The sequence below is a fragment of the Schistocerca nitens genome, chromosome 6 (assembly GCF_023898315.1).
Source record: "Schistocerca nitens isolate TAMUIC-IGC-003100 chromosome 6, iqSchNite1.1, whole genome shotgun sequence".
Taxonomy (NCBI): domain Eukaryota; kingdom Metazoa; phylum Arthropoda; class Insecta; order Orthoptera; family Acrididae; genus Schistocerca; species Schistocerca nitens.
The window spans coordinates 478,559,479-478,703,657 of NC_064619.1; the positions used below are offsets into that span (position 1 = coordinate 478,559,479).

At 40.4% G+C, this 144,179-nt stretch overlaps 1 protein-coding gene across 1 annotated transcript; it reads right to left on the reverse strand.

Moving 5' to 3' along the window:
* Nucleotides 1-773: 773 nt before the first annotated feature.
* Nucleotides 774-75,247, reverse strand: LOC126262728 (neuroguidin-A). The gene is made up of 8 exons (XM_049959531.1): nt 75,141-75,247; nt 74,723-74,863; nt 63,755-63,869; nt 57,070-57,230; nt 56,367-56,475; nt 35,213-35,390; nt 23,429-23,628; nt 774-3,096 (listed from the first exon to the last, which is right to left on the reverse strand). Exons 1-8 carry the CDS (start codon nt 75,147-75,149, stop codon nt 3,071-3,073), a joined length of 939 nt encoding a protein of 312 aa, XP_049815488.1. The 5' UTR covers nt 75,150-75,247; the 3' UTR covers nt 774-3,070.
* Nucleotides 75,248-144,179: the final 68,932 nt, after the last annotated feature.

Below are 144,179 nucleotides of genomic sequence, written 5' to 3' on the forward strand. Positions count from 1 at the left end.
GTGCTTCATTTCTGACTGTATCAATATTAGGCATAAGAATAATACGAATATAAACATGACACGATACGATTGTTCTTCTGCGTTTGCTGTCGTCTCACTCTAGTTTCGTAGTTTATTAGGCAGACAGGATTTAAATGAGATAGCAGCAAACACGAAAGAATACATGGCAAAATGTTTATTCGTATTATTCTTATGGTGAAGAGAATAGTGCATGTGATTCACAATTCATCAGGTTCCTATTAGCAACCATCTCTTCTCACAGATAGGAAAAAACTCGGAACGTAGAGTTGGCCATATTGACAAACATCCCTAACAGTCTTGCCAGTCGGATTTTCGTAGTACATTGAAATTCTAATACATTTGAAGATGAACAATACGGAATTTGTATTTACTTCGTTGGATAATGTATGAAAATGCAGTGGTCGAAACTCGGGGCGGAGAAAAAGAAGCTCGTCTTCTACCTTTTTTTTTTAAATTTATTTACTGATGCAGAGGTTTTGGCTCCAGTATTTATCTTTGTGCCCACAAAGCATGCTTGTGTAGAGCTACATATATTCGACGGCAGAAGTTAGTTGTTGCGGCACCTACCAACATTTTTCAGAACTTCCGTTTGCTTTGCACTCGATTCTAAGCCGCAGGCGGTTTTTTAGATTACAAAAACCGGAAAAAAAGTGAGGCTTAGATTCGAGTAAATACGGTAACTGAAAAATGGAAAAGAAGTTTAATTTGGAAAAAAGGGGGGAGGGGCATGGAGTAATTCACAAATGACCAAGTATCATAAAATGTAATAATTTATTTGAAGTGTGTCAGTTGTTTCATAAAAGTCTCACCTTTTTCAAAATTAAAGAAAAACAAGGCTTCCTTAGAGCTATAGGAAACAATTTCTGTGACTTTTGTGCTCATATTCACAACAGTAACATAATCTCACAAGATATGGTATAGCTTAAATAATTATCTTCACATGCTCCTTCCAATGCATTATTATTCTTATACTTTTAATATGACAATATGCTTTTGTCAGAGCATTTCATAATACAAATTTTACCTATTGTGATACTGATTCTTGTAGTACAATAGATGCAGTTTAAGCTCATTATTCTAGGACCTGTAAGTCTCGTAGTAAGTGCTGGACAGCATCATCCCTATGGTCACCAAAAATATTGTTCTGTGGATGATGCTGCCACAACAGTGTCAAAGAATGCAACAGTATATACACTTTGACATGGAAGAAATGAGCAACATTTAACATCCTAAACAAATGTAAACAATGTCTCAAATCAGGATGGCTTTCTGGAACCGATATGTTCTCAGCACATTATTTTTCTTTTCTGAAAATCAAATACTGTATTTCCAGTTAACAATATGTATGAACAACAGGAATACACAAATATCTGAATACAAAATTTCAATAGACAACCTATCAGAAACACAACATCTTGCCACTGAACATTATGTTTTCAGGCCATTTGGCACACTGTCTTTTGTAAATACACACACATCCTTCAAACTGCAGCATGGTTGTGCAAAATGTATATTACAATAAGGACTTATTCTGTGCCACTTAAGAAAAAAAAGGCTGCACGTAAATGAGTAATTTCATTATTAATGTGTTTTTCAGTACATTTATAATCACAGCAGATGCAGTCTGTAATACATTGAATTATTAATGTAGGAATCTTAATTATCACATTTGCTCATTGTGAAAATTTATCAGATCTACTTAAATATAGTTTAAACCTAATGTCACTTAATAATGCCCACAAATTACGTATTTCAGCACCATGATGTAATTCATATTATGTCAATTATTTCCAACAATCATTACACAAAAGACATCTAAATATACCTACGACACACAACATTCATATGTAATCAAAACTATGTTTTATTTCTGTGCATAAATTTCTCTCCTTTTTTGTAAATATAATTAGTATATAAATTGATCTGAGTAATGAGGTAGTGAGCAGGACCTGTGGTCGACCACTGTTACAACAGATTAATAAAGAACACTGTAAGTGACGCCTTTGATTATCAATATCATTAACGTTATATAATACATCAACATCACTGACATACAACGTTCACTGCCAACAAGAACCAAATTTGAAAACTGAGTGATGGCTCATACAAATACATGCATGGGAATACAGAATTCTTCCATTACTTAAACATTCCTCTACAGTCACAGATATTAATTATCAAAAATATTCTACTGATCACATTAGCTAGTGCTACTTCCAAGAGTCTATCCTAATAATTTTACAATCCTGCTTTATTTTCAAAACTACTTGGAATAACTTTTAATGTAACAGGTATTACGTGAGATGTGCATTATTAGAATTATGTGAGTGCATATGGTTCCAGAAAGTTATAGAGATGTGCAGCATCCACAGAAAAGGCAAACTGTAGAATACAGCACCAAAAAGGAGATTGAATGAAATAGCTACAGCAGAAATCTGCACATTCCTCCCTGCTTTCACATCGTAACTTGCTACTGCTTCCTTCAGAAAATTAAGATCTCAGAACTTGCAATTATCAATTCAGGATGCCTGCATTCAAAACAGTGTAAAAAAGAGAACTTTGTGCCAACTTACACTTTGCAGTTTCACATAGCAAAACAAAGAAATACTATAAAAACACACATCAACATCAAACAATTGACAAACAAAGCATAGCCAAACAGTAACATACGACAACAAAGTATTACATGCAGACAAAAAGTAACATTTTTGTTAACAAACACTTCCAATAAAATATCTACAAACACAAATCATACTTGCAAGATCACTGTGCAATTTGCTTTCAAGGCAGGTGGGTAATACTGTCCTTTTTCACATATAATGGCAGTTAAATCAGGCTTGTGTCTGATAATGAAGATTCTAAACATTTCGGCTTATGTTGTTTCACAAATCAATTATAATTGCTCCCCCTGACTTTTTAAAATTATGGTCCCAGCAAACCTTCATCGAGACCACTCCACATATTTTCTCCAACTTAAGTTACATATTTAACCCAATTCCGTCACTTTTTTTCAAGTGTGTGTTTCCTTCAACACACAGAAGCGATGTATTCAGTGAAACTTCCGCTTCTTGAAGCCTGTTAAAAAAATAAAAATTATATTATGACATTCCTACAAAACAAAAAGCACAGTAGTACATTTACACTGCAGTGTCTCCTATTACATGAAATTTTATAAATATTATATTCCTCCCCTGATAATTTCCTCATCCTTCCCACTAAACACATTGTAATGATATTTTATAAAAATGATGTTCCTCCTCTAATAATTTCCTCATCCTTCCCACTAAACACACTGTAACATTAATTGCACATACAAAACTCAATTGCAGTATGCATGGCATACTCAGAGTAAGCCAAGTTGATCTCCGGATGGAATCAATAACTGAAATTGGTAACGGAAGATTAATGATAAACTGTCTCCATCCAGGGCAGTAACATGCTGTTCATGGAAACCTATTTGCTTGCAGGCCTATTGTGATGAGCGTCTTTTTATTAACATGGACACTAAGCCTACAACTGCACCTTGTGTCACTGACTGATTGGAGTAAGGTATTTTACAGTTTTTTCAAAGGCATATGCAAGTGATTTGCATGAATCTCTCTCACAAAGTTAATAGCAGACTATTTGCACTACATGAGAGGTAGTGTTTACACTGACTTCTTCAGTCTCTAATACTAATGCTTAATAGTTTATTGTAATAGAACATCCTCTTTTTACTGCAGAAGCCTGAAAGGCGTGACAGAAAATAACAACTGGAGCAATTTGATTAGCTGTGTCAATCAGGGATGCCTATGAAACTACCACCATTTAAACAAACTATGTATCACATACGAGGCCTGTCTAAAAAGTATCCGACCTTTTGCCAGAAAAAATATTTCGAATACCTGACAGGGTTGAGACCCAAATCCCCTTCAAAGTAGGCCCCTTGTGCTTCCACACACTTAGCCCACCGATCATTCCACTGCTGTAAACACCTCTGGAAGTCTTCTTTTGGAATGGTGTTCAGCTCCGTCATCACGTTCCGCATTCTCTCTTCTCAAAACGGGATCCTTTCAGTGGTGTCTTCAATTTTGGAAACAACCAGCAGTCGCAAGGAGCCATGTCTGAAGAGAAGGGAGGTTGGTGAACGGGTTTAATTCCATGTTTGGTCAAGAAAATTTGGATCAAGTGGGATGAATGTGCGGGGGTGGTGTCGTGATGCAGTTGCCAGCTATTCGCCGTCCACGTGTGGTCCTTAGTGCCAAACTGCGTCACGGAGAACATCTTGATAATACTCCTTTGTCACTGTTTGTCCTTCCGGTGTGTATTCATGATGCACAATTCCACGGACATCAAAGAAGACAGACAGCATCACCTTGACTTCACTTTGCACCTGCCACACTTTCTTTGGCCTTGGAGACTCGGGATGCTTCCATTGCGACAACTATCTTTTTGTTTCAGGGTTGTACCTGTACATCCACGACTCATCTCCAGTTATTACAGTGTTCAGAACCCAGAATCCGTGTTGGTGGTGTTCAGAAGATCCTATGCAACATCAAAACGGAGTCTTTTTGTTCTGGTGACAACAACTTGGGCACGAATTTCACAGCCACTCGGTGCATGTTCAAACCATCACGCAAAATTGCATGTGCAGAATTACTCACTCCAACCTCTTGGGCAATCTCCCGCACGGAGAAAGGACAATCTGCTATCACCAAATTTTGCACCTACTCGACAACAGCTGCACTCCGAGCAGTTTGGGGCCTGCTAGAATGCTGGTCACTCTCCGCTGATGGGCCACCATTTTTGAATAGGTTGAACCACTTCTTAATTTGTGTTACACACATTGCATCTTCTCCAAACACCTGCTGAATCTTACGAATTGTTTCACTTTGAGAATCACCAAGCTCTTGATCAAATTTGATGTAGTATCTTTGCTCGGCATGTTCAATCATCTTGAGAGAATCGGTATTCCAATGAACATGTTGTGTAGCCCCTCACTCAGTGACCGACAGGCAGCAACTGACGCGCTGGAAGACAGGGACAAAATTCACACATGCGCATAAAGGTCTCTTCCTTTACTGTGTACAGTGGCGCCGCGCTATCGTCTCTATTTTGCATGGGAAAATCAAAGATCGGATGCTTCTTAGACAGACCTCTTATATCCAAACCATTTATACAGTCTGTATCTAAAAGATATCAACTGTTTGGATCTGGAAAGGGGATAGCCTTATTTTCTTATGGTTAATCGTGCAGACAGAAAGAACTTGTGACTTTAGGGAAAATACGAGAGTCAGAAATCTGTCAAATGGCTATGGAATTTTCTCCAGCAACTAAAATGAAATGATTTCACTGTTTCCTTTGCAAAGAAAGCTACCAGTCAAATTACAATCAGGTGGACATTATATTTAAAGTATTTTCCATTTCACAAATGTTTCATTTCTTCCATAGTTCCTAATTTAAGCTTTTTTGGCTTATGTTATAGTGGAAAATTTGTGTTTCACTTAGTGTGCCACCCAATTTACTTAACTCTCTGCTGTCAGTAGCATTTCACAAAGTATTGTGTAGAACAAAGTTTTGCTGATTTACTACCCTTTACTACAATTGTTTGACTGCTAAGAGCTTTTTTTTCCTACTCTGAAGGTTTTCTATGTTCACTGCATTTCATGTCACAACGTACAGAAATTTCCATGACAGAGTGTCACCACAGAGGCATGTTCTAATTAATAATCATCATAGAATACCAGCAACAGAAAATCCACAGAAAAAAAATTTTCATTCAAACTACTGTTAGTTTAAGTTATGGGCCACCACTATGTACATTTTATGTCTTGCCATTTTGTTTGGTTACAACAATTGGAAAAAGGAAGGATGATTAGAAACAAGCACACAAATATCATTAGAGATGGAACAATAGCTCTGCAGGGCAACAATAAGAAAAAAAATATTGGTTGTTGTGTTATTTGAGGAATCATATTGCCATCTGCCTGAAGTGCAGGATGGTTGAACAAGGAATTGCACGCTATTTCCCTTAATTAAGCCCACTGACGTACCTTGAGTGATAACTGTTGTTTTAATGGTGTTCTGAGGATCTTCTTGGGATGGTAATATTGTTTCTTTTAAATATCTGTCATTCTTACAGGCCGGCTTAATTTATCACCATTAAATTTAATAAACCAGATACAGAACCTCTAGTTGAATCTGAGTTGCTTTTTGCTATAAAGTCATAAGGACTACACCAAACTGACTCTTGAATGTCTATTCCAAAGTTTTCATTTATAGTTTTTCTCGCTGAACAGTATTTGATAACTTTAAATATAATTGCTATATTTTGTCTCATTAAATGCTGTAATCTTTCACTTGTAATACACATGTGTTGAGAAAAATTTGCACAATGTTAAAATTTGATGAACTCAAATTAGGAATTTGTTACGAGAGAGCTTTAATACAAACATTTGTTTGTTTATGGTTGTGATGTTTCAGGAAAGGGTATGGAAGAAAGGGAAGTCCAATTCTGGAAAAGAATGAAAAGACGACACTATTAATGTGTATTCATGCATGCTGATGACTTCTTTCATGTTGGGCCACCGACACCAGATTTCATGCCTAACTAAAGCCACTTCCCATTTTGTTCTTTAGTTCCCAAGATGAAGTTAAGACTGTTCAACTCAATCTTCTGATAACACTGTGTTATAAACTTAACTAACTGCTCCCCTCTTAAACACAACACACACACACAAATAAAGAGAAAAAGAGAGAGAGGAGGGGGAGGGGGGGGGAGAGAAAGGGAGAGGAAGAGGGAGGAGGGAGAGGGAGAGGGAGAGGGGGGGGGGGGGGAGAGAGAGAGAGAGAGAGAGAGAGAGAGAGAGAGAGAGGAGATCGGATTGTATAGAACAATGGCATAAGAATTCTTACACACACACACACACACACACACACACACACAGTAAATATGCTGAGTCACAAAATGGAGATTAATAGTGGAGCAAAGTTTATCTGTAATGAAATACTGTCTGAAGGAAGCTATAAAAATTTTTCAGTCATATCTTGACAAGATTTTACCGTGGGTCAAAGATTGGCAACTTACTTTAAGTGTTCAAAAGAGGAAAATTGTGCACTTCACAAAATGAAAAAAATGTAATATCTCATAACTATAACACTAATGAGTCAATGCTGGAATCAGTCAACTCGTACAAATACCCAGGTGTAGCACTTTGTACAGATATGAAATGAAATGATCACAGAGGCTCAGTCACGGGTAAAGCAAGTGGTACACTTCGATTTATTGGTAGAATACTGGGGAAGTGCAATCAGTTTACAAAGGAGACTGCTTACAAATCACTCATGTGACAGGTTTTAGAATGTTGCTGAAGTGTGTGGGAAGTGTACCAAACAGGACTAACAGGGGATACTGAATGTACATGAGTAGGGCAGCACAAGTGGGCACATGTGTGCTTGATCCTTAGAAGAGTGTCACAGAGATACTGAAGAAACTGAATTTGAAGACTCTTGAAGATAGACGTAAACTTTCCGGAGAAAGTCTATTAACAAAGTTTCAAGAAATGGCTTTAAATTATGATTCTAGGAATATACTACAATCCCCTACATATCGCTTACATAGGGGTAATGAGGATACGGTTAAAATGCACAGAAGCATTCAAACAATCATTCTTCCCATGCTCCATGCATGAATGGAATGGGAAAAATCCTAATAACTGGTACAATAGAATGTAGCCTCTGCCATGCACTTCACAGTGGTTTGCAGAGTATAGATGTAGATGTAGAGCACATTTGTTACATTGCTGGTGGCTTGCAGATCTTTGTATTAAAATGTGTAGTAAATGGAAAAACTTGGATACTCTGATAATTCTTAGAATATTGAATTATGCTCTGCACATTAAATTGTGCCACAGTGTAAAACAATTATTTATCTTAATTTAAAAAAATGAGTTCAAACATACAGTCCTGCATTTAAGGATTGATTATTTTTTCCCCAAACAAATCATAAAAGTTTTGTTTGTTAACAAAGCAAGACATTTGAAGTAGGAAAAAGGGAAAGTCAAGCATTGGAGGGCCCGGATGGAGTAACAAACCACGGAAACAATAAAGCGCTACTCACCACAGAGAGTAGGTGTGTAGTAGCCACCAGAAAGATCGCGGGAGGCGCACATTGGCACGGCGCGTCACGGGCGGTAGTTGCCGCAAGTAGAGTCCTGTCCACCAGAGGGCACGCGAGAATTCGGACGCGACCTCTGCCGGCGGAACAACAAGAACAACAACAACAACTCCAGCAGCACGGGCCGTGCCCAGTCAGTCAACATCGGGCATGCCTAGGACACAGTCCCGGTCTACGCTAAGTGAAGTGCGACGTAAACGTGAACAGTGCTACTACACAATTGGCGACGAGTATGGTCGTTCTTTCGCGTGTTGCGTCGTTGTTCCGGTTTCTCCACGGCATGGAGGATTTGGTGCGAGTTTTGGTTGCGCAGCAGACGGAACTCATGGCCACCATGAAACAAGTGCTTCCGGCGTTGCTCTCCACGCCGTCTGCTCCGGCGCAGTTCCCTCCTCCCTTTCCCCCGTATGACGAGACGGCGGAGGATTGGGACGCATATGAACATCGCCTTCGGCAGCATTTCCAGGCGTTTCATGTTGCCGATGTGGAGGTATGTCGTGCTCTCTTCTTGTCTTGGATATCTCCCTCGCTGTATCAAGTTTTGCGGCAGCTAGCGCCGTTGCAGGAACCCTCGTCCTTGCCTTTTGACGCATTGTGTTCGTTGCTGTCTTCATATTATCGCCGCCGCACGCATGTTGTGGCGGCTAGGGTAGAGTTCTATCAATGCAAGAAACAGCCCCATCAGTCTTACCGGGCGTGGGCCGCTACCCTGCACGGTCTTAGTCGCAAGTGTCATTTTGTCACGGAGCAGTCGCGAGAGTCGTATGCCCACGTTATGGTACGCGACGTCATTGTTCGTTCGGCCCCTGATAGGGAGGTCCGGCAACGGGCCCTGCAGTTAGAAGACCCTTCCCTCGAGGAAGTTCTGTCCATTGCTCAATCGTATGAAGTCTCTCACGCGGCAGGTCAACAGCTGGAAGCGTGGTGCGACGTCGCGGAGGTTCAGGGTGGCGCGGCCGTGTCCACTGTGTCCGGGGTGGACGACGTGCGAGCGGTACAATCCGGCCGTTACGGCCGCTCCCGCACAGCGCGTAAACAGAATTCCGGCCGCCGGCCCCTGTTGCCGTCCTGTGCGTCGTGCTATATACATCACGATCGGTCTGAGTGCCCCCAGCGTTGGGCCGTTTGTCGCAAATGTAATAAAAAAGGTCACATTGCTAAAGTTTGCCGCTCAGCATCAAAGGCATCGAAGGAAGCAAGTACAGAGGACATGGACGTTGACATTCAGGAAGTTTCATCGGGCCAGGCTCCCGACGCATCGGCCCACAAACTCTTTATCGAGGTGTCGGTTCGGTCGCGCCGGTTACAACTGCAAGTCGATACGGGCGCGGCAGTTTCGTTGTTGAATGCACAAACTTATTCCGACCTTGGATCGCCCCCGTTGGCGCCAGTTTACCGGCGTCTACGCGGTTATGGTAAACAGTTCATTCCCCTACTGGGTCAATTCACTACCGACGTGACTTACAAATCAGTCACTCGGCCTATTACTTTTATTGTTGTCAGTGATGCGAGCTCCGCTAACCTTTTTGGCCTGGATGCCTTTCAGGCTTTCGGTTTTTCTATTGCTGACACCATACAGTTGGTCTCCGACGACGTTCCCTATCACTCATTGGAATCTTTGATCTCAGACTTTCCAAATATTTTTGAGGAGGGCCTGGGGCGTGTTTCCGATTTTGAAGCTCACTTAATGTTGAAGGCGTCGGCTCGCCCGCGTTTTCTACGCGCGAGACAGATCCCCTTGGCTCTCTGCCCTCAGGTAAAGGAAGAGCTAGACTGGCTGACAGCCCTAGGGGTCGTTCTTCCCGTTTCTTCCAGTGAGTGGGCTTCGCCCCTAGTTATTGTCAAGAAGCCCTCAGGAAACTTACGTCTTTGTGGCGATTTCAAGGCCACCATTAATTCCCAATTGGTGGTGGACACCTATCCTTTGCCTCGTGCTGATGAATTGTTCTCCGCCGTGGCGGGTGGCCAATATTTTTCGAAAATCGATCTGTCGGAGGCTTATCATCAGATACCTCTTGATGAGGACTCCAAACGGCTGGCGGTCGTCAACACCCCGTTTGGCCTTTACCAATACCAGCGGTTGGCTTTTGGAATATCCAGTGCCCCGGCGATATTCCAGCGTTATCTTGAGCATGTCACGTCGACAATCCCTCATTGTATTAATTACCTGGTTGACATAATTGTCACAGGCCGCAGCACGAAGGAACACTTGCACAACCTTCGCACCCTTTTTCTCAAATTCAGGTCTGTGGGCTTGCGTTGCAACCTGCATAAGTCAACCTTCTTCCAACCGTCCATTGAGTATGTGGGCTACACCATATCTCGGTATGGCATACAGCCACTAGGAAGTTTGGTCCAAGGTATCGTCAACCTTCCTCGGCCCACTTCGCTGAAAGAGTTACAAGCTTTTTTAGGCAACATAGCCAATTACCACCGGTTCATTCCCAGGGCTTCCACTATAGCCCACCCCCTGTACTGCCTTCTGCACAAGGGTGTTCCTTTTGATTGGTCGCCTGCATGCGAGCGAGCGTTCACCTCGTTGAAGGGCCTCCTCACTTCAGCTCCTTGTTTGGCTACTTTTGATCCCCGTAAGCCGTTGGTCCTGGCTACGGATGCTTCGCAGTATGGGGTGGGGGCGGTCCTGGCCCATCGCAACGCAGACGGTTCCGAGCAACCACTGGCGTTTGCGTCTAAAACGCTTAGTCCCGCGCAGGCCCATTACTCCCAGGTAGAAAAAGAGGCTTTGGCCATTGTCTACGCTGTTACCAAGTTTCACCCTTTCTTGTACGGCACGAAGTTTCAGTTAATCACTGACCATAAGCCGTTAATATCGTTATTTGGCCCCGCCTCTCAGATTCCGGATAGGGCTGCCCACAGACTACAGCGCTGGGCCTTGTTCCTCTCTAAGTACCATTACGACATTCATTTTCGCCCTACAGGACAGCATGCCAACGCCGACGCTCTTTCCCGTCTTCCGGTGGGCCCGGATCCTACGTTCGAACGAGAGGAGATTATGTGTTTTCATTTGGATGTGGCATCCCGCCAGGCAGTTGATGGCTTTCCGATCACTAGTTCTCGAGTCGCCAGGGAAACGGCGGCTGACCCGGTTCTCCGGCAAGTAGTTCGCCTCATTCAGCAGGGGTGGTCCTCCCGCCCTCCAGGCCGGGCCTCGGACCCTCTTCGTAATTATTTTCTTCTACGAGACCGCCTCTCGGTCTTGGAAGGAGTTCTCCTTCTGGCTACCGATGATACAGCTCCTCGCGTGGTTGTTCCTGCAGGTTTACGAAGGGAGGTCCTCACGTTATTACATGCGGGGCACTGGGGTGTTTCCCGTACTAAAACCTTGGCTCGCAGACATGTGTACTGGCCCGGTATTGACAGAGAAATTGAGCACTTGGTGGCCGCCTGTTCCCAGTGTGCGAGCCAACAAGCATCTCCCAGGGCAGCGTTCTCTTCATGGCCGCCGGCAACACAAGCATGGGAACGTGTTCACATCGATTTTGCGGGCCCGTTTCTCAATGGCTTTTGGCTCATTGTCATTGATGCTTATTCCCGATTCCCATATGTGGTTCGCTGCTCCTCAACCACTTCAGAAGTTGCAATCCAGGCACTAGCAAAAATCTTTTCTGTGGAAGGTCTGCCAATCACCCTGGTCTCAGACAATGGACCGCAGTTTATTTCGCAGACCTTCAAGGATTTTTGTAGGCGCTTCGGTATTCGGCACGTTTGCTCTCCCCCCTTCCATCCACAATCGAATGGGGAAGCCGAGCGCATGGTGCGCACTTTTAAGACGCAGATGAAAAAGTATGTGCACGAATTTCCTGCAGAGGAAGCGTTGACGTTTTTCTTGACGGCATACCGGACCACACCAATGGGCGACCGCAGCCCCGCAGAGCTCCTCCATGGGCGTCAACCTAGGACTCTGCTGCACCTCCTCCGGCCTGGTCCTCGCCAGTCTTCACAAAACGAAGTACCTGGCTTTCCACTGGGTATGTCGGTCTGGGCCCGTGGGTTTGGTCGCAATCCACGTTGGATACCGGCGGTGGTCCTGCGCCGAAATGGCCGCCGGCTCTATACCTTGCAGGCAGGGGATCGGGTGGTACGTCGTCACCAAAATCAGCTACGTCCACGTTCGGGCACCCACCCTCCGACCTCTCGGACACCGGCTTCCCCATTGCCGGCACCTGTATTGGTTTCACAGGGGACGTTACCTCCTCTCCCCGCTGGGACACTGCCGCACTGCGATGGTTCTCAGCCTTGGCAGCCTCCAGTAGCTCCAGCACCGGCATCGCCATCATTCGAGATGCCCCAGCGAGAGCCGGCCCCCCTAGCAGGTTCGGTTTCTCAGGGGGCTAGTTCACCTGTGGTTGTCCCTTCCCCTTCGTCCCCACCTCTGGGTCTTGCCCCTCCCGAGGTGGAACGGGATCCGGAGTTCGATAGCTTGTCACCCGTTCTGTCCCGAGCTCCATTTGGGGGACGACGGGGGCCTCTTCGTGTGGGTCACTTCCAGCCGTATTCGAAGGTTCCAGCTCGAGGGTTGGCAGATCCCCTCGACTCCGGCCATCCAATGGATGTGGAGGTCATCGCTCCTGCCCGACGCTCCACCTTCCGACGCAGTGGATCACAGTGGCTTCACCCCCCGAAGGAGGAGGAGTGTAGTAGCCACCAGAAAGATCGCGGGAGGCGCACATTGGCATGGCGCGTCACGGGCGGTAGTTGCCGCAAGTAGAGTCCCGTCCACCAGAGGGCACGCGAGAATTCGGACGCGACCTCTGCCGGCGGAACAACAAGAACAACAACAACAACAACTCCAGCAGCACGGGCCGTGCCCAGTCAGTCAACATCGGGCATGCCTAGGACACAGTCCCGGTCTACGCTAAGTGAAGTGCGACGTAAACGTGAACAGTGCTACTACAAGGTGCTGAGCACAGACAGGCACATTGAAAAGGAATGCTAGAAATAATCAGCTTTTGGGTTAACTCCTTCACAGAAAACACACACACACACACACACACACACACACACACACACACACAAAATTGCAACTGTGTCTGAGGTAGCCAACAACACAATGTGCTTCACTTTGCAACATATCCTTCATTTTCATAGTGCCCCCCTCCCGGTAACAACCTCTGCTGCTCCCTGTCTTCCACCTACCTATCCCCTTTCCTGCTCTTACTCTAGTTCTACATCCCTACCCATGCCTCTTCCATACCCCCACTACCCACTCCAACTAGATTTGCTGCTCACCACAAGTGCATTTGCATTCGGGCCTTAGTGTCTAGAGATGACAATGGCAGAGAGAGAGAGAGAGAGAGAGAGAGAGAGAGAGAGAGAGAGAGAGAGAGAGTGGGGGGAGGGGGGAGGCAGGGAGGGAGAGAGGGAGGGAGAGAGGGAGGTTGTGCTTGTGAGAATCTGATGAAGGAAGGAGTCTGAAATTCTAGCATTCCTTTTCACTATATCTGTCTGTGACTTAACATTACCTCTATGCAGTGAGTAGCACCTCAGCCTTCCCATATTGTACTAAGGAAAAGCGATGTACGCAAGCTTTTGAAGGGCACATTCTAAACAAGCACCTTGCTAGTACAGTCCCTAATCACTCACCAGTCATCATTCGAGAGGCATCAAATTATCTACACTGTTGCAATTTTCATGATTTTTCCCAGAAATATTACCCTTGAGATATTCACTTTCACAGAATATATTACCTTCTACTTCAGAATTAACTGACTAGCCAGCCTCTTTGCTAATATTTACTTGGATGGAGTAGCATTCCAGTTAATTGTGTGTGGGGTTTTCAATATAAACTTTCTGAATGATTCTCAAGAGAAAAGAATGTTATAGGACTCATTAGAAATCTTACAGTCTGGCACAGACAATGTAATTCCCAACTAAAGTTCACACAAATAGCAGCATGATCATACTCAAACTCCTTAATTGCTCTCTAGTTGATGAGCACAATATGGGAAAAATTAGTAATGGCCTGTCAGAAAACGAAGCACAGAAAGTAATACAGAAAGCAATCAGGTACAAAACAAAAGATGTGGAAACCTGAATTCATTTACAAATTTAGATATTTAAAGCCAATCTAAATGGTCAAATTTGGCAAGATGACCATGACACAGACAACCTGAGCAAATAAATATAATATCTTTTTTCAAATCTCTGTCAAATTCTTTGACAGCCCTTTCCCCACAAAATTTGCATGCAGATATACTGCACTAATAAAGAACTAGTTTGGATGGCTAAGGTCATTAGAACATCTCTTAGATATGAAGGACAGCCAGAGCCCAGTTATTCAATTTCACAACAGACAATACTACAAAGTACTGAAGTATATCAACAGACGTACTAAAGCAAGGCATGTCACCAAAAGAATAGAAAGCTATCAGAACAAAATTAAAAGTGTTAAAGGTATCAGGTTAGAATGTGGGTATTCTGCGTATTATACCTCTCTTGAGAATGAAATTTAGTGATCCACCAGAGTTGTGCTAAATATTTAATGATCACTTCTTGTCAATTGTCAGCAAGTTAAATCAAAATTTTAGTGGTATATATATATATATATATATATATATATATATATATATATATATACAGAACTCTCAAAATCCAACATTTCGAGACAACTATCACATGTAGATAAAGGAAACTAGCAAAGATGAAAATGAATCAATATCCGCCTTTTGGTGAGTCATCTCTTTTATTCCAAAATAATTCATAATTTCAACCAAAACTTTCCGTACATCAATATCAAGTAAGATTATGAAGATCAGTGTACCATACATTAGTTCTGTATCCAGTCACCTGTGCAATACGTCTTTCAGATGTGGTCAGTGAAACCACTTTGTAAAAAGAGGGAAAGAGGTAATTCAAATACTTACCGGCCATTTTCTTTTGTTGATAGTGTTTTCAAAAGCTTTTGGCAAAGTAATGTATGAGAGAGTAGTGGCACACCTCGGTTAACAAAATAGGGTGTCAGATACAGGAATGGAATATCCACAGAAAATGCAGTATATTCCTTTGTGTGTTAGATGTTAGTGTGGCAAAATGATACTGTGAGAACAGTAGGTATTTTCTCCAATTTAACAAAAGCATTTGAGGATGCGGACAATGGAATACTTTTGGCACAAGTTGGACCATTATGGGATTAGGACGAAAGTTCAACAGTGGTTCACTTCAAACCTGCACAGTAGGAAGCAGATTGTTGTCCTCCTATTTCAACCCACAGGGAAGACATACGAATATGACTTGAGTCACGTGAAGTGGGAGGGTGCTACTAGGTTCTGTTCTGGGTCCATTGCTTTTCTTGATATACATCAATGATATGCCACTAAATATGATAAATGGGGGAAAAAACCTCTTGGCAGATTGAAACATGTGGAACGTAATGTAAATGATGTAGCTAATATGGTAGTAGGTATCAGATGACTTTCAGAGAACAGATTGACACTTAACTGCAACAAGACATTGAACTTTTGTAAGACACGAAATTTTATTGTCCACACCTGGTCAAACAGTCAGTGAAGTCAATCATACACGCTGCTATTCAGTGAGCAGTTGCCTTTACTCCTTAAATTATTCATACTCCATGAAGACTTTGCATTACCACATTTCTTGGAAGTATCGCATTCAAGATCTTGGTGCATAAATTGGTTGCTGCTTCCTTCATTATAAGAATAGCTGCCACTCTATCTCGACAATGAAACATGAAGGCTTGATACTTTGCTTAGTTTCACTCTATTACCACATATGGTGTTAATGTTAGGAGACAACTCTCTGAAAAGGACAGGCAGGCTGATCTGCAATGCCAATTTGCAAACTTCACACAGATCATAGTTCGGTGTGTTTGTATTCTTACTCTATCCCAAACATATATTCTCTCATAGGTTTTGTTGTTGACAGTATTGACTCACTGAGAAGAAACTGTGGTATTTATTCTGTGAATACTAGATGGATAACTGACATGAACACAGATATCATTCTTGAGCGCTACACAGAAAGGTGTGCACCATTTAGCAGCTTTGATTTTCACTAGGCACAAAGAAGAACTGAAAAAAAAATTGGAGTGATAAATCACAAATATTCAAATCTAAATTGAAAAGTTTTATTACGGGAGACACCCCCTATTCTGTGGAGGAGTTCCTTAGAGTAGTTTAGAACTTCTATCTGCAATGTGCTATTTACGTTATTTACTTGCCACACACACACACACACACACACACACACTTTTTCCTGGATTTTATTAATTTTGTTATTAGGTGAGTAGCACTCTACTTTATTATAATACTGTTGTTATAGCTAAGGACAGACTTGTATGCATCAATGTTTCTCATGCTTCTACATCTGTGAACATTAAACAATGGGAAGTACAGGATGGAATAATGACAATATTATGAAATGGATAGACTGCTATTCACCATATAGAGGAGACACTGAGTCGCAGACAGGCACAATGGAAATAAGTGCTGTACATTTAGGCTTTCAGCCAAGAGGCCTCTTGCTAAATTAGAACACACACACACACACACACACACACACACACACACACACTACATATACACGAGGCTGGACTGTGGACTGCAACAGCACCTCATGGGAGAAACAATAGAGGTGTGGGGGTAAGGAGGAGACTGGGGTTGGGAGGGGGAGGGATAACAGAGTGAGAGGGGGGGGGAAGGTGTAGTGGTGCTTGTGGAAGCATGAAGGGACATGATGGTAACAGGGCATGGCTGATAGGTGTAGTTGGGAGGTGAGAGGGAGGAAGGGAGGGAAAGGAGAATGGAGGAGGAACAAAGTAGAGAAAGGGAAAAAAGAATGTAGGGTGTGTTGGTGGAATGGATGGCTGTGTAGTGCTGGAGTGGGAGCAGGGACGGGGATAGGTAGGTGAAAGACAGGGACTAGTGAAGATTGAGGATAAGGAGATTACAGGAATGTAGGATATAACACAGGGAGAGTTCCCACATGTGCAATTCAGAACAGCTGGTGTTGGCAGGAAGGATCCAGATCGTACAGGCCAAGAAGCAGTCATTAAAATGAAGAACATTATGTTGGGCAGCATACTCACCAACTAGGTAGTGCAGCTGTACCTTAGCCATAATTTGTCGGTGGCCATTCACGTTGACAGACAGCTGGTTGACCGTCATGCCCACGTAGAACGAAGCACAGTGGTTGCAGCTTAGCTTGTAGATCACATGACTGGTTTTACAGGTAGCCCTGCCTTTGATGGGATAGTTGATGATTTCGACAGGACTGCAGTAGGTGGTGGTGGGAGGATGTAAGGGACAGGTCTTGCGTTCAGGTCTCTTGCATGTATATGAGCCATGAGGCAAGGGGTTGGAAGCAGAAGTGAAGTAGGGATGGACAAGTATATTGTGTAGATACAGTGGGTGGCATAATACAATGGTGGGAGGGGTGGGAAGGATAGTGGGCCGGATATTAATCATTTCGGGGCATGATGAGAGGTAGTTGAAACACTGGTGGAGAATGTGATTCAGGAGCTCCAGTCCCAGGTAGTACCAAGTTACAAGGGGAATGCTCCTCTGTGACCTGATGGTGGGTATGTGGGAGGTGGCAGGTGACTGGATAGTTAAGGCACAGGAGACCAGTTTCTGTACAATGCTGGGAGGGTAATTTAGGTGAAGGCCTCAGTGAGACTCTTTGATGTATTTTGGGAGGGGCTGCTTATCACTACAGATGCAATGGCCACAGGTGGCTAGGCTGTAAGGGACTTGTTGGTACACAATGGGTGACAGCTGTCGAAATGGCGGTGTTGCTGCTGGTTGATATGGAAGGAGGCCATCCTTGAGTTGGAGATCAACATTGAGAATGGTGGCTTGTTGAGTTGAGGAGGACCAGGTGAAGCAAATGGAGGAGGCAGTGTTGAGGTTCTGAAGATGTGGATATGGTGTCCTCATCCTCAGTCCAGAGCACACAGATGTTATCAGTGAATCTGAACCAGGTGAGCTATTTGGGACTCTGGGGGGTCAGGAGGATTCCTCTAGATGGCTCGGGAATAGATCGGCATAGGATGGTGCAATGCTAGTGCCTATTGCTGTATCATGAGTTGGTTCGTAGGTTATGCCTTCAAAAGAGAAGTAAGTGTGGGTGAGGTCATGGTGACCAGGAAGGAGATTGTAAGTTTGAAGTGAGTCGGATCTCAGGGAAGGTATATAGGATGTTAAGATTGGAGGCTCTTGTAAAGGTAGTGAACAGAGGCAGTCCAAGGCAGGAATAGATGAAAAGTGGTAGTCCAAGAGTAAGGGTGTTTTGCATGCAGCTCTAGTTGCTGGAGGGCAAGAGTTTAAATGTGAGAGATAGAATGGTGGAATTTGGGATTGCATAGAAACACTGTATTAGCCAATGATGTATTTCACACCAATTCTTTGTGAAGTAGTTGAGCAATAATGAAACAGTAAGCTGAACGTAATAAAGATACTCCCCTGCCAGTGATGGACCTTGGACAGATAGCAGACAAAGAAGGAACCTGACAGTTGATTTGATTTAACCAGGGAGACAAAATAGCAGCAGCCTTAGCCCCTTGTTGCCCCACCCCAAAACTAGGCAGTATTTCTCCCTGCCATTCTAGAAAACCTAACTAGCACCTTTAAGAGTAGTAGGAGTCCCTATACCAGATCTACATTCATCACAATTTTTTCTGGAATAAATGGTCCAAATATTTTGTGTCTTTCGGCCTCCAGTGCTCTGCAATGGAAGATTAAATGTAGAGTGGTTTAATTCCTTGTACCACACAGTCGGCACTCAGGGAGTTCTTTCTCTATTTCCATTGGGTGCAAGTGTTTCCTGAAGTTCCCATTGCCACTCATTAGACCTACCATGACTTTAATCTGCCCCATGTACAAGTCCAAGTTAACAGAACTTCTCTCAAAACAGCATAATAAATTTGATACACGTTTCTTTTTGGGTTTTAATACAGTATTCTATGTGCTGCCCCCTGATCCAGCTCCGCAGTTTAGATTTTACCACTGCTTTAGCTAAGACAGGTTTCGGTCCAACAAATGGAGTCATTGCCCCTGCCCGGTATAGCCCATAAGCTAGTTTGTCACCACTAATTTCTGCATGAACAGGACCTTGTAGCACATTTACCCTGTTGCATCCCCCTAACCTCACAAGAGATTTGTCCTGCAAGATCTTTGATCTCATTGCAGGAGCCGATAAGAGATTTCAGAGCTGCTTGGAGTGCCTGAAAGAATGTAGTTGCTACAGTCCTTGTAATACCTACCAGATTCTCCTCCATGCATATTTTGATAGTGAAAAATCTCTGCCTGGAATACTACAGATACCTAGAGATATTATGCTCTCCCATTGAGGCTGCACCCCATATATCCTGGCCCCAACACTTTCATCTGTTTTCGACCAGTCAGCTGAAAGGTAATGTGGTTCTTTCTTCCACTGTTTCTTGCTTCCAATGATTTATTGAAACCTGACAGTTACAAATTATAGAGTAGCAAAAAACAGTTGAGATGTACATCACATACTGTGCAGTATCTATGCAGGTGATGAATGAGCCAAAACTAACTATACTGTGGTTAGACTAAAATCTACCTACCATGTAGCAGTAGCAGAAGAGTGAAATACCAACAAAGGGCTAAAAGTGCTAGCTTTTAGAAATAGAGATGATTCCTAGCAAGAGTTAGGAATGAGTTGGAGAAAAAGAGACTGGTTAGTATTAAGTAGAAATAATGGAAGAGGTAAACGTAACCACTCACACCACAATGAAGATGTTTAACAGTTGATGCTCATACAAACAAAACTGACAACATTACTGAGCATTTTGACAATGTCTTCCTTCAGAGACAACTAATAAAACATACATAAATTTGTGGGTGTCATATAAGGCTTCACTGTTCCACCTGACAACACAGTCCCAGCACTGTAGCTCAAATGGCTTAACGTCTTGCACGGAGTCGAGTTAGTGAGAAGAGAAAGGAGGTGAGGAGGGGGGTGGGGGGGGGGCAGATGGATGGAGAAAGGGTAACAGGGCTAACAGGGAGGAGTAGCAATAGAATGGAATAAGAATGTGGCACTGGTGAGGTGCTGGTGAGGTGCTGTGTGGAGGGTGTAATGGATCTGGGAGATGCGTTATTTTCAACCGGATTTGTCAATATCACATCTAATGAGGGAAGTTGTAAGTGTTTTCTTATATTTTTGCCAGAATATATTTTTGTGAATTGTAATTTGCCTTATTTTATGCTAATTTGCTTATATGTTTGAGAGTGACAGCATATTGATTAATATTAGTAGATGTGACGAACAATATCAAAGAGACTGGTTACAAGTGGAAGCTTGTGTGTTGCGTGAAATGTCTTTGACACTGGAGTCGTCTTTGACCGTAGTCAATCGGCAGTGAACTCTCGGTGTGTGTGACACTGGAACAATGTGCAGGTCGCCGTTATATTAATTTCCTAGTTAACAGGAAAAATGAATTATATTACTACTTTTTTTATATAAACATCAAGAAGGAACCACATTCGAAGAAATGGCATTTGAAGCAGCAAAAATGAGGCAAACACATTGAACCAGGTCATTTCTGCAGCCGACGAAACAGCATTGTGGAATCATACTTTCACTAGATGACTGAAGCCAACACAAAAAGACAAATATCATCTTGTAAACATTTCACGGAAAAGTGACTGTCACGAAATATGCTAAATTCAAGTATATAAAAATAGTGAGCATATTTCAACTGGAAGGGGAAGATAAAATAAGACAGATATGCTGCAGAGAAGAAAGTGTGGTTGTAAACTAAAAGGATGAAGTGCAGGTGTATTGAGAAAAACCCAGGTTTTTTAAAAAAACTGCACTAGGTTAAACTGGATTTTTATGGGTTTTATTAGTTTTTGCAATTTTATCATATTGACAATTAAAAAGTTCAATTCAAATTCTTGTGATCAATTTATTCAAAACACTAACCCATTCTTACAACTACTTCCCTACTGGAAAAAACTGACAAACTGAAAAGGCAAAATCTGGTAAATTAAATTTTATTGTGTTGGCAGCCAGAGGCTTTCACAGTTATTGCAATCCTTTGTTCGAGCACTTGTGAGACTGTATACTTCGTTCCAGCAATGGATCCACATAATAAAGGTAAGTTTACTTTAGTTACATATTTTTTTATTTATGTTTTTTTTCCACAGCAGGTAACAGAGCACTCTGGAGAAGTCTCTGCTAACATTACTGAAATCTTGGATATTATTGTGATTTATAAAGTTGCCACTCATCTTCTGCAACAACTCTCACAGGTTTGTAGTCATGGACCTTTTTCGAGCACACCATCCAAATATTGCATTATCTGTCTAACTATGGATCAATTTTTAAGAAAGTCCTGACATTGAACACTATAAGAACGTAATAAGAAAACAAAAGGAACACACACAATAGTCCTTTCGATATCATGCCAATATGTTAGATCCAACATCTGAGGGAGAAGGTTAACAGCTGAAAAAGAAGAAGCTGCAGAAAACTGGCTCACAGATATGCATCCTGAGTGTATTGCAAGTGTTATGTCTTTTAGGATTGCTGATTGATTTTGATAAAAAAAAAAAACAAAAAAAGAAAACTGCCAACAGGATTTATTACTTTGGTGAAAAGCCTCATTTCTTGCCCTGGAAGCACAGCATTCACTGAGAGAATCTTCTCCACCTACGGGGCTTGCTTGTTTGGTCAAAATTAAGAAATGATTTAGGAGAGCTGAGAATCAGTTAAGATCTGTAAATTTCTGCTTACTCCCAAACAGGAACAAACTGTACTTTACAGTCATTACAATTCTACAAAAATTTTTTCTGGAAGTGCAAATGTTATTTAACTGTGTTTCTTACACTGTAAGAGAAATTAAGACACAATAGTAATAAAATAAATTCTCACAACAGTAAATAGTTGCCTTCAATAAATATGATGGCTTCTTGTTATTTGTGTAGGACATAAGGCTAACTATGTAAAATTTTGAAATTTTCATAAATACAAGTCGGGTTAAATTACAACAGCCCTGGTGTGGTTGTGTGAGGGGGAGGGGGTGTTATGGGGGGAGGGGGGCAAATTGAGGTTACCAAGGGGTGGCAGTAGGGGAGGATACGGCCGGCAGAAAAGTGTTTCCACTGTACGGGTCAGGAGAGATGCGGATCGATCTTCGAATACACCAGCTGGAACTAAAGGTACAGCCTTTGCAAACGACTGAAAGTTCTGTGGAACTGAGATTTAGATAATGGTTAAGATATTCACCAAAAACCATTATAAGAGGAGAGTTAAATAAACTACTGGTATCACAGTACAATCCTGTTTACTCTTTCATCCTGTGTGGGACAGGTACAGATCCATTACCCCCGAATGACTTTCACTATATCGAAATCTTTACAAGTATTTTCCTTTACTATTTTCCTTTTTTATACCAAGAGGAGCCCCTGGTTCTGAGAGATAGCAATTTTACACTTTCATACACATCTTGTCTGCTATTGCTCAGTGGGTGAATTTTTTTCACTAATAATACATTGTGTGGAGGCATTACACAAGGTTTTGAAATATAGGCCACAAGAGGCATCTCAATTCCCATCTATAGAATTCAGAAAAGCTGGTATTGAGAGGTAACCGAAGTATGGGGGAAACCAGATAATGTATTTTTTCCATATTTTAGACAATGGAAAATCCATGATGTAATGTAACGATGTAATGAAAAGGATAGTAGCTATTCACCATAAAGCGGAGATGCTGAGTCACAGAAAGGTGCAACAAAAAGACTGCTGGGCAAGTTAGCTTTTGGCCAACAAGGCCTTTGTCAAAAATAAATGGCCTGGCTCCACCTGCCATAGACTGTGGTCATGTGTGTGAGAGTTGTATTTGCTTGAGTGTGTGCATGTGTGTATGTTGTCAATTTTTGACAAAGGCCTTGTTGGCCAGAAGCTAACTTTCCAACAGTCTTTTTGTTGTGCCTTTCTGAGACTCAGCACCTCAGTTTTATGGTGAGTAGCAGCTATTCTTTTCACTGTATTGTTTTTCCATATTTTTTCACATAAAACAATAGTGGTTATAGAGAAGTTAATGAACAATTAACATATGGTCCAATTAAGGAGACATAGTACACTGAATAAAGCTTCCCTTGTCATTTTACACAAATGCACCATTTCCCAGTATTACTACTCACGCAATTACTTGTCAGATGCCTAACAACAACAACAACAACAACAATAGGTTTTCAGGTTTTTTATAAAAAAGTAATAGGATGCTCTGCAATCTACTTACTTTTCTTGCCTTTAGCTTTACCAATTTTTCGTTTCTTCGAAGGTCCTGGAACTCCGGAACTCCCCTCTCCGCCCTCGAGGGCGCCAATGTCTCCAAATCGTGTCAGTTCATCCCCCAAGCTTCCAAGGGTGAGGATTTTGCGTCGTCTATGGCGCTCTTGTTTCGTTACAGGCAAACGAGTAAAATATTTTTCTTCATACCTACAACAAAAAAAGAGCATGTATTTAGAACATTACTTTGAAAACAGACTAAATCTACATCTACATACATGCTCTGTAAGCCACCATATGGTACACTCTGTAAGCCACCATATGGTACATGGTTGAAGGTATCTTGTGCTCCTACTAGTGACTCCCTTTTCTGATCTGTTCACAAATGCAGTGAGGCAACAATGACTATCTATATACCTTTGTACAAGCCCTAATTTCTCTATCTTGTCTTTGCTGTTCATACGCATGATGTAAACTGGTGGCAGTAGAATCATTCTGCATACGCCAGTTCACTAAACTTTCTCAATAGTGTTCCGCCAAAAGATAATCATCTTTCCTCAAGGAATTCCCATTTCAATTCCTGGAGCATTTCCATGATGACAAACAATCTTAGCTTTTCACCTTACTAATTTATTGCATAGGGCAATCTACATCACTGAGAAAATCTGCACAAAATCTAATGTTTTGTTCATGTACTTATTTTCCAAATTCCAAATATTTTTACCTGCAGAAAAGGAAATTATGTTCACAAGACGTCTAGGTTGCATTAACAAATGCAAACAGTTGTTCTCCAGAAATCAATTCCTTTTGTTAAGAAGCTCCTTAAAGCATACTGTGCATTTAAAACTAGTTGCGACATTTGACGTTTGGGTCAGCAGAGGGGATGTCATGCCATCGTGCAGGTAACAGCAATGGTGAGTTGGCTTTCCCTACAATGCCACCAGCACTTCTGTTGGTAAAGTGCCCCTGTTAACATGTCATTGATAAACATTAACATGTGGTGTCATGTAGTAGTTGCACCTATGTTCCATCATCTCTCGGTGTAGAGTGGTATTTTCTGGTGCTGAAGTGTTCTGCATTGCCAGGTATTGTGAACAACTGTTTTGTGTTGGTGTTGCATTAATAAAAAACAGTGCACCACATCTGTACACACAAGATTCGCAAAAAAAGTGGATGTTAAGGAAGACATTCACTGCCTGTGAAAATAATGTTCTGCTGCAAAATATTCCTCCAAAATTGATAATAATAATGGACAGGTGCCATATCACTCTGTTGTGATGGATAAAGCTACAACAATGCAGTGGATGAAAGCAGGTATTTTGCTATGGATACAAAGAAATGTTCCACTGGATGAAGTTGAACATAGCAAGTATAAGATGAAGTTAATGGAGCTTGTAGTGCTGTACTTGCGAAAAACCCACAGTACCAGGTCAACAAACTGGCAGTTGCGAGAGAACATACACTAGACTCTGGCTAATCCGGCCCTCAGTAGTCCGGTCTCTCGGTAATCTGGTGCACATCCGAAAACACGTGCACAATGAATTACTGTGCGCAACAATGTTTAGTTAAAAAATGCTTTATATACTGTATTTGAAACTAGCTTTCTTTACAGTTCGGAATCATGTCTTTTAAAAGCAAACACGTTACGCTAGATCTCAAGCAGAAACTCAAAACTCTAGATGAGTTAAATCAAGGTTCTTCACAGAAAGCCATTGCTCCCAAATTCAATGTTGGACGAGCAACAATTTATGACATCAAAAAGAAAGAAGATGTTATTCAATAGTACTCAACACAAATGGATAGTGAGTTTGGAAAACGGAAGGTTATGCGAAAAGTGAGAATGAAGAACTGGACATAGCTGTTTATAGATGGTTCACACAACAAAGCAATAAAGAAATTCCAGTCAGTGGCCTGATTATAAAGAAAAAGCAGCTGCATTTAACGAACAACTTGGCGGTAGTAACTTGTTTGCAGCGAGTGAAGGTTGGTTGTCAAATTGGAAAAAATGACACGGCATTTGGCAGCTGACAGTCATTGGGGAAAATCACTCAGCTAGCGATAAAAATGTTGATGAGTTTGTAAGCAAGATATGGAAGATAACAGAGGAAGAAGATTTAACTGCTGATGCCTTGCATAATGCTGATGAAACAGAACTCTTTCACAAGATGCTTCCTTCAAAAACATTAGCTGCCAAAAACGAGAAGGAAGCTCATGGTTACAAGCAACAGAAACAGCTTGTAACATTAATAGAATGTTGTAATGCAAATGAGAGTCATAAACTACCACTTATGGTGATTGGAAAATCGCAACATCCACGTTGTTTTCCTACCAGTGCAGTATTGTGCTAAGAAGAAAGCGTGCATGGACAGACAAATATTCTCTCCGTGGTTCAATGAAACGTTTGTACCAGCAGTGAGAAAACAGTTAAAGAAAAACAGCTTCCACTGAAAGCTATCCTTATAATTGACATTGCTCCCAGTCATCCTTCAGATGTTTCTCTAAAGTCCAATGGTATACAAGCACTCTTTCTCTCACCCAACGCGACAGCCCTAATACAGCCTATGCACCAGGGAATTTTGGAAACAATTAAACATCATTATCGACATTCACTTCTCGGCTCCTTGCTGAACAAAAGTGAAAACAACTCTATCGAGACTATGCTGAAGGCGTGCAAAGCAATTAACATATGTGATGATGTTTTCCAAGCAGCCGAAGCATGGGATAAATTAGATAGCACTACCATAATGAAGAGCTTGAGAAAATTGTGGTCATCCATTGATGCCGAGTTGGATCCAGTAGTGAGTGACAGCGATGAGGCAGTCAATTCAGAATTATCAATTACCTTCTAGACTGACATGTTCCACAACCTTCCAAGAGAAGAAGAAATTGATGATGAAGATGTTACTAAGTGGCTGAATGAGGAAAACTGTGGTATGGAACAAATTTTAACATATGAAGAAATAATCAAAAGCGTGCAAGAAAGTAATGATGAAAGAGATGAAGAAGAGGACACAGGAGGAGAGAACATGAAGATCTCTCACACTGCTGGTACTGAAGCTGCCGAGGTCTTCCTGGAGTACATTATGCAACAACGAGATACATGCACTACCAATGTAACGCTTGCAAAGCGGTTGCATGATAAAGCATGCCACCGTCGTTACCATCATTGCGACGGTTAAAAATTAGGGATAAGTTTCATAGCGAATGATATGACTGTATAATTATGTACAGTATATTGTACACTCAAGAACTAAATTTTGTTTAAAAATTAATGTATTTTTGCATTTAATAAAGTATATCCTCTATGTTTTAAAATTGTGTCCTTCGGTTTAATAAAGTACAGTACACTATATCCCCTATGTTTTCAAAATAAATAAAAAACAAAATAAATGAATGAAATAAATTTCAGACACTCAATAATCCAGCATCCATATGTGACAGGAATGGCCGGATTAGCGAGAGAGTAGTGTAGTTCGATCAGGCTTCCTCTCTATCATGCTCATTTAAATCCGACAGAATACGCTCAAGTAAGCTACAAATGCAGAAAAAAGAAGCCATATCAAGAAGATATCGAGGGGAGGGATGGATTCAAGGAGGACTATGATGAATTTTGAATAATAAGTAACTTCTCTTGTTGCTATGTGATACTGTGCTTAGTTTGTCAAAACACAGCAGGGTTTACAAATACTCATCTCACTAACAGTCTAATGCAGTTGAAATTGTCACAGACTCCTGAAATCGTGTTTTATTAAACTACTGACTGAGGGAAAGTCAGGTCAATAGTTTATGAGAAAGACCATACTCATAGAAAAAATAAACATGTAAATTCTTCACTTTTATTGTTACAAAACATACAGCAATTGTCATTTCACAGCTATCGATGGTCCTTCAAAATTGCATTATTTCATTGAAAAAATCTGTAGATGTTTGAATATTGCGCTGCAAATGATTGTTTCACTTATTGATCATATGGCAAAATACTTTGCTGTTTGTATACAATCATTTGCCAAAATCTTGTTTTGATACCACAAAGGGTTTATGACTATTTCTTTCTGGCATTTTTGCTGGCGCATGCATTTGGGACAGAGCAGTTTACATACAATTCATTTTTTCAAGACTGGTGACAGATAGCAATCTCTCTCCAAGTTTAATGAATAATTCAGTATTTCATATGAAGCAAAACAAGACATAACATGCACCAACACAAATTCACTGCAAACTGGAGTTTCTTGCAGCAGTTTATCTATTTATGAAAAGGATAGATTCGTGCTCAGAATGTAGTGGAGATGCCGAGTAGCAGACAGGCACAACAAAAAGACTGCTAAACAAATAAGCTTTTGGCCAAAAGACCTTCTTCTAAAGCAAACACAACACACACACACACACACACACACACACACACACAGTCTCTTGCTGCAGAGGCTGGACTGCAAGCAACTGTGCTTGGGAGCAGCAATCTAATTTTGGGGGTGTGGGGTGGGGAGTGAGGAGGCGGCTCGGGTGGGGATGGAAAGGGATAGCAGTTAGGAGGGGGGACAGTAAAGTGCTGCCTGTGGAAGCACACAGGCATTTAGGTATGTTTGCAGGTGGGGATATTCAACTGCCAAATAACTGTTAAAATTCTTGGTGAAACCTTCAGCTATCATTTATTTTACACAATTCGCTACTAGTTTTGGTCAATGACCATTATCATGCTTAGCTGGCATAAATGGCCGGAAAGTTATACCCTAATTTGAACGAAAATACAGTGAAACCCCACTTTTACACTTTTCAAAGGACTTCAAAAAATGGTGTAAAACACGGAAAAATGTAAAATGAGGGAAATAATGTGTTAAGCTGTAAAAGTTTGGTACAGGATACCCCTGGTACTTTATGTACGATATGTATACATAACAGACACCAAAAGACTTGTCAGGGACTTGTTTATTATCTACACAACTGGCCATTAAAATTGCCACACCACGAAGATGACATGCTACAGACGTGAAATTTAACCGACAAGAAGAAGATGCTGTGATATGCAAATGATTAGCTTTTCAGAGCATTCATTCACACAAGGTTGGTGCCAGTGGCGACACCTACAACGTGCTGACTTGAGGAAAGTTTCCAACTGATTTCTCATACACAAACAGCAGTTGACCAGCGTTGCCTGGTGAAACGTTATTGTGATGCCTCATGTAAGGAGGAGAAATGCGTACCATCACGTTTCTGACTTTGATAAAGGTTGGATTGTAGCCTATTGATATTGCCGTTTATCGTATCGTGACATTGCTGCTCGCGTTGTCGAGATCCAATGACTGTTAGCTGAATATGGAATTGGTGGGTTCAGGAGGGTAATACGGAACGCCATGCTGGATCCCAACGGCCTCGCATCACTAGCAGTCGAGATGACAGGCATCTTATCCGCATGGCTGTAACGGATCGTGCAACCACATCTCGATCCCTGAGTCAACAGATGGGGATGTTTGCAAGACAACAACCATCTGCACGAACAGTTCGACGACGTTTGCAGCAGCATGGACTATCACCTCTGAGACCATGGCTGTGGTTACCCTTGACGCTGCATCACAGACGAGCGCCTTTCGATGGTGTATTCAACGACGAAACTGGGTGCACGAATGGAAAAACGTCATTTTTTCAGATGAATCCAGGTTCGGTTTACAGCATCATGATGGTCGCATCCGTGTTTGGCGACATCGCGGTGAACGCACATTGGAAGCACGTATTCACCATACTGGCGTATCACCCGGTGTGATGGTATGGGCTGCCATTGGTTACACTTCTCAGTCACTTTGAACCCTGGACGTTACATTTCAGACGTGTTACGACCCGTGGCTCTACCCTTCATTCGATTCCTGTGAAACCCTACATTTCAGCAGAATAATGCACAACCACATGTTGCAGGTCCTGTACGGGCCTTTCTGGGTACAGAAAATGTTCAACTGCTGCCCTGGCCAGCACATTCTCCAGATCTCTCACCAACTGAAAATGAGCAACTGGCTCGTCACAGTATGCCAGTCACTACTCTTGATGAACTGTGGTGTCGTGTTGAAGCAGCATGGGCAGCTGTACCTGTACATGCCATCCAAGCTCTGTTTGACCCAATGCCCAGGCGTATCAAGGCCATTGTTATGGCCAGAGGTGGTTGTTCTGGGGACTGATTTCCCAGGATCTATGCACCCAAATTGCGTGAAAATGTAATCACATGTCAGTTCTAGTATAATATATTTGTCTAATGAATACCCGTTTATAACCTGCATTTCTCTTCTTGGTGTAGTAATTTTAATTGCCAGTAGTGTAATAAAAACCGTCAATGTAACTGGAACTGACAACTGTCTGGGAAGTAGGAATGTTTGACTCAATTACATATGCCATAATCAACATTTTTGAAAGCCTGCAGCTGTCATTCATTATTTAAATAATGAAATACAGCACTAGTTAGGTATTTTTTCATGCTTAACATTACGCGTTTCGAGAACTTTTTCCTCTTGTTTGGGGTTTGAATATGTGTGATTCTGTGTCTCTTGCACTGTAGTCATCTTTTTGAGGTTATCAGTTACTGTGCCTCATCAGTTACGCACAAAACCACACTCACACGCAAACTATCACTCACTTGTTTGTTTGTGTAACATCACAAAAAATACGTATGTAAATAGTGCACTTGACAATGAGAATAAATTCTTGAAACAAGTTTTGCTCAGCATGAATAAAATATGTAACCAGCGCTGTGTCTACACTAAAAACTTTGAGAAACTCAAAGTGAATGACTGTGTCAACTAGCGCTCCAAGTGGCCATACACCGAAACATGCTAAATATGGTTCGACAAAGGTGTCACGAAGATCACAGCAATCACAAAACTGGGTTAGCGCAGTAGAGGCAGTTTGGAAATGGTTGATTGGTCATGATACCTTCATTCAAATGAAACTAGTTACTCCCATCAGCTACCACGCTAAATACAGCTTGGCAGTGGCGGGAGATACAACACAACTTGTTCCAACCTTAACACGTTTACCGGTTCAAATCCGCTGAGTAGGGTGCCCTGGTATCAAGAAACTTAATCATGTAATACACGTAAACACTACTGTTAACAGTAAGAAAATGTTAATTCCAGGAACATAAAAGCGAGGTTATACTGTAATTTGCTCTTTTAAGCCCACCATAGTATGTAAAAAATTTCTTACAATGATAACTGTGTATGATAATTTTTGTCAAGGCGCAAAACCACATGCCACCTAGGCTTGATAATTGTCATTGACCAAAACTAGAGGTGAACTGTGCAAAATAGATGCTAGGAGCATACAGGAATGTGGTGGGAACAGGGTAGGGCAGTTGGTGTAGTTGGGAGGTTAGATGGGAGGGGGGATAAGGCTTGGGAGATCTGTTTCTGTACAAGCTTGGGAGCGTAACTGCAGTCTATGAAGGCATTTGTGACACCCTTCGGTTTATCTGTTCCTTTCCAAGGCATCCACCACCTCCCAAAGTTCCGATGTCCAACAACAAAGGACCATTCCTCTTGTGTCTCAGTACCATCCAGGACTGGAGCAACTGAATCACATTCTTCACCAGGGTTCATCTACCTGTCAGTGTGCCCTGAAATGAGGAATATCCTACTCACTTTTCTTCCCACAGTGGTAGTCTGCCAACCACCGAACCTTTACAGTAACCTCGTCCATCCCTACTCCACCCATTACCTCGTGGCTAATGTCCCTGCTGTCCCTCCCCCTCCTCCTTACTCCCACCAACCAAGTTGCTTCTCCCATCATGCACAGTTGCTCACAGTATGGCCTTGTGACTCTATCCTTTTCATAATATTGTCATTATTCCATTGTTTGATTATGGTCATAATTATGTCTTCCATTCCAGTCTACATGTTTGTTTTTCTGTCTGTCCTAATAATTCCAAATAGGCGTGCTCAGTGGGCAACCCTCAGTTTTTGAATGTGCTTTACATTTAAAGTTCATGAATTTCTGCCTTAAGTCGTTATTGACAATACACACGATTGTAAGCTTTCGTTTTCAGTCATTGGAATTTCACTTCTAAGCCACTTTTCTCGTAAGTTCTTTTGCTGTCCATTCAATCGCTGTGTTCAACTGCCTTACATACAAGAACCCATCAACTGTGCCTATGGCTTCACTGTTAATGCACATAATTTTTTTTTTTGTTAAGCTGGTTATTATTATATACTAAGATGACGAAAGTCATGGGATACTTATATCTATATATACGGATGACATTGGTATAAAAGAGTAGTGCATTGGTGGAGCTGTCATTTGTACTCAGGTGATTAACATGAAGCAGTGTCGAATGTGATTATGGCTGCATGACAGGAATTAACACACACTGAATGCGGGATGGTGGCTGGAGCTAAACACATGGGACACTCCATTTCAGATATCTTTATGGAATTTGAGATCCACAGTGTCAAGAGTGTGCTGAGAGTAACAAATTTCAGGCATTACCTCTCACCATGACCAAGAACAACAGCATTTGCATAGAGTTGTTAGCGCTAACAGACAAGCAACACCGAATGAAATAACCACAGACATCAATGCGGGCTGTACAACAAACATATCAGTTAGCACAGTGCAGCGAAATTTGGTGTCAATGGACTACAACAGCAGAAGACTATCGCAAGTACCCTTGCTAACAGCACATTGGCTGCAATGCCTCTCCTCAGCTCCTCACTATGTCAGTTGTACCCCAGTCTAGAAAGCCATGGCCTGGTAAGATGAATCCCAATTTCAGTTGGTAAGAGCTGCTAATAGGGTTTGTGTGTGGCGCAGACGCCACGAAGCCATGGATGCAAGTTGTCGATAAGGCACTTTGCAAGCTGGTGATGTCTCCATAATGGCATGAGCTGTGTTTATATGGAATGGACTGGGTCCTCTGGTAAAGTTAGAGTGCTTGGAAACCATTTGCAGCCACTCACGGACTTTATGTTCCCAGAGAATGATGGAATTTTTTGGCTGACAATGCGCCATGTTACCACGCTACAATTCTTTGTGACTGGTTTGAAGAACATTCTGGGTAATTTGCGCAAATTATCTGGCCACACATGCTGTCCAATATGAATCTCATAAAACATTTATGGGACAACATTTAGAGGTCAGTTTGTGCATAAAATATTGTACTGGCAACACTTTTGCAATTATGGACAACTCCATATTTCTAAAGGGGACTTGTTGAGTCTATGCCACATCGAGCTACTGCGCTACGTTGGGCAAAAGGAGGTCTGACATCATATTAGGAGGTATCCCATGGCTTTTGTCACCTGAGTGTAGTCTTAATCTACAAGATTTTTCGGGTTTACTTTCAAGCTTGTTCTATTAAGTTCTTTCTTTCAATGCTGAAATTCATCTGCACAAGATGCGGACAGTACAATATCATTCGCAAGGTGGGTAAGGTTCAGATATGTTCCATTTATGTTTTTGTACTTCAAATCAATGCTCCAAGGATCTCTCAACTTCCATTAAGGTTGCCAAGATGAGTTTCAGGGATATGGAAACCCTATTTGATTCCTCATTTAGTTTTGAATTTCTCACTATCTTGAAGAAGTTCAATGAAAACTGTATCACTGACATGTACAGTGTATACGGAAAGTGGGGTGCACAGACTGGTTCCACCAACAGGATGGAGTAGTAGGGTATGTCAGCTAACTGACCATACCAGCAGCAGTTGTCTCTGAGTCGTCAGTGTGAGCAGATCGCTAATGGCATGTGTGTGTCACAGACCCCCCTCAAAAATCGGATAATGGAAGTGTCATTTGAAGCAGTGTTATTCGATAAAATTCTGTGCATAACTGAACAAAACCACTAGAGATACTTCCGGTATAATGCGAGAGGTCTACAAAGAAAAAGACATGTTGCGTCCAATGATTTTTATGTGACACAATAAGTTCAAAGATCGCAAGATGGCAATGAGGATTTTCAAGATGATGACCATACTGGGATACCTTCAACAAGCTGAACTGATGGAAATTTGGGGAAAGTGTGTTCCTGTCTGGCAGACTGTCACAGGTCAGTTTTACACTGCAGTGCACCGCCGTTAGAAGGATTGATCCAATGTGTCTGCCCACAGATCAAAGACGATTTAGTTCTTCACGATGACAATGCGCCCTCTCTCACACCGCCTGATGCTGGTGGAGTTTTGCCCAAGTTCAACATGGCAGCACTGCTGCAGCCAACCTGCAACCCTGAACTAGCTCCCAGTGGCTTCTTTTTGTTCCCCTGAATCAAGAGAGACCTGAAACGGAAGGGATTCGATACGATTCCAGCAGTCCAGGCAGCTTCGACAAGGTCCCTTGACAGCATTCTGTGCGAAGAGTTCCTGGGAGTTTACGAACAATGGAAAAATTGCTGCAGTGGTATGTTGATGCCCAAGGGTTATATTTTGAAGACTTTTAGTTCACCGTACACAAATATTTAGTATACATTTTATTCCGAGACCAGTCTTGAAACTTTGTGAATACACTACGTATGTATTCTACAGTATACCAGCATAGGCTGGATCATCAACGCTTTGTTTCTAAAAACCCATCAGTATAGATTTTGTTGAAACTGCGTCAAAACAAATCTACAAATTTGAAGGAAAGTGGAAATTTATTCTCATTTTCCTTTGCCTGATTCAAATCAAATGAAATTCTATGCAGATTTTGATAGTTTCGGTGAATAAGTTTTACCTTATGGGGAGGACGGCAATGGATCTACAATACATCTTATTTGTCTCTTTTCTTCTGAAGGGATCAATTATATCATTTTTCAAGTTCTGGGGAATTACCTTCTGATAATATTCTGTAAATAATTTTTCTAGTTTCTTTCACTTAACTTTTTCTCCAGCATTAATCATCCCTCTTCAACACCATGCCCAGTTGCCTTTCCTTTCTTCATTTTTTCAATGGCTTAATGCAGATCTGACATTACTTCTGGAATGTCCTTATGTTAATTATTAATTATCTGTTTTCCTTATTCATGTCTTCACCTATACAAACATTTTTGTAAATACAAGAAACGTATACTCTTTGCACACAGACCCAACAAAGTTCTTTGTAAGTCTTTAAGTGTAGAAGAAGGAGCACATTTTCAGGATCAACTACAGGAAAACACTTTGTATGACTGTTTCCAAGTTGTTAAACAAAAATAGCACTAACTGTCATGATTTCTTACAATGTGTAATAACATTGTAACTAAAATGCAAGGGGGAAGCCATGTTCACATAAAAAATATTAAATGGTATGATTAAGAAGAAATATAGCAAATCTTAAAGAGACTAATCTTTGGAGTCAAATATGGGGAAAAAAGCCCTAATAAATAATTTAAGAAGTAAAGGTAACCACTCACTAAATAGTTGAGGTACTGAGTCCTCGATAGGCGCATAAACAAGATATAGAACTTAGTTACCTTTTGGACAAATCCTCCCTCAGGGCTTGTGTGTGTGTGTGTGTGTGTGTGTGTGTGTGTGTGTGTGAGAGAGAGAGAGAGAGAGAGAGAGAGAGAGAGAGAGAGAGAGAGAGATATGGGGGGGGGGGGGGGATGCTAATACAGTACTCTCACTCGCCTATTGACAACTCAGCTTCTCTACTGTTTACTTAACTATTAACTTTACTCCTTAAATTCTCAACAAAAATCAAGTGTAACAGATGGAGAAAAGTATGGTTTGCCCATGTCATAAAAATTACTTTGACCATTATCACTGTCCATTTTCTTTTCTTTTTTAAGCAAGTGTTATCTTTAGAAAAGCAACCCGAAGCATGAAACAGCTTTTGTTATTTTATTAACCCTACAAAGCAATACTCACTCTTCCTTCTCCTTCCTGTGACGAGTGAGGACAGCTTGCATTGAACTGACATGTGAAACCTCCGCAGGAGTATCAAGATATTCTTCTCGTAGCTCTTGCATCACAGAGCTATGTAGTGCATGCTTCCTGGCCCGTTCCAATACTCTCTGCTGCTTTTCAGCCTTGCTCTCATCACCATCTGAATTGTAAGTGTCAATATATTTCAGAAATTCCAAAATAAACATTTTGTTATCACAATGAGGTGACACATACTTTTACAATTATATTATTAAGATTGGTTTCATTATAACTGAACCAAAAATAGCACATACTTATACTATGGAAGAGCAGAGAACTCATAAAAATTGATGTTGGTGTATTCGCTTATCCAGGTTTTACCATGAAGACATTTCTTGTGTGTGGCATTCGTACAACATGTAATGAGGGTGTTTTGAAACAAATGGATAAGGAAACACACAAATTATTTTTCAATTACACTGTACGATTGGTTGCCACAAAAATAAACATATACTGTAGGGGTTCAAATGGCTCTGAGCACTATGGGACTCAACTTCTGAGGTCATTAGTCCTCTAGAACTTAGAACTACTTAAACCTAACTAACCTAAGGACATCACAAACATCCATGCCCGAGGCAGGATTCGAACCTGCGACCGTAGCGGTCTTGCGGTTCCAGACTGCAGCGCCTTTAACCGCACGGCCACTTCGGCCGGCTATACTGTAGGGGGGGAGGTTGAAATCTTTGATGTTGTGTAGTTTCGTACCAGCAGTATGTAATTAAGACTGCAACGATGGCATGCAATTCCACATGAAATATTACAAAAGTATTAAGTTCAAACAACACAGTTTCATTTACAAATTATTTATTCACAGGATAAAAACTATTTGATAACAAAACAAATTACACAGAGTACTCACAAAAATCAAGAATATTTCAAAAGACCATGTAATAGCAATTTACAGTGAGCTCTCAAATATTTTTCCTTTTATTACAACACTTCATCTAAAAGGAAAAAATCAATCAAATAAAAACACAAAAAATTACTGTTTGACTTCCTACATGTAGCATATTAAACAAAACTCAAGTGAATCTGTCAAAAGATTTGCCAACTGGTTCTTACCATCTATATAATTTTATGAACATAGGAGTCTTGGCCCCCTATATGTTTTGACAATTGTTGGTATTCAGGTTGTTCCCCATGAACCATGGACCTTGCCGTTGGTGGGGAGGCTTGTGTGCCTCAGCGATACAGATGGCCGTACCGCAGGTGCAACCACAACGGAGGAGTATCTGTTGAGAGGCCAGACAAACGTGTGGTTCCTGAAGAGGGGCAGCAGCCTTTACAGTAGTTGCAGGGGCAACAGTTTGGATGATTGACTGACCTGGCCTTGCAACATTAACCAAAACGGCCTTGCTGTGCTGGTACTGTGAACGGCTGAAAGCAAGGGGAAACTACAGCCGTAATTTTTCCCGAGGGCATGCAGCTTTACTGTATGGATAAATGACGATGGCGTCCTCTTGGGTAAAATATTCCGGAGGTAAAATAGTCCCCCATTCGGATCTCTGGGCAGGGACCACTCAAGAGGACGTCGTTATCAGGAAAAAGAGAACTGGCGTTCTACGGATCGGAGTGTGGAACGTCAGATCCCTTAACCGGGCAGGTAGATTAGAAAATTTAAAAAGGGAAATGGATAGGTTAAAGTTAGATATAGAGGGAATTAGCGAAGTTCGGTGGCAGGAGGAACAAGACTTTTGGTCAGGTGAATACAGGGTTATAAACACAAAATCAAATAGGGGTAATGCAGGAGTAGGTTTAATAATGAATACAAAAATAGGTTTGCGGATAAGCTACTACAAACAGCATAGTGAACGCATTATTGTGGCCAAGATAGACACAAAGCCCATGCCTACTACAGTAGTACAAGTTTATATGCCAACTAGCTGTGCAGATGATGAAGAAATTGAAGAAATGTATGATGATATAAAAGAAATTATTCAGGTAGTGAAGGGAGACGAAAATTTAATAGTCATGGGTGACTGGAATTCGAGAGTAGGAAAAGGGAGAGAAGGAAACATAGTAGGTGAACATGGAATGGGGCTAAGAAATGAAAGAGGAAGCCGCCTTGAAGAATTTTGCACAGAGCATAACTTAATCATAGCTAACACTCGGTTCAAGAATCATGAAAGAAGGTTGTATACATGGAAGAACCCTGGAGATACTAAAAGGTATCAGATAGATTATATAATGGTAAGACAGAGATTTAGGAACCAGGTTTTAAATTGTAAGACATTTCCAGGGGCAGATGGGGACTCTGACCACAATCTATTGGTTATGACCTGTAGATTAAAACTGAAGAAACTGCAAAAAGGTGGGAATTTAAGGAGATGGGACCTGGATAAACTGAAAGAACCAGAGGTTGTAGAGAGTTTCAGGGAGAGCATAAGGGAACAATTGACAGGAATGGGGGAAAGAAGTACAGTAGAAGAAGAATGGGTAGCTCTGAGGGATGAAGTAGTGAAGGCAGCAGAGGATCAAGTAGGTAAAAAGACGAGGGCTAGTAGAACTCCATGGGTAACAAAAGAAATATTGAACTTAATTGATGAAAGGAGAAAATATAAAAATGCAGTAAATGAAGCAGGCAAAAAGGAATACAAACGTCTCAAAAATGAGATCGACAGGAAGTGCAAAATGGCTAAGCAGGGATGGCTAGAGGACAAGTGTAAGGATGTAGAGGCTTATCTCACGAGGGGTAAGATAGATACTGCCTACACGAAAATTAAAGAGACCTGTGGAGAAAAGAGAACCACTTGCATGAATATCAAGAGCTCAGATGGAAACCCAGTTCTAAGCAAAGAAGCGAAAGCAGAAAGGTGGAAGGAGTATATAGAGGGTCTATACATGGGCGATGTCCTTCAGGACAATATTATGGAAATGGAAGAGGATGTAGATGAAGAAGAAATGGGAGATACGATACTGCGTGAAGGAGAGCCAATCCTGACAAACTCTACTGTGTAGTGAGCAAGATGTATGAGACAGGCGAAATACCCTCAGACTTCAAGAAGAATATAATAATTCCAATCCCAAAGAAAGCAGGTGTTGACAGATGTGAAAATTACCGAACTATCAGTTTAATAAGAAACAGCTGCAAAATACTAATGCAAATTCTTTACAGATGAATGGAAAAACTGATAGAAGCCGACCTCGGGGAAGACCAGTTTGGATTCCGTAGAAATGTTGGAACACGTGAGGCAATACTGACCTTACGACTTATCTTACAAGGGAACCTCCCCATCGCACCCCCCTCAGATTTAGTTATAAGTTGGCACAGTGGATAGGCCTTGATAAACTGAACACAGATCAATTGAGAAAACAGGAAGAAGTTGTGTGGAACTGTGAAAAAATAAGCAAAATATACAAACTGAGTAGTCCATGGGCCACATAAGCAACATCATGGACAATGTGAATTCAGGAGCGCCGTGGTCCCGTGGTAGCGTGAGCAGCTGCTAAATGAGAGGTCCTAGGTTCAAGTCTTCCCTCGAGTAAAAATTTTACTTTCTTTATTTTTGCAGGACGGCGTTATCAGGAGGAAGAAAACTGGCATTCTACGGATCGGAGCGTGGAATGTCAGATCCCTTAATCGGGCAGGTAGGTTAGAAAATTTAAAAAGGGAAATGGACAGATTAAGTTAGATATAGTGGGAATTAGTGAAGTTCGGTGGCAGGAGGAACAAGACTTTTGGTCAGGTGATTACAGGGTTATAAATACAAAGTCAAATAGGGGTAATGCAGGAGTAGGTTTAATAATGAATAAAAAAATAGGAGTGCGGGTTAGCTACTACAAACAGCATAGTGAATGCATTATTGTGGCCAAGATAGACACAAAGCCCATGCCTACTACAGTAGTACAAGTTTATATGCCAACTAGCTCTGCAGATGATGAAGAAATTGATGAAATGTATGACGAGATAAAAGAAATTATTCAGGTAGGGAAGGGAGACGAAAATTTAATAGTCATGGGTGACTGGAATTCGTCAGTAGGAAAAGGGAGAGAAGGAAACATAGTAGGTGAATATGGATTGGGGGGAAGAAATGAAAGAGGAAGCCGCCTTGTAGAATTTTGCACGGAGCATTACTTAATCATAGCTAACACTTGGTTCAAGAATCATAAAAGAAGGTAGTATACCTGGAAGAATCCTGGAGATACTAAAAGGTATCAGATAGATTATATAATGGTAAGACAGAGATTTAGGAACCAGGTTTTAAATTGTAAGACATTTCCAGGGGCAGATGTGGATTCTGACCACAATCTATTGGTTATGAACTGCAGATTGAAACTGAAGAACCTGCAAAAAGGTGGGAATTTAAGGAGATGGGACCTGCATAAACTGAAAGAACCAGAGGTTGTAGAGAGTTTCAGGGAGAGCATAAGGGAACAATTGACAGGAATGGGGGAAAGAAATACAGTAGAAGAAGAATGGGTAGCTCTGAGGGATGAAGTAGTGAAGGCAGCAGAGGATCAAGTAGGTAAGACGACGAGGGCTAATAGAAATCCTTGGGTAACAGAAGAAATATTGAATTTAATTGATGAAAGGAGAAAATATAAAAATGCAGTAAATGAAGCAGGCAAAAGGGAATACAAACGTCTCAAAAATGAGATCGACAGAAAGTGCAAAATGGCTAAGCAGGGATGGCTAGAGGACAAATGTAAGGATGTAGAGGCTTGTCTCACTAGGGGTAAGATAGATACTGCCTACAGGAAAATTAGAGAGACCTTTGGAGAGAAGAGAACCACTTGTATGAATATCAAGAGCTCAGATGGCAACCCAGTTCTAAGCAAAGAAGGGAAGGCAGAAAGGTGGAAGGAGTATATAGAGGGTTTGTACAAGGGCGATGTACTTGAGGACAATATTATGGAAATGGAAGAGGATGTAGATGAAGATGAAATGGGAGATAAGATACTGCGTGAAGAGTTTGACAGAGCACTGAAAGACCTGAGTCGAAACAAGGCCCCGGGAGTAGACAACATTCCATTAGAACTACTGATGGCCTTGGGAGAGCCAGTCATGACAAAACTCTACCATCTGGTGAGCAAGATGTATGAGACAGGCGAAATACCCACATACTTCAAGAAGAATATAATAATTCCAATTCCAAAGAAAGCAGGTGTTGACAGATGTGAAAATTACCGAACTATCAGTTTAATAAGTCACAGCTGCAAATACTAACGCGAATTCTTTACAGACGAATGGAAAAACTGGTAGAAGCGGACCTCGGGGAAGATCAGTTTGGATTCCGTAAAAATGTTGGATCATGTGAGGCAATACTAACCTTACGACTTATCTTAGAAGAAAGATTAAGAAAAGGCAAACCTACGTTTCTAGCATTTGTAGACTTAGAGAAAGCTTTTGACAATGTTAACTGGAATACTCTCTTTCAAATTCTGAAGGTGGCAGGGGTAAAATACAGGGAGCGAAAGGCTATTTACAATTTGTACAGAAACCAGATGGCAGTTATAAGAGTCGAGGGGCATGAAAGGGAAGCAGTGGTTGGGAAAGGAGTGAGACAGGGTTGTAGCCTCTCCCCGATGTTATTCAATCTGTATATTGAGCAAGCAGTAAAGGAAACAAAAGAAAAATTCGGAGTAGGTATTAAAATTCATGGAGAAGAAGTAAAAACTTTGAGGTTCGCCGATGACATTGTAATTCTGTCAGAGACAGCAAAGGACTTGGAAGAGCAGTTGAACGGAATGGACAGTGTCTTGAAAGGAGGATATAAGATGAACATCAACAAAAGCAAAACGAGGATAATGGAATGTAGCCAAATTAAATCAGGTGATGCTGAGGGGATTAGATTAGGAAATGAGACACTTAAAGTAGTAAAGGAGTTTTGCTATTTAGGGAGTAAAATAACTGATGACGGTCGAAGTAGAGAGGATATAAAATGTAGACTGGCAATGGCAAGGAAAGCGTTTCTGAAGAAGAGAAATTTGTTAACATCGAGTATAGATTTAAGTGTCAGGAAGTCGTTTCTGAAAGTATTTGTATGGAGTGTAGCCATGTATGGAAGTGAAACATGGACGATAACCAGTTTGGACAAGAAGAGAATAGAAGCTTTCGAAATGTGGTGCTACAGAAGAATGCTGAAGATAAGGTGGGTAGATCACGTAACTAATGAGGAGGTATTGAATAGGATTGGGGAGAAGAGACGTTTGTGGCACAACTTGACTAGAAGAAGGGATCGGTTGGTAGGACATGTTTTGAGGCATCAAGGGATCACAAATTTAGCATTGGAGGGCAGCGTGGAGGGTAAAAATCGTATAGGGAGACCAAGAGATGAATACACTAAGCAGATTCAGAAGGATGTAGGTTGCAGTAGGTGCTGGGAGATGAAGAAGCTTGCTCAGGATAGAGTAGCATGGAGAGCTGCATCAAACCAGTCTCAGGACTGAAGACCACAACAACAACAACAACATTATCTGTCCGTTCGTTCATTGACGTCTCTGTTCACTGTAATAAGTTTAGTGTCTGTGTTTTGCGACCGCATCGCAAAACCGTGCAATTAGTAGGCGAAAGGACGTGCCTCTCAAATGGGAACCGAAAACATTTGATTGCAATGTCATAGGTCAACCGATTCCTCCACAGGAAAACACATCTGATATATTCTATATGACACTGGTGACAGCATGCGCGTCACATGACAGGAATATGTTGTCGATCCACCTAACTTGTACACTTGGCGAATGGGTAGAAAGTTTCTTCTACCTTGCCCGATTTAGGTTTTCTTGTGGATGTGATAATCACTCCCAAAAAAGTGATGAAAACATAAGAGTTTGTCACATAAACTGAAAATAAAAAATTAAACTTTTCACTCGATGGAAGATTTGAACCAAGGACCTTTCGCTCCACAGCTGCAAACGTTACCACGAGACCACGGTGCTCCTGCGTTCTCAGTATCCTTGATGTTGACTATCTTCCCTTGAACTACTCAGTTTGTATATTTTGCTTATTTTTTCACAGTCCCACACAACTTCTTCCTGTTTTCTCAATTGATCTGTGTTCAGTTTTTCAAGGCCTATCCACTGTGCCAACTTACAACTAAATCTGAGGGGGGTGCAATGGGGAGGTTCCCTTGTTAGAAGAAAGATTAAGGAAAGGCAAACCTAAGTTTCTAGCATTTGTAGACTTAGAGAAAGCTTTTGACAATGTTGACTGGAATACTCTCTTTCAAATTCTAAAGGTGGCAGGGGTAAAATACAGGGAGCGAAAGGCTATTTACAATTTGTACAGAAACCAAGTGGCAGTTATAAGAGTGGAGGGGCATGAAAGGGAAGCAGTGGTTGGGAAAGGAGTGAGACAGGGTTGTAGCCTCTCCCAGATGTTATTCAATCTGTATATTGAGCAAGCAGTAAAGGAAACAAAAGAAAAATTCGGAGTAGGTATTAAAATCCATGGAGAAGAAATAAAAACTTTGAGGTTCGCCGATGACATTGTAATTCTATCAGAGACAGCAAAGGACTTGGAAGAGCAGTTGAACGGAATGGACAGTGTCTTGAAAGTAGGATATAAGATGAACATCAACAAAAGCAAAACGAGGATAATGGAATGTGGTTGAATTAAGTCGGGTGATGCTGAGGGAATTACATTAGGAAATGAGTCACTTAAAATAGTAAAGGAGTTTTGCTATTTGGGGAGCAAAATAACTGATATGGTCGAAGTAGAGAGGATATAAAATGTAGACTGGCAATGGCAAGGAAAGCGTTTCTGAAGAAGAGAAATTTGTTAACATCGAGTATAGATTTAAGTGTCAGGAAGTCCTTTCTGAAAGTATTTGTATGGAGTGTAGCCATGTATGGAAGTGAAACATGGACGATAAATAGTTTGGACAAGAAGAGAATAGAAGCTTTTGAAATGTGGTGCTACAGAAGAAAGCTGAAGATTAGATGGGTAGACCACATAACTAATAATGAAGTATTGAATAGAATTGGGGAGAAGAGGAGTATGTGGCACAACTTGACAAAAAGAAGGGACCGGTTAGTATAACATGTTCTGAGGCATCAAGGGATCACAAATTTTGCATTGGAGGGCAGCGTGGAGGGTAAAAATCGTAGAGGGAGAACAAGAGATGAATACACTAAGCAGATTCAGAAGGATGTGGGTTGCAGTAAGTACTGGGAGATGAAGAAGCTTGCACAGGATAGGGTAGCATGGAGAGTTGCATCAAACCAGTCTCAGGACTGAAGACCACAACAACAACAACTAGGGTTAATCCACTAGTATTGTCAATTTATCGAACAACTTCAGAGTGGTGAAAAGATGAAAATCTGAAGATGTCAGATTGGGGCTGTGAGTGGGATGGTTAATAATGTACCAACTGAATAAATCCAAAGGTTTCCAAATAACTCACAAGAATGTGGCCAGACAATGTCCTCAACAACCACCAGTATTTCAAGAAGTTCACACCCTCTCCATTACAATTATCCGGGCTGTTATGCCGTGGTCGGTTGATGAATTCTGTGTCGATTCCCAACGTTTCGTCTCCGACTGCGGAAGACATCTTCAAGGGGGTCCGTAGCTTGATAGTAGGTCCAACACACCCACTGGCTCGCTACTGTCATCCATAGGATGACTGTTGCCAAGGCAATGTTCCTGCAATAGGAAATTTGTTTGGCTGTTTCAAGCATATGTGACATCTATGCTCAACACACCAGTGGTCCAGGATCCTTATAATTTGATCAATGTATGACATGCTCGCAACTGCAAGTAATCAAATGACACCTGCCTTATACAAACCAAAATCATCCCTTAAAGATTCCAAAGGGGCCCAAATCTTAGATAGTAGTTGAAAAAGACATTTCACTTCATATTTCTGCAGAATACGAGCAATCCTATAGGAAAGGGTTCCTGCATAAGGCAAAAGTGCTGTAGACTTTGGTGCCACCTCGGTGCTATCTTTACTCACCCAATACATTGTCGATTGATACCTCAACGCATGTCGCTCTGTCTTTCACTATAACCATTCTGATGAAATGTGATTTTGAGTTGGACTAACTCAGCTCACACACTTTCAGGGGCTTGAGATGTTGTAAGCCTGATGAACCAAGGTCAAATTATTCCTTCACACTGAGCCTATGGTGACAGCTATTAGCCTGCAATAAAAATCAGTTTCAGTCAGCTTTCTATAAAAGAGATGTACCAATGCACCATTAACTTTCCTCCTGAGCAGCACATCATGAAAGGGAATGCAGCTATTCTTTTCCACCTCCATCATGAAGCGAATATGTGGATGGATTGAATTCAGATGTTCTAAAAAACTGTTTAAATTCCCATTTCCATGAGACCAAACAACAGAAGAATCATCCACATATCTGAAAAATACACAGGTTTCAATGGTGCCAACTTCAGGACACATTCCTTGAAATGTTCCATAAACAAACTGGCACCCCATCGCAATTCCATAGAGATACTGAGTTGCAGATAGACACAATAAGAAGACTGTCACAAATAAGGCTTTCGTCCAGTAAGGCCTTTTTCAAAAATAGAACACACATACTCGCGCTCGCGTGCACACACGCACGTGTGCGCGCGCGCGCGCACACACACACACACACACACACACACACACACACACACACACACACGCACGCACGCGCGCACACACACACACACACACACACACACACACACACAAAAATGCAACTCACACGACTGCAGTCTCAGGCAACTGAAACCACACTAAAGACAGTAGTTGTGTGTGAGAGTTGCATTTGTGTGTGTGTGTGTGTGTGTGTGTGTGTGTGTGTGTGTTTTCTTGATGTTCCTATCTGCAACTTAGTATATCTGCTATATGTTGAGTAGCATCTTTCCTCTTCATAATATTGTTAGATTCCATTCTGGATTTTCCATCATTTGATTTTTGTATTTTCATAGTACTTCATACTGAATAAAAAGTAAGAGGATGTCAACACACATTGAAATAAGTTTGTTGATTCAATACCAAACTTAACCTCAATTAACCGTAATGAATTAGAGTATCACAAGTAGAGAGAGAGACCACATCAAAATTTACTAGAATATTGGAGTCAGATGCATTTTGTCTAATTAACATAAGAAATCCACTGAGTTCTTAACGTGATCCTTACACTGACCGATTTGTGAACAAAGAGTGTTTCTGCACAATATGTCAGAGAACCAACATTATTAACAATCAGCCTACAAGGAACCCCTTATCATATAACCTAGGGGGAATAGCAAAAATGAATTGAGACTCTTGATACTCTCACGCAGCAAGGAACTTTCCTGCAGGAGGCTGTTAGTCTTTCCGTCAACACTCTTTGTGGGCTCACTTTGAGTATTACACTCCAAGCCATGGAAACATTCAAACTTCTTCAAATGATGGCAGCTATAGAACAATATTCCCAGTCAGACTGTGACCAATGTTAAAATTTTTGAAACCATCATTAAATGAAGCTGAAATAATTTATGCTTTGAAAATGACAGGGTATGCTCCTTTTGAAACATTGGCGATCATCAAATATGTCACCCATCTGCATTCCCGTTATTTGAACATTTCATATGCCAAGAGACTTAAGTTTCACACTGTTCATCTCTATGAAGAGGAAATGTATTATTGCTTGCAGAGGTTGGAGGAAATTCGTGTAAGTAGAGAGTGATTAAAATATTCATTGTCATTTTTGTTATGGTGTCAAGACCATAATGGTGTCCCAACATATGCCATAGTTGTGCATCATTTTAATTCTCCTGCCACAAACTACATCGAGCAACATGCTGTTTTAGCTCTGAAAGGATCCATTATACTCACTGATCCCTTTGAAAATTTCAGCATTTTCTTGGGACTGGCTGGTGAGTGCTTTTTGGTTGGAATCTGATTGAGAATTTCACTCTGTAACTGTCGTCATTTGCAGATGCTTGAATGTTTCCATAGCTTGGGGTATAATACCACATTTCGATGTTCTGAGTCAATCTCACAAAGGAATTTTGCACGACTCAGTTTTATCTGGGCTAGGGAAGGTTTAAATTTTATATCAGTGCCTGGTGTTTACATGTTGTTGATTTTATAAGTTGCCTAACAGGATCTTTTAAAATATCTTCTCATGCTGACTATATTAGCATGTCATGTAACTAGGGCATGTTCATCAAAGAGTAAAACAATAGCAGCTGAGAGGGCTGCTTTATGTTCACTTAAGAGTTGATCTGACATTGTTTTTTATCTGCAGGCAAGGGCAATACTACAGCTGTTTTCGACAAGCAGGACTACATTCAAAAGATACAGTGTTTACTGCCTGAATCAGTATATGGCAGGATCAATGCTGATCATGCAAAAAGTGTTGACAGAAAAACTAAAACCTCCTGCAGGAAAATTCCTTGGCACAGGAGACTATCTACAATCTTAATTCTTATTGTGCTGTTCCTCCAAGGTTATGTGGCCTTCCAGGCCCACATGTAGCAAAACACCTTGGCCACTAGCACGTCAATGTGAGCAACACATTAAGAATTCGGTGGATTTCTTATATCGATTAAAGTTAATACATATGAATGACTCTGATAGTTAAGTAAACTTTGGTGTGGTCTCTCTCTTCACTCGTGTTACTCTGACTCATTACTGTTAATTGTGGTTTAGGTTTGGCGTCGAATTAACAAACGTGTTTTGACACATGTTATCATTTACTTTTTGTTCAGTGGTTAGTACCATTTTTAGACAGACTGAGTTGCGACAGGAGGCCCATTGTCACCTGTTATAGCCAATTTGTTTATGGAAGACTTCTAGGAATATGCCTTGGAGTTGGTGGCTTTGAAACCTGTGTGCTTTTTTCAGATATGTTGATGATAATTTTGTCATTTGGCCTCATGGCAGTGATAATTTGAGCAACCTTTTAGAACACCTGAATTCGACCTACCTGAATATTTGCTTCATAATGCAGGTGGAAAAAGATGGGTGCCTTCCCTTCCTTGAAGTGATAGGAGGAAGGTTGATGGTGAATAGGGACATGTCATTTACAGGAAGCCGTCTCACACTAATGTGTGTCTACAGGCTGATAGCTGTTACTGTCTGACTTCATACCTTGGTCCATAGGGTCCATATTATCTTAGACCCTGAAAGTTTGTCAGCTGAGTTAGCCCAAGACACAGTCACCTTTTGTCAGAATGGTTATAGTGAAAGATCACACGTGTTGGGCTGTCGATCAACTGTGAATCAGGTAGAGTAATGATGATGGTGAGGTGGCACCAGCATCTACGGCCTTTTCTTCTTATGCAGGAAACATTTTCAACATGACTGGTCAATACTGCAGAAACAAGACATGAAATGTGTTTTCAAACACCATCTAAGATTAGGGCACCTTTAGGATCCAAAATGGATGATCTTGGGCTGCCTAAGGCAGATGTCTATCATATTCCTTGCAGTTGAGGCATATCATACACCAATCAGACCATCAGACCCTGGAGGACTGGTGTATTGAGCACAAGTGTTGAACAAGTTTACAACAGCCAAGCAAATCTGTTATTGCAGAACATCACCCTGGCACTAGTCATTTTATTTAATATAACAAAGTGTAGATTCTGGCATTCACTTCCAGCTACTGGGACAGTGTTATCAAGGAAGCAGTTGAGATTAAGTTAGTAAATGACCTTATAAATAGAGATGAAGGTTTCTGCTAAATTCTGTGTGGAATTACGCTCTCTTTCACCTCAAACATCAGAGAAATTGAGCTAATGCTACCTCACCCCTTGGTTATCAATATTCACTACTGATAACGTCTGAGTCATCTTTGATTGTGTGGTAGCACTAGTGCACACAATGCGTGCATGAGGGGAAGCGAGTGACAGGACGGGAGGGGAGGGGGGAGAGAGAGGGGGGAGGGGGAGGGGGAGGGGGGGGGGAGAGAGAGAGAGAGAGAGAGAGAGAGAGAGAGAGAGAGAGATAGTTAGTTTTACATTTCGACATATGTTCTGCAAACCAAGATTTTAAATTTCCTTGTACAGTGCTGTCACTGTACTTGTGCCTAGAAAATGACAGGGTGTTCATCTGTTGAAATATGGGGGGTTGTCCAAAATGACACCTGGTTACATGCCCCTAAGTTATTTGAACATTTTATACAGTGGGATAAACTTAACTTTCACAATACAAAAGCTGATTTGTGGTGTTGATTGCATGGGGAAGTGCAAAGTCACGCACAAATGTGCATTCACTGTCCCTCTGTTAACATTTCACTGTTTTGTTCTGTATCACACTCTGTAGTTTTTTTATGGTTTCACAGAACCATACAGCTTTAATTGTTTACCCCTGGAGCAAAACTTCAGTAAGGAGAAGCCCTTTACAGTCCCGAAATACGAAGGTCACAATTTTCCCACCAAAGAAATGGTTTTGAATTTGTTTTCTTTTATTTATTTTCATTTCTTGAGTGTAGTAAGCCACATATGTTTCAGCACCAGTTGCAACAGAGTCCAGGAATCATTCACCAAGTGTTTCAGTTTAACAACTTCACAGAAAAGAATCTGGAGATTCTGGAAACATTGTGGTCAGATCATCATGAATCATTTCTACGATCTTGTTCAACCCCTCATTAGTCACAATTGGTGGACACTGCAACACCACAAGGACAGAAAATCCCAATTAAAATAGGGGAGTGAGTCATCTTGACAGTGACGACAACTACTGATGATAAAATCTGCACTGATAATATTTTGATTAACATCTATATTATTCAAATACTGAGAATAGCATACAAAAAGGGGAGATAAAAGGAAAGGATTATCATAGATTCTTTATCAAACATCTACAGAATAAATTCAAAATCATATGAACGAAACTACAGCCGTATTTTTTCCCGAGGACATGTAGCTTTACTGTATGATTAAATGATGATGGCGTCCTCTTGGGTAAAATATTCCGGAGGTAAAACAGTCCCCCATTCGGATCTCCAGGCGGGGACTACTCAGGAGTACGTCGTTATCAGGAGAAAGAAAACTGGCGTTCTACGGATCAGAGCGTGGAATGTCAGATCCCTTAATTGGGCAGGTAGGTTAGAAAATTTAAAAAGGGAAATGGACAGATTAAGTTAGATATAGTGGGAATTAGTGAAGTTCGGTGGCAGGAGGAACAAGACTTTTGGTCAGGTGATTACAGGGTTATAAATACAAAATCAAATAGGGGTAATGCAGGAGTAGGTTTAATAATGAATAAAAAAATAGGAGTGCGGGTTAGCTACTACAAACAGCACAGTGAACACATTATTGTGGCCAAGATAGACACAAAGCCCATGCCTACTACAGTAGTACAAGTTTATATGCCAACTAGCTCTGCAGATGATGAAGAAATTGATGAAATGTATGACGAGATAAAAGAAATTATTCAGGTAGTGAAGGGAGACGAAAATTTAATAGTCATGGGTGACTGGAATTCGTCAGTAGGAAAAGGGAGAGAAGGAAACATAGTAGGTGAATATGGATTGGGGGGAAGAAATGAAAGAGGAAGCCGCCTTGTAGAATTTTGCACAGAGCATAACTTAATCATAGCTAACACTTGGTTCAAGAATCATAAAAGAAGGTTGTATACCTGGAAGAATCCTGGAGATACTAAAAGGTATCAGATAGATTATATAATGGTAAGACAGAGATTTAGGAACCAGGTTTTAAATTGTAAGACATTTCCAGGGGCAGATGTGGATTCTGACCACAATCTATTGGTTATGAACTGCAGATTGAAACTGAAGAACCTGCAAAAAGGTGGGAATTTAAGGAGATGGGACCTGCATAAACTGAAAGAACCAGAGGTTGTAGAGAGTTTCAGGGAGAGCATAAGGGAACAATTGACAGGAATGGTGGAAAGAAATACAGAAGAAGAAGAATGGGTAGCTCTGAGGGATGAAGTAGTGAAGGCAGCAGAGGATCAAGTAGGTAAAAAGACGAGAGCTAATAGAAATCCTTGGGTAACAGAAGAAATATTGAATTTAATTGATGAAAGGAGAAAATATAAAAATGCAGTAAATGAAGCAGGCAAAAAGGAATACAAACGTCTCAAAAATGAGATCGACAGGAAGTGCAAAACGGCTAAGCAGGGATGGCTAGAGGACAAATGTAAGGATGTAGAGGCTTGTCTCACTAGGGGTAAGATAGATACTGCCTACAGGAAAATTAGACACACCTTTGGAGAGAAGAGAACCACTCGTATGAATATCAAGAGCTCAGATGGCAACCCAGTTCTAAGCAAAGAAGGGAAGGCAGAAAGGTGGAAGGAGTATATAGAGGGTTTATACAAGGGCGATGTACTTGAGGACAATATTATGGAAATGGAAGAGGATGTAGATGAAGATGAAATGGGAGATAAGATACTGCGTGAAGAGTTTGACAGAGCACTGAAAGACCTGAGTCGAAGCAAGGCCCCGGGAGTAGACAACATTCTATTAGAACTACTGATGGCCTTGGGAGAGCCAGTCATGACAAAACTCTACCATCTGGTGAGCAAGATGTATGAGACAGGTAAAATACCCACAGACTTCAAGAAGAATATAATAATTCCAATTCCAAAGAAAGCAGGTGTTGACAGATGTGAAAATTACCGAACTATCAGTTTAATAAGTCACAGCTGCAAAATACTAACGCGAATTCTTTACAAACGAATGGAAAAATTGGTAGAAGCGGACCTCGGGGAAGATCAGTTTGGATTCCATAGAAATGTTGGAACACGTGAGGCAATACTAACCTTACGACTTCTCTTAGAAGAAAGATTAAGAAAAGGCAAACCTACGTTTCTAGCATTTGTAGACTTAGAGAAAGCTTTTGACAATGTTAACTGGAATACTCTCTTTCAAATTCTGAAGGTGGCAGGGGTAAAATACAGGGAGCGAAAGGCTATTTACAATTTGTACAGAAACCAGATGGCAGTTATAAGAGTCGAGGGGCATGAAAGGGAAGCAGTGGTTGGGAAAGGAGTGAGACAGCGTTGTAGCCTCTCCCCGATGTTATTCAATCTGTATATTGAGCAAGCAGTAAAGGAAACAAAAGAAAAATTCGGAGTAGGTATTAAAATTCATGGAGAAGAAGTAAAAACTTTGAGGTTCGCCGATGACATTGTAATTCTGTCAGAGACAGCAAAGGACTTGGAAGAGCAGTTGAACGGAATGGACAGTGTCTTGATAGGAAGATATAAGATGAACATCAACAAAAGCAAAACGAGGATAATGGAATGTAGTCAAATTAAATCGGGTGATGCTGAGGGGATTAGATTAGGAAATGAGACACTTAAAGTAGTAAAGGAGTTTTGCTATTTAGGGAGTAAAATAACTGATGATGGTCGAAGTAGAGAGGATATAAAATGTAGACTGGCAATGGCAAGGAAATCGTTTCTGAAGAAGAGAAATTTGTTAACATCGAGTATAGATTTAAGTGTCAGGAAGTCGTTTCTGAAAGTATTTGTATGGAGTGTAGCCATGTATGGAAGTGAAACATGGACGATAACCAGTTTGGACAAGAAGAGAATAGAAGCTTTCGAAATGTGGTGCTACAGAAGAATGCTGAAGATAAGGTGGGTAGATCATGTAACTAATGAGGAGGTATTGAATAGGATTGGGGAGAAGAAAAGTTTGTGGCACAACTTGACTAGAAGAAGGGATCGGTTGGTAGGACATGTTTTGAGGCATCAAGGGATCACAAATTTAGCATTGGAGGGCAGTGTGGAGGGTAAAAATTGTAGAGGGAGACCAAGAGATCAATACACTAAGCAGATTCAGAAGGATGTAGGTTGCAGTAGGTACTGGGAGATGAAGAAGCTTGCACAGGATAGAGAAGCATGGAGAGCTGCATCAAACCAGTCTCAGTACTGAAGACCACAACAACCACAACAACAATGAACAAAGGTTGAATCCAAGAAAATAATTCAGTCAAAGATAACATTTACCATGGAAGAGAGCTGTAGCCGCATCGAAAAGGAAATTCAATGCGACTGCAATGCAACTCGGACATGGAAATGTTCAGTTAGTTGGTTGCTCTTGAGTCGCTCTAGAGTACTTTTGCGATAGTTGTCTGGATGGAGACACTATTAGATTGTTTCAGTTTTGGAAGTTTGATAATTCGTGAGGTAGAGACTGAAGTATTGCTCAGTCATTCGACTGATGAAAGTTAAACTTTACCGTTCTCAATGCGACGGTATAGTAAGAGGAGTGTTAGACTTCAATTGAGTGATATTGGTTTATCGAACTTAGCCTTCGTACTGATGAACAGTTACAAACCTTGAGAGCAATGGATCAATGACAGAAAAACAATTCATAGTCTTGAGTAGGACACAATAAAACAAAGACACGAAGAAAGACAAGTTGTCGTCAGCATCGCAGTTACTGAACTGAACAGAAATTAATCTTGAATGACATACGCCCAATAGTGCATATTATGCCGGTTTACGTTACTGCTGTTGGTGAATGACACTTCGTCACTAAATAGAACGCGTGCAAAAAATCTGTCATCGTCCTGTAATTTCTCTTGTGCCCAGTGGCAGAACTATACACGATGTTCAAAGTCGTCGCCATGCAATTCCTGGTGCATAGAAATATGGTACGGGTGCAATCGATGTTGATGTAGCATTCTTAACACCGACATTTTTGAGATTCCTGATTCTCGCACAATTTGTCTGCTACTGATGTGCGGATTAGCCGCGACAGCAGCTAAAACACCTACTTGGGCATCATCATTTGTTGCAGGTTGTGGTTGATGTTTCACATGTGGCTGAACACTTCCTGTTTCCTTAAATAACGTAACTATCTGGCGGCGGTCCATTTTTAACACGGGTAATGTATCACAAAGCAAATACTGTCCGCACTGGTGGAATGTTACGTGATACCACATATACGTTTGTGACTATTACAGCGCCATCTATCACAAAGCGAAAAAAGTGGTCCAACTAAAACATTCATATTTCTTTACATACTACACGAATATGTAATAAAAAATGGGGGTTCCTATTTAAAAAAAATGAAGTTGATATCTATTTGACCTATGGCAGCGCCATCTAGCGGGCCAACCATAGAGCCATCTGATTTCTCCCTTCAAGCTAGATGAGTTTCGTTCTTTGTAGTTTTTTTGTTTGATGCTTATTTCGTGAGATATTTGGCCCGGTCACTATCAATGGACCACCCTGTATACGAGGGGCATTCAATAAGGAATGCAACACTTTTTTTTTTCTCAGCCAATTTCAGTTGAAAAAATGTAAAATTTGTTGTGGAACTATGGAGTATTCCCACTTCAGCCACTATAATTTCATTAAGTTCAGATAGGTGGTGGAACTAACCACAGCCTCCAAAATGGTGTCTGCAACAGAAGGGCACTCCAAGCAGAGAGGTATCATTGAGTTTCTTTTGGTGGAAATCCAGAATGTTGCAGATATTCACAGACACTTGCAGAATGTCTATGTAGACCTGGCAGCGAACAAAAGCACAGTGATTCGTCAGGCGAGGCTTGTTTCATCATCATAACAAGGTCATGCAAATCTTTCTGATCTCAGGAAATTGAAGAAATGACTTCAACATGTTCATCGCCACAAAAATGCAAACAAACTTCTACCTCTTCATGGCACTGCAAGGCCTCACCCAAGTCTGCGCAAATGAGAGCAACTCACAAAACTTCATTGGAGTGTTCTTCCTCATCCACCCCAGATCTCGAACCTTCTGTCTCCCATCTGTTTGGTCTGACAAAGGATGCATTCCATGAGAAGCAGTTCGTGGATGATGCAGCAAGATGTTGGCTCTGACATCAACCAGTAGCGTGGTACCATGTGAGAATACAGGCCTTCCCAGTAAGGTGGCATAACATTGTTATTTTGAATGGAGAGTACGTTGAAAAATAGGATTTTGTAGCCAAAAGAATGGAGAATAATATGGTGTATTGGACTTCCCAATAAAACCAACCTGCTTTCAGAAAAAATGTGTTGCATTACTTATTGAACGCCCCTTGTACATATTTTTTCGAGATCACTGCCATCTTTCCATATATTTATCGTCTTCCTATTGTAAGTGCTCATGATCAACAAAAGATTACCGTATTTACTCAAATCTAAACCGCACTCGAATCCAAGCCGCACCTGAAAAATGAGACTCGAAATCAAGGAAAAAAATTTTCCTGAATCTAAGCCGCATCTGAAATTTGAGACTCGAAATTCAAGGGGAGAGAAAAGTTTTAGGTCACACCTCCAGATCAAAACAAAGTTGGTCCATTGTAATATGAGACACAATTTAGGTCGAATGAATGACGATACAGCTACAGTAGTTTGGTTCGAATCATAAGCTTAGCAGTTAAACTTTACCAGGTAGCCGTTGTTATGCGTCAGGCGCTCCGTCCGTATTTATACGGGTACCCTCCTTTTTTCACGTGCTTCATCTGGTTTGAATTGATTCCTTATTCTTCTTTGATCTGATAAGTGCCTTTCTCTTTGTTATAGGTGTTTATGTCACTCTAAGCTGAAAATGCATTACTGTACTGTGTCATGCATTGCTTGTCGCGTTCTGGTAATTAGTGTTTACGGCCTGTCGCAAAAAAAGAAAAAGAAAGAGAGAGAGAGAGAGAGAGAGAGAGAGAGAGAGAGGAATCGTCTCATTAGCGAAACAATGGCAAGAGACTGCTATTTGTTGTTACTTACACTGCTGCTTTCTTTGATAATGATCAACAAGAACCAAATAATAGACTGCGTATGATAAAAGATGTTCTGAACAAGAGTTCAGCGAAAATTTTTCTCCATTTGGAAATCTTTGCATACACCTCTTTCGTACATTACAATCTGCACAGAAATTAGAGACATCTTAGATTTAAAAATCTAGTCAATTGCCGTGCTTCATTTCTGACTGTATCACTATTAGGCATAAGAATAATATGAATATAAACATGACATGATATGTATATTCTTCCCCATTTGCTGTTGTCTCACTCTAGTTTCGTAGTTTATTAGGCATACAGGATTTAAATGAGATAGCAGCAAACACGAAAGAATATGTGGCAAAATGTTTATATTCGTATTATTCTTATGGTGAAGAGAATACTGCATGTGATTCACAATTCATAATAGTTCCTATTAGCAACCATCTCTTCTCACAGGTAGGAAAAAATTCAGAATGTTGAGTTGGCCATATTGACAAACATCCCAAACAGTCTTGCCAGTCGGATTTTCATAGTACATTGAAATGCTGCTACATTCGAAGATGAACAGTACGGAATTTGTATTCTGGAATCATTCTGTATTTACTTCGTTGGATAATGTATGAAAATGCAGTGGTCGAAACTCATGGCGGAGAAAAAAAGCTCGTCTTTCACTTTTTTTTTTTTTATTTATTTACTGACACAGAGGTTTTGGTGCCAGTATTTATCTTTGTGCCTGAAAAGCATGCCTGTGTAGCGCTACATATATTCGACGGCAGAAGTTAGTTGTGGCGGCACCTACCAAACATTTTTCAGAACGTCCGCTTACTTTGCACTCGATTCTAAGCCGCAAGCAGTTTTTTGGATTACAAAAACCGGAAAAAAAGTACGGCTTAGAATCGAGTAAATACGGTAGTAAAATTCAACTCTCATTGCAACTCTTCAGTAATGCCGTAATGTAACTGCCTTAATAACTAATCTAAGTGACATTCATTATGTAAGGTGTTCACTTCTAAAGAAAGCATCTTCTTTTTTGCCGTTTTAAATTCTGATTGTAAGATATTAAAGAATTATTATTAGAAGAATTGTAATAGCTATCGCCAGTGCATCCACATCATCATCCTAACAATACATACTTCTCCCTTTTTATTAATCTATTTAGTTATTTGTTTTAGTGACAACCCTATTTTTCCCTCATGATGTTTGATACTTCTCACTCGCTCCTTTTTTTTACTTTTTAATTGGTCCTTGTTATGCTGTTGTAAGCAATTAAGGTATCTGGCAGCCAACCCTTGCATACCCCATTATATTACTTTTCATATTTGTATCAGCTAATGTTCTGGCAATCTCTATGATACTGCCTTTCCTTTGCAGTCTCTTTATGCTTTTCCGTCTTTTCGTTTTTAGGGTGTAGCTAGCAAAAGCACCCAACATTACAACTCGCTAAACATTCTACAATAACCCATCATGCTTAGCAAACAAACATTTGAAAATTCTACAAGATACAAACAAAAGGCTAATTACCATAATGCACAGCAGCCAATTTTGGAGGAACATATATGCCTTTCTTCTCAGCTTTTTCTGCTTGTTCTTCTTTTTCACTACCAGAGTCACTTTCATCTTCATCATCCAACTGTAAGAAGAAGTTAAAATTCTGCAAGTGTTACTTTCAGTACGAATAAAACTCATGGTATTTGATTTGTGGTGAGGTACACTTAAAAAAATAAGCATGTTAATTGAATTATTTTCTAAATTTTTATTTATCTTTTGCCATGCAATTTAATCACAAAGCTGAACCACTCTATAAATGCAAAGGAAAGGAAAGAAGATTGGGGGCAATACTTTGTTGATGACATAGTTAATACAAAAAGGACAGGGAAGAAAATGTGCCGTATTCATTTTAAATCATACTCGATTGAGGGAAATCGATGAAAACTGTTATCTGGCTGGCATGACAAGGATTTTAATTCTCCTCCCCAAAAGATTACAAACAGTAACAAAATGTGTATATGAATACACAAATACATACACAACTTATTTGACATGTTTTTTCTGTGCATCGTTTCCTCTGACACAGCTTTTAATTCTACCATAAACCATTTCCCCTCCTTCCGTTCCTCAACTGCCATTATGAGAAATTACAAAAGAGTGTGTCAAGAAATAGCACTACGTATGAAATCAATATTATTTAATTTCCATCGATTGCATAATTTTATGCTGAACATACCTTTGTTATCATGTTATCAGGATTAGCTCTGAAATTTGTTGCATCTTCGCCACTTCCAGAACCAGTGACAGCAGTCTTAACCAATTTGTCAATCTGGTACTTCAACTTATGACCAATAGGTCTGATCTTCTCCAAAACTGTACGAATTTCAACAAGGCGATCTGCAGACATAAAAGCTGGTATTAAAAACATGGAATGACACTGTAGCAAGAATACACATTACCTCCTAACAAATATGCAATAATCTGGAACGAACCAGAGAAGTGCTACCACTGGCCAAAACCAATTTGACAACTCTAACAATTGATATACACATTCTTTGTGATATACAGAAGTATTATGGAGGTAGCTAGATCTGTCCTTCAAATATAAACAATAGCTTCTTCCATCTTTGGCATTTATTGTATCATCAATATTCTACCAAACAATAAAAAGTGTGTGTGTGTGTGTGGGGGGGGGGGGGGGGCACAGGAATCACATTTCAAAGGATTGTTATTGTAATCCTCGACCATCTGTACATATTTTTGTTTCCTATGTTTCTGTTAAATCAAATAATAAAGCCAACTATTTTCTGTAAACAATGCTGCACAGCTTCAATATACTTCAAGAACAGCATCATGAAATCACAAAAAAAGCCGAAGTAATTTGTATTTCTGTATTGACAATCAGTTTCAGTCAAGTGATCATCTTCATGTCCAGAATGTTATTACATCAGGATAAATGAAGGTTCTTGTTGATGTCAAGAACATAATCATTACCAGTGGCAGCATCTGTCACTTATACATGCTTCCACTGTCTTATGTACTTTTTATATTAGTCAGTAAGTGTATAAACTGATACTTCATTGTACAATTCCGCATGATATCGCATCAAAGGTGTATCATAAACTCTCAATAATGCTGGAGAGGTTTCTTTCAATAGGACAAACTCAGTTTCTCTTCACAACCTTACACTATCCAAACTTGTTCTCAGACTCTAAACAACAGGAATGCTGAGAAAAGTCACGAGCAATATTTCATCGCACAGCCCGTCACCCATCATCCACAGGGTTAGCCACTTATCAAACATTTAAGCACAAGAATAGATTGTTAATCAAAGTTGCTGCAACTGTCCACTCTATTTCACTCACACTTCAGTACTCAATTCATAGGTTGGGAGTTGGCCAGAACTTGAATTTCATTGTGTGTTGAGTGGAAGTAGTTTACCAGATTTAAAATAAAGTGATAGAAATTTCGCCATTCCCAAAGATAAGTAGCGGATTTGCAGTGGTAACAAGAGATCAAATAGACGTGATTCACAGAGTCTCTCTTCTCCTTCAAAAGTATGCAGTTCTCATAATGAAAACGATCTGAATTTAATCAAAGTACGATGTTCTTTCATATCTTCCTCTGTTCCTATTAGCAACATTAGTTCTAAACACAAAACAAAAGAACATCAATATCATGTGGGTAATCGGACATGAGTATTTCCCAGCATTATTTTGAATAAAGAGGAACTACCACAAAGTGTTCTTTATTTGGAGATTTTACCAATGATGACTTGAAGCCTATAAAACTAAAGAGACTCCTTCAAACAAAACACTGAGACCATGTAAGTACGCCCATCAAATGTTTTAAGCATCATGAGTAACAACTAAAAGGAAATGTCAGATTCTTCACATAGAGGTATGAGCTCCCAAGAGAGCCTTAGGAGTATCTCTACTTAATTGCAGAATATAAATCCCCACACATTACTGGTGAGAAATTACTCCTTTCTACAGGAATCAAAATGTGCGACATAACGCGTGGAGAAAAGTTGGGCTGGAGTCTGAAGTCGATACCACTCTCAGTTGATACTGTGGCTCATCATATTGATGCAATAGCCAGAGAGGGGGGGGGGGGGGGGGACACCAACACCACAGCTGCTTCTTGATAGCCCAAAATTCACCCTGCAACTTTATGACAGTACTGGTACCAGCAATCTTTCCCAGCTTCTTGTTTTTGTACCTTGCTGTTATGAAAATGGATGCACGAGGAGTTTCTAATTCGTAAAGGTCTGAAAGACAGGACTAAAGCAAAGATATTTTCTTTCTTGTGAATTCCTTTTTTGTTGACAACTATGTATCATGTACAAACTGTTTTGGTATAAGTACCAATGGTGTGACAGCATTTAGTGAAAGTAAAGCAGGGTTCATGGCAACAGGAAAGGCATTGGCTTCGTTAAGTAGTACAACCAGAAGTCAGTAAAGTGCTGAATGATGCAGGCAGTGTTGTACATTTTGTAAGATCATACAAGCTTTAAACAGTAGGCTGTTTTCGTTCTTTGTGAGGAGATGGGTTCTACTCATGATTCACTTCTGTTGCACAAGGAGGTATGTTGGTTGTCTCGTCGTAAAGTTTTTCATCAGGTCATGAAGCTGAAGGACGATTTTTGTCTTTTCCTATAGAACAGCAGCCTTACACTTGTGGCTCTATTTCTGGATGAAAAGGCTTCTTAATATTGTGATGCTTGGGCATCATTCTTGAGAAACTGAATGATACATGACTGGATCTACAATTATATGTAAAAACAAAGATGATGTGACTTACCGAACGAAAGCGCTGGCAGGTCGATAGACACACAAACAAACACAAACACACACACAAAATTCAAGCTTTCGCAACAAACTGTTGCCTCATCAGGAAAGAGGGGAAGGAGAGGGAAAGACGAAAGGATGTGGGTTTTAAGGGAGAGGGTAAGGAGTCATTCCAATCCCAGGAGCGGAAAGACTTACCCTAGGGGGAAAAAAGGACAGGTATACACTCGCACACACGCACATATCCATCCACACATATACAGACACAAGCAGACATATTTAAAGACAAAGGGCATTTAAATGTCAACTATTGTTCTACTGCCATTTGTACATTGCAATCTTTCGAATATTAAAACATTCTAAATGAATTAAAAGCTATATACATGGAAACAGTTGAACTTTAACTAGCTAATTTGTAAAAAAAATATTTAGTGAAACACACATAATTACTCAGTTCCAATAACTACACACACACACACACACACACACACACACACACACACACACACACACACACACACACACACACACGTGGTTATTTATGAACTAGTTGTAACTGTTAACTTTCACTACCTTTCAATAATATAAATGTATGATAATTTTAATCCTCGACTGACATCTCTGCCCAAACCCTTTGTCGAGTGCAAAGTAAGCGGACGTTCTGAAAAATGTTTGGTAGGTGCCGCCACAACTAACGTCTGCCGTCGAATATATGTAGCGCTACACAGGCACGCTTTGTAGGCACAAAGATAAATACTAGCGCCAAAACCTCTGCGCCCTAAAAAAAAAAAAAGGGGGGGGATGGGGGTGGAAGACGAGTTTTTTTTCTCCGCCCCGAGTTTCGACCACTGCATTTTTATACATTATCCAACGAAGTAAATACAAATTCCGTATTGTTCATCTTCGAATGTAGCAGAATTTCAATGTACTACGAAAATCCGACTGGCAAGACTGTTTGGGATGTTTGTCAATATGGCCAACTCCACGTTATGAATTTTTTCCTACCTGTGAGAAGAGATGGTTGCTAATAGGAACCTGATGAAATGTGAATCACATGGAGTATTATCACAGTCTAACATTATCTTCACCATAAGAATAATACGAATATAAACATTTTGCCGTGTATTCTTTTTTCGTGTTTGCTGCTATCTCATTTAAATACTGTCTGCCTAATAAACTAAGAAACTTGAGTGAGACAACAGCAAACGCGGAAGAATATACGTATCGTGTCATGTTTATATTCGTATTATTCTTATGCCTAATAGTGATACAGTCAGAAATGAAGCACGGCAACTGACTAGATTTTTAAATCTAAGATGACTAATTTCTGTGCAGAATTTGATGTACTAAAGAAGCGGCCGCAAAGATTTTCAAACGGAGAAAAATTTTCGCCTAACTTTCGTTCAGAACATGTTCTATCATACGCAGTCTATTATTTGGTTCTTGTTGATCATTACCAAAGAAAGCAGCAGTGTAAGTAACAACAAATAGCAGTCTTTTTTTTTTTTTTTTTTTTTAAGCGGCGGTAGCGCGCACAAAAGCAAGCCATGCCGCGAGCGGTGACACGCTGTAAACACGCACTATCAGAATGCGACAAACAATGCATGACGCAGTACAGTAATGCATTTTCAGCTTAGAGTGACGTAAACACCTATAACAAAGAAAATGGCACTTATCAGATCAAAGCAAAATAAGCAATCGATTCAAACCAGATGAAGCACGTGAAATAGGAAGGGTACCTGTATAAATACGGACGGATCGCCTGACGCATAGCAATGGCTACCTGGTAAAGCTTAACTGCTAAGATTACGACTCGAACCAAACTACTGTATCGTCTTTCATTCGACCTAAATTGGGTCTCATATTACAATGGACCAACTTTGTTTCGTTTTTTTTTTTTTTATTTAGATTAAAGTTCAGTCTTGATCACGTTATGTCTGTTTTAATGAGTAACCGGTTTCGGTTTTTTTTTATAAAACCATCTTCAGACCCATTGGCTCCTTTGAGCTGGTAGGTGGAGCTCTCCTTGATGTTGTGCAGTCAACTGACTGACTGCACAACATCAAGGAGAGCTCCACCTACCAGCCCAAAGGAGCCAATGGGTCTGAAGATGGTTTTATAAAAAAAACCGAAACCGGTTACTCATTAAAACAGACATAACGTGATCAAGACTGAACTTTAATCTAAATATAACAATTAATTGATCACTGTATTCCAGAAATGTTTACCAAAACTTTGTTTCGATTTGGAGGTGCGGCCTAAAACTTTTCTCTCCCCTTGAATTTCGAGTCTCAAATTTCTGGTGCGGATGATTTGGGAAATTTTTTTTTCCTTTATTTCGAGCCTCATTTTACAGGTGCGGCTTAGATTCGAGTACGGCTTAGATTCGAGTAAATACGGTACCATGCACCAAATCCATCTGCGAACAGTGAATATTTGAGGTGTCAGTATTTTGATTTCCATACAATTAACAAGCCCTGGCGAGACCAATTATTGCAGTATAATCAATAATCGGTCTCGCTGTAACCGTGAGAGTGTATGCTTGGGTGTCTTGTGTAGAATGTGTGTAATTTTACAGGAAAAAGAGCAAGAGATTGAAAGATTGTGTGAATACTGCTTTCTGTTACATTTTTCTATGCTCCACACACCAGTCTGTTATAGGGGAGCAGTTGACTTTAAATTATTTTACATGTTGTCTTGGCCAGGAATTTCCATTATTGTTATCTCAAATTAGTCATGGTAGTGGGAAAAAGGGGGAGGGGCGAGGAAGGAAGGAAGGAAGGAAGATAGAAAGACCAAAAGAAAGAAAGAAAAAAATCCAAAGGGCTTATTATTATTTGTGAAATCCTTCAATAACATCTAATCTCTCTGTCTAGGAAAGAAAGAAGGAAGAAAGGATGAATGAAAAAAAAATTCAAAGGATTTATTGCTATTTGTGGAATCCTTCAATAATCTCTCTCTCTCTCTCTCTCTCTCTCTCTCTCTCTCTCTCGTTTTGCTGATACTGTGAAAATATGCTGTCGCTGACTGTATAGATTTTTGAGGAACAGGTTACTTTTTAGACAAGCCTCCCCTTCCTTGGGGAGGCAAGGAGGACAGGTTGAGGAGGTTGAAAAGGTATGGCAGGTCACTCAGAGCCCAGAAGGTGAGGTGCCCACGTGTTGTGATGAAGAGAGGAGACAAAGATGCCAGAAAGAGGTGGTGGTCAAAGATAGTACACTGGTAAGCACTGTGTGACCTTCAGTCTTTCATCCTAGGGGTGAAGGAGACCATGTGAAAAGTGAAGATGGATATGAATATTGCAATTAAAATCAACACTGCAATTAAAAGCTAGAAGAAATGAGATGCATAAAAAGAAGAGAGATTGGTGGGAGGGAGAGGAGAGAGGGAAAGTTGAATGAGAATAAAGTGAAAAAATAAAAAGCAATGAAGAAAACAATTAAATAATATTTAATAATCTATTTTTTATTTATTGTATTTTTCTTATTTTGTTCTAACCCCTCCCCACCTTCTTTCTAGCTCTTAATTGCACTATTAATTTCATTTCTTCTCCTCTTAATTCATCTCTATTTCTCATATAGTCGCCACTTCTAGACTGAAGCTGGCACAGCACTTACCAATATACTATCTAAGACCACCTCCTGTATCTACACAGGTGAGTTATTCTCATTCTGGGATCTGAGAGACCTTCCCCAACCTATACCTCTTTCACTAACTTATTCCTCTTTGCTCACTGACAAAGGAATTAATAGTTCCAAAAACTAGGATGGTTTTCTTTTACTTTTATTTGTGTGTGTCAGCAGTACTAAGAATTTCACATCCTGACAAGGCACTCCAATTCATAATCTGAAAACATATTTTTTGTCTGTTACAACATTTTCCCCAATACTCATTTCCTTTCTCATTTTTTATTCAGTTCTTGCACACTCAGATATGGTTGAAAGTTTTTTCAAGCAATTCCTGATATTTTTCTATGTTCTTGTTAATCTTAGGGAGGTCTATGACCAGACACATGACCCGCCACAGCCATTTTCTTCTTACAGAAAAAACATAAGATACTAATTATTTCTACACAGAGTAAAATATACAGTGGCATATGTGCGTAGTAATGGTAAAGAATACATTACTTACCTATCGCTGGATCTCCTTCAATCTTTCTTCCAGAGCACTTACGCAGAACAACATATGTCAAGTTAATTAAGTAGCTTAACAACATATGATACTTCATTTCCAAGAAACTCAGGCCCTGAAACAGATATTATTGCTTCCATTCTGAATTTGTAAACAAAAGTAAAGAAAGACTAAGGACTTAAGAGAAAGAAGGAATATGAGGATGACTGTACCATTGCAATGAAGTCATTAAACGGATGAGTACAAGGACAGTAAGTAATACACAAATGGATCAGAAGTCACCAGTTAAAATAAATCTCTTCCTTAAAACGAAGAGAAGCTTAAAAATAAAAGAGCAGTTGTCCAATTCAATAAACAGACCGACACACCAATACACTTATCTTAGATGTTCTAATGTCATATAATTACGCATATTGTTACTATTCCACATTTTAGCTACATTTATCCTTCTGCAGCCTTAAACATTGTTACTTTATTGAAAAATTCTTCTATGATCTAAAATCTTCTAGTCTACAGAGTAATTAAAGTCAACTCTCAATGCTACTGACAAGTTGCTAGTCAGAAACCATTATCGCTTGCTAATATGATTTTAGAATATATGAAGCACTTCCTTAACAACAGGTTACAAGCTCATTTAAGAAGATTTTATTTTGAAGACCTCTCTCAACATAATTTTTTTTCTAAATACTTCTGATAACTCGAGGTGGCAGAAATGTTACCTAAAAGATAAAGCCTTGAAGATTTTTAATTTCCTGCATACAATTTATAGCCAACAGTGTGTGGACACATTCACATTCATTAATTCACGTATTGTGTTCCATAAATTTCACCTGTAGAGCCTTCAGGGACATGGACTGAGTGAACGTACACATTAAAATCTGTAAGCAGCCACCGTAGGCCACTTTAATTCCACGTAGGCCTATATGGGTTTCAGTTGAACTAGATGAGTTGGGAATGGCCTTGGAAAGCAGTCCGAGAAAATCACTGTGCACGATGGTGTGTCACTAACATCTGCTCACAGAGCTGTGTACAAACAGAGTGAAACCATACAAAATAAATTGTGGTGCCATTTCAATGGTAGATCAAGGTGTCCTGTATAGTGTGGACAGGGTGTTATACTGATTCCCCCGCCAAGTCTGAGGTGCTGTCATTCACTGAGACTGAGCCAGTACGACTCGCTTCACCTTTCTTGGGGAAATCTGTTTTGTATAATGTAAGGAGGGAAACAAAAGGATATGGGTCTATTAATCATTGGCAGTTCAAACATACGGTGAATGAAGATACCCTTTCAGGAAATAGCACCAAGGGGCAGGAAAGGCACCAGGTGCACCCAGTGTGTATGTCTGAAGGCTTAATTCAACATGTTGAAGAGGCTATTCCAACAGCCACTGAGGGTAGAGGGTGCAAGCAACTGCAGATAGTGGCACACATTGGAACAAATGATGCCTGTTGTCTGGGCTCCGATGACATACTTGGATCATTCCTGCAAGTGGCAGAGAATGTTGAGAAGAGTAGCCTTGCGCATGGAGTTTCAACGAATCTCATAATTTGAAGCATTGCACCCAGAACTGATCGTGGCCCCTTGGTTTCAAGTTGTGTGGAAGGACGGAACCAGAGACTTCGAAAGTTGTGTGTCTAGTTAGGCTGTGACTTCCTGGTTGTGTACTACATGTCAGAGGCTGCTACCCAAGTAGTTGACTGTGTGTGTGTGTGTGTGTGTGTGTGTGTGTGTGTGTGTGGTGCACACAAGGGTTTTTTAGATTAGGTGACTCTCCATCCCATCCAGAAAAACGACAGCTGTAGGAAACCCAGAACTGTCAGTGCAAGATTGAAAGAAATGCCTCCCTTGGTTGAGAATATTGCGATCCTAATGGTTAACTCCCAAAGCTTTCACTATAAAGTGGAACAATTTGAAACTCTCCTGAAAAGTATTGATGGTCACATAATACTAAGTACAGAAAGCTGGTTGTAACCTGAAACTGATAGCAGTGAGATTTCTGGGGAAAATTTAAGTGTACATTGAAAGGATAGGCAAATGGGAAATAGAGGTGGTGTACTTGTCGCAATAGATAAGAAACTCATTTTATCGAGACAGAAACTGAAGCTGCATGTGAGATTGGTTGGGCGAGACTCAGTATCATGGGTGGGCATAAAATGGCAGTTGAATCATTCTACTGTCCACCAGACACGTCTCCTGAAGTAAACTAAAACTTTAAGAAAACCTCAGTTCACTTGTACGTAAGTTCCCGAATCATGCTGTAATCATCAGTGGAGACTTTAATCACCTAACAATTAATTGGGAAAATTACAGCTTTGTTAGTGACGACATCCTGTGAAACATTACTAAATACTTTCTCTGAAAACTAACTAAAACATATAGTTAGGAACACCACTCATTGAGGAATATATTGGATCTAATGGCAACAAACAGACCTAACCTCTTTGAGAATATCCACGTTGAAACTGGTATCAGGATCACGACACAATGTTGGCAACAAAGATTACCAAAGTACAACTAAAACAAACAAAAAGATTCATATGTTCAGTAAACTAGATAACAAATCAGTTGTGTCATATCTCAATGAGTTAATAGAGAAACTATGGCTCAAGTTTAAAATAATACAGTAAAACTTCGTTAACACGAATCCGAAGGGACCGAAAAATCAGGAGTCCGTGTTAAGTGAAAAACACAGATTTTAATAAGTATGCATGTACAACGGTACATTAAAGTGTAATACGCTACACTATCAATCACGTTATTGTAGACTTATAACACTATAAAGTGATTGTAAAACTACAAGTACTCACAAATTATGTACGTTACTTTCTTGGAAAAAATTTGGTCATGGTTCACTGACGTTCATGGGAATAATTTTGTAATTTCACAACCAATTGTAATGCGTCCGTAAACCCAGCAGTGACGTCAGATATTCAAGCGAAACGTTCTTAACAGTCCAAGGCTGTAAACATCTCTTGACGGGTAGGTGGAATGGTATCTATATTCTCTTCCTCTTCACTTTCTTCTGATGGCCCTTCTTGCACCTCGTTCACAGATTTTGGCACATCCGATTCCACAGAAGCACATACGACAACATCGTCATCTACACTAATGAATTCTTCAAAACTAATTCCAAGGTTTGCAACGTCCTGCAGAACTGTCCATTCATCAGATGAAGTGGCATCTTCTAATTCGTGGATATCTTCAGTGTTGCTACATCTCCAAGCTCTGTTAAAGCACTTCTCTATATGATGTGGCGATACTAAGTTCCACGCTGCTGCGATGGCTTTTATTGTGTCAAGCAGACTCCAATTTGGGGTTGCACTATTGTTTTCAGCAGCATGAATTCAGCTCTTGCAAGTTGCTAATGATAAGCTCTCTTTATGAGAGAGATTATGCCTTGGTCCAAAGGCTGAAGGCGGCTTGTGGCGTTGGGTGGAAAAAACTGAACCTCTATGTTGGATACGTTCAGATCATGAACATTATGGGCAGTACATCTGTCCAATGTAAGAAGAACATGTCTATTTTGAGCAACAATTAGACTGTTGAAACGAAGAAGACACTTGCGAAATGATGTGCCATCAATCCAAGCTTTCTTGTGGTGAGAGTAGATGCAAGGTAAAGTGTCCATATTTCGGTTTTTAAAACAATGTGGTTTCTCGGATTTACCGATAACCCAGGGACGAAACTTCTCACTGCCGTCAGCATTACAGCACAGTACAACAGTCACACATTGTTTCCTTCATGCTCCACCATGACACTTATCACCTTTTATCCCCAGGGTGTGATTTGGAAAAAGATTGTAGAAAAATCCAGTTTCATCCATGTTAAATACATCACACGAGGCATACTTTTCCCTCAATCAGGTGAATTCATGCAACCAGCTGTTCGCACTTTCTTCATCAACTTTATTTGCTTCACCACAAATTTGTAGAGATGAAATTGAATGTCTCTTTTGGTACCGACACAACCAACCAGCAGAACAACGGAAGTCTTCAATACCCATATCTTTAGCAATATCATTTGCTTTTGATTGAATCACAGGGCCAGTTAAAGGTACGTTAGATAAATGCATATGATTGAACCATTCTAGCAATAATGTCTTGATGTCTTCATACTTGGCGGTACAAAGTTGTTTAGATTTGTTTCCAGAACCTGATGTCGCAGCATTAATAATTTTTTTCTCGATTCTTAATAATCGTAGATAAAGCAGATTTAGGTATTCCAAACTGCTCTGAAATTGCTGTTTTCTTGGTACCACGGTCCACTTCATCTAGAATCTTAAGCTTTAATTGTACATTTAGAGTTGTCTGTTTCCTCTTTGACATTTTCACGTGCTACGGTACCTGTTGTAACTGTAGTTTATATTCAGTATTCCAACTCGATACGGATATGACTAAGAGAACACCTCTCAAATCTGGCACTGAGTACGTTCCTAAATGCTGCAGCACACATTGTTGAATGTCTTACAATGTACAGCATACGCTGGTTGTTGAGGTGATAAATCGCGGCTACCGACCTACAATACGTTAAAAACGAGCCAACAATGAGTATAATTAGCTTTGTAGCTAAATTTCCTACATTCATTTCGGAAAAAAAATTATGCTTTAGAATACTCTAAGGTCGGAAGTTTGTGTTACAGTGAAATTTAATTACGCTAGGAAATGAAACAGTTCGTAATTCGCCTTAACCAAAATTAGTGTTAACTGATAAAACATACCATAAAAACTAATGTATTCCTCCTGAGACCAATATTTTTTTCGCGTTAACCGCGAGTTTGCGCTAACGAGGTTATACTGTAGTTGACAATGCACTGCACATATATGTACCCAGCAGAACAGTTCACAAAAGGAGAGATCCTCCATGGTATACAGTCACTGTAAAGAAACCTTTAAAGAAATAGTGATGATGATGAAGTCCCATACTTCTTTACAGAGCGTAGGGGAACGACGCGGGAGACCCGCACCGCCTTACTAGGCAAGTCCTAGTGGGGATGAATGATGATGATGAAAACGACACAACACCCAGTCATCTCGAGGCAGGAAAAATCCCTGACCCCGCCGGAAATCGAATCCGGGACCCCATGCTCGGGAAGCGAGAACGCTACCGCGAGACCATGAGCTGCGGACTAAAGAAATAGTCTACTGCATAATAGGTATAAAACAAAGCATATGACTATAGATCGAGATGCTGAATGAAACACATTTGGCTGTCAAGAGTGCAATGCATGAAGCCTTCAATGACTACCAAAGCAGAATATTGTCAAATGATATTTCATAAAACCCAAAGAAATCCTGGTCATCTGTAAAGACTGTTAGTGGCACCAAAGTCATGACCCCCGTCCCTACTGAATGAGACATGAAATGAAACTGAGTGTAGCAAAACAAAAGCTGAAAGCATGGCTCTGTTCCTTTACAAAGGAAAACCTATGAGAACTGTCCCAATATAATCCTTGTACCACTGAAAAGATTTTAGTGAAATCAGTATTAATGTCAATGGTGTTGAGAAACAGCTGAAACTGTTAAAACTGAACAAAGCTCCAGGGCCCGACAGAATCCCTATCAGGTATTATATTGAATTTGTGGCTGACCTCTCTTCTGACTATAATCTCTTGTAGATCCCTCAAACAAAAGAGCATGCCCAATAGTTGGAAGAAAGCATAGGTAACACCCATCTACTAGAAGGATAGTAGAAGTGAATCCAAGAAACTACTACCCAATATCTCTGACATCAATTTGTTGTACGATCTTATAACATATTCTGAGCTCAAACATAATGAGGTATCTTGAACAGAATGACCTCCTCAATGCCAACCAGCAGGATTCCAGAAACATCGATCATGTGAAACCCAACTCGCACTTTTCTCACATGACACACTGAAAGCTTTGGATCAAGGCAATCAGGTAAACACTGTATTTATTGATTTCTGAAAAGCATTATTGTTAAATGTTCGATCATATGAGCTATCAAGTGAAATTTGTGACTGGATTGAGGACTTTTTGGTAGGGAGGGCACAGCATGTTATCTTGAATGGAGAGTCATCGTAAGATATAGAAGTCACTTCAGGTGTGCCTCAGGAAGTGTGCTGGGACCCTTGCTGTTCATGCTGTATATTAATGATCTTGCAGGCAACATTGATAGTAACCTCATACTTTTTGCAGATGATCCAGTTACCTATAATGAAGTACTATCTGAAAGAAGCTGCATGTATATCCAGTCACATCTTGATAAGATTTCAAAGTGGCGCAAAGACTGGCAATTTGCTGTAAATGTTCAGAAATGTAAAATTGTGCCCCTCACAAAAAGGAAAAACCACAGTGTCGTATGACTACAATATCAATGAGTCACAGATGGAATTGGCTAATGCCTACAAATACCTTTGTGAGGATATGAAACAGAATGATCACATACAGCCTTCTTTCATGATTCTTAAACCAAGTGTTAGCTATGATTACATTATGCTCTGCGCAAAATTCAACCAGGTGGCTTCCTCTTTTATTCCTTACCCCCATTCCATATACACCTACTACTTTTCCTTCTCTTCCTTTTTCCTACTATCAAATTCCCTTCACTCACTATCACTTCACTTCACTATCTGAATAATTTCTTTTATTGCATCATACATTTCTTCAATATCTTCATTATCTGCAGAGCTAGTTGGCATATAAACTTTTACTACTGTGGTAGGCATGGGCTTCACGTCTATTCTGGCTATAATAATGCATTCACTATGCTGTTCATAGTAGCTTATCCGCACTCCTACTTTTTTAATTCATTATTAAACCTATTCCTGCATTATCCCTATTAGATTTTGTATTTATAATCCTGTATTCACCTGACCTTGTTCCTCCTGCCACAGAACTGCACGAATTTCCACTAGGCCTATATCTAACTTTAACCAAATCAATTTCTCTTTTTAAGTTTTCTAACCTACCTGCCCATTCCACTCTCTGATCTGCAGAACGCCAGTTTTGTTTCTCCTGATAATGACATCTTCCTGAGCAGTCCCTGCCTGGAGTTCCGAATGGGGGACTATTTTACCCAAGAGGACATCATCATCATTTAACCATAGAGTAAAGCTGCATGCCCTTGGGAAAAATTATGGCTGTAGTTTCCCATTGCTTTCAGCCATTCACAGAACCAGCACAGCAAGGCCATTTTGATTAATGTCACAAGGTCAGATCAGTCAATCATCCAGACTGTTGCCCCTGCAAATATTGAAAAGGCTGCTGCCCCTGTTCCTGTACCACATGTTTGTCTGGCCTCTCAACAGGTACCCCTCCTTTGTGGTTGCGCCTATGGTACGGCTATCTGTATTGCTGGGACATGAAAGCTTCCCCACCAACGGCTAAGTCCATGGTTCATGGGGGGCCATATAAATACACAATAAATATTCCCAAACAAATGGTGGTGATGGTGAGACAAGAAATTCAGACATATAAAAAGGGTGATGACTGTTAAAATTTATGAAAATAAACAGGTACTGACATCAGTGGAAGCTAAGCTATAACAGATTCTACTCTGTTGATGCGACAGTAGTTACAAAACTTTGTGGTGCTAGAGTTTGTGTCCAATTACTGCCAGTGTTGCAGATGTCAAGTTAATAACATTATGTGTAGCATTGCAGTAGACACTCCACAAAGTAGTGACTGCCATGTTGTACACATAGACTTGTTTCTTTCAAAATGAAGCAATTTTAGTTCCATCTTGGGAGCCACCTACAATTCCATGGAGAAGTATTGTTAGAATAACCAAGAGAATGAAGTAAGGAAAATAACTACCAGTGTTGATGAACACACCTTCCTAGAACTGACAAACAACTTATTGCAATAAATAAGTATCAGTATTAGGACAAATATGTCAATATTGCACTTTCACAAATCATATACATATTCTTTATTCTGTGTATTTTCTACTTTTGTACGCTGACACTAGACAAAAGGCACACCACAAGCATGTGTAATATCTGCATTAAATAAGATAGGCACAGCTTGTCCCCTACACATCACTTCATTGCCAACATTGGAAATCTCTGGGTGGGGCAAAACTTGTATCCTCCACACCCCACTCGCACTTTGTATGCCAACAGAAGTTTAACAAAATGGTATCAATTACAAATCCCTTCATCCTGAAGTCCCTATAAGCAAGAGCGATTAGGCAAGTGCTGAAATTGTTGACAATTTTCTGTAAACTATGTTAGTAAGGCATTAGAAACATATATGACTTCCTTGATTCTGAGAGTTTGTGGTTGGAATACTCTTTTCTTAATTGGAGGAATACAAGGCATTGGAGGTATATAAGTTACTGCAATTCTAACCACAATGAGACTGGAAATAAATGTGAATGGATTGAATTCTGAACATTAGTTAGAAGGCTATATTCAGTTTTGGAATATGACTATAATGCAATCAAAATTACTTAGTGATTACAGATTGTAGTGGTGGGGGCCAGTGTTGCCAGCATGCAGTCAGCAACGCTTCACAGAGTGCTGAATGTAACCTACAAAACAAGAAAGACAGATAGCACATAGTGCTCGAAAATGAACTACGACTAAATGGAGGCTGGGCTGTATCATTTGACTTGATGAAACATCTAGTATGTTTAATTGGAATATAGAACCTAGATAAATGACTTTCAACTGAGATACCCGAGACTCTAAAATTAACTTAACATGACAACATATCCCTCCCATCACTACATTGAATGTGTAGTGTACTTCTTAGGAATGAAATCCATGAAGAGAGAATAAAGGGGAAGAAATGGTTTAAGGCAACATTCAGCTGTTTTTTGGACACTGTCTTCATTTTCAAAAAGTGACCCGACATTAAAAGAAAGCAAAAAGAATATGAAAACAAATATCAGCTGAATATTTGATTTAGTTGTGCTTGCAGGGCTCAATCAGATTAACTGCTACTGAAAGCCAGACATTATGAAAGATGACACACACACACACACACACACACACACACACACACACATAAAACGACAGTCTCTGACAGCTGAAGCCAGAAACTGACTTTGGCTGCCAGAGACTGTGCTCATGTGCAAGTGAGATGCATTTGCATGCGTGTGTATAAGCGTATGTTTTCGACCAAGGGCTTGTTGGCCGAAAGCTCATTTTGTGACAGTCTTTTTGTTGTGCCTATCTGTGACTCAGCAGCTCCCTTATATGATGAGTAGCAACTATACTTTTCATAATAATGTTACATTCCATCCTGGATTTTCCATTGTTTGCAAGATAGACATTTGTACTTAAGTCCCAAAATAGTTGTTTTTTCATAGACTGCCCATTATATAACCCTTGCATCATTAATTACATAATAAAGAACGTGTTATAATGAAATCTTCGTCATCATCCATTTTCTGCAAACCACTTTTAACAGTGTTCCAGAGGATATGCCACATTGTATCCACTATTTGGGCTTTTTCCTGCTATATTCATGTATGGAGTGAAGGAAGAATGTTGTAATTAATCTTCTGATCTTGTCCTACAGACTCACATAGGAGCAATACATAAGTGGATGTGTATATTCCCAGTCATCATTTAATGTTGGTTCTTGAAACTTCACGGAAATACGGAAGCCTAGTAATAGATTTTTTTAGCTTTATCAGAAGATGGCAAACCAAGGAATGAACTTTCTAAGAGGGCAACATAAAATGAATGAATACAATCAGGGCTATGCAGGTGACACATAACTCAATAACGGAGGGGTTTCGCATTCTGACAGACATCTATGAGAAGCAGCAGAAATATATGCATGTCCCTGTATTCCACTTGATAATATTGGGCTAGTGGCATTCCTCTTAACCAATATAATCTAAAAACAATGAAAATTAATTTTCTTTACTTTATACCAACGATTGTCCATGGCCTTCTTAGAGAAGCTCATACATAACAAGGACTATTTTCAATTCTGTATTCACATATTTTGAGGGCTCTTGGTGTCGATGGAAGTTGAGAAGCTGGCGGCAGTGAAAGTTTACAGAAACCAACAAAATCTAATACAAGCAGGCAGTCTTCTTGTCAGAAAGTCTAACTTTGTTCATATATGAAATAATGAGGTAGAATGCAATCTAAAAACAATAGCTTTCAAATGATCACTTCTATTATATTTGACCGTCTATCAAAATTTTTCAGAATAGAAGCTAGCAATCTCATTTGAATTATGTTTTCCTGTAACTGCTCTCTTGTAGCTCATCCAGTGTTCCATTAACGACATTAAACTGTCCAGATTCTAACTTCTGAACCAGGCAAACCAAAACAGTTTGGAGTAGTTCATACAATACACTAATATATTAGCACAATGTTTTAGTAGCGCCTGTTAGATATTTCTTCTTTATTGCCTTACGCTTTCACGCATCGGAATACCGGTTACATATTAGAGACGTTAGCGCCGAATTGTATCATTCACTGTAGAAAAACCGTGATGTGTCTGGCATAAATCAGGAAATGTGAAACAAAGGCATGGTATTTTACAACACACTAGTCTCTACAGACGCAGCTGCACATAAAACAGCCATATTTTGTGATTACATGTCTCTCACAAGGTCTCCTTAGGATATGGAATTTATACCGACGCTAATTAACCTCAAGTATAATGTTTTGATCACGAGAATCTAAAAACTATTCTCATCACTACCACTGTTAATTCGATGCACAAGGCAGTTATCTGTAGATTAACCAATCTATCTAACGATTTCTTGGCATTGTTATAAAAGTCTCCAAGAAGTATCGTAACCATAAAGAAATTACGTTCCACAGTAAACATATCGCCGCGAATGGAATGAAATGAACCAACTAAAGTGCGCTCCTCAAGGCTGACATTAAATTTCTGTACAACGCAAGGCTTGTAAATGCTACTTTCGGGCATATTTATTATTTATTACACAGGCAAACTCACACACCGTACGCCGGTGAAACGGCTATCGTAAACAAGTGGGAATTTACTGTGATCTGGGTTAGAGCTTACCTTATCCGTTGACATTTCTCCCCTCTTTACTCTGTCTAGCATATTATCAACAAGTTTTGCAACTTGCTGCACATTTTCATTCATTTCCTTCAATAACTGAAATGCCTGCGGCAAATCCTGGGGTACGATGTCATCTGTTGCCTAAACATGAAAATGTTTCAATTGTATTAAAACACCAGTTACACAAGCCTTCTCCTTCAAGATAATATAACTGGGCGAAATAATCCAAGCATGCACACGTATTTTTCCAAGCACTATAATGTACACATGTCATTTTGTTGTTTATTTCATGTTAAAAAACCTGCCATTTTACTAACATGGCAGAAACACTACTAAAAAATTACGGCATTCCTCTCATTCAGGGAACAAATCAGGTGTTCAGAAACTTCAAACTGAAGTAGTTTATTAAAACCCATACCTGAACCATGTTTGTAAACTAACGAGTCGATCAAAATTACATGACAATGACAATTACAGCCTTAATCTCCCGCACGTGGGAACAGATTCTACCAAGTGTGTTTTTTACATTAGTCAAAAGAAATTCCCTTTTTTAAAAAAATGTTAGTGGACAGTGGTTCACATACGGAAAAACATAAATACATTTATTTACTTTTAAACCATTGGAAAGTGAAGGTAAGAACAGTAAATTTTCTTTTACAGCATTCAACTGACTACCAAAACAAATACAAAGTTTGTATCATGACATGCATATGCTCTCAGCTGCGCAACGCGGTTTTTTTAAATCGGCAAACACATGCGTACAACCGATTAAGAAGGCCAACATCACCTATATAAACACCGATTATAGGTAGTAATATTTTACAGGAGCACCCGTATATGCCCTAATTTAAGCTCCTTACGATGTAAAGATTGTTAAAGACAGAGAATTAGCTCACAAGTGAGCTTGGCAAAAAAAAAAGCAAGAAGCGATACTCAACGACCAGTACACCCGTTCGTCGGGAGAGGCCTAGGAAATTGTAGAAAACATAAAGCAATATGTTTGGATAGCTACTCATTTCCTGTGAGATAGAAATCTACTGTCTAATTACTATTTCACGTTGCTTGTTCGAAAATCTCTTTGGAGATTCTGCCAGGCTTCGAGACAATGTTTCGTTGTGGAAACCATTAGAAGCACCTCGCTTTGAAGTTCGCATTAAATTTCGAGTTTCTGTAAAAGATGGCCAATCTTGGAGATTTCGCGTTAATTTAAATTTTGTATGCTTTTTTCGTTGTTTCTGCATCAGCCTTTTGGCCCGTTTTGTGTATCAACTCCGTCATTTGTAAATTTATTTGGTGTAAGTCCCTCGATTTCTGTCGGAACTATTTCTTTGAATTCAAGCGACATCCGGTTTACGCTTACTGGTACATTGTTAATTTAGGAGGAGCGGGGATCGTCTCACACGAAGGCATTAAGCGAATTTTTATCTGCTTTTTTGAATAGGTATATTTTTCGTTTATTTTTTAAGGATTTTAGAGTTACAATATTGAGTCTCGCTACGACAACCCTATGTTCACTAATCTCAGTATCTATTTTGATGCCCTTAATTAGCTCAAGGTTATTTGTTGTTAAGAGGTCAAGTGTGTTTTCACAACCATTTACTATTCGAGTGGGTAGGATAGCAAGACGTTTTTTGTTGCGACAAACTCATTTCACATTCGACGTACTTCGTGAACGAGATAAACTTTTTTTCCTTTTTCTTCAGGATATGGTAGCTTGCATGCTTCAAAACTTTTATAGCATCATCAGTAAAATTTTGTTTTATTACATTCTTGCCAGGTGGATATGTAGGAAGCTCTGAAAGAATGCTCGAAGTACTTGTTTCATCTACCAATCATGTTAATGTTCTGATGACCGTCTTCACCACATATCTCTTCTGATGTAACGTTAAAATAAGAAATAACATTCTTCAGATTTTTTGTTTCTTTCTTGTACGGAATTCTTGGGCACAATGGAAGGAAATTTTACATGAATTTGAGATTCGCTAGAACTTTTCTCATTGCATGGGGGCTTTAGATGGAATACACCTCTAACTGTTAGTCCCACGCACGCTAGAAGCTTTTATTACAACTATAAGACACTTTCGGCGTTGTGTTAATGGTATTAGAGGATGCCCATTACCACTTTCTTTATGCAGATGTGGGAATGCAAGGACATATTTCAGATGGAGGTGTAGTTAACTGTGCAAGGTTCAACAAAGCTCTTCAAGAAGGGCCACTGGATCTCAGGACCACCGGATCCTCTGTTTGGAAGAGCAGAGTCCATCCCCTGTGAACTTGTTGTTGACGATGCCTTTGCACTCCAAGAACTTGCCATAAAACCATACACATGACAAAGACAGCAAAGAAAGAATGTTTAATTACAGGGTCAGTGGAGCCCGACGAGTCGTCGAGAATTCCCTTGGAATACTACTGGTACCGTCTGTTCTTCGTGTTCTATGGAAACCTACTTATTTTGATCAAGCAACTATTGTGACTTTGTGCTGTGTTTATCTTCACAACTTCCTAAGAAGAAAACGAGAAGCTAGCCTAATTTATTCACCACCAAACAGTTTCGATTCTGAAAACTTAGAAAGAGGATCAGTAGAAACTAGGAGACATAGAGACCATTCCCTGCTTGCATCGCTATCAAGAACCAGCAGAAATATTACCGAAGAAGTTAAGCAAGTGAGAAACGGTTTTGCAGGACATTCTGTCACTGTCGAAGGATAAATAGAGAAGCAATATTTGTTTTCTTAGTTCCGCAGACAGTTTAGTAATAATTGTTTTGCTTTCGTTTCATGCACAACTGTAAACAACACATTTACATTTTTCATTGTTATGTAAATAAATACTTGTGATATAAATCAAATAAAACAAACGTGCTGTAACTCACCTCAAAAGTGGATAAACTTACTCTTGGTTTGCTTACATCCTTCAGGAAGAGCAGCAAATCATAGTCATACCACTCCTATAAACACACCTCTTCTCCGCCCGACCCTGATGTCTTCAATGATGAACATTTCTTAAATTCACAGAGGAATGGTCACTTCAGTTTGTGAATTTTACTGTCCAGTTCTTTATCCGAAACTGTGAATAAATGTGTGAAATGGTGAACTGCATTAGGTTTGGCGATGGACTCATGGAATGTAGGATCCCATAACTAAAGCCTTTCGCGAAATTTTTTAGTTAGTTCATCGGGATTATTTTTTGTGCACTCCATCTTCACAAATTGCTACTCAACGCACATAGCCGATCACGTAGACCCAAGAGAACACCACGTGTCTAACTGTGAACTGACAGCGCACCCACAACAGAAAACGTATCGGGGTTTTGTGCCATGTTTTCGATGAGGGAATGGGTACAGGCGCAAGTGCCAGAACAAAGTAATTCTCTGAACATTAACGCCGATGTTGCAGGGACATGTCGCAGGAACTTACAACTTGGACCACACATCATCGACTACATGTACTGGGCAAAGGTCTACACAAAAAATTCCTAAGGCTGAAAGTAGCTCAAGGGTTAGAATTCAGTGACAATATTAGTCAACATTTCTTTTACGTCTACTATTTCTCTACGAAGTCTCCGTCACGTTCTATGGCCTTACGCCAGCGCTGTTTGAGAACATTTGTTCCCAGCCTGTTAAAGCTCTTGGCCTGTGCCCCTGGCCTCGTTCTCACTGCACAAATTATGCTTTGATCATCTCCGATGTGAGTCCCATTAGAGAATGATTGAGTGGCCTGGACAGATGGAAGTCTGAGGGCACCAGGTTTGAACTGTAGTAATATTGAGGCAATGATATCCAACTTAATTTGGTAATGTGTTCTTGGGTTTTAAAACTTGTCTGTGGTTGTGCATCGTGGTGTTGAAGCAAGAATTATTTTGGATTCTTCTCAAATCAAACAAGTCGGAAATGCTTCTTGAGTTTGTTCAGATTCTTCACACATGCCTCTTAATTAATGGTTGACCATTTTGGCAGCACATACACAGTAATGACACCTCACTATACTAAAAGAATGTCAACATGAATTTGCCGACTGAGGGAACTGCCTTGTATTTATCCTTTTTTGGTGAGTGCTGGTGATGTCACTCCAGTAACTGCCTGTTTGTTTCTGAGTCGAAGTGATGCACCCAGCTTTTGTTATGTGTAACAGTCCATGACAGAAAGACCTCTCCATTGCCCTCAAAATGCCCCAGCAGTTCACATGAAATGACTTCTCTTTGAATCTCGTAGTCTTCTGCGAGCATTCATGGGAAAGAGTAAATTACGAAGAAACTTGTGATGCACAGGTTTGTACAAATAACGACATCCACTTAATTCACCAAGTTGAGAGCAGTGACAGTGACAAGACATCCTGGATGAGGCTGATTGTGAAGCTCAATTTCTACACTTTCTAGCTCTTTAAATCACTTTACACATCGCCCAACAGTACTCCTGTAAAAGCAACAATACCAGTCATTGCACACAAACATTTATGGATGTTCATCATGATTTCGTTTTCCTCAACCAAGAATTTAATTTCTGCACGTTTCTTGTAATGACTGACTTACATAGACGCCAGTTTGATTGTTCATTGCAGATACGAATTAATCGAAACTTTGCACATGTGCAGAAGAAATATCAAATCTGAAGCACCTGGCAGGAAAATTTCATATTATATATATATTCTTGCCAGGTGCTTCAGATTTGATATTTCTCATGTGACTCTTCTGTTCATTAGCTGTAATTCCAGTTAAATAATACGTGTGTGATAAAATTGTCTTGTTGGACATACAGCTTGAAGTCAGCACTCTGAATTTGTGGTGTGTTGAAATGATAGTTGCTTCAAGTAGTTTCTATTGTTAGTGTGTAGCTGACAATTCAAACTCTGTCTCATAATACTATATTACCTGTAACTTCTAGTATGATAAAAGAAAAAAACAAATAAGTTAAATATATTTGAACTTTTTCAATTTTAATATATATATATATATATATATATATATATATATATATATATATATGTGTGTGTGTGTGTGTGTGTGTGTGTGTGTGTGTATATTGTGTATCATACTAGAGTGTCGTGTTCCCAGTTTGGCACAGCTTTGCCACAGGAAACACGAAAGCGGTCGAAGACGTCCGTCTTCTGGTCGACTCCTGATCATTGTCAGAAGGAGGCTAGGTTTTGATTATGCAAAGACTTCTATTATTTGGAAAAGAACAACCCGGATTTTTTTACGTAATCAGTATGAAATTTATAATCACCTAAGGGACCTTTAACAATGAACAATAAAAAAAATTGCATTTGCAAATGAAATCATTAATAAATGTGGGCAGCTATGAGTTGTATAGAAGACAAGGAGCGGCCTTCTGTCTACGACCAGGATGCCGCAGTATTCTCTACCGTAGTAAAGGCTGTTTGATATTTACAAAAATAATATGACATGGAGGTAAAAAAAATAAAGGAAAAGAATAGAATAAGAAATCTGGTAAACACTAAATATATTCTAATAATTCTCACAAGCAATTAGAGTTTCTTTATAAACAGTATGACTTACATAAGTAATTTTCTAACTGTATAGTGCGATAAGATTTCAGCCCGTCCTGTGCTAGATTCTTGGTTCACGTTTTTGTCACAAATTACAGTCATTACTTTTCTCCTTCTTTCCAGACAATTCTTGCACCATTCAACACCTTCATAACAATAACTTGCTGGTTTACAGTATCGAACATAAATTACTCGAATTTTATTAATTAATAATGTTGTCAGCATGCTGGCAAGACCATTCCTTTTATGGCTTAAAGACGACGTTCTTTACGGTTTCACAATACAAGCACAAGTACGATAAAATCTGAAGATCTACAGAAGTTTTTACTGCCTTCCTTTATTTAGATCGAAGTGGAACGTTCAGTTTAGCTTCTGTTAAAATGTTTCCTTGATTGTGAAATCGATGTATTAGCGTCTGTGCTAGATGCGCATCTTTTCAGTTACATAAATTGTGTAAAACAAATGTCTTTCAAAGAATAGGTCTCATCTCATAAGTTGATCATTTAATATACAGATAGGTGAATGCCTTTCCAATGGTACTCACAGCTTTCATACTACGGAAATCCCAATAATATTACAAACTGTACCTGATGTACCATATGTCTATAAAGCAATTACCATGGTGTGGAGGGGGAGGATATTCATATCTCACAGTACCTTAGGGAAAATTTCTGCTTTATTTGTAAATGGAAAGTAAAGAAAGATGTTAGTTTACTGTTGTCATTTTAAAGATTGAATATAACTATTGTATTGAGAGGATTGATGAACATTTGTTATGAGAAGTAAATACTAAACTGAAAATTTCAAACCAAAAGAACATGTGTCTAATATGTTAAGTACTTTTTATTATGAGTGATGATTAGACAACATATGTAATATTGGAAATCTATAACAGGTGAGAAATAAATTTTATATGATTAACTTAAGTGTGAACTGGAATAATGTTGGAAGTACATCAAAGATGTTTTGTCATTTTTGACAGTATTGAACATGTGCTGTATGACAATTATTTGAGAGTTGATACACTGTGGTCAGAATATGTTATAATATGGAGACAGTAAGTTGTGCGCCAGCTGGAGTGGCTGAGTGGTTCTAGGCGCTGCAGTCTGAAACCGCGTACGGTCGCAGGTTTGAATCCTGCCTCGGGCATGGATGTGTGTGTAGTTATCAGGTTAGTTGGGTTTAAGTAGTTCTAAGTTCTAGGGGACTGATGACCTCAGATGTTAAGTCCCATAGTGCTCAGAACCATTTGAAATAAGTTGTGCATTTTTGATGATACATGACAAATTGATTATGAGTTTTATGACAGTCAGCTGAGGTAGAATTATGTATATGCTGTGATGATATGTAGCGATTTTCTTCACAATATGATGAGATACAGTATATGTTATAGTATTTTGGAGATGATGATGGTGAATAGATTCCTGTGTGCTAGGGAATTTTACTGTGTAATGTGGTATGTGATGATCAGTTACATCACGTATAAATTTTTTTACCTGGTAATCAGATGAAGGTCTGTACTGCAAGAAAAGTTATACAAAAGTGGTTTTTGGAAAATGCCTGAGATGAAGTGATGTTTTTGACTAGTATTTTACACCAAGAACAATTTTTGTAGCAAACCTGAACTATCTGAACAGAGTAATGTGTGGGAGCGAACTGGGAGATGTTCATTCTGCAATGAAAAATGAAAACTATTACTGATGTAGAAAAGATTTCGAGGGTTGTATTGTCTGATAATATAACAAACAATTTTGTTGCCATAGAGCAATTTTCCAAAAAGTAATAAGATAAATGTAACAATAATGTCTAGAAGGACATATTTGTAATGGGAATTTGGAACTGCTGTGGTAGGCCAGACAAAACGTAGGCAAAAAAGGCTCAAATAGCAAACAATGATGTAGTTCTGATTTATTGATATGTTATTAGGATCAGTTACGGTAAGGTAATCCACATATGCAACTTAGAAAAACGTGTGCTTCCTAAGTAACACATGAGAAACTTAAAAATTTTTCGTTTTTTACAGTTGTTGCTTTATTACTCATAAACAATGCATTTTCATATATTAATCGTTATTGCAATTTCTAATGTTCACTAAATATGCAACATTTTAAGTCCAACTGCAACTCTGTAATTTCCGAGAATATCGGCCATTTTTTACCAAAAAATTTAAGTATTTCTCTTGTTTCTGGCCGAGTATCGTCATACTCGTTCATCCTGCGAGAAAAGTCAGGAGAATTGAGGTTGTAGAAAATTTTATTGACTTTCATTTAAGCAGAAAATTAAGCCTCCAGACCTAGCAGTTCTCTTGAAGTAGTACAATAATAAAATGTCATATAAGTGAATTATTTTAAGAAATGAGCCTAATCACTTCTAATAAGAAATTGTGAACCTTCAACAAAATTAAAATGCATAGCATGGTATTTCAAGGATGTATTGTATGTTTACATGAATTACGCATGTTTTAAAAACTGAAAAGTTTTGTGGACCCACACAAGTTTGAACAAACAAAGTAAATCTTCGCTTCTTTATAATGTTGTAATGCTGCCATATCTACCACAACAAAAGGTACCTTATTAAAGTTATGTTGCCCATTCTCCACCTCTTCAATTTTTAGTGGCATTCAGTTCTCAGTGCTGTAAGTTCCTCAGAGAGTTTTGTAAAATATCGATTGCGTCAGGTGTTTGTTTTCTTTGCCGAAGAGCACTGGAGGGAGATTAAGTAACAGTGGTGAAAAATGTGAAGTGACGTAACAAAAGAGATCAAAAGTATCCGGACACCTGGCTGAAAATGAATTAAAAGTTCGTTGTGCCCTCCATCGGTAATGCTGGAATTCAGTATGGTGTTGGCCCACCCTTAGCCTTGATGACAACTTCCACTTTCAAAGGCATGCCTTCAATCAGGTGCTGGAAGGTTTCTTGGGGAATGGCAGCCCATTCGTCATGGAGTGCTGCACTGAGGAGAGATATCGATGTCGGTCGGTGAGGCCTGGCAGGAAGTCGGCGTTCCAAAACATTCCAAAGGTGTTCTATAGGATTCAGGTCAAGACTCGGTGCAGACCAGTCCTTTAGAGGGATGTTATTGTCGTGTAACCACTCCGACACACGCCGTGGATTATGACCAGGTGCTCGATTGTGTTGAAGTAGCAATCGCCATCCCCGAATTCCTCTTCAACAGCGGGAAGCAAGAAGGTGCTTAAAACATCAATGTAGGCCTGTGCTGTGACAGTGTCACGCAAAACAACAAGGGGTGAAACCCCCTCCGCAAAAATCACGACCACATCATAACATCACCGCCTCCGAATTTTACTGTTGGCACTACACACGCTGGCAGATGACGTTCACCAAGTATTCGCCATACCCACACCCTGCCATCGTATCTCCACATTGTGTACCGTGTTTCGTCACTCCACACAACGTTCTTCCACTGTTCAACCACCCAATGTTTATGCTTCTTACACCAAGGGAGGCGTCGTTTGGCATTTACCGGCTTGATATGTGGCTTATGAGGAGCCACTCGACCAGGAAATCCAAGATTTCTCACCTCCCGCGTAACTGTCATAGTGTTTGCAGTGGATCTTGATGTAGTTTGGAATTCCTGTGTGATAGTCTGGACAGATGTCTGCTTATTACACATTACGACCCTCATCAACTGTCAGCGGTCTCTGACAGTCAACAGACGAGGTCGGTCTGTACGCTTCTGTGCTGTATGTGTCTCTTTACGTTTCCCCTTCACTATCACATCGGAGACAGTGAACCTAGGGATGTTTAGGAGTGTGGAAATCTCACGCACAAACTTATGACAGAAGTGATACCCAATCACCTGACAGCGTTCGAAGTCCGTGAGTTCTGCAGAGCGACCCATTCTGCTCACTCACGATGTCTAATGACTACTGAGGTCTCTGAGTACCTGGCGGTAGGTGGCAGCACAATGCACCTAATATGGAAAACGTATGTTTTTGGTGGTGTGCGGATACTTTTGATCACATAGTGTATTTTCGCTAATTGAACAGAGTGTGCAGCATGCCCTTAAGAAGAGTCAACAAGCGTTAGATGAAGTTATTGAGCATGATGCGTTCAGGAAGAGGTACTGAAAGTAACGTTGCAGCGACTGTACCTCGTGGAGGCAATACAGTTCCTGAACTATCGTCTTCAGTGTTATCAAGAGAATCCATGGACTCCCGAAATATTTGTATCCATGGACCCCTGAAACATTTGTTTCCTCTGTCGAGATAATATCACTGAGGAATTTATTGAGCACTAAAAGAAACTGCCTCAATAACGAAGGAATAATGAGTAATGTGCACCAAGTGCACTCATTGGGTGCAAAGGAAACTATTCTTGAAGTGCCAAATCGTCGATGCGACGAATGACAGCAGATTATAGATCGTCTAGCGTTTGTAACTAATCTCGTCGCAGCTGACAACAAAACAAAATTTTGGAGTGATTTTCAAAAGAGTCTGCAGCTCATGGTATCGCGGTCACGTTCTCGCTTCCCGAGCACATGGTCCTGGGTTCGATTCTGGGCGGGATCAGGGATTTTCACCTGCCCCGAGATGACTGGGTGTTTGTGTTGTCCTCTTTCATCATCATTCATGCAAGTGGCAAGATTGGACTAAGAAACGGTTGGTCATTTGTACAGGCGCTGATATACGCGCAGTTGAGAACCCCACAATCCAAACATCATCATCACCATCATCATTTTCAAAAGAACAGGTACCTGACTAACCTAGAGCAGAAAACAGAAAATGTCAAATGGCTCTGAGCACTATGGGATGATATGTATGGATAGATATGTGTGTGTGTGCGAGTGTATACCTGTCCTTTTTCCCCTAAGGTAAGTCTTTCCACTCCCGGGATTGGAATGACTCCTTACCCTCTCCCTTAAAACCCACATCCTTTCGTCTTTCCCTCTCCTTCCCTCTTTCCTGATGAGGCAACAGTTTGTTGCGAAAGCTTGAATTTTGTGTGTTTGTTTGTGTTAGTTTGTGTGTCTATCGACCTGCCAGCGCTTCGTTTGGTAAGTCACAGCATCTTTGTTTTTAGATATATTTTTCCCACGTGGAATGTTTCCCTCTATTATATCCTTTGAATATATATATATATATATATATATATATATATATATATATATATATATATATATATATAATGCTTACAAGACTATTCTGAGTGAAGTATGAAACTTATACATTAATACTTACTTCTATAAAATACAGTTTTGGAAAATGTTATGTAACCCTGAAGTTCAGTAAATGTCATCAAGAGTAAATGCAATTTACACCTTTTCAAGTTGATGAAATGGTTATTAAAAATACGAATACATGATTTTCCTAATGATGGTTTTATGTGGAAAATGTTACCATGTAATAGATATGAAATTCAGATTAAATGGAAAATTCTAATATAAGTTTACCCATTATACTACACAGTACTTACTACTGGATAAGTTGACAAAACACCAGAATTGTATGTAGTTAGTATTACATTTCATGATTAACTAATTTTGTAAACTTTATTTCCAAATGCCCATATGAATCCCCATTGCTAGAACAAATAATCTAGTTGTTAAGAATGTACATATGATACTGTCTGTCTTATGTCTGTATTAGTAGATAGTAAGTTTGTCTGAGACTACAGATTTTAATTGTATGCTACTCAAACTTGTAAGGTTTTATTCACGCAGCGATCATGTAAAAATCATTATAAACTATCTACAGCTGTGTTTTGACTCAAGGAGAAGTAAGATGCCTACTGATGACATGTTGAGTACTAATGATTCTATGGAGAAGAGAAAAGACATGGAGAAAACACATTTGTAAAATGAAGTAATATTTAATAACTTATGTAAAGATAATGAGTATGTGTTTGTTTAAACTGCTCTTTGCTTTATATGCTTATGTTATATGCTTGGTTGATAATACTCACCACCAACTAGACACAAGCAGATGTCGATGTCCAAATCAGAGTATAACATGCTCCTGCTCTGGTGCATGCATACTACAGCAAAGTCTGGCCCATAGTTCTTATGTGTGTGCGTGGCGAAGGGGTTAGGGTGTAAAATAACAAAATGCGTCGACACTTACGGAAGAGTGTGATACAGACCATATTGCAGTACAGGATACTATTTTGTGATGAATATGTAAAGCTATGTAACTAAATGTGCACTTGTTTTAATGACATTAGTTGACAGAATTAATTAAATTGAGGGTCCTAGAACATAACAATGATGAAATATAGTAAAATTATGATGAAATATAGTTTCTATTCGAAAACATTATAACAATACAAACAATTGTTAAAACTTGTATTAACAAAATTCTAACAGAGAAACCTGTTTGTAATTTTAGTTATGTGTAAAGATCCAGGATTCATGTTAGTATCAAACTCAAACCTGATTTTAAGGAGCTGTAAGCTTCTCTGAATCAACCATTATTGCAGAAAGGTAATTCATGTATTTTGGAAATGATAAGTGAGTTATTTTAGCATGTTTATTGTTCTGAAAAATCTTAAAAAATTGTAGATTCAAGTTCTGCAGCTCCTTTTAGAAACCTAATCAACTTTTAACTTAAAACTTCAAAATTACTGTTTTTAACCATGAATGTATTTTTATTTCGATTATTGTAAGGTATATATGGACCAATGGCAGCAGAACTGGTATAGTCTGAGCGAGTGAGTCCCCACTCTGACTATCCAGTTATGTCACAAGGTGCTTCTACAGGGTATTTCATAATGTTGTACTGATCCTCCCATGGTGCATGTTTTAAATCAGTGGCTACACAGTGTGCTGATACCATGGGCAGCATTTATTTTTAGATAAACAGCTCAACATTGCTGGAATATACAGATGTTTGGACTCTTCCAAAACACAATATTACAGAATAAATTAAATTAACGAAGTAGCATAAGGCATAAGGCAGGTTTCCCATATCTATTACAAATGTAGAATTGAATGCCTATTCATCTGTATGTATGTTCATCTAGTACCTCCTGCTAAACAGATGGATATATTCCAATAGGATTTTGAATACAATATATTGCAATTATATTGAACAATTTAAGGCTTACACTTTTGTGGTTTTCCTGCTAAGGGGCAGAAGTTTTCTTCGAAGGGGGTGTGTTGAAACGTAACAATTTTAGCTATGTGAAAACTGTTCAGAAGTAATGGGGAATTTATAATGGTGACGTATTTTATTAGTCCGATTCGCACGACTTTTTTGTCGTTGTGTTGGTAAACATGTCTGAAAAGAATCTATATAAGGTTAGGCATCTTGGATATTTAGTCTGTTGTTAGCAGTATCGCCGATTAGACGTTAAATACCGCCTTTGGTGGGTCCAGTATGAGTAAAACAAGGGTTTGCAACTCGTATAAACGTTTTGAAGAAGGTGAAGATGAAGAAATGGGTCATAATAGGAGATGAAACATGAGTTAACGTTGAAACTAAGGTTCAGTGGTCCCATTTATACCATTCTGTATCGCCAAGACCGATAAATGTTTGACAAGAGCGGTCAAATGCCAGTTTTGTGCTTCTCACAGTGTTCTTCCATTTTAACTGTATAGTGCACCATGACTTTTTACCAGAGGTGAAACGGTCTGTATGTCTGGGACTTGGTCAGCTAGGGAAATGAGCGGAAAGTGGGGCATCCGGTTGTTTCAGGAGAAAAACTTAAAAAGTGGAGATTTTGTTTCTCCAATAGCCTACGCCTATGGGGTACAGCAAACTCAAACTCGTTACAGCAATGGAAGGTTGCCACAGTTAAACTAAGAAGTGAACTCGCCACTCTCTCACTTTAATAACGTTCTCAGTCAGATTAACATTTATATTGTACGTCATGATCTTGGTGTTCTCGAGTACTACATTTGCTATGGTGGTTTATGACTTTTTCTACATTGGTAAATTGTGGGCAGTGTGTTCTTATAACCGCCTGTGTAGTCTGTAGAGAACTTGTACCTGAGGGGCTGTAGTGGAAGTGATGGAGAACATGAAGAGAGATGAATAGGGAGCCATAAGTGCTGAATCCAGCGACCTGGCGGTGTGAGTGATTTTGGCACTCAGTGGATCTTACCTGTAGAGGAACTTCTGGCCAAAGCTCTTTCCTCCTTCCGCTTAGGGTCGGACAAAAGGGCGCCAGTTCATAAAACATTTTACCTGCGCCAGGCGACAGTCCGTCGCAAAGGTGGCTGGGTGGCTGAAAGTGGGTGGAGGAAGTCATTTAAGAATGACTGCTGTAAAGTGAGCTATTGTGCAGACAGTGGGGATGTCATAAAACTCTGTACATTCTAATGTTTGAAGCTGTGACAATACAGACAGAGCGTCTCGTGTATGTGTTTAGTGGAGACAGGACTGTAACCTCCCCCCCCCCCATGCCAGGAAGTCTCTCAGCGAGCGGCAAAAACATATATTTAATGACTATCTGGAAAGCTTCACAACTTTCTTTCAGAAACTGGAAATGGTTGGCCCAGAAAGATTAGATCACTCCATAAATGCTCCTCTGCATCTTGAGAACAATGCCTCCCTATTCTAAAATGTTCTTTTTACAGGCAAGACAGATTTGCAGTTACTGATTGGCTCCTCTCAGGATATGCAAAGTAGAGGCTTGCTCCCCCAGCGTGTGAACCCTGGTGCTGTGTCTGGATTGGCTACCAGGCCAACAGAACAGTCAAGAGAGGAGATTCAATGAGTGGAGGGTAGTTTGATTGGCATGTGCAATGTGGGGGCGGTTTTGTTTTTGTAATTTGGCTCCCTTACCGATGCTTGGTGGAAAGCGATTCTTTGCCTTCAAAACCTTCTGGTTCTCCCCTCCAGATCTTTCCCTAGTGCATAAGACTTGTGGTCTGTATCTTGTGGTGGACTATGAGCCAATGTCAGTTTCCAACTCTACTGACAGTGGAACTGCATATCATCTCCGACATATTGTGTGTCACGAGGGTGAAGTTATTTGCCCTGAATTGGTAGTCTGACGATTGACAATTCCAGCACGCATTGTCGTGCCTATGAGTCAAATGGGTTTGCCCATATCAGTGAAGGGGAGCAACTCACACTGAAATATGACAGGATTTCAGGGTTATGATAGGGAATTTTCCCGAGTTCTGATAATGAGAACGCCAGGCTGCATAGTTTGCATATTTTCCTGGATGCGTCACAACATACAGCTGCCACAGTGCACTGCTCCTCGCCCACCGCACACTGTTTCTTGCCGCTGCTTAATCAAGGTGAAAGGGTAAATCATTGCTACAAAGGCATAGGGCTGTTAAATGATATTCAGAGCTCCCTGTTCTTAGGTGAACCAGTGTTTGTGGTATACCCGATTGTAGGTATTTCATTTGAATAGAGTTGGGCTTCACAGTGGAATCACGTAAACAATGTCATATTGCATTGTAAAAGGGATTAATTAGAGGAGAATTAGTATAACTTCCACCCCAATGTATGCTTTGCTTATCAGGCACCGTACTGAGCTGTAGTAAAATTTCCTCTTTTGAAGAGCGCGCCGCAGCACGTAGTGTAAAGCAGTCGCCCTTCGTTTAGGCGGTGGCGCCGCTGTGGCAATCGCAGCTTTGGTGTCTCCCTCTGGTGTGAAAGGGGAAAGGTAGCATGTTCACGTGCATTTAAGGGGCGCTATGAGCTCGGCAATCGGTCAGTCACTCGGAGGCAGTTGGTCAGCCAGGGCAGTCTGTCAGTCTGGGCGTGTCTGGTCAGTTGGTCAGCCAAGTTAGTCTGGGTCTGTCTCTCGTCCGCACTGGTGAGGCGGTTAGTGTCTGTCGGTCGTCCGGAGTGCTAGTATGTGTTAGGCCGCCAGTCTGCTCGAGTTTGCTCAGGTAATGGGCATTAGCGGTTGGATCGATCGGTTGGTCGGTCGCACACTGGGAAAAAAGATGACTTGTCCGCCTGGAGCGTCGGCGCATGTGAGGTCGCCACGTGGGTCCAGTGGCCGCGCCGTATAGCGAGGTGTAGTGGCTTTGCGGCCAACACGAGAGCAACAGGAGTCAACCCACGACATTGGTCTGGCCCGGGCTGGCTACGTCGCCGTGAGACGGGAGATCGGCGCGCCTTCCTGCGTACGTTGAAGCGGCTGGCAGCGGACGGTTCGGGAGAGCGTGTTGGGGGTGCTATGCCAGGTCTTTGCCAGAAATCGCAGTTATTAGAATTTAAGTGATTAGTGATATGTCGTTTCAGTTACTTGTTAAATTCTACTTGTGTTCTTGGTCAGTGTCTCGTCCCTAGCTTGCTCGTCTGTCTCGTCCACATTGGTTAGGCAGTTAGTGTCTGTCTGTCTGTCTGTCGGTCTGCCGTACGTTAATAGCTGCCTCTGTCATGTTTGTCGGATGCGATGTTAACGAATTTATAGAATTAAGCTAAAGGCCGAATTCCTGAAATATGTTTTTATCTTGCCTATCATCTTGTGGGGCGGTATATGTGTAATGTAGAGCATGTTGTTCATTTTATGTAAGGCTGAATTTCATGGCTTTTATTTAAATAGTCATTTTTATAAGGTTGCCACCCTTCCACTGTAAGAGCCCTTGTAAAAACAAATTGCACTTTTGGTGGCAAATAATTTCTTAGTGTGAGTGTTTTTATCATTTCCATCCCTGTTACAGGGTGCATAGTTAATGCGTTTGTGTGAGTTGTTAAAATTTTTAGTTTAAAGTAATCTGGTGTGTTGCAGATTTGCACCAATGTACTTTTTCAGAGGTCATTGTGGGCGCTCGTGACTACGGCTGTGTTGAAAGGGTGCTTCAGTGGTCGTCCCTCCATGAGCGGTATTGAAACATAGTGTCCCTTGTCAGTGGTACTACTGTGGGATGATGTTCATGTGGACTGAGCGTGGGTATTATGCAAAAAAATTGTGTAATGCAGGCCCAGCTACAGCCACAGTAGCACCAAAGAGGCTTTACCATACAAATAATATGAAAGAAAATCAGAAATGAAAAATTCGAAAAAAATGCAAAACCATGTTTCGTCTGAATAAAGCTGATCACCATTCACAAATCAATAAAGAGTACTACTTACAAGCTCAATGCCATCTGTGTGACGTAATACAGAAAAGTCAGGATTTGTGGCGGAAAAATTCATGGTTTTTGCACCATGAGGACACACCTGGTTACACTTCCTTGCGTGTTCCTGAGTTTTCGGCCAAAAGCGATACTATAGCGATGCCCTTGCCTCCATATTCGTCCCCTGTGACTTTTTGTACCAGAAATAAGGAAAACCTTAGAGGCTAGTCTTTTATGAACATAGATGAAATTCAAAATTCATCGCTGAGTGAACTAAAAGCTATTCCAAAGATACAATTATTGAAGTGTATAGGGAATTGGAAAAAGCGCCTGAATAAATGTAAAGTATATAATGGGAAAGATTTTGGTGAGAATAACATTGATAAAGACTAATAAATAAACCCAGTATTGGGTACAATGTTTACCACTGTTGATTTCACTACCATTATCCCTGCTGTACAACAGTGCCCTACAACAGTGCCAACATTTTCTGATAGTGATGTTTGTTGTCCACCCAAGTTTTGTCGATGTAGGGTAACTCACCGTCTTGCACTCTTAATTTCCTTACTTGTATCAAGTATTTGCATCGCCAGTCAATTACATCAGTTCTCTCTCTCAGAATCGTTGTTTTACTTAGAGGACTCTTAATGGCAAATTCAATTTCACGTAGTGTCTTGTGCAAAATATGTTTCTGCTAAGGAAAACTGCTTTTTTGTTTTACTGCAGTAAGTAATTTGCGTATGTTGGCACTATTTTTTATTTTTGTGAAAGTTCTTCACCGTTTCCCGAATTACCGATTTTGGAAATCCGTTTAAAATGATGTATTTTTTCCCAAATTTCTTGACGCTCTTTCTTGGCGATCCTAGTAAACTACATGATTTAGTTTTGCATTCCTTTTTGATGCATCCTATTGCGGCAAGGCTGATATTTGTATAAAAGCAACCCTTTGATTGGAACTGGCAATATTAGCCCTTTGTTCTTTTTGTGCCAACAGTTTAATGCAAGCCATAATTACATTAGAGATGACCAAGCGCTCTTTACTCGGAAAATACCTCATCTTCATATGGTGCTCATTTTCTTGCAATATAGTACTCTCATCCATTACTTCTGAGTAACTAAGTGTATCATAAAATACTGTACATTAAATGAAATCGCTGATGGTGATAACTAAAATCACACGAATAAAATCAACATAAATCACCCCTCGTTTCCCTACAATGCTGGACAGGAAACGGACAACCAATTTTGGTTGTGCCTGTACCACAGCCGTTGGGTTCTTCTGTAAAGGTGAACTTCCTCAACCAAAACAGCTGCATGCCCATGTGTTTACAGACAGACTATATGGCTAGTATTGTCTCAGAATTTGTTGGATTAATGTTATGTTATCTTTGCAGTGCAAATGAACAAGTAACTATATTTTCATTTCAGCCACATCATTTAGTAGTTTTGATCAACCTGACAAGTCGATCCTTACGTTATGTGGAGCCCAAGACTTTCAAACAGGTGGAGGAATTTGTGGCGAAGAGATTCACAATCAAATTACGATCATAAAGAAACAGCAAGTATATTGTCTTGGTAGCCTGGAAGGTGATTACATTATGATTGATTGGAGTAGCTCGAATAAGACAAATGTGTTTTATCCCATAGTTTTGTAGGGCAGAACTTAGCTTCTAACCAGTATACTGCCCACTACTACAACTAACAATTGCCCTACAACCACAATCTGAGTAAGGAAGCTACATGGATGTTACTATGCCAGACTCTGAAATTTCTAGTTATCCTGTCTAGTACTGTTCACTATACACACAAATACAACAATTAGTTCCATCAGATTCAATAACTGTAACAATTAGTTCCATCAGATTCAATAACTGTGGTGAAAAAATCCGATTTGTCATTATTGTAGAATAATAGTAATCTAGGTATAGCCACTTCATAGATTAAGACATGCTCCATGCATTATCACTATTCCTGTAATTGTTTTGAGCAACGTAGCACCAGTAGTGGAACAATGGGGGTGTCACCCCACTCTCCAGTGTTGCCAGATGTATCCAAGAAGTCGACGATGACGTCATCCAAGATGGTGAATTTTGCCAGGATGTTTGAATTTTGGCAGGAAGATAGGTCAATTGGGCTACCTCCACTAACCTGACGCCCTCCTCTCCTCTCAACCAGAAAATGGCGGGAAGTTCAAATTACATTACCACAACACAACACACCTCTACTAACCTAAGAAAATGGCGGGAAAATAGGTCACGTGGGCTACCTCCACTAACCTAAGTCATCCGACCGCCACCTGTTCCTATTGATTGGTGGGAAATTTGCATATTGGAGGGAAGAAAGGTCAATTGGGCTATCTCTACTAATCTAAGAAAATGGCTGGAAAGAAAGGTAACTTGGACTACCTTCACTAATTTAAGTTGTCCGCCACCTCGTGCTAGGAAATGGTGAGAAGAGGACTCGACCTGTGCTGGAATTAAGTCCTTATTTTGCATGCACTATTTATTTTAAAAATTAGAGGCAGTACCACCATCAAGTGTAGTCGCTATGGGGTCTGGAGTTCAACTGACCCAATACACACAGTACTGCCACCAGAAGGTACTGTTGTCCATTCTGTGATGTAATCCAAGATGGCGGGGGGGAAATGGTGGGAAACAGTGTGGTCGCCATGGGTCCGGAGTACTACTGACCTAGTACACAGTACTGCCATCAGAGGGTGCTGTCGTCTGTTCCGTGATGTAACCCAAGATGGCTGTCTGGAGGGGAAAATGACTCAGCTTGTGCTGGGCTGCTCGAGAGAGGAAGGAGTGTACTTTATTTATTTTGGAACAATTTATTTAGCGATGAATTTTAGATAGTATATTTATGACACTGATACAAAACACATGCTATGACATGCTTGGGGTCACACCACACAGCCTACAAACCTGTCAACTACTCGTAAATTACTGAAATAACGCTCTGCAGACACGCAAACAACTCCTAAATTACTGGAATAATTTCAGTACACAGCACACAGACATGCAAACTCCCCCTAAATAATACAGTACACTGATGTGGAGAAATGACGTCAACTTGTCAACTATCCATATAATGCATAGCACAGCCTACAGACCTACTCACAAAATAATGCAAACCTCTCTTTGTAAGACACGGTGATTGCAAGAAAAACTTATGAGACATGTCCACCCATCGTTGATTTATGGTCAGTATTATTTCGTATCACCAGCGAGAAATTATTGATGACGTATTACACTTAGTAGTAGGGGGTACATGATAGGTTCGCCTTGAGCATCAGGCTTATAAAGTTTGTGTTTGTGTTCCGACATGTACAAAGGAAATGACTACGTCCTTTCGTAAGGAAGGTATGGATTTGACGACGAGTACTGTGATAGCAAAGGGAAGAGTATGTCAAGTCATAAGAATGGTACTGATATTTCTATTTACAGAGCCATATAGTGTCAACAGGGTGTGTTTCCGATACTTCACTCATTGTCGAATGTCATTCAACTGAGACCATGATTGTAACATTTAGTTGTAAGTACAGGGATAAAATATATATGTGACATATTTCTTAGGATGATGATTCTACCTGTGTGTGCTTGGCGTGCAGCGCCAGTGACCTGTGCGGGGATGATGCACATTTTCCTTTAACGGTAGGAGCTGTCCGAATGGAGAGGACTGTTGGAGTGTAGGAATGTAAATGACTTAACCGTGTTGTCCTCTACACGACCGAATAACGAACTAATACTTTGTATGTGTTGGATAGCTTTCGTGATCGTGTGGCAACTTGAGAAGATTGAATATGGAGGTGTGTTTGCGCTCAACCGTTATTCCCTCCCATGAAAATTGTTCAGTTGACTGCTTCTGCACATTTCGCGCCTTTACTTAGTTGAGAGAAGATCGATTGTGTTGCGTGCATCTAGCATGTGGAAGACACGTTTGCCAGTTCTCTAAACATGAGAAACATCTCAGTTGAACTTGTAAATTATAGGGATGATTTGGAATGTGATACATCACCAACATCGGTATTCACGAGTGGAAATATCAGTTTTCTCTATTCTTTTTTTCGAGTTTCCGCGTAAATGTCTTAGCAGACGTGACAAGTTTATAGTTAGTCAGTGGTTTAGTGTGTGCCCTACCTAGCTAAAGTTTCGGGTTTATAGAGAAATAATTTCCAGTCTATATCTTCGGAATTATGTTGCACAAGCGATCGGTAGGATACTGCCGTATGCTTGATATCGAGAAGTACTGCGAAAATTGTATAATATTATGGCAAAACATGCTAAAATGCATGTGTTCTTGTAATCCCAGAGTGTGGAGATGGGTGTAGAAAAAGTAAGAAGCAAGCAGGTCCGGACCAGAAACAATAACGCGGTTGTGACGAGGGGGAATGAGCCGAAATTTGTAGAACAGTTCTGAGAGTGACTTTGGTCTGCTGAGGGCGCCCTGGTCACCTGTCGGGGGTGGATGACTGCCGAGGGAAATATCCAGTGCTGCGAGGAGCGTATACAGTGCTGTCTGTCATCGCGGTATATGTACGAACAGTATAAAAGGGCTGATTTTGTATGGTGCGGGATACAAATTGCATGTTTACTACATCGACGTGGTACACGTTGATATATTTCTGGGTTGAGCATTTGTTTTGCCCTCAAATATTCAAGCTCCTGTCCTCAGCGGGAGAGCAGTGTAATTGAGTAAGAGTCTGTTCGTATTTGACGATTTGTAGGCCACGTTGCAGGCTTTAATTGTCGGTGCAATATGGTGATCTGTACAAAATACAATCATAATGCTCTGTTCATGCACAAGACATTCTTTGTGCTGGGACGTAGGAGCGTCTACAAACTGATTCGAACAAGATGTAGGCAAGGTTTGTACAGAAAGTTCTGAGAAATCAAGTGTTCAAAGACAAGTTGAAGCAGGCCATCCATCTCTGGCGGGGATGCCGTCACTCATCCGCCACTGTGGCATTAGGACATCTCCAGACCTGTAGCTGTAGGATACCGAAAATTCCACTCATTTTTTTCTCTTCTGTAAGACAGTGCTACGAATTCTGTTTGTGTAATTGTTCTGATTTCCCCCTGTCTATGCTTAGAGAGTGCTAACTTTCCAAATAACAAGAATGCTTTTATTGTTAACGTTTTATTCGCGAGCGTGCACAGGATTTTAGTGGTGATAACTTTTAACGTTCCTGAGACGTATTTTGGCAGCAGGATGAACATTTCGTGCTATGCGTCAGCCACACTAGGTACGTGTGCACGGCTAGATGCAGCTCACATGTCCTGTTAGAATCGCTAGGAACATTGCACCCTGTGCTATTCTGTGACGTCAGTATCTGCAGGTATTGCGTCAGTGATGGCAAACAAAAGTGCTACCCACAGGCGTCTCGCATGTGGGACTGGGGTGAGCGCGCCTTGGAGCTCTGTGACGTCAGTATAACACTCGAAGATCTCTAACTGTATACCTGAAAATAGACCCAACTTTCACCTGCTCCCTGAAGGCAGCAGTGGCGTGAGAGTGATGGTTCGTGCTCGCTTGCATCTGGCAGTGGCTCGCGGCAGCGTCCAGGCATGCTCGCCCTTGGGGCATCTGCGCTCTGCAAATTGGTCTTCGTTCTCATCTGGTCACGTCAGCAATAATGTCTAGGTGATTTCATGTTTTGAGAGGAATTTCTCAGGTGTCAAGTATGAAAGGGATGCTGCCATCTCATATTGAGGGACCCTAATGGACACCTATATATCTCTTGGCAGCTGACGGCCATTTCACTTCTGGGAGCGTGTGCAGTAGCCTCATTTGCGGTCCAGTAGACAGGGGGTCGGCAGGCGGTGCCTGCACACGTTGTTTGGGTGTCTGTGACCAGGTCTCTGGGCTGTGCTATGCGTTATTTGGACAGTTTACGAGTAGATTTCGTGTCTGCACATCAGTGTGCTGCATCGTTTATGAGGAGTTTGCATGTATGTGTGCTTTGTACTGAAATTATTTCGGTAATTTAGGAGTTGTTTGCGTGTCTGCAGAGCATTATTTAAGTTATTTACGAGTAGTTTACAGGTCGGTAGGCTGTGTGGTGTGATCCCAAGCATGTCAGAACGTGTGTTTTGTATCAATGTAATAAATATAGTATCTAAATTCCATCGCTAAATAAATTGTTCCAAAATAAATACAGTACACTCCTTCCTCTCTCGAGCAGCCCAGCACAGGCTGAGTAATTTTGCCCTCCAGACATTCATCTTGGGTTACATCACAGAACGGACAGTAGTGCTCACTGGTGGCAGTGCTGTGTACTAGGTCAATTGGACTCCATACCACATGGCGACCACACTTGATGGTGGTACTGCCTCTAATTGTTTAAATAAATAGTGCATGAAAAATAAAGACTTAATTCCAGCACAGGTTGAGTCGTCTTCCTGTCATTTCCTAGGATGAGATGGCTATCGGATGACTAAAGTGAAGGTAGTCTGACTCCCCTTTCTGTCCCGCCACTTTCTTAGGTTAGCAGAGATAGCACAATTGACCAATCTTCCCACCAAAATTCAAATTTACCACCAATTCCTTGGAAGAGGTAACAGTCAGATGACTTAGGTTAGTGGAGGTAGCCCACATGACCTATTATCCCGCCATTTTCTTAGGTTATTAGATGTGTGTTGCATTGTGGTGATGTAATTTCAACTTCCCACCATTTTCTGGGGGATGGGTGGGGAGGGGGATGAGATTATTGGAGGTAGCTCAATTGACCTATCTTCCCAGCAAAGTCCAAACTTCTTGGCAAAATCCGCCATCTTGGATGACGTCATGTGCTGTTGCCAAGTCTGCAGGCCGCCATCTTGGATGACGTCATCGCCGCCATCTTGGATACATCTGGCAACAATGGAGAGTGGGGTGGCACCCCTCCCCTTGTTCCACTACTAGCACCAATTAATGCATTTAATATGCCTATGATAACATTAGGTCCCTCTATTTACATCTAAGTCTTAATGTACTTATTTTATTTACAGCTACCTTTTCCTAGAAAACTATAGAAATCCATCCCAAAAATTTTAACTACTTGAAGAGAGTAGAAATGACTTACCCTGTAATCATAAACATATAATAGTTGTACTGATTTAGGTTTTCATCGTTTGTCGCATCGTTTCACACCAAAAGTTAGGGCCACATTGGAGTGACAGTCAGGAATCTGGTAACATAGTAACAAAGATGGCTCTCGTAATGGTTGGTTGTAGTGATACTCCTAATGTTACTGTCACTATGACTACAAGAATAGCCTTCTTATCTTCCAACACTAAATGGGAAGAGGAGAGATCTTGCGTGAGGAAAAACTTCGGCCTCATCAGTTGATCAACAGTCATAGGCATCGCTGAATTCACTATATGGGCCACAACAAGTTGGTATTCCCATAGTTCGTTTCGAATTCCCCTATTACTTAATTATACCTTGGACTAACACCCAGAGTTTCTCACCTAAGTCAAATAATCCTAGTAGCATGCTATCATAAAGCTATACCCCAGCTTCGCTAATACTACATTACCACACCTTTTAATTCATCCTACCATGTGCCACCTCTCAGTTTGGGCTCATGAATCTCTAGATCTCATGAATCTCTAGATTTAAAGTCCATTGCTATAACACCTTATCCACAGTCACCCACTATGAAAGCTTCCAGTATCATATTTCATCAACTAAACTTCCAAAGTCCTCTTTTTAAATATAGTTATATATATATTCAGTATAACTTAGTCCAATTAATTTCCATATCTCAAGTGTTCCCTGGAGCAGTTACAATGTCCTTTAGGACATCCCTTTACTTCAAATTTTGACAATTTTATTATATGACAGGTTGACTTCTGATGAAAGGCTGTAAGTCTTGTATACTATGCTTGCCTTTTCCTTCCCAGTGTCGGGTCAGCTAACACTGCCATTATCAGATGAGGTATTCTAATAATTACAAAGGTCCTTCGTATAAGGGAAAGGACTTAATTATTAGTTTATCACTTTTCACGCTTTTCTTTGATTCTTAACTAAGAGAACAAAACTTACCTCTCAAAATACTGGAGCTCCCTTTTCCCATCTCTTTCTTCTTCTTACTCCTTCCTTAATTAATGTTTCTTTAATATTTGCTCCCAGCATGAGCGCATCATCCTCATCATCTGCTGTCCATTTTATCTGTTTATTCCGCTTCAATTTGCTTCCCTTCTACTTGTATCACTGAAATACACATTACAGAACATAGCAACTCATTCATGGCCTGCTCAAAATCTCTTGCAAAATCTATTCAGTTAGAATGATGATTTGCACAATAAGTTCTACATTACCTACCTAGTTCTCACTTAATTCTGTCAGCCACATTGCTTGTGGTAGTATTTTGAAATCAATATGTGGTTCACACCTGTCCAAAAATATTCCTGGAATCACTTAACAGTGAATTGAGCACCACTGTCCGATAATAAATCCTTAAGTTTAGCTGGATTCTTAAAGTGATCATCTCTTAGTTTGGAAATTATACTTAGTATAGTTGCAAGTATCAAAGGGTGCAATGTCACTACCTTAGACCAACATTCTAAGACAATGAAGATGTACACCAAACCTCTCCTCCATCTAGGCAGAGGGCCAAAAAAGTCCATGATCACCAGATCCCACAAAGCCACAGGAATAATGGGATAAAGTAAGGTATTCATCTTCGTTGTCGGAATCTTGACAAACTAAGCACGACTTCCTTAACATGTCATGACAACTTCCTAAAATAATAGTGCTTTCTTATACACAGTGTGCATTTCTTTGGTCCAGAATGCTCATAACCCAGATGTGAATACCAAGATAATAACATAATATGTTAAGTTGGAATGCATGACTGCCATCTATTTGTTTTGTTACTCGTGAAAAAATAGGTCCTTGTATACACTCCAGTTTATGTTAATTTCATATGGGCTTTGCTAAGTATGGCTGAATGTGTCTCTTTAACATACAACTCCAACACTTGTGCTAAACCTAATTTAAGATTAGATCTGTTGCTCTTTCATACTTATTCTAAATATGATTTGACAGTCGGCAACAGAAACCAAAACATTGCATTAAAACAAGCGTTCAGTGCATAGTGCTGTGGAATGTGAAAAAACCGCAAATTGGCGTTCATAAGAAGAAGAACAACACCAAAAATGTAACAGGGGCGTAATATGTAAGAAATTGTCCACGCAACCTGCCACTGATGATGCCTTGCAGAAAATAAAGGCGAAACGCGTATGGCACTAAAATTGTGTTTTATTCAGTTGCTGTCAGACGGTCCATAAGTAAAAATTATCAATATACCGTAATATTACACGCAACTGAGGAAGACAGGACTACAAAAGTTGAAGAACTTCTACAGCTCTCAGAGTATGAAATCAAGGCAGAACTGCTTGATGGTAAGCGCTTCACCGTGTTTAATACGGTAGAATTTGATCTTTCACGCTTTCTGTGTAGTTGAATATACCTCTAGGCATTTCGAATTAGGTATGTGCTTCAATAAATTTAACTATATATACATTATTTTCGTAGTTGTCCGCAGATGAGGAGCTCTAGGCAGAAACAGATAGTCTGCTCGACGAGATCGAAAGGGAGAAGGAGGAGACAGAGGTGGGGGAGGCAGGGATGGAGGTAGAGTCTGCTGATGGTAAGTGCATTACAGTGTTTAATGCCATAGAATTTAATCTTCCACGTTTTCCTTCTAGATGAAAATATGTCTCATCATTCAGAACCTTCATTGGTATTTAACAGGGTTCTAGAGGTGTTATGATTTAATGGAGGGTTATCACAAGTGAACTCATCTCCTTGCAACAAATCAGATGGGTTGAAAATGAACTGTCTGTAAGCTAGTAGAAAAATTAGGAAGTCAAGCTTATGCTTAGGGGTTAATGTGGAGTAGCCTTTACATGTCATCTGAGTTCTGTTTGCACTAGGGCTGTGTAACCTGGCTAATGATTGCTTATTAAGGGTTGTTGTTAACCCATTTGTTGCTACATACAGATGGTTTTCTACCGCATGCAATGAAACCCAGTGTTCTATCAGACATTACAAAGATGAATATCCCCAACACAGCCTCAGAGTATAATAAACAAGATCAACCTAATACCTTAATTTCTATGAATTACAGCATATAGAATCAAATATGTATATCAATATCGCCTCATGGCTAATAATTACATATATCAGTTTGTAAGGTGGTCTTGGGCACAGTGTCAATAAGCAATTTCATTCGGATTAGTTCATAATTTATGCACTTCATGCACTGTAAATGGTTTTCCCACTACATCTTAATGCATTAATATACTTTTTACATCTGCAGAGTCTATCACAGTGTTCAGTATGCATTGACAGAGAGTAGAAGTATGCTTTGATTTCAGGAATGTATTGGATAATGTTATGTAGTGGTCTCTATAAGGGATTTTCAAAGTTTCTATACACAAAATTTTGTACTTTGTGGGCTCCAAAGCCTCCAAATGCTTAATAACCGTAAACATAGTTCATAGTAGGCTGTAATGTGATGTTTATTTAATCATGCGGTTAGCAAATTTGACTAAGCATCATTGTCAAGCACTTGTAAAACCACAAATGAAAAGCACTATACTGTCTGCATACTTCTCCAGGTATAAATAACACTTTACACACCTCGCATTAAGGTAAAACATTAAAGGCCTATTCCATCATTTTACGAATGGATCCACACTACATAACGCCTTTCAAGATCGTATTCTGAATTTTTCTCTATGTACAACAACGTTGTAACAGACAGCAGCTAGTCATGGATACATATTCACGCAAAGGCTTTAAAACTCTCGATAGCACATATCATAGTCATGCCAGCAATGTATGTAACGATCCTATGATATGAGAAATTCAGAATACGTTAGTAGCAAGGCAAGAGTGGCGTACCCCACTCTGCATTGTTGCCAAATTCATTCAACATGGCAAATCCAAGATGGCGCCGATAAATGTGGCAACATTGCAGTGACATCATGGCGACAAGTTCACATTTTGGTGGGAAGGTAGGTCAATTGGGCTACCTCTACTAACCTAACCCCCATCCCATCCTCCCCTCCCCTCCACTCCACCATTGGGTAATTGGTGGGAAAAGGACTCTGTACTGGACTGATGGATAGGGTGGTTACAAGTCTTTACTTTGCAAGCATTGTTTATTAGAGCAATCTGAGTTGTCATAGACAATATCTCCAACTAGTGTGTTCACCATCAGATCCAGAGTTCAACTGACCTCATTCACAAAGCAATCACCAGAGGGCTCTGTCGGCCCTCATTCTCTCACCCAACATGGCATAATCCGAGATGACGGTTTGGGGAAAAACGGCGTGAAAAGGACTCAATCTGTGTCTAACAGATGGACTTGAAGGACAGATGTAATTGTTTATTGTGTTCGATGATGAGATGTCTGTCCTGGAGAAGGAGGAGTTAAATGGGTGTATTAGCTGTAATCATGCAGCAGCAGATTGTGTTGATAGCAGTGCATCACCTTCACCAGTGAAGGTGATGCACCAAAGAGCCAGAGGTAAGAAATTTACTCCGGTGCGTGTAATCCCTACCTCCAGAAGCCATGCGCTGGCTCACAGCATGGCCACGTGCTAGCGGCTGGAGTGGCTGCATACTTCCTACTGCATTAGAAATATCCGCACCCTTCCTCTTTCCTATCCCTAGTGATCGGATACCTTATTCCGTTGAACACAAACTGCTTCAGCAGTAATTACTTCTGATGTTTCAGCAATGTGTGGAATATTGTCACACAGATAACTTGAAGATGTCACGGGAACTAAAGTGCCACAAGTTTCCATTCACTCTGATGGTAATGCCATCATCCTGTACTCTTGGTTGCCCTGTCTCCCTTGTAATAATATTCCAAATTGTTTTGGTTTTGTTATCAGAGGTATTAATCTCAGACATAATGCACATGCTTCAGGACTTTTTAATAACCTTTCTTAATGTACCACAGTAGTTTTTATAATATTTGGCTGTTTCTGGGTCATTACTCTTTCTTGTTGTTAGATACAGTTCCCTTTTGTGGTTACAAGATATTTTTATTCCTTTAGTAAACCAAGGTTTTTTGCATGGTTTCTTATAATTAGATTTAACTATTTTCTTGAGGAAACAGTTTTCAAATTCTCTTACAAGTGTATCATGAAATAAGTTATATTTTAAATAAGCATTGGGTTCCTTTTACACCTCATCCTAGTCTAACTGCTGAAGATTTTCTCTGAAATTTCTAATTGTTGAGTCGTTAATTGAATGCACAACTTTGGAGGGTAGTTTTGAATTACTGAATGGAGCTATATCATATACTGTAACTAGCTGAGCACCATGATCACAAAGGCCATTCTCTACAGGACAAGAATTTATGTTTTTAAACTTATCTTGGTCTATAAAAGTGTTATCTATCAATGTGCTGCTGTCCTCTATTACCCGAGTAGAACAATTAATGACAGATGTCAGATTTAAAGAACCGAGCAAGACTACCAGGTCATTCTTCCTATTACACTCTTTGAGTGAATCAACACTGAAGTCCACACAAATAATAATTTGCTTTCCCCTATCTGACAGATAACACAACAAGGCATCTAAGTTTTCCAGGAATAAATGAAAGTTTCCTGAATGGGACCTAATACTGTTACAATTATAAAAGAGCCCTCCTTCTGTTTAAGTTGTCAGGCACATGCTTCTATATGTTGCTCTAGACAAAACTTTTTTGTATCTAACTTTTTACACAGTGATAACTTTTGACATACATGGCAACTCCTCCTCTCACCTTATTCTCTCTACTCATATGTGCAGCTAGTTTATAACCACTGATATTTACCTTTTCCATATCAGACACAATGCGATGCTCAGACAGGTATAGTATATCTATTACATTATCAGATTCAATGTCATCTAAACAAACCAGGAGCTCAACTACTTTATTCTTCAATCCCGGAATATTTTGGTGGAAAATGGTAACATTATTTCTTACTTTACTTTTGTGAGAATCTACTTTTTTCTTTAATCCACTAATGTTTTGGTTAAATATGGTAACATTATTATGTGAAAAGAGAGAGAGAGAGAGAGAGAGCTCTACAGATGATGCGAGAAAATTGAAACAAGTACGTTCTGTTCCAAGGAATGCCATCACCACCGCACTTGAACACGTAATCTAAAAAATAAAAGATCGCAACACACTTGTGAAGCCTCCCCTGAGACACTTCGGACGCTTTTGTGGGAAATACTCTTGTATTTGAGCACGAGCTGCTTCAGGAGTTAATAAATATAACTGAACATGCCTCTAAATAAACTTTCAGAAATATCACTGCACAGTAGTTTGCCTGAACTCTGCGATGTATACCGCCATAGTTCACACCATACTGTTTCTAAAAAGATTGCGGTACACTTGTGAAGCCTTCCAGAGATGCTTCGCGCGCTTGTGTGGAAAATACCACATCATTCCCTTGTCTTCGATCACAAGCTGCTTCAGGAGTTTCTAAATCCAACAGAATATATCTCTAAATAAACTTTCAAAAAAGAAAGCTGCACAGAAGTTTGCCTCAATTTTGCGATGTATACCATCACACTCGAACACGGACTCTAAAAAAGATTGCTGCATACTTGTGAAAACAGACACTTCACACGCTTTTGTGGTAAACGGATCCTGAAAACGATATCAGCTGCAATATCTGATTTTACACACCAAAACGACGAAATTTATAAGTCGAAATAAATACCTCTGTAATATAAAGGGCGTTCATAACATGTCGAATTTTAACTAGTTGTTTGAAGACACTGCCAGAGAGAGAAAAATTTCTGAGTCATACAGCTGCTGTGGTCTCCATCACTTATGGAAATGGTAAGTGGGCATAGCTCACATTTGCTACTGTTGGAGTCAGGGATATTATTTACGTCACTTCACGAAGCAAACTCTGGTGCGTATGCACAGACGCGAAAATCAGAACAATTACACTAACAGAATTCGAAGCACTGTCCTACAGACGAGAAAAACTGCCGAAATTTTTCGATGTCCTACAGCTGCTGCACTGGATATGCTCTAAAGCGACAATGGCAGAGAGGGACATCATCCCAACTGACTGAACAAAGAAGACATCACTTGACTCTTAGACGTCACAGGACATTCGTTAGATATCTTGCCTTGTCTTGTTTGAAATAGTCTGCAGAGGCACCTATGCCACACACAAAGCATGTCTTGTTACTTTCTGACGTTATGGAATTTCTTAAGAAAGGAGCATTGTGATTGGTTTTTACAGAATTTTTTCCTTCAAACTGCGCTGCTGCCGATATGGGTGCACTGTCCGCCATTTTCTCCAGACAGACCAATTACGAGGCTTTACATATAGCAGTTATATTTCGCTGATAGTTAATGCCTGCATGAGTGGTCTGCAAATCATGAAATACGGAAACTATAGCCAAAGACATTTCCTCAATTACACTGCTCTGGTACAGTCAAGAAAAGCTAAAATTTTTCAGTGTGAAATAAATCTCCAACCGGGATACATCGCAACATACTGCATCAATGTAGTAAACACACAATTTGTATCCTGCATTATACAAAATCATCACTTCTGCATCCTGCTTACAGTTATCAACCGCCAACACTCGTACATATACTGTAAAGATTGACAGATCCAAAAAAAAAAAAAAAAAAAAAAAATTGGCATGCGCATCATATATAATCCTTGCACTCACAACATTTCTAGTTTTTACTACTTGTTTGAAGGCACTGCCAGAGAGAGAAAAATTTCTGAGTCATGCAGCTGCTGTGGTCTCCATCACTTTATGGAAATGATGAGTGGGCATAGCTTACATTTCCTACTGCTGGAGTGTGGGATATTTCCTGTGGGGTCAGTCATGAGTCAATTGCCCCCACACAGGCCTGCCTGATATCCGATCACGGCGCCCTCAGCAGCCTGCAGGTGTTCTCTGAACTAGTGTACAAAGGCTGGGCTGGTTTCCCTCAGCACAAAGGTGTTTCTGTTTCCAGCTCCAACCTGCTTTCTTGCTTTGTTGCAGCCATGCTTTCTACAGCCATCTCCGGCCTCTGGGATTACAAGAACACAGGTATTTTCACGTGGTTTGGCAGAATATCATACCATTTACGCGAAAGTGCTCGAAAGCAGCCACGTAGCAGTATGATACCGATCTCTTGCACAGTGTAATACCGAAGGTGAAGAGTAGAAATTTTGTCTCTAGAAACCCGAACTTTTAGCAAGGTGCAGTGAGGTGGAACGTGCTGCAAACCACTGAGTAACTAGGAAAGATTCTTCTCTGTGAAGATCTTTATGTGAAAACTCGAAAAAATAGAGGAAACTGGTAGTTCCGCTCAGACTTTTTTTATTGCAATCCCCGTGTATATATCTACTTGACATTTGTCCTGTTTATGGAGTTTGTGGCAGTATTATGCTTAATTTTACATGTTAAACACTGCTGCTATGCATTTGTTCTGTTTCCTTGTAAGAGGTATTCTCCATTACTAACGACCATTTTATAGGACTGATGCGAGCATACTGTAATATCTGAATAGTAATTGGATGTGAACAGATGTGAACAGTGGGCGCTAAAAACCTCTGAAAAGCTATACTGTGCTTGTAACACAAAGAATTAATGTTTTTTTTGGTGTTCAAGGTGGTAGTTTCTAGATTTTACAGTTCATCGCCATAGTTTATCGTAGAGAAACTCGCAAGGAGAATGTATGTCATGTACTGGAAATACATTTCATACACTGTAATATTAACTGCGTTACATTCTACATGACTAATAGGTCAGAAACTGCACTGCTCTAACACTAATGTGTTTTAAGTGCAGAACTGTGTATCCTTATGAGTGCATATGTTTATGTTCTCTCTTACCAATACCTTCTCGGTACTGATTACAGACATAGAACATTACTTTAGAAGTGATAGCACAGTTGATTTACGTAAAATGCTTCAAATTCCATCTGTTTGGAGTTCCATCATGCATAAAAACCACAGGTTTTTTCTTAACTGCCTGTTATATCATCACAACACCTTCGTATCTACTATACACCCTAATAAGGGGTGCTAACCTCCTCGACATGCGCGCATCTGGAGAGATTTTGTGCTTTTGGATGGATGCAGTGAGTAAGATGGTGTGGAACAGCAGTTATGGACTTGGCTCGCTCTGCTCCTTCACGAGACATGGAATGCAGAGGTCTACTTTTGGTGTGCTGCAGATTAAATTTCTGACAGTGTTGCAGGGAAGGTTCATCAAAGACAATGTGAAGAAAATTTTCAATCTCTAACTTTATCCTAAGAATGCGAGAATCCTCTGTGACTCCCATCCGCAAAGGGAAAGATGAGCAATCATAACCGTAAATTATGCACTAGATCGAAGTGCTAGAAATATGTAGGTTGGTGTCTGGTATACTTTGGTGTATATGTTTGAGAATTAACAATGAATGGTACTGCACAGCTGTTATATACATTCACAATCTAGTATACAGTACTCGCGAAGTAGAGGAAGGGCAGTTTTACCAATGATACAGAAATTGGGAAGCATGCTGCCGCGTCATTGGTCGGCAATGGTTCAAATGGCTCTGAGCACTATGGGACTCAACTGCTGTGGTCATCAGTCCCCTAGAACTTAGAACTACTTAAACTTAACTAACCTAAGGACATCACACACATCCATGCCCGAGGAAGGATTCGAACCTGCGACCGTAGCAGTCGCACGGTTCCGGACTGCGCGCCTAGAACCGCGAGACCACCCATTGGTCGGCATTGAATGTTCGAAAAAACTGGTAAAATTGTTAAAATTGATCGCATTATCAGCTTTGATGCTTGGTACAGTGTGGGGAATCAGCCAAAATAAGACACCGAGCAATAAGTAATGCCATCACCATGAAAGATGAGTTTAAATATAGATGTCATCAATCACCTTTGGACAGCTGTTTGGAAACGCTCCAGAATGCTACAAAACTCTTCCAGTTTCTGTATGTTATGACTGTCTCTTATTTCTACCACCCAGTGTGTGTGTTTTGGGAACAGTAGGAAAATGATTTACACTATGAGATGTCCAGTTTTCTGTGGGAGCCAATGGATCAAGAGATGTCAATATCAGTTTAGAATCTGCCACAGACCTCAAAGTCGTGGTGGAAAAAAAAATGTATAGCAATGTACAAAGCTGTGGTCATTACACTGCTTGGATGTGTTACAGCAGAAAAAAAATGAATAAAACAACAGCGCAGGGACATAGGGACTCCATCTTGCGACTGTAGTCTGTGGGATATGGTCCTCCTAGAGTACTGATGATCAAACTTTATACTGGTCTGTGCAGGCGACTGAGTTGTTCAATATCTGTATACGTAACAGGATCGCCACATACGCTCGATGCCAGTACACAGACAGTATTTGTTTTCACTATGAATATCGAGTTCTCTGTCGGATGAAGTTAGCTGAGTTTTTATGGTTCATAGTTTTTTCACTGTTGAATGATACAAAATAAAGATGATAGAGAGAGAATGTTTGTGTGACAGATGTGAATGCATCCTGAGGGATGCAAAACTCCTTTGGACTACAGTACCTGATGTAATTATGTAATTTGGAAACACACTGCAATGCAGTAGCAAAATCCTCATTCTTCTCCCAGTTCCTGTAACTGAGCATACTGTCTTTTATAGTCGCTTGTGTTGCAGGAGGAAGTTTCGTTTGGCGCTGGCCTTACACACTGTACATGTTTGGCAGAGCTACAACAACATGTTCCCATTTCCTCCAAGTGGCCAAAACATGGTCCTGCTGTATTAACTCAGCTCCCCCTTTTTCTCCACGGATTGCAGAATGTGGTAGATGTAATGCTCTCTGACTTCTGCTCAGTTCCGACTTAAATTGGGACGATCACATGCACAAAGCTGCAGGGATGGCTGGGACTGAGACTGATTACAGTTACAAGATGTATAGGGGCTGTCTAAAACCATGCTGGAGTTTTACTGTAGCAGATTGGTTCGAAAAAGGTGACTCGCTTCGAGATATGAGAGTGCCACAAATATGATTAAGCATTGGCTGTAATCATTAAAAGACATTTCCATAGGATCCAACGCCAAAATGTGATTGAATGGAAAGACTTGATTCCAAATCGTAGACAGCATTTATATCAGAATGCGTAACGCTACAAATCTGAAAAGCCAATATATTTTGTACATTTCTTATGACCTCAATCTAGTGTTGCATTTCCTTAAAGTGAATCCTTGCATAGCATAACATCTAATGTACATGATCATTCTTAATCAACTATCATCCTCCACTGCCGATAACCCTGTGGATATATCGCAGAACCTCTGCCGTGGCATCAGGATAGAATGCATTACAAATACTGGAGAAATATCTAATGGCGGAATGAGGGAATTGAAAATACCAGATCCATACCACTTTCCTTAGCTGAACCGCTGTCTAAATTAGATGATTTTATTACAAGGTTACACTGTTGGAGACGTTCACCCACGCTTTCGGTCTGCTAATACACTCTTCTGCAATCACCATCTATATTCAATGTTCAGTATATGTATGGAAAAACCAGTTCATTCGGAGGTAATGCCATACCTCGATTTATAAAGCTTGTTTAGTTTGTAACACGAATATCGTTAGCGATATTTGTGTGCACCTGTAGAACCAAGTCTGCTTGTGACAGTAGCATAGCCGTTGGAATCATGTTTTTTTAATAGTTAGTGGCTCATGAGACGATTACATCTCTCTTCCTGAGACATACTGGTACCACTCGCAAGAAAAACAAATGAGACACATCCATCCTTCGCGGATTTTCGCTCAGTATTGTTTGGTATTGGCAAAGCATTATATACTCATTAGGAGATGTGTGATAGATTTGCTGTGATCAGAGGACTTGTAAAGTTTGTGTGCTGTGGTCTGTGTTTCGATATGTGTAAAAAAAAAAAAAAAAAAAAAAAAAACGACTGTGTCCTGTCATTAGGAAGTATTGGATTTGACGTGGAAAACTGAAATAACTGTCAGGGAGGTGAAAGATATTTTTATGTGGAAAATTATGTCCAGTCATAAAAATTGTTTACATTTTCATACTTCCAGAGCGACAGTCATCAGGAGGGTGTAGTTCCGATACTTTGTTCATTGTCAAATCTTATCAGATTGAGATTGTAATTATAATATATAACTGTAAGTACAGTGCTAAAATATATGCATCTGGTTTCCTAGGACTATTCTGTCCAGGTGCAGGAGTACACTTGAGGGCAGTTGACGTTTCCAGCTTATGGAGGCAGCCGTCCAAATCGGAGAGGCCGGCTGGGGTACAGAACTGCAGCTAACGTAACTGTGTTGCCCTCTAGAAGGCTGAATTGCGAACTAATACTTAGTATGTGTTGAGCAGCCTTCGCAATCGTGTGTGTTCTTTGTGGAAACTTTAGAAGACTCAAATACGGACGAGTGTTTGTGCTGGACAATTATTCCCTCCCATTTACATTGTCTGACTGGTCGCTTCTACATATTTCCAATATTTATTTGATTGAGAGAACATCGATTGTGGTGTGTATTATGTGCATCTAGACGGTGAAAGACAAGTGAAAGAGACGTTTGCTGTTTCTCTAGACATGATAAACACCTTAGCTGACTTTGTAAAGTAGAAGGATGATTTGGAACTGTTATATCATTGACATCAGTATTTGTTTAAAAAAATATGAGTGGATCTACCAGTTTTTTCGAGTTTTCGCGTAAAGATCTTCACAGACCAGATACGTTTCTAGTTACTCAGTGATTTGCAGAATGTTCCACCTCGATAACATTTCGGGTTTTCAGAGGTATAATTTCCACTTTTTATCTTCGGAATTATACTGTGCAAGCGATTGGTAGCGTACTACTATGTGGCTGCTTCAGAGCACTGTCGCATAAATGGTACCATTTCTGGAAAACCATGTGAAAATACATATGTTCTTCTAATCCAAGAGTCTGGAGATGGCTGTAGAAAGCATGGGAGCAAGAAAGCAAGCAAGTAGTTTGGGACCAGAGACAGAAACGCCTTTTTGCCGAGGGGAACAAGCCCAGCCTTTGTACACCAGTTCAGAGAATGTCCATGGTCCGCCGAGGGCGCCGTGATCGCATATCAGGCAGGCGAGCGTGGTGGCAATTGACTCGCGACCGATCTCACGGGAAATATGCAAGGATTATATGCAGTGCATACGCTTATGTTTTTTTTTTTTTTTTTTTTTTTTTTTTGGATCTGTTCATCTTTGCGGTACATGTACGAGGAGTGACTGGTAGTCGAGAGCTACAAGTAGGATGCAGAAGTGATGATTTTGTATGGTGCGGGATAGGAATTGTGTGTTTACTACATCGATATGGTATGAGGTAATATAGCCCGGTTGGAGATTGGTTTCACGCTGAATAATTCAAGCTTTCCTCGACAGTAGGAGAGCAGTGTAATTGGGGATACATCTTTGGCGATAGTTTCCGGTTTCAAGATCTGTAGACCACTTTTGCAGGATTTAACAGCCAGTGGAATATGACAGCTGTATGTTTTTTTTTCGATCTGTACAAAATAGTTTGACAGTCTCGAAATTGATCTGTCTGCAGAAAATGGTGGACAGTGGACCCATATCGGCAGCAACAGCGGTTTGGTGGGTAAACTCTGTAAGAACCAATCACAATGCTCCTTTCATAAGAAGTTCCATAACGTCAGAGAGTCACAAGACATGCTTTGTGCAGCGCATAGGTGCGTCTATGGACTGGTTTGAACAAGATGGGGCAAGGTATCTAACGGAAGTTCTGTGATGCCTGAGAGTCAAGTGATGTCTTCTTTGCTCGAGTGTTCAGAGACAAGTCCTAGTAGACCATCCACCCCTGGTTCGGACAGATGGAATGATATCCCTCTAACTCCATTATCGCTTTAGAACATATCCAGAGCAGCAACTGTAGGACATCGAAAATTCCGGCCATTTTTCTCGTCCATAGGACAGTACTTCGAATTCTGTTAGTGTAATTGCTCTGATTTTCCCGTCTGTGCTACGACACCAGAGTGTGTTTCGAGAAATGAGGAAAATAATGTCTCTGACTCCAGCAGTAGCAAATATAACTATGCCCACTACCGTTTCTGTAAAGTGATGAAGACCACAGCAGCTGTATGGCTCTGAGCACGATGGGACTTAACATCCATGGTCATCAGTCCCCTAGAACTTAGAACTACTTAAACCTAACTAACCTAAGGACATCCCACAACACCCAGTCATCACGAGGCAGAGAAAATCCCTGATCCCGCCGGGAATCGAACCCGGGAACACGGGCGCGGGAAGCGAGAACGCTACCGCACGACCACGAGCTGCGGACAGCAGCTGTATGACACAGAAATTTTTCTCTCTCTAGCAGTGTCTTCAAACAAGCAGCTAAAACTCGAAATGAAGTGAGCGCTCTGTTTAAATTACAGAGATATTTATTTCGACTTCCAAATTTCGTCGTTTTGGCGTGTAAAATCAGATATTGCAGGTGACATCGGTTTCAGGGTTTGTTTCCCACAAAAGCGTGTGAAGTGTCTTATGGAAGTTTCACAAGTATGCAACAATCTTTTTAGTCAGTGTTCAAGAGTAGCGATATACATCGCAAATTTGAGGCAATCTTCTGTGCAGCGATCTTTTTGAAACTATATTTAGAGACGTATTTAACAGGATGTAGTATCTCCTAAAGCAGCTCATGCTTGAAGACAAGGGAAGGCTGTGGTATTTCCCACAAAAGCGCGTGAAGCATCTCTGGAAGTTTTTACAAGTGTGCCGCTAGCTTTTTAGAGTCAGTATGGCGTAAAGTATGGCCGTATACACAGCAAAATTCAGGCAGCGTACTGTGCAGCGAACTTTTTGAAAGTGTATTTAGAGACATATACAACTGTATTTAGTAAGTCCTGAAGCAGTGCTCAAAGACAAGGGTATTTCCCACAAAAGCGTGCGGAGCTTCACAAGTGTCTCGGGACGTTTTTTTTTTTTTTTTCAGTGTCTGTTTTCAGATGGGGTGGTGGTGATATTCCTAGGAATAAAGCGTAATTGTTTAAATATTTTCGCACCATCTGCAGAGCTCTGTCTCTCTCTCTCTTTCTTTGTGCAGTTGCTCTTTTAGTTCCTGTGACCACTTCAAGTAATGTATGTAAAATATTCTGCACATTGCTTAAACACCAAAATAATAACTATCGAAGCAGTTCATGTTCTATGAAAAAGGGTATCTGATCTCTGTGGATGCGAAAAAGGAAGGGTGCGGGTATTTCCCACACTACAGGCAGTACGCGGCCACTCCTTCCGCAACCACATGGCCATGCCATTAGCCAGTGCATGGCCACTGGGGGCAGGGAATGTGCTCACTGAAGTAAACATCTTGACTCCTGTGCTTCGGAAGGCTGAGTGGACTTTCACCGAATGATGTAGAATTACAGCACATGCATTTATCAGCATGAGTTGCAAAGGGTAACTTAGCCCCATCCAGCTGCATCTTCATTATTTGATGAAGAGTATTCGTCTGCACCAAATATCACTGCTATGGACACAGTCCTCAGCTGCATGATTACAGGTAATATATCTGTAAAACTCCTCCTTCCCCAGTACAGACATCTCATTCAGAGAACAGTAAATAATTTCATCTGTCCTCCCAGTCCATCAGTTAACACATATTAAGGTCCTCTCCCCGCAATTTTCCCCAGACCCCCATCTTGGATTACGTAATGGGAGGGGAGAGTGGGAGGGCCGACAGCACCCTCTGGTGGTGGTGTTGTGAACTTGGTCAGTTGGACCTCAGATATCGTGGTGAACACACTAGATGGAGCAATCGTCTATGACAACCTAGATTGTTCAAATAAACAATGCTTACAAAGCGAAGACTTACATCTGTCCTATCTGGCAGCCCAGCACAAACTAACTCCTTTTCCCCCCCAATTTCCCGATGGTGGAGGGGAGGGGTTAGGTTAGTGGAGATAGTGCAATTGACTTATTTTGCCACCAAAATTTGAACTTCCCTCCACGACGTGACTGTAACGTTGCTACAAGAATGAACACCATCTTGGATCCGCTTTCTTGAATAAATTATTCAACAATGCAGAATAGGGTGACGCCGCCCTTACCCTGCTACTTACTACCTTATAAGGTGTTACTCTAGTGTGGATCCTTTCGAAAAATGACGTAATTTGCCTACTTTTTATTTGGAATTAAGAGTGATTTGGAAACGACATGAAATACAGATGATGCAACTGTAAGTAACAAACTTGTTCAGTAATTTTTTATGTTGATGGAAGGTGTGTTAAATGTTATTTATAACTGATGATCTATGTAGACAGTTTAGTCCTTTTATTTTTGGGTTTACAGGTGCCTTACAATGACGCTTAGTCTGAATTAGCTAATCGCACAATTAAATAAACATCGCATTACAGCCTACTATGGACAAAGTTTATGTTTATTAAGCTTCTGTTTACATATTCACTAGTAAATTGAGGTGGATAGTCACCTCCCACCGTTCTGTGACAAATTTCAACAGTTTCTCCTACCATAGACAAATGAAACTCAGCTATCTGTATACAGGAATAGAGCTACAAACCCATCAACAGTTCTCCTTTAACAAATCGCTTGAGTGAAAGCATTGAACCAACGAATCTAATTTCGTCTTTCAGTTATTTGCTATGAATACTAGCACAATCGTTTTAAACTGGTGGAAGAGGTCTGGACTTTATTATCATCTGTTAACGTAAACACTGTATCCAAGGTTCATGAGCACTACCAGCTTCCTCCAAATTGGAGAACGTCTATTCTGTGGATGTAATCAGTTGGTGCATAGCTGCACCAACATCTGTGTAATGCAGGTGCCTCAGTCTACTTCTGTCTTTAGAATAATCAGTTTTTAAACATAAATACACCTTCGTCAATGCATGCTTCTGGCTCAGATGAAATGTACTCTGGATTTTTCTCATTTCATGTCTCCTTTCCTGTCTCTAATTAGAAACATTAACAGGCTGTCAAAGAGTTCTAGACTGTTAACAGTTTGTTATTTTACCACCTGTACGACTAGGATATGTACAGAACCCCTGGGCTGAACTCTATCACTCTTCATTATATTGAACCATACAAGTCAATAGTTTTCATTCCTGTAATGACATGATATTGCGGACTTGTATTGAAGCTCTACGTTTACGCCTGCAAAGTTAGCGCTGTGATGATGTATGTTTTTGCGCGATTAACCCAAACTTCCATCTACAGTAGTACCATACACGAAACGTCTATGATATTGTTTACATGTCTGCTTTGTTTGGGCTCAGTTATTACTTTCTTTTTCCCCTATGTTAGTAAAACATCGTTTCCTGTCACCAGTAGCGATACAGAATAGGAATGGTTGGTGTTTTCATGAGCCAATTGTTGGCGAGCAGGCACTGATGCAACCTGCTCACTTTGTGATTCTGACTTACAGCAATCGCTAACCATTGACAGGTCTCGTGTATAATTTCGGTATCTGAATCGATTGTGAGCTAACAGCGATCTAGTGAAACTATATCACAGAAGTGAGGATAGTATCTCTGATGCTCGCGAGGGCAATGGGTCAGTCAATGTTAAGCAGTGTTAGAGTGATGAAGCAGATAATGTTAATCTGTGTTAGAGTGAGGAAGCAACGACAATGTTATGTTTCAAATGTAAAGTCTCAATTTAGCAATGCGTTTTATCAACATGATTGTAAAGGAAACTGATTTGTGAAGGAGGAAGTCTAATGGGATGTAAGAGGTAAATATTATAATGATGTTACTTCTTTTTCACTGTTGCTGCGCCATCAGACTAACTTGGTTATTGTACTATTTATAAGAACTGTTGGAGTTGAGAGATAGGAAGGCGTCTTGTTTGGATGTTAAGATGTTCATTAAATTTAAAATCTCACAGTATACAAAAAACGTAATGTTATCATTTATCCACATATTTCATTTTTTTACCAACCATCCTCTTACTGTTTTTAATTGATTATGGAACCAAGTGTGTTCGGACAATACTTCGATTTGCAATTAACAGAGAACTAATTACACTTCTTGAGTGTCTCTATATTGATACAGTAATTTGCAGCTTTAGCACAGTGGCGCCAAGACAGAGCAATACTGCAACACGTTATCCAGATTTGTGCTGAATAAAGGTAAGGACTAAATATTTTGTTCTTTTTTTTCCAATCAGGACCAGCTTATGTCATTCAGAGACAGTTTTTGTGATCAGTCTTGCAAATCTAATAATTGTAGGTTTCATGTCAAAGTTCATTATTCAGGCAGTTTATACTGTTCAAAATTCTTGCAGGCAGGCTGATAACTATTACAGTATGAAAAACTTCCCTTTACATTAAGACAATTAATTAGTATCACAGTGCAACTTTGCCGTCATATTGACAGTGCAATCTTCATTATGAGAGGTCATTTATTGTTACAGCTCAGAGCTTTCGATCAGAAACACCATGTCAGTCCAATTTTTATTATTCAAAGAGAACTTTGACTCGTATTTTTATTATTTCAAGAGAACTTTCACCATACACACTATTTTTGAACCACCATTGGATTCAAATGTTACATGACCATGGAATGATCACAATTCATTACATGTGATAGTTCTCAATCATTCTGAAATCGATGAATATATCTTACTGTGTTAAACGATCTTCATCAAAACCTGATGTGTCAGTAATTTCAAATAAGAAACCATTTTCTTGCCATGCTCTGTTCAATGGCTTTATCACCATATGCACTGAAAAATGTTTCTAGATGCCTCCGATGCTGTCAGTTGTCTATTGATCTTGTTTACAGCTGTTGGTGATGAAAAGTCCACAAAATTTTCGGAGTTGGAACAGCAAGTTTCTCACATTATGAATAATGGGGATAGCTATCGAATGATTTACTAAGCTTTGATTCTATCTGTTAAATTTGGGTGGATAGTTAAAGTTATATGATCATTCTCTTTCCTAAGTAAAAGCATTTATGTCTATTTCCTGCAAGCTTACTTTCAAGATATTTCAATTAAGTTATACGTCAGTGCCATGTCTTTGTATGTCGATAGTGCTTGATTCCTAAAGGAATCTAATGGTTACATTAGTTCACTTGTGCCTGTAAACAAGGAGACTGATGACCTCAGACGTTAAGCTCCATAGTGTTTAGAGCCCTTTGAACCATTTTTGAAGCCTATAGGCAATACTTTACACCTGAAAACAACAACGTCAATGATAAAAAATTTACATTGCTGCTGGATCTGTTTTATAAATCTTTTATGGATATCGATAACCTTTGCCATGGTGTTATGCTTACTAGAGACATATGCAAGTTACTTACATTTAGGATGAACATTCGATATAGTGCCTCTTGTTCCTAGTTTAGTACTGTACCTAATGCCTTTTCAGATATCTATAAATATCTCTACTCATTATCATTTGTGATGTGTTTCACTTATGTGATGTTTCCTAATTCTGTGGACCCTTCGTTTTATACCATATACATGCAATATTGGTTAGTGCACTTTGCAGTGACAAGAACCGATCGCTGCAGATGAGATTCGTGGTAAATGTGATACTGTCAGACTCATTATGAACAGATATCTTTGGAGTTTACTGACACTCAGGGCCAAATTCGTGGTGGAATTCAGTATGTAGTTTGTGTGTGTATGTGTGTGTGATGATAATAAAAAGCGGTCATGGTTCCATCCAATTATCAGTCTGAGAGTACTCAAAGTTAATGTCTGTAAATAAATTCTCTTGCCTGCAGCTATTACATATACAGGGTTATTACAAATGATTGAAGCGATTTCGCAGCTCTACAATAACTTTATTATTTGAGATATTTTCACAATGCTTTGCACACACATACAAAAACTCAAAAAGTTTTTTAGGCATTCACAAATGTTCGATATGTGTCCCTTTAGTGATTCGGCAGACATCAAGCCGATAATCAAGTTCCTCCCACACTCGGCGCAGCATGTCCCCATCAATGAGTTCGAAAGCATCGTTGATGCGAGCTCGCAGTTCTGGCACGTTTCTTGGTAGAGGAGGTTTAAACACTGAATCTTTCATATAACCTCACAGAAAGAAATCACATAGGGTTAAGTCGGGAGAGTGTGGAGGCCATGACATGAATTGCTGATCATGATCTCCACCACGACCGATCCATCGGTTTTCCAATCTCCTGTTTAAGAAATGCCGAACATCATGATGGAAGTGCGGTGGAGCACCATCCTGTTGAAAGATGAAGTCGGCGCTGTCGGTCTCCAGTTGTGGCATGAGCCAATTTTCCAGCATGTCTAGATACACGTGTCCTGTAACGTTTTTTTCGCAGAAGAAAAAGGGGCGTAAACTTTAAACCGTGAGATTGCACAAAACACGTTAACTTTTGGTGAATTGCGAATTTGCTGCACGAATGCGTGAGGATTCTCTACCGCCCAGATTCGCACATTGTGTCTGTTCACTTCACCATTAAGAAAAAAATGTTGCTTCATCACTGAAAACAAGTTTCGCACTGAACGCATCCTCTTCCATGAGCTGTTGCAACCGCGCCGAAAATTCAAAGCGTTTGACTTTGTCATCGGGTGTCAGGGCTTGTAGCAATTGTAAACGGTAAGGCTTCTGCTTTAGCTTTTTCCGTAAGATTTTCCAAACCGTCGGCTGTGGTACGTTTAGCTCCCTGCTTGCTTTATTCGTCGACTTCCGCGGGCTACGCGTGAAACTTGCCCGCACGCGTTCAACCGTTTCTTCGCTCACTGCAGGCCGACCCGTTGATTTCCCCTTACAGAGGCATCCAGAAGCTTTAAACTGCGCATAACTGCGCATACCATCGCCGAATGGAGTTAGCAGTTGGTGGATCTTTGTTGAACTTCGTCCTGAAGTGTCGTTGGACTGTTATGACTGACTGATGTGAGTGCATTTCAAGCACGACATATGCTTTCTCGGCTCCTGTCGCCATTTTGTCTCACTGCGCTCTCAAGCGCTCTGGCGGCAGAAACCTGAAGTGCGGCTTCAGCTGAACAAAACTTTGTGAGTTTTTCTATGTATCTGTAGTGTGTCGTGACCGTATGTCAATGAATGGAGCTACAGTGAATTTATGAAATCGCTTCAATCATTTGTAATAGCCCTGTATTTGAAAAGCATGAAGTAGCGATATGGAACAGTATCTTTCACATGAAGGCAAAACACAAACAGTCAATTTCATGTTCGACGGCAAGCTACTACTAAATATGCATGTGTTGACACATGGGAGCAAGCCATTTCCACAGACCTATACTAGAAGAAGATGAATAGCGGGTTCTTATATATTCTAGTTTTGTAAGAGTTTTGATATGCTTTTGCACCACTATTTAGACACTGAAATATAAATCGACATTAACACCAAAAGCTACACATCACAAGAATAACTGCTCTCACATCACAGAACAGAGGAGGTGTTTCTTACTGAGAAAATGTGGAAGACATAAACTCGATAAGTTTGGATTGTTTCTGAAGAAAATGAGCTCCGCATTTAATTGTGTGTCCCGTTTTTGAGGAGATATCATTTGGCTGCTTACAATAGTTGGTGACCTGATGTAACTTCTTCTGTCATAGTACCGATGTCTATAAAAAGATTGTCGCTGCTTACATGACAAGAGGATCCTGGAACAGACTGATCTCACTGTGATTAAATCATGTATGCATCAGGAAAGCGTTACTCTTTGCTTCACTGTGGCGAGTGATTCAGGACAACATCACTTGGCGTGCAGAGAGAGGAGAATACGCTGCAGAATGTTGACAGTGCTATGTATATTTACCACTGCGTATCTTTTGCGTGGCGAGATTATTCTGGATGATGTTGTATGTTTAGATCATGGCTTTCTGTTTACAGAGCGCTGAGGAGTTGCTCTCACACTGGAAAGTGAAGATATTTTTAGTATAAGGAACAGTGTGTGTGCTCACAAGATACCGGAAGGCAGCGTTTCTTACTGGCAACAGGACGCCCTTCTCGGAGCTGTACGTAGAAAGCTCGACGTCGCATGGTATAAGATCAACTGTGAGGGGTCTGCCCCCAGCTGAGTGGTCAGGACGATAGAATGTAAATCCTAAGAGCCCGGGTTCGATTCCCGGATGGGTCGGAGATTTTCTTCGCTCAGGGACTGAGTGTTGTCCTAATTATCATCATTTCATCCCCATCGACGCGCAAGTCGCCGAAGTGGCCTCAGCTCGAAAGATCTGCATCCGGCGAACGGTCTACCCGACCGGAGGCCCTAGTCACAACTGTGAGGGATTGTTGAAAAGACGGTGTTTGCAAATAACAAAGAATGTGGGAACATGATTAATTTACCGTAGTGTTTTCAAACCAGCAGCTAACAGTGCAGATGCAGGCTGTAGGATAGTTAGCAAATGCAATCGTTATGGAGCGTAAAGTTTGATGACATTCTGACCTTTCACACTGCCTAGATGTTATGAAATAACACAGACAGAGTAGCACAGAGGTTCCAAACACACAATTTAGTTTACTACAGTGCGCCTTTATACATGCTGTAATGCCCAGAAAAGACCACATTTGTACTGTGTGTGTGTGTGTGTGTGTGTGTGTGTGTGTGTGTGTGTGTGTGTGTGTGCGTGTGTGTGTGTGTATTTACGCCAAATGGCAACATAAATTTCGTGTACATGAATGCTAGGCTATTTGGAGAGGTTTGGTAACTAAAACCCCATTTCCATCGAGAATTTTCATGATTTGTCAGCCTCCCCAACCTTGTACTCCGCTGGATGTTACGAAATAATACATGTTTTCCAACCATGTTTTCGTTTTCTATAGTGCGCTGTTATAAGCAGTGGAGAGCCGTGTCTTAATTTTAGCAAAAGACCTTATTTTCACCATGTGTTGATATTTGCAGTAAATACTGATGTATGTTTCAGGGCGATTGGAGGGATGGAAGAACTGAGGAGGAGTGTTTCATAACGCTTGGTAGCTATCATCCAGTAATGTTAAAAGTTTGACGCCATGTACACATGATTGTGATTGATTGCGATGTCTCAGTGTGGTCCTCATGTTACACAGGTGCCGGTCGCAGCAGTTTGGCGCTCGCTGCATCTTGGCTCGGCCCCCCCCCCCCCTCCCCACCAGCTCATGGGTTACCACCCACCAATGACTGCATGGGAGGGCCCACTTGGCAACACAGGAGAGTTACCACGCACCTGACCAGTGCAGTGACGTTTCCTTATCTTTTCATGTGGTACATGCAGGGGCTATTCTAGAAGTCGGTCAAGGGGCGCCTAATTGGAGGGGGGGGGGGAATGGAATATGGCTTAACAAAAGGAGAGTTGGGGTCCTCTACTGACAAATAGGTAAAATTTGATGTTGCTTAAAGTAGTTTTTGGTAACTGTTTTGGGGTTCAGGGTGAAAAATGTGTATTAGTAAATAATAAGACGGCTATTTTAACATAATTGATATATATTGGTTTAGGTAGAAAGCTATTTTCCGCTCTTATTATTTTGTTAAAATGTGTTTGGACTGCATTGTAACCTATATTGCTACATAATTATAAAAAAATGATTGAATCTGTTGGAGCAATATATTCGCTGATTTCTGAAGTCATTTTATCTAGTGTAATATGATACTCCAAGGGGGGGAGGGCTATAGCCACCGTAGCTCCCCCCCCCCCCCTTGCCACCGCCCCTGGATACATGTTAATTAGATATGAGAGATGAGAATATTGAATATTGTTGAGTTATCTTGGAAAATTCAAGTGTTTTTAGTTTGCGAAATTATAGCGTGTTATATGAGAGGAATTCTGCAGTAGATTTTCCACCACCCAATTACATGCTGGAGAATGCTTGCCCTGGAAAAAATCTCTTGTCGCCAGCTCTAAGCAAAATGTCAAATGTGTGTGTTAACTGCTAAGGTCATCAGTCCCTAAGCTTACACACTACTTAACCTAAATTATCCGAAGGACAAACACACACACCCATGCCCGAGGGACGACTCGAACCTCCGCTGGACCAGCCGCACAGTCCATAACTGCAGCGCCCTAGACCACTCGGCTAATCCCACGTGGCTCTAAGTAAATCTTGTTCTGAAAGGTCTACAGGTGGAGATTTCTCCTGGTATCTTTGTTCCGTCTATGAGTAGTTTCTTTGGACTGGAAATGCTGTATCACCATCCAACCATTCTCCACAGCAAAGCAATACAACTTCCTCTTTGTTTCTACCACCAACAAGGTACAACATGCAAGCAGACCGGAGAAACCAGCGCGAGGGTTAGGGGAGAGGGGAGAAGAAGAAGAATAGGAGGTTGCCCCTCTCAGTGCCCTTCGCCTGTCAAGTTGTGAACTTAAATAGTTGGTCCTGTTACACTTACGTGAACACTTGTAGCTCCCTTCACTGTTCTGGTTGCTGGTTTTGTATTACATTGATTTTTCGAGGTTTTTTCGGTGTTTTGGTCGATTTCATGTGTTAGCACTGTGTATAATGATCTGAAAGTAGGGAGGGTGGTGTGTTTCATGACAATTTGGGTGGCATGTAATTGCTTCGCATGACAATTTCGATTGGTGGTTGTTTTAGAAGATCTTTCTGATACATATTCCATCAGATGTAGCACTGTGATCTGTGTGTTTTGAGCACCAGTTTTGTTATAAGATCCGTAATTTTAGAGTTTTTCCTAGTGGATGAGGTTTCCGAAGGGTGTATTGCAAACTAATTCAGTGCAAGTCCTCTGAGACAGTGGAATAGGACGAAAACGCCAGAGAGCATCGTTAAGAAACTGGGGCTATACAGTGTTTGGTAGAATAGGTGAGTGGTGTTTTCGATGTTTTTATCACGAAAATTGTGGTACAAAGATGAGGTTTTTGGTAGCAAGTATAGGGCACCGCCTAAATGCGAGCTCTTGCACATAGATGCCTCTGCAATTAGCGATGTGCGGGCATCACTCACCTGGCAGTTGAGGAATCGCCCACTGGCTGCTGCTGCGGACTCAAGACCCTACAGTTCTGCCCATGTGCTTGCAGGCCATCACTGCAGACTCAGGCCTGGCAGCTTCGCACACGTTCGCTGTGCAATCTTTGCACACAATCTGTAAGCACGTTTAGGGAGGATTTTTGATTGAGTTCCGTCGTCAGATGCACGTCGACTAGGGTATACAGCAATGGAGTATTTTCTTCATTATTTTCGAAAGCAGTTTTGTGAACATCTCCCACATGATAGTGAGTCCAACGAAAGAGAGACCATAAGAATTTCCAGCGGGTATAGGTATGAAAGTATCAGCAATGAAAAGCGTCAAAGAGTAGCTTTGACCAGTCTAACACTCTAGCTGAAGGGATGTCTCGGTTCAGAGAAACTTCTGGAAAACCTTAACACGAAATAACACTTGTTTAACGTGTAATACTATATCTGAAGAGCGGGAGTACCCTCAAGAGACCACAATTCAGTGCTAAGTGTTTCAATCGGGTATAGACAAGAGAGAGGAATAGAGGTACCAGCAAAGAGAAGCCTCAAAGAGTAGCTACGACCGGTCTACCACACTAGCTGAAGGGTTGTGAAAGGTCAGACTCGAGTGAGAGCACTGTCAGCTCCTACCAGAAACCTTTGTGCGCGAAGGTGAGCCCTCTGGGGCAACAGAAAAGGACGAGAAATAAAGAGAGCGCTGTTTCGAGCAGCAGGGCTGTAAGGTGTTTGTCGAGTGGTAATGTGGACTAGAGCATACAGCAATGCAGTGGTGTCACTGTAAACTAGCTCAATTGAGCCCTCAGGGGTAGGAGAGAGAGTTTCTAGACGTCACACATGCAGTCAATGGCATCAATGATGTGGATGGCTGTGGGGGCAGCTGGGAACAGCAGAATGAGGAGGCATCTGTAGGACCAAAACGAATAGAAACAGTACCTTATGCCCTTCCTCTCCACTGGCTCAGCACAGACTCTGACTTTTTCCTGTGTATTCCCAAGTGGGGGCTGCAGATGGCTGAAGGTAGGGGCAGGTTGGGTTAGTGCATGGTGCGAAGTGGGGATGGTGACGGCGGCTACAAGGCTACAGTGTAATACATGCAGACCATACCTTATGTTCTTCTACTCCAGCAGCTCAACACAGACTGGGCCTTTTTTCCCGCCAATTCACAAGTGGTGGAGGGAAGGGGAAGTTGGCACGGGGAAATAACAGAGGGGAGGGAGGAGCAGGCGTGGGTGTGGTGACGTCAACAAAGTGGAAGGGATGACAGAGTGTAGCGACAGCTGACGTTTTGAATAAATTTGGCAACAACGCAGGCTGTGCTAGCTTTGGCCCTTCTCTGCAACTCAGATAAGTCATGAAGGATGTTTTTAACGATCAATCAAATGTAATTTGCCATGACAATTTAATCGAATGGAAATGAACTATCAATAGGAAGGAGTCAAATAAAAGATGATCAAAGTTTCAATTAGTACCGTATGGATGTAATAGGATTTTTGCATGCTGCAGATGAGGCTGCCACATGGTCAACACTGTTTCATGCCTTCGCTATGAGAGCTTTCAGCTGCTCTAATCAGGCATGGATTGAACACTGGGAGATACTCCAGTTGTAGACTACTCTTTGTTTGCAGGAGCTGCTGCCTGAGATGGACTTTCCATATAGATTTGTGAAGTAAATCATATGCTCAATCTGAAAATTTAACATTAGCATCTGAGCTCCTTAATAATCACAGTATGAAAAATATCGCAAGAAATAATTCAATGTCTCACTAATATGAAGGAATGTGTAACTGTTGAAAATTTATACATATCATAAGTTAGAGGCATTAAGTATGGTGTAACTCGAGGATTTTAATGGGACCTATATTGTTCAGTTTATTCATAAATACTTTATAAAACATCTTAAACTAAAAGTAAAATTCTATATGTAGATGGTAGACTGTGCTAAATGTTGCCAGCAGTTCTTTGGCACCTGAGATGAACACTTTCAAATCAGTCAATATTTAATACAGCACAATGGCTCATGGGAAATGAGCTTATTATTAATCTGAAAAAAAATCTTTGTACATGGTTTTCTTCGATAAACAATAACGAGAACACATGGATGTTTGTTTTAATGAGAAAGGACTGGAAGAAGTGACTTTAGTTAAATTTTCAGGTAAAGCAATAGACACTTAGCTAAATTGGAAACAGCAGATAAGTACTGTTTCCGATAAGCTAAGCTCAGTGATATTTGTAATATCACGCAGTATGCACAGTATACTTATAAAGACCTCTTGTGTAGTATCTATCATGGACTTTTTGAGCCATATATGAAATATGGAATCACAGTGTAGAGGAACCCTATTCGTCACGGAATGAAAAAAATTGGCAGGTCGGTGATGCAATGACTGCTGTTGGTGGATGGAGAGGCCATTCTTCTAGTGGTCAGAACAGTGATGGCGCTCCCATCTGGGCATTTTCAGTTTTGGCAAAGGCTACAGAAGTCCATTGGAGGTAAGGGCAGCTGCAACCGGACAGATGGCTGTAATCTCTTTATTACTCCAACAGACTGCAGCAGTTACATTTCTACACCCCATCCTGTGGTGTAGCCCAGTTTCGACACAGAATGTCCATGTGCCGTTGGCATTGTCAGGCGTCGATCTCGCGGCCCTTGTTCCGGAGAGTGGTGTCACGAGGGTGACGGTAGTGGCTTCCCCAGAAGTGCCAAGGCCTTGCATGGTCAGCATAATCGATGATACTTCTTCAGATAGATCAGCTATATATTAGTGTTATGCTGAAGGTGGGACAGCTGTGTTTCATACAGCTGAAGTGAATATCAGGCGCTGGTAGACGGCCCACAGAACGATGGCTAGAGTGGCCAGCACGTAAGTAGAGTCCTCAAGGTCTCGGCCGCTGCCTGCTGCCAGCAGGGCTCTGGGCTGTGATTGGCCCACCTCTCGGTTTTGTTGCCATGCATGTACCGTTAGCGGTGCAGTAGGCTCAGTGGCCGTGCTATATCAAGTGTTTATGTCTGATCTCAGTGTGTTACTGTCTTTAGAAAGGTGCTTTGACATGTGTTCGGTGGTGAACAGCAATGCAGGAGCAACGGCCTACTAGTAGTACTCCTCCGGTCGGTGTGCGTAAATGCCAGAAAGACAGTCATAAATAATCGAAAATTATCATATTGAATGTACTCAAGTTTTTTACTGACCTGGCCGACATTGAAGAAGCGAGGAATAACTTAAATTTTGTGCAAATTCATAAACTTACTGCTAAAGCATGTTGTGTCTCCAAGTCAACTGTAAGCTGTATTAGAAAAACTGTGTCATTGACAGAATCTCCAGACACGAATGATAGTTTCAATTCTCGAAGAAAGGGATACGAACGTGAACGGAAATCAACCGACTTTGACGATTTTAGCAAAGAGCTCGTGCGTAGAACTGTATTTGTATATTACGACAGAGGCGAGTATCCAACGGTTTGAAAAAATACAAGCTGACCTCCGTGAAAACATTAATTACTCGGGCTCAGAGACCTCCGTTCTTCGTCTTCTCCGCTCTCTTGGTTTCCGGTTCAAGAAGTGTAATGACGGTCAGAAATTCTTAATGGAACCGCAGAGACATTGGAGCAGGAAAAGCGAAGTTTTTGCCTACAATGCACTTCTTGCGTGCTGAAGACACCAGGCTGTTGTACTTGGATGAAACTTGGGTTTCACAGAATCACACCAATAAGTATATACGGCATGACTCCAAAGGAAACGGCGGTTTGAAAGTGCCTACGGGTAGATGTAGCCGGTTAATCATCGCCCATGCTGGTTCATTAACCACAGGCTTCATACCAGAGGCCAGACTTGTTTTTCGTGGTGGGAAAATCTCTTGCCAATCCGATTACCACTCGGAAATTAATGGAGAAGTTTTTAAGAATTGGTTTATTCGACTGCTGTCTGCGCTGGAAGAAGGGTCAATTATCGTGATGGATAACGCCAGCTACCACTCCATTCAGATAGAAAAGCTGCCACGTTCAAATTGGCGCAAGGCAGATATTATGGAGTGGTTAAAGAAAAAGAATGTTTCATTTTCAGTCGATGAAACGAAGGCTGCACTCCTGCCTAAGGAGGAAATCGTAGATGCCGAAAAGACACGAATTAGATCAACTGACAAACGAAATGGGACTCCAAGTGGTACGTTTACCTCCGTATCACTGACAGTATAATCCCATTGAATTGATATGGGCCCAAGTAAAGTGAGAAGTAGCGAAAAGAAATACTACTTTCAAACTTACTGATGTCGAGAAGCTAATATACGAAGCTCTTGACAATGTTACTTAGCAGGATTGGGAGAGTTGCGTAAAACACGCAGAAGCATTGCAAGAAACTGGTTCAAGAAATCAGTTTCTTGCAATGCTTCTGCAATCCTTTTTTGAACTGGGCTATAAGAGACACCATAGTGGAATCCGTGATGATACACCTGGCAGAAACAAGCGACAATGAATCTGAAGAGCCAGAAGATCCTTCAGTTTAGGTAAGTGCCGTCTATGTAAAAAGCTGACTTGATTTATTCATTTCAGTTATAGAGTACATACTTCGAATGTTTTTCCATTACAGTACAGGTCTGATAAATTTATCACAAGTGGTGGCGATTACTTTACTCGATAGTAACAGTAAATTAAAATAAGATTGTCAATTCTGCATTAATTAACAACAGTTTTTCTTAAAAACCTGTATCGAATGTCTTTACATTCGGATATAATCTTACTGCATTCGGTTTACTTGTACATTCGAAATTTAACTCCTTTTTTTTTCCATAGAAGGATTTACTAGTTTGTTTCGTAGTGAGCATAATGCAGTTCACAAAATGACAAAACGTTGTGGTGCTTCTGTATCGACTGTATATATAAAGAGTGCAGTAACCTCAGAACAGTACCAGCACCGATTCTCCGAGAAGAGCATAGAAATCTATGGTATTTGAAGACTTTTACAAAAAGCTGGAACGTTGAATTATATTACTTTAGTATGACAGAGGATAGTATCCGATGGCTATAGAAATACAGAGTAATGTCCGTGATAAAACTGATTATTCTGGCCAGTCACTTCAATGCACTGTCTTCTCCGCCCACTTAGTTTTTAATTCAGAAACTGTAATGATGGAGCGGCTGCTCCCGGCGGAGGTTCGAGTCCACCCTCGGCCATGGGTGTGTGTGTTTGTCCTTGGGATAATTTAGGTTAAGTAGTGTGTAAGCTTAGGGACTGATGACCTTAGCAGTTAAGTCCCATAGGATTTCACTCACATTTGAACATTTTTTGTAATGATGGACGAAATTTGTAACACAAGACAGATGCATTGCAGTAGTAAGAACGAGGTTTTTGTGCACCAAGCACGTATTGCGTGCTGAGAATAATAGACTTACAGCAAATTTAAATAAAACGTGGGTTTCACAAAACCTTTTGAGCATTTATTTTTCTCGGTTTCAGTGAAAATATTGGCTTCAAAATAACTACTATTACTTTTTCGTAGCTTATATTGGCGTTTTGAGTGATGGATGCAATGACGAAGGATATGTATTATCAGCCAGTAAAATATTTTCGGGAAGTAGGGAATATTCTCGGTGATATTAAAGCGATCCGTCCGAACAAAACTCCTAAATTAGGAAGCTTATTGCTTGTTTGGTTTAATTAATTAATAGAATATGAAGCAATTGGTATAAAGAATGCTTTTTCCAAACTTTCTACAAAAGAAAGTCACTATCAAGACATTGCTTTTGTTCAATTACTTTATTTATGACTGAACGTTTCTAAAACTGAAGACACTTGTCCATGCTCTGCACTGCAGTCCAGCTCTGGCAACGTCGTTCTCTGTTCATTGGCTGACTGTGTTTTGTGACGTCAGATGTGCAGAATGAACCTAAACTCAGCCGCCGTCGTAAATGACGCGCACTATAGTGTTGGCTCCGGAAAATACTGTTCAAGACTTTTCATCAACCGCTCTTGCTGACTGGTTCCCGCCAAATTAGTGTGTCAATATAAATCCTACCCCCTCCACTCCCATTCTCATTCTGCCATCGTCAGTTCGCCTGTGTAGTTGCTCCTTAGTTGTGTGCATCAGTGTGTCTAAAATGAAGCATTCAGTGGCATCGAGTAGCTTCAGCGTCAGTGGCAAACGATGTAAGATTTGTAGAAGAAGAATACGAACTACCACTTAAGTATAATTGGTTTTTGTGAGTATGGTGTAGAATTCGGGAAAAGTTCAGTGTGCTAAAAAAATTCTCGTCGGTAATTCAGTTTCTTTGCCTTGTTTTACAGCGTAACTCCAGGATTTTATCCCAAATTGCGTGGACAGACGGGAGGCTGGACCACAGCAAACTCTCCCTCTCGAGGTCCAACCTCCTGTGGAAAGCTTACAGCTAGAACTGCCACGTGAGTATTAAAAAAAAATTCATGATAGCAGTATTATTTTGTTTTTGTAATTTGTTTTTATATCGTTAGTTTATATCTTATTTCATGCTTGTTCTTGCTATACCTCAGATGGCGAAAATGTAGCTTGGGTTGGAGAGGCTGAAAAAATACACCAGCCACATGCTGTGGGACCGCCTCCAGCAGCGAACACACAGCGCCAACAGTCGCATAGGTACAGAAAAAAGAAATATCTATGAAGTAGTAGCTAAGTAATTAAAAAAAAATGTTTCGTCTTGTTACAGCAACAATTCTAGAGGGATTAGACCTCACAGACAGGCAGCTGGAAACTATTCACCAACTGCAGCAATCTCCAGCACCCAGTGAGACAGCAGAGCAGCTCTGTAAATGGAAAAAGGAATTCTAATTGTTTGTTTGTGGTTGTAGTATAGGAGATTTTTCTTCTTCTCTATCAAATCTGTATATATATCTTTTTGTTGTAGTAAGCGAGATTGATTGGAGGCACCATATCGATTCTGATAAGGATGAGAAACGTGAATGGGTAAAGGAAAGCTGCAATGGCAGGATAATCTGGCACTTTTAGAGGAGAATGACTGTCCTGAAGGGGTGGTACACATTCCTTACGATGTTGATGAAATGCCCATGCTGTGGACCCAGAGCATAATTACTCGCTCTACTTATATAACAATGCAATCGTCTGCATTTTTTCTTTCCTTACAGTAGCAGCAAACAATGTCTGGAACTTAGTACTAAATTTTTTTCGTTATTCTCTCTCTATTCTACAGCAGCCACATCTCCAAAGCTGCAGCACGACATGCTGCATGTACCAGTGGTGGCTAAACCTTCCCCACAGAAATATCATGTGAAACACTTTATGTACAGGTGAGGCTACATTTACACACATTATTGTCATGAAGGCTCCCAACAGTAACACATGGGTGATAGAGGACCCACATGGGGCTAGGGAAACAAGATTTCAAGTCATGTTGTCAGTGAACGTCTGGTGTGGTATAATTGATATAGATATAGCGCCTGTGCTCCTGCCAAATAACATCACAGATGCAGCATTCAGATATTTCCTGATAACACAGCAACAGTGAACCTGCGACATAATGGATCGCCAATTCATTGTACCAGACAAGTATCCCAGTATGAATGACACATTTCCTCAACTCCGGATTGACTTTGGCGGACCCATTAATGGCCTTCTAAATCACCTGGACTAACTCCATTAGTCCTATGTTTATATATCTGGTTAAAGGAGAATATACACACTGCAAAGGTGAATATAGGTGAAGAACATGCCTTTTGTATCACTGGTGCCTACAGCAGTAAATGCAACATCGGACGCTGTCAATCCAGCCAGGCTATTCTCACTGGCCTGACCCAGTAGCGCTGCCTCATCCTCCTTCTCAGTCTCGTCAGAATCATCGCTGGCAACAAAACGTATGTGTGCCTCAGTGCATATTCTTGTGCACCTCGCTGACTCCATCATCAACAGATCAACAGGATGGACCTCATCAGCCCCTAGTTTCCCCTAGTAGTAGTATTATAGTAATGGAGATTATCCTGTGGCTAGTGGCAGTTTTGTCTCCCATCCCATTTCGTGAAGGACATGAGATCAGTGACACCATACCACAGTTAGAATACTCGGTGATTGCGGACGCCTTTGAGGAGCGAATCTCATTCACAAGGGTCGAGACTCCAGCAGGAGGGCACTGCGTTCCTGTTGGGTTTCTAACAGTGTGCTCTCATGTCATGGAAACAGAGCTCCTCAAAGTAGTAAATGGTCTGTAGTATCCCACCATTAAATGTGGTGTGGTGCTGTGCATCGGGTTGTCACACCCCTCAAAGTTGCCTCTGGTACTGAAGAGAATAGTCTTCATTACCTTTGGGGGGATAAAGGCGTGATAACGCGGAGCACATCAATCGCAGAGTGCTTTCTTGAATCCACCTTGAGAGCTATACTGGCCCGATTATCTGAGATGGAAGTTAGAGATTCAGCTAAAGCACTCAGCCGAATATTACATCTGGACATCCACACACGTGTCTATAATCCGGTAAATGGAGGGTCCAGCTATATCAAGCACCCTAAGTATAAAGCTAATAACAGGGCATGCATTTATGTTTAAAAATAAAACCGATCGAGCTAGTTTTGCATGGTCAGTCCTGGCTTGCAAGAGAAATTACAATTACAGAGATCATCTTGAGTGTCTTGGTACATACTGTGTAGGTGATAACACACATGGTATCAAGTTCCCCATCAAGATCCAGGACATACTTAAATTTGAGGGGCAGAATACCGAAATATTGGTTTTTGTATATGGCCTGGAGAAATGCAAGCCAGATGAGCAGGAGAAGCGTATAGTCGTTGGCACCCTCCATTTTTCAAAATCTGTTGGTGAGCATAAGATGCATGGCAACATGCTGCTCTTCTCTGAAGGTGATTGTCAGCATTATGTATGGATTAAAGACATGCCCCATCTCCTTTCCGCCTAACTGAGTAAGTGTAATGGAAAACGGCTTATTTGCTTAAGGTGCCTCAGTGCCTTTTACTCAGACAAGTTATTACCATAGCATATAGTAGATTTTGCTTCCAAGGACCTGGTGCATAAGGAAGACAAATTCGTAAAGTTTAATAATGCTCACCATCAGGAGCGAAGTCTGTTTGTACCGTATGCTGACTTTGAATACCTCCTCACTCCTGTGACACATTGTGAAGGTGACCTTACAGTCTCACATACCACCTTCACAGAAAAATACGTACCATATGTGGCAGCGTACCAAATAGTTTTGTTCCGTGATTCGAGTCTTGACCGCTACTAATCTTATGTCAAGGATAATCCGGCCATTTGAGCTGCTCACTGAGCTTGTAAAACTTTCATGGGAGGTTGATAAGTTTTACAGTGACAACGTTCCCATGATCAAATCGAAGAAGAATGAAGATTTGTACAATAACGCCGTTGGCTGTCATATTTGTAGGCTGCTGTTTGATAGAAAAGCAGAAACTCCTTGTAGGGATCACTGTCATCTTACAGGAAGTTCCATGGCGCAGCTCATAAAACGTGCAACTTTAAGTACCAACTACCAAGCGACATACCCGTTTTCTTCCATAATTTAAGTGGGTATGACGTTCAGTTTCTTGTTGAGCACTTCGCTGATTTCGGCATGGAGAAAAATCGGTCTTTGTGCTGCCTGAGACGGCTGAGAAATATATTTCACTCTACTAACGAATGACGCCGAGAATTTCGCTCTGCTTCATGCGGACACGCTACGTTTTATGCAGGCACCACATCTCGGTAGGATATGCGTATCACTCAAGCTGCATTTCCGGAGGAGGAAAAGTTTCAGCTTGTGATTTGGAAGAGGGTTTTCTCATACGAGTATGTGGATAGTATGGCAAAACACAATAAAATCACGCTACGCGACATGACTGCAATCTCCAGCAACCGTACAGGCGACGCCATAACTGATACAAAGTATGAGCATGTCTGTCTGCAAGGAATTCAACGTCTCCCCTTTAGGAGAGTATGCATGACTTTGCATAGACACAGCTGTGCACATAATTTTCGAGAAATTATGGAGTCTATGCATGACCACATGTTCTCTGGTACCCATCTTTTATTACGTGGCACCTGGGTTGTCTTGGGATGCAACGCTCAAGAAAACGAAATGCAGCATTGAATTATTGACCAACGCAGACATGCTTCTCTTCTTTGTGTGAGAGATCCGTGGGGGACTTTGCCAATATGCCCATAGGCATGCAAAGACAAATAACCCACAGATGTGTGACAGGTTCAATGCATCACATGATTCGAGTTATATTGTGTACTTCGAGCTAAACAACTTATGTGGTCACTCCATGCAACAATCGCTGCCAGTTGGTGAATTTCGATTGGTGCCCAGAGATGAATACAAGGGATTAGGTGGAATAATCAAGGGGGGGGGGGGTATGGCCGTTGATTCTGATGTAGGGTGTGTGGTGGAGGTAGCACTCACCCCAGTAGTTTGTATGCTGTACACGCCAATCTGCTGCTGTGTCCAGAGCAACTAGTTCTGCGAGAAGGCTCCACTCCAATACTGATGACAATGCTGGGGACTGATTGGAGATACATTTATTTGTCTTGTAATCTCCAGAAATTTCTCAGCTTGGAGATAGAGCTGGTTAGAATCACCTGGGCTATCTCCTTCAAGTAGTCCCCCTAGTTGAATAAGAGACAGAGAGCTTCAGCGACTTGTAACATTGAGAAGGTTTTTATATATTAATGACTAATTTAATTTTCTGCAAAACAATAGTTAATTTGAGGGAACAGTATGTTATTTTTATTAGAATCGAATGAGATGGGCGTTATGGTGTAAGAAAATGCATCGCCAAGCCGAACTCTAAGCAGGTCACCATATTCAATAAGAAATTTGTTGCTGTGGAGATAGTGAAGACTGCCATGGAGTTCACAAAACCTATTTGTGTGGGGATGTACAAACTAGACCTATTCAAACACCATATGCACTGCTTACATTAAGAGTTTGAGATTCCTCATACATGGCCGATAATCCTTAGGGTACTGTTCCACAGAGCAAGAAGGTTATCGGCCTTACGAAAAATGAAGTGAATGGATTGTCGATTGTGGAGTTGGTGGTCTGCGATCAAAAATGTATACATATCGCACATTGAAAGGTGGCACCTAGAGATGGGCTAAGGGTGTTTGTTGTATTGCATCAACAGAGAGCTCTCGCTATCGAAGACTATTTGCAGTGCCAGTGCAGTGGCGTTCGTGATGCTGCACTGCAGCCACTTCATATGGTACAGCAAACTAGTATTCGATCGAGAGGACATGAGGTGTACACTTTACTGCAGTCTAAAATCGGCCTGTCGCCTCATAACGATAAAAAGGTCATTTGTGATAATGGGACTGAAGCTCTCTTGCACTCACACTACTCACTTGTAGCGAGAGAAGGAGTGGGGTACTCTGATTGAGTGTGAGGGAGAGAATGAGTGTGTGTGTGTGTGTGTGTGTATGTGTGTGTGTGTGTGTGTGTGTATGTGTGTGTGTGTGTGTGTGCAGAGTAAACTACTCTGACACATTTATCTCCTAGTGTAAGTAATTTTGTCTGTGTGTCTCATGTAAATATTTATTTATATGTACTTTGTACACAAGTATATACACACACGATGTGTGGGAAAAAAGCATAAAACAAGTAAAAGAAATGTATATTTATGTGTATATATATATGCACACCATGTGTGTGAAAAAAATTTAAAAAAGTTAAGAAAAGTTTTAAAAATCTGAACAAAAGCATAAACAAAAAAGTATTTGTTTATTTATTTATTCACAAACCTTTTATATATACATCCCATGTGAATCATGTAAATAGAACAGTTTTTAGTTTCACCTGCCAGTAGCTGTCCAAGACTCATTAGTTTCTAAATGTTCACAATCCATCAGAATTACTCTTCAGCCTATGATATTGGGACTGTGGAATTTAGCTGTGGTAGTAAAAAAAGTATCTGTGTATTAGTTTTTAACATCGATTTATATATCTGGAAAAACTTTAAGAATTTTATTCAGTGCTAGTGGTAAAAAATTTGTAATAAAAATTCAGAACCTGTGTTACTGTTCTAGCGTGTAAGTTAAAAGTACCCAGTGCATTGAAATACCAGAGTCAAACTGTATCTCAAGAACTGAATTGTACCTCAAAAATTAAATTGCATCTGTGTGAACAGAATAAATGAAAAAAACCGTTACCATACATCTTTGTTGTTGTTATCTCCAAACAGCCTATCCCCTATTGTATTGGGTATATATAAAAGATGTGCATAATACAAATGACATTAGCTTGTCTGAAGATGAGAGCTATTAAGGAGGTGGAGTTTAAGATGATCGATAACATAATATATTGAATGGTTGAATGGAATTAGGCCTATCCTACAGTACAAACTGACTTATGGGAGCAGAAGGTATGTGACTATGTACACTTCCAAAGTCATGTAGTAAATATGCCTGAAATTATATCTCCTGTGCTTGACGAAAACCACAGACATAGTATCTGGACAACACTGTATACTGTCAAAGTGGAAAATGGGTGAATAGAAATCATACACATCTTATGAGGTAAAAATTAAGTTATTTCTCATCCAAGTATTTTTTATATTTTCAGAAGCAGAGACAACAACACTATTTTTACACATTTTCTTCTTGAGTCGATGGAGAGCAGAACACCTGTAGAATTCCAGGTCTTAAACAGCAGCAAACTTGAAGATTCGATGCATCCATGCGATCTTCACCTTCACATAGATGATGGTATCCGTGTGGTCGAACAATCGTAGCGAGATTGTCATATCTTTATAGGATTCACCAGGATCATACAAGTGAATTCTATGGTAGAAATGTGTTAACCCCCCCACGCATTTAGCACACTTCAAATCCTTGAAAGATTGGTGATGCAATGTTTATTGAATGTCTCTATTATTCTGGCATCTTATGTGTATGAATTAGTTCAACATCTTTAAATATGAACTGTCTACTCTCATCATCATAGAAACCCTGAACGTCTGCATGATATTCACACCTTGAGATAACATTATGGAGTGCTCTGAGTATGGTGCAACACTTGTTCATATATATCGCTTGTTGCACAACAGTGGTGAGTGGACAGAAGTTAATCATATGGATATGTATAACGACAGCATACGTTGCAGTATGTTCTGGGAAAACTGCTGAAGATTCAAATTCAATTTGTACTTCTGTTGTTCGAGATTTAATTATCTTGTTCAGTTTTGAGCAGTCTCTTACGATGATCGATGATAGCTCCTTAAATACCCATGGACTGAGTAGACATCCTCCTCCTTCTTTGGCATTTTCATTGTAAGATGCATGAAAACTCGCATACATGTCATATGCTAACCTATATACATTTTCATCCTACTGCAAGTGTAAATTGTCATATGGGTAAAATTCTTAACTCAGGTAGACTCTGGCATTAGTTAACTTGCAGTTATCGAATGCAGTGGAATCATTTGTTATGTTCCCTTTTCTATCAGTCTAAAATGCAAGAACAATGAATCTAGGCGTCTCTAGCTGAGAACAAGTTTTAATAACCCATGTTTGTCAGCTTCCAGTAAGTAGCACTAGGTACTCGAAAACCTCCCAAGAGCGGAATTTTTATGATCGATATGTACCAGAATTCAAAACTTTTAAAAGCTTCAAACGCTCCTTGTCTGATACACTGATGTGAGCCATTTTCCATATTATCTTGCTGATTGTGATCATATTCTCCTCTTGAGCTCCTTGAATGTATGAATTATTGTCCGTGCACTCCGTACCAGAATTAGCTCCTGTTTAGCGTTCATAATAATCTGTCTCATGTCCTCAAAGTACCTCATAAGAATGTATAGTGGTATGCATGCAGTAAATCGCTTGTACTCTGCAACTGTTCTATCCTCAGGATCGTCTATGAACCATCCCGCATTTTCTAAACTATGCAAATCTGCGGGTGATGTAGAGATGTATGTTTTAAGGGTCGATATTATGCCGACATTGCGTGTATGGTCGATCTCAGATCCACTGAGATCATAGCGTATATCTTGGAACAGGAATGTTAAGGCATTATGTGTAAGCTTGGATCCCACTGTATCATTGCCGTTGGTTTTCTTGAATGATCCCTCCAAATATACGAAACTCTTGCATGGAAGCGTCAGCTCGTCTTGGTGCTGAATGACAACCCTTATTTCATCATTCTTATTAAATGAGGTTGAAGCATAAGGTTTATGCAAGAAGTATTCCTGACATATAATTCATTCATCCTACTCTACTGGACTGGTTATACTGAGCGTGGACGTCATTGCAAGGTTTCAAGCCAACTGATTTAAGAAACTCGCAGTTCCCACGTTTTATCACTTTGCGGTTCGGTGGCATACTGAGGATTGCGTGATCTGGTTTAATGCTGTACACCCATCCTGCCATACATGTAATCATACGATGATTTCCTCAGCGCGAAAGTCAATAATTTGATTATTCTGTTCCACAATACGCAACTCCTAATAGTCCAGTGTCTGAAGTGTCACCGGAAGGTATATTGCGTTGGTTGGAGCCTCAGCAATCCTATATCCTGTTGCAACTGAGGGAAAAGTTCCTAAATAGTATGAACCAGACTGTCGTTGAGACAGAAATTTGTTACACTCGACTCAGATTGTGCTGACATGCATTATGTCCACAGTCTGATCCGACTTGTAAAATTTACAAGGAACTTTCTTCAAAACCTGTCTTTTTGTGAAAACCAGCAGACGCCCTACTGAACATTTGAGGTTAAAGTCAATTGTAGCATACACTGTCCTTATTTCAGACTTAAGCATATTGATGTTTGCTCATAGCTCAATACCTTTACCTGTTTTATGACTTCGTTTAAATCATCGATACTGTATGCACCAGGTTCTGTTTCACAATGTCTTTTTCATCATTATTATCCAGATGCTGTTTGTTGGTAGCTTCGGTAATATCTGGGAATTCTATTGTATACATCCAGTCCAATTAAAGCACTACTCCATTCAACAATGCTCAAATCAATTGATGGGAACTAATTTGCACATAATACAGATGGTCATTCTTTTAAAATCAAAGTATACGACATTGCATCTGAACATCAACTGATGAAGGAATGTTTAAAGCTCCTCCTTATATAGTCTGCTTTTTCTTCTTTGTAAACGTCAAGAGAAAGATAATGCATAGATGCCTGCGGAGGTGTCTATTAAAGTCCTGACAGTGCCGAAAACCGTAGAACACACGTCTTCTGTGAGTGAAGTATCGCTGTAATTCTTCTGGCACTTGCAGATCAGCGCATGAGTCGAAATAGTGGACGATATTTGTGTCTTTCACAAAATATGACACCCAATGGGTGCTGGGACATCCAGCAACATCTAAATTCACAATACCACATTCACCAGTTTTCCAAATAATTCTTCGGTAACGTATCCGGCGTCAAAATGCCATGGAATCTTGGAATGTTGAATTATTTTTAACAAACTTAGGTATATCAATGTTTGTGAGTGCCCGATTTAGTAGGACTGCTAATGGTTTTTTTTATTTATTAATAGACCAAACCCTTTCTGGCACAGTTTCAAGTATAGTCCTTTCCCGATGGCTGTGGCTTCCATCAAGCAGTTATGTCTTCTCTTTTCTTCTAACTGCGCTTGGGAGTTTTACTCGTTCTTGACCGTTGGAGCAATAGTTGCAGTACCACCAGTGAGACATCCCACCGCCAAGAGAGAAAAGAGGGCTGTGATGAGAAATGGAAGAAAACTACCAGACGTCTTGGGTACTGGTAGAACTAGAGGTGCTTTAATCAGTCCTCTTCTTCTTCCCTCTCCCTTCTGCTTCAGAACGTTTTTAGCTACATACATTGCTGTCAGGATACAGTACTTCCAACACCTTTGCTTCCTACTCTTCTCAAAAAATGGTTCAAATGGCTCTGAGCACTATGGGACTTAACTTCTGAGGTCATCAGTTCCATAGAACTTAGAACTACTTCAATCTAACTAACACACACATCCATGCCCGAGGCAGGATTCCAACCTCCGACCGTAGCGGTCGCGCGGTTCCAGACAGTAGCGCCTAGAACCGCTCGGCCACACCGGCTGGCACTACTCTTCTCTTTCTTTAGTGCAAACGTGCACAATTCATAAATCGCTTGAAATTCATCACTCCTAAACCCTATTAATTTTTCCACTAGCGCTCTATTTCCTCGATGTCTTGTGAATCTCTCTATGAGAAATACATCTGGTTCTGATGTAACTATAAATATCTCCATTGCCCAGTTTAGTAGGTATGATTTCTCAAATGCTGTCTTGTGTTTTGAGATACGTGCCAAGTCACCATCATTTTCGTGCTGATTTTGTTTTTGCTGAGAGCTGCCTGAGAGTGGCAGTAACCGGCTTAAATGTCTCCTGTAGTGTTTTCTGTCAATCCGTATGTCCTAACCTAAACAACTGTAATTTCTCTCCGATGGCCTTCCGCACCTGAATGGCTTTTCATTTCATTGACATCTCGATGTATACTAATCAGGCATCTCTGCAGTATGAGGCTTTATATATCTTCTCTTCTTCCCCTTATTATGTGACTGTTTCCCTTCCCAATAAAAAGCACCTCTCCATCTCTTTTCCCCTCCATAACCTCAACCTTTTCAGTTAAGTTGGTTACTTTCTTACCAATTTCATTAACTATTTCATTTAATGCATTGATCATTCTCTGAAGTTACTTTTCACACACAGATATATATATATATATATATATATATATATATATATATATATATATATATATATATATATATATATATATATATATATATATCATTCAGTTTGACAAAGAGTGGTGGGAAGGTGTCTTAAGCAATTGTCTGCTGCTGCACAATTATACACACATCATTGAAAATAACGATATTAATAAAGTATGATACTTGGCTGTTTTGAACCTGGCTGTTGTTCAGCAATCATATACTAGTTTCAACAAAGGATTAAACAGCTAACAGATTGGCTGTTTAATCCTATGTTAAAAATATAATACTTGCCCTATAATGATAGAGCTCTGGAATAAAATACATACACATTATTTATTTAAATATCGTACATCAGATTTAGTATTTAAAAAATTGTCAGTCTCTTTCTTGATCTTCTTTGCACCTGTACAATATTTCCCAAATTAAGCTTCTTGGTATGTAATAAATTCCAGGTGTATCTCCTTCAAGCCAATGGGTACCTCACAATATTCTGGTTTTCCACATGTACATTTAAACTCTTTCTCTTTTGGCTTTGTGTTGATGCAGAAATAAAGGTACTCTATTCATATGTAGAAAGTGTACAACATCATTGCATGTGGAATCTATGCTTGACAACCATCAACACAGTCTCTCTGATGCAAGGTGTTGCACAGTATTGGCATCATATAAGTTCATAAGTGAGGCATGCCATAGATAGACATACTTGTCATCCGATTTCACACATAGTGCAGAGTCATCATACACTGTTGTAATAGATAGTATCATAGCAGTAAGGCGAATTTCTAGGTGGGTACCTGTTGGCTAATACTCTGTGGTTATCTACTGGTTGATGAAGCGCTCTGCATGATGTATTTCATCCCAACCGAACTAAGAAACAGGCACTTTAACAGCCTTCAATTCATTTTCAATTTCTATCTTCACATGCAATCCCCAGTAATGATATGCTTCTATACCCACATTTACGTGTTTCATTCAGCTAGGAGTTAAATTGCATGTGGAACTGAAAAGAATGGGCACACTTGGTACCTTCTTATCCATAGTATCTGCACTGTGTCACTGTACTACCACAGGTATGCTCTGCTGGCACAGGTAATATGTTGGTGACGAATACTCTCTTCCATCTTGTTGTTTAGGACCACCAGCAGCACTCTAGGCATTGGGAACAGACCAAACATCCTCATCACACAAATCAATGAGTGGGACAGACAATAACAACTCCTTGCTCTGGTCCAGCATGTGGGCAATGTGTGCCACGTGATCACACATGGTCGCTACATGTTGAAGGCTACATCTGAACAAGGAGGATGAAGTATCACATACAAACCAAGAAAAGAAACAACCAAAAATAATGCTAACTACAGACAAAGATGTTATACAGGGCTGTGCTGTATCTCGACTGCTGCTGCTAACGCTTCATGGTTCTTCCCCTGCTGGTTCTGACCGACTGAGTGAGACTGAGGCTGTGGAGTTTCTGAGCCCACCCTATAGCTCCTCTGATGTCACCAGATACTGCAGTCCTATTGGCTGAGGCCAATCATGTGATCAGATTCAGTGTTCTTATTGGTCCCTGTCTTTTTTTTCTGGGAAGGGAGGGCGGAGGGGAGGAGGGGAGGGCCATCGGCATCCTCTAGTAATAATGATGTGAACTAGGCCAGTTGGTATCCAAACCTTAAGGTAAACCCTTATGGTTCATTGTGAACAGGGTGAAGGGATGTGAGGTGTTAGCAAATTTCGAAAAAGATAAGCAGTTCCAGCAGAAACATCTATCTGCATGAGTTTTGAAATGCATCTTCACCCATCCCATTGCATTGGCATTATTTATATGCTCATCTATTATCTTTTCTTTCCACTCATTGTGGAGTAGGCTATGGATACAGTCCTCAGTTGTGTGCCTGCATGCAGTACACTTACTAAATTCATCCCTGCTTATCACCAGAATTTCCACAATTGTCCACATGGATGAATGTCTTGCCTCTTGTGCTTCGGAAGACTGACTGGACTTTTATCGAATGATCTACAGTCCCAGCACATGTATTTATCAGCCTGAGTTGCAAACTGTAGCTTAGCCCCATTCTGCTGCATCTTCATTATTTGATGAAGCATATTCACCTTCTTCGTACATTCACCAAATATCATTGCTTTCCAAGCATCGTGCAGGTGGCTATGGACACAGTCCTCTGCTGCATGATTACAGCCAATATACCTGTTAAACTCCTCCTTCTCCAGCACAGACACCTCATCGATTGAACACATAGTACACGGAAAATAATTATGTCCATTCTTTCAGAAATCTCAGCATAGAGTTCTTTTCCCACCAATTTCCAGATAGGGAGGGGAGGGGGAGAGAAGTGGTGGGGGAGGGCCAACAGTGTCCTCTGGTGGTTTTGTTATGAACGAGTTCAGTTGGTCTCCAAACAGCAAGGTGAACACACAAAATTTGATATTCTTGCCAATAGCTTCGAATTTCCCGCCATTTTTTTTAATTTCGCGCCAGTTCCAGAGGTCAGGTTGGGTGGAGTTAGGTCAGTGGAACTTGTGCAAATGACCTATGTTTTCCCGCCAAAATTTGAATTTCCCACCATGACTGCAGTGCAATGTTATCATATATATGGCCACTATCTTGGATCCGCCATCTTGAAAAAACAATGCAGAGTGGGGTGATGCTCCCTTTGTCCCACTACTGACATCTAGTCAGCTTAGTTTAAATGTACAGGAGGAGATATGCATTGTTGTACCACTGAATGGTGGTGATGGAGGATTTGAGGATATCAGGGAGATGATGGTAGTGAAAAAGAGGGGCTATCATTTTTCAGTTCTCGCCTAGGTTCGCAAAAGATTTAGCAATGGCCTGAATGGAAACACGGTTAATGGTAAGTGGTACCTCGCTATGCTACAAAATTGGTTGTTCCATAGCTGAATGAGGGCAACTTCATTTTTCAACAACTCATTAACTCATCATTAGAGTCGCCAAGTGTGTAAATATCTGATTGAAACTCCACTGAGCCATTGCACTGGGCATCAAATAGTCAGGGACTTAGACTTTTTCAGCTGGTCTTCACAGTCACCAGACTGGACACCCTGTGATGGGGTTTCATTGAGCATAACGATTATGCACGAACACTGCCATACAACCGAGAAGAGTTGAAGAACCAGATCTATACTGCCGTAACTTGAATGTTGATGGATATGCTTACCTGCATATGGGAGGAATTCGAGTATCTATGTAATATTTTTCATGTTCTGGTGGAGGACACATTTACATCTGTAACGTAAAATTTAGAGACTCATAAATATGTATTAAAAGTTTTTTAGTTGTCTGTCTACAGTTTAATAAATACACACATTCAAAATACATACATTCTGTTTGAAACATCCTACCTTGTAATGAGGCAAGATGTCCTTAAACTACGAGGTAGCAATCTCATTCTAGCTTTCAACAATTCCTTATAATCACTTATTTGTAAGAAAGTAACACAGTGTCGTCTGAAATAACGTAACAGATTCTAAAAGTATTGTGCTGAGAGTGTGGAGATGCTGCACTTCATATTACTGCAGAACAGTCAATATTGTAAGTGCTTTTTATTTCAGTGCAATGACAATAACTTTTTGCTTTAGTCATTGACTGTAGATATTATGGTGGAGTGGAAATAAAAAATTCATTGTACCCTTAAAGATTTAGAGCTACTCTTGACCCAGATTAAAATCGTTTGTAAATGAAATGTGTGCATATTGGCGCGATGATTAAGCAATGACTGTTCTGTACACTAGTAGAAAGCTTATTTACAAAATTAAATGCTGTGTCAGTAAAGCAAAGGTTTTATTTATAGTTCCTGTGACCCACATTAACAGAGCATTGACTAACTCTAAAAATAAGAACAAAGTAGAATTGTTAAGACAAATACCTTACTTTCCAGTGTCCCTTCAGTGTATTGTACGTAACATCTAATATTTCACCTAGAAAATCATAAATAGCGCTCTTCAGAATGTGATACACTCAATACAGCTACGAACGAAAAGTGTCTCCAGGTGGACAGATTTCTCAATTTTACTTGTATGTTGATGTGAGCTGGTGTGGCATCTCACTCATGTTTGTTAGAGTTTTGTATTGAGCCAGAAATGCAACTTAAAATGAATGCAAATTTATTTTACTTATTCTAAAATGATTTCGAACGAAATTTCGGTCTTGCCAGAGAGTTTCTTTTCTAGCGTATTCGAGATCCCCCAAACAAATCCTGTGAGATACCCATTTCGATATCCAACATCAGTGGGTCTATTTTCGCTTCATCAGTCTTACTATAAGCTCTTTTGCTAAGAGCTCCACAACCACGTTAACTCCTGGATGAATAACTTCACTAGTCACCATCTTGAAAGCCACATTTGCAACTTCAGGGCGGGGAAACGCTAACTTGCGTGTAAAAGTAATGTT

Coding starts and splice junctions, on each gene's coding strand:
- LOC126262728 (XM_049959531.1), bottom strand. Junction 63,870..74,722: donor GAGAAATGTCAACGGATAAG/GTAAGCTCTAAC, acceptor TATCTGTTTCAG/GGCCTGAGTTTCTTGGAAAT. Junction 23,629..35,212: donor CACAGGAAGGAGAAGGAAGA/GTGAGTATTGCT, acceptor TTTTTGTTGTAG/GTATGAAGAAAAATATTTTA.